A 140,068-nucleotide genomic window follows, 5' to 3' on the forward strand; every position below is an offset into this window, starting at 1 on the left:
GTTATACTTCATATGTTTTCTGTACTGGTTTGGTTCTATGTACCCTACCCCCCCTAATTAATATTCCTTTGTCTCCCTCACATGAGTTATTTTAGCCTGCACCTGCACCTGTTATGTGACTTTCAGTTAAGTGTCTGTCACCCTTCCCGCCTTTGTAAATCCCCTCCTACCCTCTCCGGATTAGTCCACGTTGTGTTTCCCTACCCCTGGGTCCCTCAGCAACTGGCCCTGGTTGGCTAGTGGTAGCCAACCACTCCCTTTGCTCCCCCCAGCTAGCCCCTGACAAAACCCCACTGTACCCTCCTCTCCTCGGACACTTCTGGTCTAAAGAGGTGTTTCCAATAAACCCTCTGTTCACTCAGAACTGTCTCCTCCTTTTATTCCACTGCCTGTCGCTTCTCCATCACTCACAGGAGTCCCACAGGATATGAACCCACAGGAGTCAGCCCTGCTTGCGTCGCTCGCAGGCTGACCCTCAACGACGCTTGTCCCAGTGTCTGGGCTCGCCGGGGACAGGGTCCACTGACCCTTGTAGGCACCACGACAATAATGGAGAAACACGGCCTAGATTCGGGAGTGTGGACTGAAAATTGATATCAAATTTGATGTGCTGCCTACGCTGGGACAGGGCTTTTGAGGAGTTGAAGTATGCTCGGCTCTTTATGGTATTGGCCTGTGAATGGAACTTGGGTAATTAGAAAGAAAATATATTGGTCTTGGAAGGTGAAAAGAAAAAGCTGACCATTAGCAATATGTATAAGAACTCACAAGAGGCAGAGACATCTAATTGCACCCGCCATGAGGGCAGGGCCGGTCCACCCGCACTTGCAGCAGGCGCGGGCTCGGGCGGGGGGGTGGCCCCTTCCCCTCCGTCCCCTCAGTCACTGTCGTGAAGGGGGGCGGAGGGGGGAGCGCGGCTCGGGCCAGGCCCCGGTCAGTGAAGAAGGAGGAAAGCGCGGACCGACAGCGACAGGCACCGTCCCTGTCACCACCTCCTTCGCCGCCCCAAGGGGCGGGAAAGGGGGGAAGAGACAGTAGGGCTGTGCAGCCGCCCTGGGAAGGGGGGTGGAGGGATAGAGCCTTTCACCGAGAGGGCGGGGAGGGAACTTCCCAAAGGGAGAGGGGTGCCTCCCCCGTCTTCAGGCCTGTGAGTTACCATAGCAACCCCAAAGGCCAGGGAGCTGCCACCGGGGAAGGTATTTTCAAGGACAGCAGACACGCAGCACAGAAGGTTTGCCGCAGCAAGTCGTGTGTGATGCTTTCTAGAGTTGGGACTAGCCGAGCTAGACAACGGGCTACAACAGAGTCTGACAGCTCTGAGGGGGAAGAAACTGAGGACGAAAGTGATGAGATCAGTGCTGCCCCAAATAGGTGAAGGAGGGGAAAGATAGCAAGAAGAGCGATTAGAGAGCATAGCCCAATTGCCCGACGTACTAGGAAAAAAGAAAGTGAGCCAGTTCTGCAAGCTCCGCTGAGACAAGCTGTCGGCAATCAAGGGCCAGGATATGTGAAGGTCCCATACTCCCTCATAGAGTTAGAACAGTGGAAAACCACTGTGGGGAAGTATAAGGAAAACCCAGATAAAGTAGCACAACCAGTAGAGTGAGCTGTCAATTCCCAAAATCCTGACTGGGTTGATTTGAATTCTATGCTAGACACATTACTTGATCCTATTGAGAAACAAATGGTCAATAAGGCCATTACCACTTTCGTGGAAGGCGCATAGCTAGTGGACTGCTTCAAGGCACTGGCACTCAGATATTTCCGCTTGAAAACCCAGAGTAGGATCCAAATGTACCAGAACAAATGGCAAGGTTAAAATGATACCAAAACCTTGTGGTATATGGGTCGAAACATGGTGTCCCTAAAGCTATAAATTGGTCAAAACTTTATGAAGTGAGGCAAAATTATGATGAATCACCTACTGATTTTTTAAACAGGTGAAGAGAAACTGCCATCAAATATACTGATCTAGACCCTGAATCAGGTGATGGGAAAGCACATCTGGTTTTGCTGTTTATGGGTCAAGCTTCAAATGATATAAGAAGAAAACTGCAAAAGATAGAGGGAGTTTGAGATCTAGATAAACTTCTAGAAGTGCCCTGGAAGGTGTTTCAAGATAGAGTTCCAAATGAAAGAGGCAAATTCCAACCTGGTAAGAAGGCAACTCAGGAAAAGCCATCCAAGAAAGCTTCCCCTACAGAGAAAGACCGGTGTGCATTTAGGAATTTGGGGCATTGGAAAAAGGACTGCCCAGTGTTGAAAGGAAAATCCTCAGTCCCCCAACTCCCAGTAGTACAAACCTCAAGCGGCTACGGATCTGAGTGTTGGGGACCGAGGGTTAACCCCCAGCAGAGCCCTCGGTTATAGCTAAGCTGGCGAATGAAGATCTTGAGTTTCTGGTAGATACTGGAGCCGCCTACTCTGCGTTAAATACTTTAAAAGGGAAACCGAGTCACGATACTGCACATGTTATCGGAGCAACTGGGGTAAGCGAAACACGGCCTTTCTTCCAACCTTTAGACTTTAAATTGGGAAAGCATTGGGTAAACCACCAATTCCTCTATATGCCTACCTCCCCTAGACCACTGACGGAGAGGGACTTACTAGAAAGATTGGAAGTAGAAATTAAATTTAAAAAGGGAAAGGGTGTTGTGAGAGTCGGGGCCCGAGGGTCCCTGGTTTTGCCTCACGACCTTCGTCAAGGCCCCCCGTCAAGGAAGGGACTGTGTGCAAGGGGCTCAGGCCTAACCCACGCTGTGTGTGTGTGTACCAAGCACTGAACTGCAGGTGTGTCCACCGGACCGGAGCTGGCTCCCATGGGAACTTGTACAAAGACAATGGACGGCTGGACAGCCTGTGCTTACCAGCGGCCAGGCCCAGACCTGCTTGGCCCAGACCTGCTTGGCCCAGACCTGCCTGATCTGAATGGCTGCACCTGATTCCCAGAGCAACGGGGCTCCTCACAATGACTCTTGGGTGCTCCCCCTGTGTTGGCCAGGAGTCCCCTGCTTTTGCCTGTGTTGGCCAGGTGCTGCCCGCTTCTGAAATGACAATAAAAGCTTCCCCCCGTGACTCACACTTGGAGATCTCCCCATGGACAGAAGACGGATCCATTGGCCGGACGCCACGCCACAAGGACGCCTCTGGTGTTGGTAGCTATATCCCCCTGCCCCCCTTTCCTCGCTCTGTATCCTACTTTTCCTTTCTCATTCCCTCTATCACAAGTGTTGTTGGCACTCAATAAAGGTGCATTTGTTGTATGATTAAATTGTTGTCCCCTCGAGTACTTTTTGCACTCTGAGATCACACGAACCTATCACGATTCCTGCTTGGATCGTGACAGGTGTACAAGTTATAATCCCTGAATCTAAACTTGTTGAAGTTGCTGCACTTTTTGTACAGGAAAAACATAATGAAATCCCTGCTGAAGTTGAGAAGGAGGTAAATACAATAGTGTGGGACGGTGATATCCCAGGAAGATCCAAAGAACCAGTAGAACCAGTGAGCGTTACACTCAAACCGGGAGCTACACCAGTAAGGCAAAAACAATACCCTTTGAAATTAGAGAGCCATAAAGGACTAATGCCTATAATTGAAAAATTCTTAGAACATGCGTTATTAGTGCAATGTGAGTCTAAATTTAACACTCCCATTTTAGCTATTAGGAAAGCAGATGGTAAGAGCTACCGATTAGTACAAGATCTAAGAGCAATTAATAAAATTACAGAGGACATACACATGGTAGTACCCAATCCTTATACCCTTTTGACTACGCTGACAGACGAGTTTGGATGATTTACTGTGGTGGACCTGAAGGATGCCGTTTTTTGCATTCCTGTGCACAAAAACAGCCAAGAGCTTTTTGCTTTTGAGTGGGAAAACCCTCAGATAGGAAGAAAAAGTCAACTTACCTGGTCAGTTTTACTGCAGGGATTTAAGTGCTCACCGACTATATTTGGAAACCAGCTAGCCCTAGCGGACGGTACGCTGTCGGACCAGCCAAAGGAAGCCATGGCGAAGGTCGTGAGTATGATTTATAAACAGTGGGGAATTAAGTGCAAGCTCAGGGATTTTCAACTTGCTGTTGCAAGATTATTAGAGATTGGGGTGATTGAGCACCGAGTTGAAATCCTCCATTCGGAAGTGTGGGGGAGATGCACGGCCGCACTAGCCAAAGATACAAAATCTTCGGGCAGCGGCAAAAGCCTCAAAGCGTGGGGAAAGGTCGAGCAAACCCTATGCAAGGCACTTGAGGAACAGGAGTTCTGGAGCGCCGCACGCGTGTGTCTGCTAGCTACCCCCAAGCTGGGGATAGGAGCCACAATGCAAACAGCGTCTGAGCGCAAGTTGTCCGAGGGTGGGGATCCACAGGAGCCAGACGCGTTTCCCCGCTCCCTGATCCCGAGCCCAACCCCCCCGGTGCTGTCAAAAAACCCCCGGACCCCTCCGCCAAACTCGTCGGGTCCCCCCTCGCCCGCGGAACCTTCCCGAAAATCCGCAGGTTCCCCATCCGTCTCTTCGCCGCCAGCCAGCGTTTCGGTGCCCGAGGCGCGGCAGCGTGCGCGGGTTTTTTGGGAGGAACTGAGGGGTGAAGCCAGAGACGCCAAAACGTGGTGCAGGAGGAGACGCGGGTAGCACCCCCGCCATACGCGTTTGAAAATGGCGCTGGCCGAAGGGAAGGGCAGGGCCTGGATACCCTTGGCGGGGAGAGCCCGGAGGGGCGGGTGTTTGCTGATGCGCATGTGCGGGAAAAAGACGGGGAAGAGGGAGAAGAGCGCACGCTCGGACAGGAGCCGCGGACTCCTGCTGACGCGTACGCGCGGCTGGAAGGGAGAGAGTGCATGCTCAAAGCGGCGCCGCGGCTCTCCACGGGCGCGTATGCACGGGAGAGCGGCAGACAGCGCGCGCCCAGCCCGGAGCGGCGGGCTTTCGCTAACGCGTATGCACAGGAGAGCGGCAGAGAACGCATGCCCAATCGGGAGCCGCGCTCAGTGCTGCTTCCATTTAAGGGAGAGACCTCCCCCCACGGGAGGCAGGGCAAGCCCAGGGGGCGGGAGCGGCACCACCCCCGAAGGGAGGGGCGGGGCCGGAGCCGCACAAAACGGCACGGGAGCCCGGAATTGCACTGGCATTCAGTTTCTGACTCTCAGTCGGACACCACCAGCGGCAGCAGTTCGGGAGAGCTGTCGGACACTGATTGGGACTCAGAAACAGAAAGAGCGGAGCTAACACGGTTTAGAGAGAAACCTAATGAAACCCTAAGCCACTCCGAAAGGGGTTTACAATGCGAGCCGGCCCAGTTCACTGACTGGGGAAAGATAAAAATAGCTTGCGCCAAATGGGCACCGGCGGCTGCAGTGAAAGCCTTCCCGGTAAGGGTTACCGGACTGGAGGGTAACCAGCAAAGAACATATACGCCGGTAAACCCCAAAGATGTACAGACAATTGTAAAAGCGATCTCAGAGAAAGGCATGAATTCAGCCATGGTTTCCACTCTCATGGATGGCCTTTTTGGCAACTATGATCTACTCCCTTTTGATATTAAACAAATAGGTCGCATGATATTTGATGGAGCGGGAATGATTGTTTTCAAAAAAGAATGGAAGGATAATTGCACAAACTTACTAGCCCAGGCTTCTGGAGCAGGGCAGCCCCTGCACGGCTCCAGCTTATCCAGGTTGATGGGAAAACATGATGACATGATTACCCCTCAGCAACAAGCTGCGAACATGCGAGCTGAGGAAGTTAGGGCCACCACCCAGGCTGCCCGGGAGGCCATTCGAGCTGCGTCTCGCGTGGTGGCCAGGCCCTCTCCATGGTCCACCATAAAGCAGGCAGAGAGTGAAAGCTTCACACAGTTTGTGGATCACCTGCAAGCAGCAGTGGATTTGTCTACCCTGCCTGCAGAGGCAAGGGGCCCTGTAGTAGCTGATTGCCTGCAGCAGCAGTGCAATTCTGTTACCAAGGACATTTTGCGTTCCTTGCCGGCCGGAGCCAGCCTGGCTGACATGATCAAACATGTAGTAAAAGAGGAGCACCTGACACCCATCCAAGCAGCTGTTCCCACCCTAACCAGTGCAATGGCATGTTTCAAATGTGGCTAGGCAGGCCACATCGCAGTGAGCTGTCCCCAGCCAGCACAGCCATCCCCCGCGGTGCCTCCGCTCCAAGCGCGTGCGAGAGGGCCCTGCTGGGACTGTGGGAAGAAGGGGCACCTCGTCAAAGACTGCAGGTCCCAGCCTCAGGGAAACGGGAAAGGGAGGGGGCGTGCAGGCCGCACCCAGCCTCCTCCAACTGCGAATGCAAGGCGGCCCATCTATGCCAACCCCCAGTGGGGTGGGGAACCTTCATACCCCCTGCCCCCACAGGGGACAGCCGGTTTTGCACCCCCCACAGCGACACAATGGCAAAGTTTCACAACATTGCCAGCGGTGCCCTCGTGTCCACCACCGCCGCAAGCCGCGCCTATGGAAACAGAAGGAGGAGCTAGGAGCTTCGGATCTATGGAACACAATGTTTTCCTTACAGTGAGTTTAGACGAGCGGCCACGTATTGCGGTGAAACTGCAACGAGGCGAGGAAATTATTGACATGGCAGCACTTCCAGACACCGGCGCAGACATATCTTTAATTAATAAACTACATTGGCCTTCTCATTGGCCTCTGAAATCCCCCTATACCCGCGTTGTGGGCATAGGAGGCCTGACTGTTCCCTCAATAAGTGCAGATCCTATTCGGATCATCTTTGAAGATGGACAGGTGGTTGTGGCTCATCTATATGTTGTGCCAATGCATGAAGAGATTCTGGGACTACTAGGAAGAGATGTGCTTTCCCAAATAGGGATGGTTTTAACTACTGACCGGCATTTTCCTTAGTGGCCACTGCAGAGCAGCCACCCATTTTAAAAATCACCTGGTTAACTGATACCCCTGTGTGGGTTGAGCAGTGGCCAATGACAGAGAAGAGGCTGCGAATTACCAAGAAATTGGTGCAGGAACAACTAAAAGCAGGTCACATTCAACCCTCAGTGAGTCCATGGAATACACCGATTTTTGTCATCCCTAAAAAATCAGGGAAATGGAGACTATTACATGACCTTCACAAGGTCAATGAGCAGATGCAAGCGATGGGTGCCCTGCAACCAGGCTTGCCAGCACCGACTATGATTCCTCAAGGGTGGGACATTGTGATCATCGATTTGAAAGACTGTTTTTTCACTATCCCACTCCATCCTCAAGATACTCAGTGCTTTGCCTTCACTGTGCCATCTATTAACAGAGCACCTCCAGCACAATGGTATGAATGGGTAACTCTTCCTCAAGGAAGTCGTACCTCACCTGCCATGTGCCAGATTTTCTTCAATTGGGCTTTGCAGCCAATTTGTCAGCATTTTTCCAATGCAATAATTTATCATTATGTTGATGATATCCTTGTTGCTACTAAAGAGCCTCTGCTCGCAGAGGAATTAACCTGGCTAGTCACACAATTAAAACACCGCGGTCTGACTGTGGCCCCGGAAAAAATACAACGATCAGCTCCATGGAAATACTTAGGATGGTTGATCATGAGTGCACATATCCGGCCGCAGAAAATTACTTTACATACCAACATTTCTACATTATATGATGCTCAGAGACTTTTTGGAGACCTGCAATGGGTTCGCACCATTGTAGGAATTACCAATGATGACTTGCAACCGTTTCTGCCGTGGCTACATGGTAATGATGCCAGTAGCCCTCGACAATGCACCCCTGAACAGCAACGAGCCTTAATCAAGGTGTCAGAAAAGCTACAACGTGGTTGGAGTATTCGCCGTATGGAACACCTCCCACTGTCACTCTTCCTCTCCAACGCAGATGCCTGCCTGTTTGCCATCATTTTTCAATGGCAAAAGAAAAAGGGGGAACACCAGTCTAGGTTAAAGTCGACAGCTGGGGTGATTGAATGGGTGTTCTTACCGGTGCAGCCGAAGAGTCGTGTTATGACAAGAACAGAAGCCCTTGCCGTGCTCATCAGGAAGGGGAGAGATAGGATTTTGGAGATAGATGGGGAAGAACCGGCAGATATCAGTGTTCCTATTAGGAATGAAGATCTGGACTGGAAGCTGAGACATTCTGTGGAACTGCAAGAAGCATTGTTAGGTTTTACAGGTGTGGTTCATAGTCAACAGCCAAAAGGTCCAATGTGGACTCTGATTGTACGCCATCAGTGGCTGGAGAAGCCTCTGTGTTCCATGACACCTGTGGAAGGCAGAACAGTTTATACAGATACTGGTCGAAAGACACAAAGAGCTGTGTGTGTGTGGAAACGGCGAGGAGAATGGAAGCAGCATTTAATCCACAGTGAAGCCAGAGACAGCTTGCAGACCCTGGAACTGGGAGCAGTGTGTTGGGCTTTGCAAACCTGGAATAAGGAACCTCTTAATGTGGTGTCAGACTCTCTATATGTGGTTGGAGTGGTACAGAGAATCGAAGATGCACTCATTAAGACCACTCAGAATCAACGCCTTGGACAACTATTTCTACGACTGAGGAGTATACTCAGACAGCGTCAGCATGCCTTTTGTGTGATGCACATTCGTAGTCATCAGTGCAGCAATGGTTTAGGAGAAGGCAATGCACGGGCAGATGCTGCAGTCAGTTGTGTTGCTCATGTCCCTCCTGAAAGCAAATTTGTAAGAGCTCGCAACAGCCACGAGAATTTCCATCAGAATGCTAGAGCTTTGCGTCGTCAATTTCAAATATCTATGAACAATGCACAGGGGATCATGCGTGCCTGCCCTCAATGTAGTCATCATGGGCCAGGTCTTGGCCTAGGCATGAACCCTCGAGGCATGAAAGCCCTAGAACTATGGCAGATGGATGTAACACACATCCCAGAGTTTGGAAGGTTGAAATATGTTCATGTCACTATTGACACCTACTCCAAATTCATTTGGGCCACGGCACAAACTGGGGAAAGAGCTCTGCATGTTGAGAGACATTTAACTGTTTGCTTTTCAGTGATGGGAGTACCTGCAGAAATCAAGACTGACAATGGTCCAGCTTATGCGGAACAACGAGTTGCTAGGTTTCTGCAGAAGTGGGGAGTCAAACATACTACCGGGATTCCTCACTCTCCTACTGGCCAAGCCATTGTGGAACGGGCTCATTGGACGCTGAAAGAGTATCTCGCAAAGCAGAAGCAAAACAATGACCTAGATGTGACCAATCACTTGTCTAAAGTACTGTTCACTTTAAATTACTTATGCCTAGCAGAAGGACGAGAAGAGCCTGCAGTTGTCATCCACCACCAGGCTGTAAAAGAAGGAAAACCTCAAGCAATCCCAGGACTTTACTTATATCATAAGGACATGCGAACGGGTGAATGGCAGGGACCCAGTCCAGTCTTGTTTAATGGTCGCGGTTATATGTGTGTTTCCGCAGGAGAAGCAGGACCTGTCTGGGTGCCGAGTCGCTTTACTCGTGCGTGTCCACAAGAAAAGATACCAACCGGTGGTGACACTCACAGTGACACTCACAGAGACAGCAGTGACTTACCTGAAGCACCTCAAGAAGACACGGAGAGTGCTGAAAATTGACTGTTTTAATAATACTATATCATTGCACTGCTATAGCTTCATACTTAGAGACACGATAAGTTATTGGTTAAGGTTTTAAGTTAATAGCCTGTTTGCTACACTGTTTGCTTTTCACAATGGGTGAAATGTTAAGCATGAGGGTGTTTGTTTTAATCAGCGTGGTAGTAGAAACAAGACCAGGGATGTTTAACATTGACACAAGGGAGAACATGTAGGTTACTTGGGCCAAGCAAACTAAACAGGATTCCTTCTGTTTATCTCTATCTTCGCCATCCAATCCTTTTAGAACTTGCTTGATTGGAGTTCCACTGACCTCCATGGTAGAGTTCAAGTTTTTGACCCCTGTCAGCATTGACCCAAAAGGTGCTTTAGGGCCACAAGCTGCTGCCATAGCGCGAAACCTTAGAACTGCTGGTCCAGAGCCTCAGGAGTTTGATCTTTTAGGTTCTGTGCCAGGAAACTATTGTCTTGTCTTTGGGCGTTTTACAGTAAACTCAAGTCTATTAATCATAGACGAGCAGCAATTGAAAGGCCACACTACGTGGCTGTCCCCTCATTCACCACTGTATTACAATTACACTGAGTATTGTAATAATTGGGTCAGATCTGTCACACAATTGACAACAGCTGCTAAGAGATTGCCACCAGGAATCTTTCTAGTTTGTGGAGACAGAGCATGGTCCACAGTACCTCCAAACAGTGTAGGAGGACCGTGTTATTTTGGTAAACTAACCCTGTTCGCACCTAGTATTCATCAGGTTCTAGGCTTGCCGCAAAAGGCTCGATGAGTCAAGCGCAGTATGTCTCAACTAGGTCCCAACTGCAGAGATCAAGCTAAGTTATGGCAGCCTGCAGCCGTGATCTCAGCATCCGTTTTTGCCCCAGGAGTTGCTTCAGCACAAGCCCTCACAGAATTGAAACATTTAGCCTGCTGGACAGGAAAACAGATTAATATAACGACGAAGTTGTTGAGCGAGCTTGCTGAAGATGTTAGTGGCATTCGCCATTCAGTGCTCCAAAACCGAGCTGCGATTGACTTCCTTCTTTTGGCTCAGGGGCATGGATGCGAAGAGTTTGAAGGCATGTGCTGCATGAATTTATCAGACCACTCATGGTCGATACATCAGCAGTTAGTGCAGTTGAGGGACAACATGAAACACCTTGTAGTTGAAAACACTCCGTTTGACAATTGGCTGAAATCTTGGAATCTCACCGGGTGGATTGTGGACTTGATTCGTTTTGGTATAATGATTTTTATTGCTGTCATAGTGGTTTTAATAATAGTGCCTTGCTTAATACAATGTATGCGCAAATTAGCCGACCGTGCCTTAACATCGGTTTGGATAGCCCAAAAAGAAAAAGGGGGAACTGTGGCCGAGTTTCTCAGGTATCGTGGGCATGATATGCTCACGGATACCATTTGAGCTATTCCAAACTAGGCCAAACTAGGCCTCAGGCCTGGGTCTAGTAGGCCGCAGAACGTTCAGCATACGTAGTAGCAGATAAACTTATCTGCTACTAGGAATGTGTTAAGGTATGGACACTCGCAGCATAGAGGTAATGGCACTAAGTCTCCGTAGCTACCTTAACCCTGGATTGTTTACATACTTCTGTATGTCCACTGCCTATCAGTGCACCTGCTAAATGTAAACGACTCGCTCTGTATTTAACCCGCCGTCTCGCAGAATAAACCAGAGTACGTGCTGGAAACCATACTGGTTGGTCTCACGTCGCTCTAGTCCCCGGTCTTACCAGAGCTCAGCTTCACTTGTCCACCCTATTTGACCCCGTTTACTAGGATGCTGCAGTTGACTGATCATCTAAAGAGAGCCCATGGGCAAAGAAAGATCTTTTTTAGATGCTCTAAGTGTGGTAAGCAAAATCTTAAATACCACACTATTGCCTGTCATGTCCCTCGGTGCAAAGGTCAGGTGTGTGTGGTTCCACAGGCGAGTGGGTCTGTGAGGTATGCTCTCGTGGTTTTACATCCAAGGTGGGCCTGGGCCAGCACAAGAAACTGAAACATCCTCTTGTGCGCAATGAGGAATGGATTTAGGACTCCTGCCCTACAGGGTCATCTTTGAGAGGGGCCCACAAAAAAGTGTGAACTGAAGAGGAAGAGGCTCTCCTGAGTCAACTGGTGGTGAGGTTTGCTAGCAGCAGGAACATCAACCAGTTAATTATGGAGCATATACCATCAAAAATGCCAAGCAGATTAGTGATACAACAGATGCCTTCTGGGAAAAGGCCCCTCCAAGAAAGTCCAGCTAGTAGAAGGCGAAGAAACAGGGAGAAAAGACCCTCCCCAGTCTGCTGAAGGGCCAAGGGAGGGACGCTTACAGCTCCAGTATTTTGATGCCATCAGACAGAGGCTATCAGCTGGCAGATTCACCAGTTGCCAGGAGGCCTTCATGAGAATATGAGATGGGCAAGATCCACAGGTGGTGGTGAACGAGGTATATGAGAAGTTTTGAGAGAGCCTGAATAGGCTTGGCCTTAAAATTCCCAGTGGCTGAGACGCATCCAGAGCAATAACTAACTGGATGCAAAAACGGGCTAGAAAACGTGGGATATATCATCATTATCAGAGTCTTTTTCAATTACAGAGAGGACGGTTGGCACATGTCATCTTGGATAACACGGAAGCCCTGCAATGCCAAATACCATCTGGCATTGTCCACAGTGCATTTAAAGTGAGATGGGAAACATCGTTTAAGGGTCTTGAAACCTTCCCTGTGTATAGGGATGCGAATAACACCAGGTTTCAAGACCTGATTACGGATAAATAGAGTGGTAAGAACATGAGTGAGAGATGTAAAACCTCCGCTCCGGGGCCAGATGGGATTAGTTTGGGTTATCTTACTAAAATAGACCCTAAGTTTTCCCAGTTGACTGAGATCTGCTCCTGAACCCTGACACAGCAGTGGATGAACAGGGCTATGCCCTGACCCTAGAACATCTCTGTGGTGAGGGACAATGGGTACGAGTGCAGGCTTCTGCCATTCCTGTCCCAGCCCTAGGAATCCTTAAAGAATTAGCAGGGAAGGCTTTTTTCAGTCTGCAGCCACATGGCCCCCTTACACCTTACACACAAATTTGACAAGGGCCATTGGAATCCTTCGTAGACTTTGTAGAGAGGCTCACACAAGCCTCATTGAAACTCAAGTTAGAACAGAACATGCCAGGGAGGGAATACTAGAGGAGATTGCCTTTATTAATGCAAATGATTCCTGCCGTGCTGCAATCCTCAGTCTCCCTCTAGACCCCCCTCGGGTGTGCTCCTCCTTGCGCGATGTAGTGAATACAGTCATAAGCCATGCGAGCAGAGTGCCGGATGTGCTCCTGTCAGCACTCGGAGAGACTGAAAACAAACAGGAAGTGCCCCAGTCGCCATGCTCAGGGGCCTTGGTGAAAGATGAGGAGGCAGGCGGGGACGAAGGCGGAATGGGGCCAGCACAAGTGATGCAGCAGAGAGGCGGAGTTTGGGGCAGTGACGAGAGCGGGGCGGTGCTGGCTCTCCTTTCACCAGAAGGCAAGCCGATGACGCAGGCATATGTGACCAAAACAAACATGGCAACTTCCACTGCCACTTCTGGAAACTTGGACCCGGTCCAGTCCGACATTCCCACACCGTCACAGACGGCTACGGTGCAGCCCACCACCCATACACAGGCAGCCCATTGCCCCCTGCCAGAATCTGACTCAGACGGAGAGAGTTCTGAGCCCGATGTTCGTCGTGCACCACAGCTGCAAGAAAAAGTACGGCAATTCAGAAGAATTACAAAAAATAATAACTAAACTCGCCGAGCTTTCTAATCACCAGAGCCAGCTTGAGCAGCAAGCAGCTGTGGCATCCAGAATTTCTCCGCAAAAAATGCAAAATCTATCAGCTTTGTCTTCCTGACAACCTGACCAGGCATTGCCACCAGCTGCACAGCAGATGGCGCTGCCTGCCACCCAACAAGATCCGATTCAAAAGTGCTGGCCTGGTGTTCTACAAGAAGCTGTTTTAGATGGTGATTTTAAAGCTGACAATTCCATTGTTTGCCCAGTCACCATCAAACAAAACCAGGCTAGGTGGGAACCCCACGAGTGGAAAGTGTTAAATTCAGCCAAGCAAACAGTCTCGACGCATGGTATTAGGTCCGAAGCAGCCAAGAATATAATACAATACATTTTTACTGCCGATCTCCTTTGGCCAGCAGACTGTTCCAGCATTGCATCTTTACTATTGACACACTCACAGTTTCTTATTTTTGAGAGGGAATGGAGATATTTAGCCACCGAAGAAGCCAAAAGACATCAAATACTGGGAGATCCATTTTATGGAATCCAACCAGCTATGTTAACAGGGCAAGGACCATACGCTACAACTAATGTACAACTGACATTTCCAATTGAAATCCACCAGCTGTCTCAGGCATTGGCCCACAAGGCTTTACTACTGGTTCCAGACAAGAAAAAACCTGCATCATATGCAAATGTTAAGCAAGGAGCCACCGAGGCATACGGTCAGTTCATCGATCGCTTGTCTGCAGCTTTAAAAGATGCCCAAGATTTACCCGCAGAAGTGCAGGAACATTTATTTCGTTCCCTTGCTTTTGAAAATGCCAACGCGCACACCAGGACTGTGTTAGCTTCCCTTCCTCAAGGCTGTGCAGTTGATGAGATGTTAGTAAGAGCAACCAGAGCGGAACAGAACAACCAAACAGCAGCATTCACAGCAGCTGTGCAGAATGCAATGCAGCAACAGGGACATATCATTGCAGCTGCATTGACCGGAAGAAATATCAGCCATTCCAGCAACAACAGAAGACCAGCATCTGGCGTTGTTTGCTTCCGCTGTGGTGATACAGGCCATTTCAAACGAGCCTGTCAAAAGACTGTGTGGTGTCACAAATGTAATGCAGACACTCATGCCACTGAAGCTTGTAGGAAGCAGGGAAACTTCAAAACCAGCGCGCTAAGGCAGCGCACCAAGACACAAATCAACGCCTTGACTCACAAGACCCTGAAAGTGGTTTCCTAGTTAAGAACAGGCCTGCCACATAGGAAGTCTTGGTGTGCATGTAACAACAGCAGGAAAAGTTACCTTACAAGACAAAGAAGTAACCCTGATTCCCACCAATGTATATGGACCAACGTACAGCACAATCTCTTTAGCTGGAGGTTTGTTGCTGGGAAGATCCTCCACAGGCAAACAGAGTGTGATTGTGATTCCAGGAGACATCGATGCAGATTACAACAGAGAAGTGAAAATAATGGCTTATGCCTTGCAGCCACCTGTGACCATTCCAAAAGGGAGCAGAATTGCTCAAATTATCCCATCTGAAAACATTTTGCCACATTGTCAACGGCCAAGAGAACCAGCTGAAAAAGAGAGAGGAGATGGAAGCTTTGAATCAACTGGCCACGATGTCCTTCTTACAATAAGCCTGAAAGATCACCCGCGCATCACAGTGAAGTTACATCATGGTAACCAGATCATCACTCTATCACCAATTCTCGACACTGGCGCACACATTTCCATCATCAATCAAATGTACTGGCCATCGAATTTGCCTTTGCAATCTCTCTACATCCATGTTGTAGGAGTGGGTGGAATGAGTGTTCCCTCAATGAGCGCAGACCCTATCAGCATTATCTTTAAAGACAATCAAGTCATCGTAACTCAACTCCACGTTATGCTTTTGCCCGAAAAACATCGAGGATTGCTAGGCAGAGACGTGCTTTCTCAAGTCATCGTAACTCAACTCTACGTTATGCTTTTGCCCGAAAAACATCGAGGATTGCTAGGCAGAGACGTGCTTTCTCAACTGGACATGGTTCTAACCACTGACCAGCATTTTCTTTGATGGCCACTGCAGAGCAGCCACTCATTCTGAAAATCACCTGGTTGACTGAAACTTCTGTATGGGTCGAGCAGTGGCCAATGACAGAAGAAAGGCTGCAAATTACTAAACAATTGGTACAAGACCAACTTGAAGCTGGTCACATTCGGCCCTCAGTGAGTCCGTGGAACACACCAATTTTTGTTATCCCTAAAAAATCAGGAAAACAGAGATTGTTACATGATCTCCGCAAAGTCAATGAACAAAGTCAGGCAATGGGCGCTTTGCAGCCTGGCCTGCTAGCACCAACTATGATACCTCAAGGGTGGAACATCTTATCATCAATTTAAATGACTGCTTCTTCACCATCCCGCTTCATCCTCAAGACACTCAACGTTTTGCCTTCACCGTGCCATCTGTCAACAGAGCAGCCCCAGCACAACGATATGAATGGACCGTATTGCCCCAGGCGGGGAGAAACTCACCGACCGTGTGTCAGTTGTTTGTTGATTTGGCCTTGCAACCAATTCGCCAGCATTTTTCCAGTGAATGATTTATCATTATGTCGATGACATTCTTATTGCCACCAAAGAACCATTGGCAGAAACAGATTTAAACTGGTTGATTGCACAATTGAAACATCGTAGACTGACTGTAGCCCCAGAAAAAATACATCGGTCAGATCCTTGGAAATATTTAGGCTGGCTGATCACAAATGCACAAATTCACCCACAGAAGATCACTTTACACACCACCATTTCCACCCTGCATGACGCCCAGAGACTTTTTGGAGACTTGCAGTGGGTTCATACCATTGTAGGAATCACCAATGATGATTTACAACCATTTTTACTGTGGCTTCATGGTGGTGATGCCAGCAGCCCCCGAAAGTGCACCCCCGAACAGCAAAGAGCTTTGGTTCAGGTATCAGAAAAGTTACAACGTGGTTGGAGTTGTCACCATATAGAGCATCTTCCACTATCACTTTCACTTTCCAACGCTGATGCCTGTCCATTTGCCATTGTCTTTCAATGGCCAAAGAAAAAGGGGCAACACCAATCTAGGTTTGGTTCAACAGCAAGCCTGTTGGAATGGGTGTTTTTACCTGTGCAACCAAAGAGCCGTGTCATGACCAGAACAGATGCTCTTGCTGCATTGATAAAAAAGGGCAGAGGTGGAATTGTAGAGATAGATGGAAAGGAACCAGCAGATACCAGCGTTCCTGTGAGAAGTGAAGATTTAGAGTGGAAGCTGAGACATTCTGTCGCAATGCAAAAAGCATTGTTGGGTTTTACAGGTGTGGTTCACAATCAGCAGCCAAAAGGCCCAATGTGGACTCTAGTCACACGCTACCAGTGGCTAGAGAGACCTTTGTGTTCCTTGACACCAGTTAAAGGAAGAACAGTTGTTACTGATGCCAGCTGAAAAACAAGAAGGGCTGTGTGTGTGTGCCAACAGCAAGGAGAAGGGATGCAACATTTACTTAAGAGTGAAGCAGGAGACAGTCTGCAAACCCTTCAACTGAGGCCAGTGTGTTGAGCTTTGCAAACCTGGAACAACGAACCACTCAATGTTGTTTCGGACTCTTTATATGTGGTTGGAGTCGTGCAAAGAATTGAGGATGCGCTCATCAGGACCACCCAGAATCAGCGCCTTGGAGAACTGCTTTTGCAATTAAGAAGTGTACTGAAACAGCATCAGCATGCCTTTTGTGTCATGCACATTCGCAGCCATCAGTGCGACAGCAGTTTAGGAGAAGGCAACGCACGAGCAGATGCTGCAGTCAGTTGCATTGCCCATATCCCTCCAGAAAACAAATTTGTGAGGGCTCGTGACAACCATGAGAATTTTCATCAAAATTCTAGGGCCCTGCGCTGACAATTCCAGATTTCCCTGAATGATGCACAAGGGATTGTGCATACCTGCCCTCAATGTAGTCATCATGGGCCTGGCCTTGGCCTGGGCCCGAACCCAAGGGGAATGAAAGCTTTAGAATTGTGGCAGATGGATGTAACTCGTGTTCCAGAATTTGGAAGACTGAAATATGTCCATGTCACTGCTGATACCTATTCTAAATTTATCTGGGCCACAGCGCAGTCAGGCAAGAGAGCTTTGAGTGTCTTTGCTGAAAGACACCTGACTGATTGCTTTGCAGTGATGGGAGTGCCTGTAGAAATTAAGACCGACAATGGGCCAGCCTATGTTGGTCAGCAAGTTGCTAGATTTATGCAAAAGTGGGGAGTCAAGCGTACCACCAGAATCCCTCACTCTCCCACTGGTCAAGCCATCGTAGAAAGAGCTAATCGGACACTGAAAGAATATCTAGCAAAGAAAAAACAGAATGATGAGTCTGACGTAACTAGTTGATTATCCAAGCTACTGTTCACTTTAAACTATTTGTGCCTAGCAGAAGAGAAGAGCCTGCAGTTGTCACACATGACCATGCAGTGAAAGAAGGAAGACCACAAGCGATTCCAGGGCTTTATGTATATCACAAAAATATGTGAACGGGCGAATGGCAGGGACGGAGTCCTGTGTTGTTTAATGGTCGTGGTTATCTGTGTGTTTCCACAGGAGAAGCAGGACCTGTTTGGGTGCCGAGCCGATTTACCCATGCATGTCCACAGTCAGAGATATCAGCTAACAGTGATAACGACAGTGACAGCAGTGACTTACCTGGAGAACCTTGTGAAGACCCTGAGACTGCTGAAAATTGACTTTTGAATTAGAAAAAATAGTTATACAGTTACAGTTATAAGATTAAGTTTAGCGATAAGTCATTTTTAGTATTTAAGATGAAGTAATAAGCAGGTGCTGTTTGTTTTGCTTTTCTATGAGAGACAATCAAAACAATGAATAGAATGCTAAGTACAGAAATGTTTATTTAGTTAATGCCTTAATAGAAAGAGGATCAGGAATGCTTGAGATTGACCCAAGACAAAATATGTGGGTCACTTGGGCCAATCGGAGTAAACAAGATTCATTTTGCTTGTCTTTAGCTACACCATCAAATCCTTTTCAGACTTGCTTGATTGGAGTCCCAGTAGACTCCATGACAGAGTTCAGAATCTGGTCTCAAATCAAAATTAATCCAAAGAGTGTTTTGGGAACGCAAGCTGTTGCCATTGCACAGAATCTTAAAGTTGCTAGTACTGAGCCCCAAGAACTCAATCTATTGGGTTCTGTGCCAGGGAATTACTGTTTGATCTTTGCACATCTTATCATGAATTCAAGTTTGTTAATTGTAGAAAAATGGCAACTGAAAAATGGCAACACTTGGTTGTCTCCCCAGTCCCCATTGTACTATAATTATACCGAGTACTGCAATAATTGGACTGAGTCTGTGATGCCACTGAAAGGTGTTGCAAGAAAATGACCGCCAGGGATTTTTCTCATTTGTGGAGATAGAGCCTGGTCTGCAGTACCTCAAGAAGCTATAGGAGGTCCATGTTATTTTGGTAAATTACCATTGTTTGCTCCTAGCATTCATCAAGTTTGAGGGTTGTCTAGAAAGACCCGACGAGTCAAACGCAGTATGTCTCAACTAAGCTCCAACTGTAAAGATCGAGTTGACTTATGGCAACCTGCAGCTGTAATATCGGCATCATTCTTTGCCCCAGGAGTTGCTTCAGCGCAAGCTCTCACGCAATTGAAAAACTTAGCCTGCTGGACAGGAAAACAAATTAATATAACATCTAATCTACTAAGTGAGCTTGCCAAAGATGTTCATGACATTTGTCATGCAGTCCTCCAAAACAGAGCAGGAATCGACTTCCTCCTTGTAGCACAAGGGCATGGAAGTGAAGAATTTGAGGGCATGTGCTGCATGAATTTATCAGACCATTCTCAATCGATTTACAAGCAGCTGTCACAGCTGAAAGATAATATGAGAAAACTTGTAGTTGTAGACACTCCGTTTGACAAATGGCTCGCATCATGGGGTTTTACCAGGTGGATCAAGGATTTGATCTGTTTTGCTATAGTGATTCTCATTGCTATTATAATCATCTTAATTATCGTGCCTTGCTTGTTACGATGTATGCAAAATTTAGTCAGCCGTGCCTTAGAGTCAGTTTGGATAGCTCAAAAAGAAAAAGAGGGAAATGTAATTGGATTTCTTCGAGATCACGGGCATGATGTGCTGTGGGAAGAGATTTGAGCTATCCCAAACTGGGCCTCAGATTTGGGCCTGTGTAGAAGTAGATAAGCTTGTGGCACAGTTAGAAATTAGGTTAAGGTGTGTGTATGGACTAGATGGGACACTTAAGAGTAGAATCACAGTAGCTGCTTTAAACTAAGATTGTTTCCATTTTTGTTCACGCTGAATGCCAAGTAGACTGCACCTGCAAATGTAAATTATTTCACACTGTATAAAACCAGCCATTTTCGAGAATAAAGAGGAGAATGTATGATCTGGCCATATTGGTTGTACTGTGCGTTGCTCTGTCCAGCCCCCATTAATAGCACCCTGGCTATAGATATATCCCATTCCCTACCATCCACAAGCCCCTGGGAAGATTAAAAGATATAATGGGCTGCTAAAAACTATGTTCAGGGCATTAGGTAATGGGACATGGAAGCACTGGGATGCAAACTTGGCAGAAGCCGCTTGGCTAGTCAATACTAGGGGATCTGCTAACTGCCCTGGTCCCACCCAAACTAAGCCCTTAGACACCATGGAAGGAAACAGGGTTTCTGCATTGCACATAGGGAAGTGGGTGAGGAAGTCAGTGTGGATTTCTTCCCCCATGGGAAAAGGCAAACCCATTCATGGGATTGTCTTTGCTCAAGGACTTGAGTGTACTTGGTGTGTGATTCGGGAGGATGGGGAGACCCAGTGTGTACCTCAAGGAGATTTAACCTTGAGGTAAGAATAACTTATAGTGTAAGTTGTATGTTACAGGAGGTAAAGTAGCAGGAGGGACATGAACTGACAAAGAATGAATTCTGGCAAGGAGCAAGAAAAAGGCAATGATGAACAGGGATGACGCCACTGCCCAACCAAGTGTACTATTTCTCCTGTCCTGACCCCACCTCCTGCTGGAATGGAGACCACCCAGAGGGACGTGAAAGGACAGGCGATAGTAGTTAATAAAAAGTATGATTGGTCTAGAGAAGGCTTAAGGATTCTAGTAATGAGAGTATATAGACTATATGGGATCCCAGCATGACACAAATGGTATGGAATAAGGGGTGGAGATTGTACTGGGTCTGACCAAGGTAAAGTTCATACTCTTTACAGTGCTGTGCTTTGCATTGGTAGCTGGACGGGTGTTGATAACAGACCAGTGGCTTGGTTACTGCCAAGCAGCACTGCTCCTCTGACATTCCTTTCCACATCAAAGGCCATGGGAGTGGGCAAGATCCTGGCAGGGGACACAACCAGGCCAGCTGACCCAAAATAGCCGAAAAGAATATTCCATACCACATGACATCAACTCAGATATATAAGCTAAGGGACAGAGGAGGAAAGCAGATACTTATGAGTTTTCAGTGTTTGCCATCTGGAGGAACTCTTACAAGGTGCTGAAGGCCTGCTTCCCAGGAAGTGTCTGAACATCACTGCTGATGGGAAGTAGAGACTGACTTTTTTTTTTTCTCTTTAGCTGTTGTGCACACAAATCTTCACTTCTTTCTTTCTTCTTCTGCAATAAAACTGCCTTATCTCGTCCTGCTGGTTGTGCTCCATCTTATTCTCTGCCCTGTCCCATTGGGAAAGGGAGTGACGGAGTGACTGAGTGAGCACTGGGCACCCAGACAAGGTCAACCCACTACAGCAAGGATAATATCAACATTTTCACAAACAAATTCAGGACCTCACCAATGTAGGAGGTATCAAGTTTGTGGGCTTTCCCATTGGAGTGCTGGCAAAGTAGTTCTACAGAAACAATGAGCTCATAGGTCTCTCCAAAACAAGGAAGGGGAAAACTGTCCCAGCCCTGGCTTCCAGAGCGCTCTTTACCTCGGTTGATACTGTTCATATCAAGCAAGGCTGGCTCAGATGCGTAGAGTCATTATTGTTTATGCAAATTATAAACAAAGAAGGAAAGTTAAAAGCTGGATGGTACATAAGGACAGTGGAAACTACAGATTTCTTCCAAGCATGTAGTGTTGCATTTCACCCACATTTGAGACTAAATTCTACTGATTTGGACCAAGGTGGATGGGCCACCTATACTTAGCCCAGAAAAGGAACATAGATGAAAATATATGTTCAATAAATTGCCAAATGCCTCATCATCTAATTAGTGGCGTGAATGAATGAATCAATGACTGAATGAGATTCCCACAGTCCCTACCCACTATCCAGTGAAACCATAGCCAAGGGCAGGGCCTTGGCAGAATCAGCAGGGAAAGCAGACCCTGTCAAGCCTGGTGCACTCGCAACAGTGTGGGATGACCCCCTGCTGGTGTCCCAGCTGTTGGTAAAATACCAATACTCTGATCATTTTGGTGAGCAGACCCGGCCTCCAGGGTAGAGGAGAGAAGGCCTCCCATGCCAGCAGCAGGCAGACCACGTCTGAGACCCCAGTGCATAGACCTGGCCTTCTGTGACCAGGCTTGGCATGCTGGGGACACGGGGTACAGCTGGTCCCCTGCTCCAGTGGGGTGAGGTGGCCTCCCATCCCAGCAGAGAGAGAGCAGACCTGCTTCCTGTGACCAGACTTGTCCAGTGTGGGATGTAGAAAACGAGTTCCAAGTATAAGTTCCTACATTTCCAGGGTGATTGGGTTGGTGACCAGTTAATTGCTGGTCATCTTGTTCTCGTGTTCCCTCCTGTTTGTTCAACTCCTTGTATTGCCTCTGCTGTTCCCAAAGATGGCACCTGTGACCATGAAGAGGGAAGTGACATCCAAGCCTTCATGCAAATTAAGAGACATTTAGCACCATTAAAAGGAAGAAAGCCCTAGGAAAATGAGCCAACATGTATTTAGAGAAATTAGATCACAGTTTTTGCTGAGGAAGGAATAGGACTATCCCTCAGTTCCAGTTTGTAATCTTTATAGCCCCACCTTGTGTTCAAAAGAGCAACACTAGAGGAAAGACCCTGGACCTGGAGCAGGCAAAGTGCCTTCCTGTGCACTCCCGTGAGGACAGAAGTCCCAGCTCTGCCGGCAGACAAAGCTGAACCCCTCCTCCTCCTCCGTGTCACCACCGGGAGGGCGGCAGTGCACGCGACCCCTCGGGCCCCCGCTCAAGCTGACCCTTAATGAAGGGGTTCAGAGGAGCTGCTCTCCTGCCCTCGTTCATTTCAGCTGGGGCCTCATCCGGGATCAGCCACACCCAAAGAGGACTGAGGATGGGACAGGCACCCACCCTACCGGGCCTTCAGGCACAGCTGGATACACCTGGACCAAGGGACGGCTGGAGAACGGCGACACGCAGGAGCACCGGACTGTTGGGAGCCCAGGGCATCCCTCTGGTCGCACTGGAGGGTCAGGGACCCTGTCAAAGGGGTCTGCGACCCAGGCAGGGGGGGTTGGAACTTGTACAGGGGTTCTGGGATCTGTACAGGGGGGGTTGTAGACCTTGGCACAGAGCCCAGAGAGACATGACCTTTGACTTCAGTCCATGGGAGAGACTACCTACATTGCAGGAGGAATTAAAAGTCACCAGGGTGTGAAGTAGATAGCAGTTAGTTTATCCCTGGGGGTGAATGTATTTTGGATGTGTGGGCTTGAGAAGAAAAAATGGAGGATTTGGGATGTGGTCCTGTCCTCCTGCTTCTTCTTCTTGTCCGACATTTCTGCTGTGAAGGTGGCACGTTTGGATAGGGTCAAAGCAGATATGACCTGTCTAAGCATAGGTGTTGGGTATTGGTGATTGACTGTAAATAATGGAAACGCAATATGTAGTATAAGAGGTCAAGACCCTCCCAGGCAGGAGGAGTCCATGTGTGATCCTGCTGCTGCACGGAGCTCCTCAGGGCACGAGAAGAGCTTGAGAGATAAGACCTAATAAACAAAGAGCAAGACCTTGAAAAACTAAAAACCTGAAGACTCCGTGTTTTTCTTTGCATCCTGCTGGTGACTCCTGAAAGGGCAGAGACATTTTACCACCCTGACCTCAGGGGGTTAAACCTGAGACCGGACTGGTGAGTGAGACCGGTGGTGGGAGTAGGAGGCGAGTGAGGTGTGAGTGAGACGGGGGCCGGCAGCTCAGACCCCAAAGCGACTGTGAACCCCTTACTACCGCGGTTCTGGGCTCCTGAGGGGGCTGGCTGGGAATGGGGGCAAGTGAGAGGAAATAAGGAGTACTTGAGGTGCCTCCAAGGGGGATAAAGAGGGGCGCCCGCCGGGTGTGTGGAGGTAACTAGAGAGTGAGTGACACACAGAAAAAGGGGGAGGCCCCTCTCTCAGGGCTTAGCGGCCCAGGCCCTTGCAGAGTGCAAAGAGCCTAGGTGTAGAGGGGGTGGTGTAAGCTTACAGGGTGTCCCCAGGCGCTGTTGGCACCAGGGTCCACGAGGAGCCCGGTCCCCTGGGTCACACCAGATGTGCCGTAAGTGTTGTGTTGGTGCAGTCCTGGGAGGGGGCCGTAAACCTGCCCAGAGCACAGGGGTGGGGGGCCAGGGATCGGACAAGAAGGAAAGAACAGTGGGACCTGAAGTCAAAAATAATTGGAGAAGAATGCATCATGAGGGTAGAGGAAGAGTGTAAGACCTCAGTAGGAAAAACAGCTTGTAAAAGATATTTAATAACAAAAACTTTAGGCCCTAAGTACATTTCCCAAGAACCCAGTCATTACTGGTCCTTTGAGAAGAAAGAGAAAGGGTGCATCTGTCATGAGGGGTATGGGCTGCATGAACGTGCTGATAAAGAGATAAATCCCTTTTGGGGAGTAAAGAGAAGTGTCCAAATATTGGGAATGTCCACCAGAAACAAGCGGTACCTTTGGGGAGACTCCTGAACAATTCTTTTGGATCTGCAGAAATACAGCTTACACCAAACTGCCAGGGGACTGGGCTGGGAGTTGCACCATAGGAATTATTAAACCTGCCTTCTTCTTACTCATAAAGAAATCAGGATCAAATTGGGGCGTTCCAGTATATGACGACCTGAGAAAGACTAACCAGAAAAAGAGAAGCATAGTTGAGATAGGGGGGGACCCAAAAGTGGAAAAGTAAAGTATGGACCCCAGAAGAAAAAATTGAAACTTATGGGCCAGTCACCTGGGCTCAAGATGGGTCCTGGGGACACCATACCCCGATTTATTTGTTGAATCAGATCATCAGACTCCAAGCAGTACTTGAAAAAGTTTCCAACAGAACAGCCCTCGCCCTTGATCATATATCTATATGGCACCAGCAAAGGGACAGCAGGGACAGGGTGGTGGCACCTGCGAGGGGACAGAAGGAATGGGATGGTGGCACTTGGGAGGACAGCGAGGACAAGGTGGAGGTGCCAGCAGAGGGATGGGGGGACAGGGTGGTGGCACCTGTCAAGGGACAGAGGGGATGGCCCCTGCGGGGGGGACAGTGAGGACGGGGTGGCAGCACCTGCAAGGGGACCGCAGGAACAGGGTAGTGGCACCTACAAGGGGACAGAAGGAATGGGGTGGTGGCAATTGGGGGGGACAGCAAGGAGAAGGTGGTGGCACCTGCCAGGGGACAGTGGGGACAAACACACATGTCCACAAGGCTGGCAGTGTTCTGAGGACACACACATCTCCCAAGCCTACCTGTGCCCCCAGTGACACAGCTGTCCCCTGTTGTCCCCAGGGCCAGAGCACGGAGCAAGGCCTCCAGCAGGTGGACGCCTTGGTGGCCCGGTACCGTCATGGCTGCCTCTGGTGGGGGCTTCCCTGGCTGCCTGTCCTGCGCCTCTTCCACCCCAGCACCCTCCGGCCACTCCTCAGAGCCTCAGGTAGGACATGGGACACCAGATGGGTCCCCAGGGCCACCCATGAGTGTCACCACACCTGGCACAGAGACCTGGCAGGGCCCAGGCAGTGGCCACCAACCCAATCCCAGCGGTGTCACCACAGCAAGGCCAAATGCCACCCTATAGTGGCCACCAACCTGTCCATGGGGTTCCCCAAGGCCACCCAAAGGTGTCACCATGTCCAGCTCTGGTTTTCCCCCAACCCCCATCCTTAGTGGCCATGGGTGCTGGGAGAGGGTCCCCACCCCAGGGTCCCCACCTGAGGGTTAATGGGTGCAAACAGGGTGGCCTCATCCCCAGTGTCCCCACCCAGGGGACCCGATGCCACCCCAGTGAATCCCTGCCCACCCCGTCCTTGTACCCTGCAGCTTTTGTGGTCCCCAAGGACAAAATTTTCTACGGCTTCCTGAAGGCCTGGCTGGGTGAGTGCGGGGGGCTAGGGTGGGGACAGCACCCCTGGGTGCCCTGCAAATGGAGCTGGGTGTCACAGCACCCCTGGGTGGCCCCACAGATGGATCTGGCTGTGTCACAGGGGCAGTGGAGGATGGGGACATCACCCCTGGGTGCCCCTAGGATGGATTTGGGTGTGTCACATGGGACAGGGGCAGGGAGGACAGGGTCAGCCCCCCTGGGTGCCCCCAGGATGGATTCGGGTGTGTCACAGGGGACAGGGGAGGTGGGGGACAGGGTCAGCCCCCCTGGGTGCCCCCAGGATGGATTCGGGTGTGTCACAGAGGACAGGAGAGGTGGGGGACAGGGTCAGCTCCCCTGGGTGCCCCCAGGATGGATTCGGGTGTGTCACAGAGGACAAGACAGGTGGGGGACAGGGTCAGCTCCCCTGGGTGCCCTCAGTGGATCCAGGTGTCACAGGGGAGGAGACAGCAGGTTTTGGGAACAGGACCCTCGGGCACCCCCGGTGGATCTGGATGTGTCACAGGGACAGGGTCAGCCCCCCTGGGTGCCCTCGGCAGACCCCGGTGTCCCCTTGCCAGAGGAGGGGCTGCTGCTGAGCGGCAGGCAGCGCTGGGCGCGGCACCGGCGGCTCCTGACGCCCGCCTTCCACCGGGACGTGCTCCGGAATTACCTGGGAATCTTCAACCAGAGCACCCGCGTGCTGCTCGTGAGAGATCCGAGATGGGCACGAGTCCCCCACCTCAACCCCAAATCCTGACCTGCACCCCAAATCATGACCTGCACCCCAAATCCTGAGTCCCGCACCCACAATTCTGGACTGCACCCACTGCTGCACCCCAAGTCCTGTCCTGTATCCCAAATCCTGTACTGTCCCACACCCCAAACCCAACTCTGCCCCCTCTCCCACCCCTGTCCCACCCCCAAATTCACCCCCTGCCCCCATCCTTTGTCCCTGACCCCCTCCCTGTTCCCTCCCTGACCCAGTCCGTCCCCACAGGCCAAGTGCGAGGCAGCAGCAGCAGCAGCTGGCGGGGGGCCGGTGGAGTTGGAGGTGCTGCAGCCCCTGAGCCTCCTCACCCTGGACACGCTCCAGAAGTGCATCTTCAGCCACAAGAGCCACTGCCAGGAGCGAGTGTCACCTGTCCCCACTGACCATCCTGGTGGCTGTGGTGGACTCACCATGGTCCCTGCTGACCATCACGGTGACCGTATAGGCCCCACCATGGCCCCCACTGGCCATCCTGTGGGCCATGGTGGCCCCGCCGTCATCCCTGTTGGCCATCCTGGTCCTACCATTGCCCCCTGGCCACCCTGCAAGTGTCCCCATTGGTCATTCTGCTGGCCCTAATGGCCCTGCCATCGTCCCTGTTGGCCTTCCTGGTCTCAGCATTGCCCCCATTGGGACATCTTGGCCCTGCTATTGTCCCCATTGGTCATTCTAGTGGCCCAAATGGCCCCAATGTTGGCCATGCTGGTGGCCACGGTGTCCCCCGCTGTCCCCATTTCCTGCAGGCAGCCCAGCGAGTACCTCCAGGCCATCCTGGAGCTGAGCTCGTTGGTGGTCCGGCACCAGCTCCGGCCACTCCTCCACCCGTGGTGGCTCTACAGCCTCTCCTCTGACAGCCGGCGCTTCGCCCGCGCCTGCGCCATCGTCCACGCCTTCACCGCCGACGTGGTGCAGCGCCAGTGCCACGCACTCGCCTCCCTGGGCCACCAGGCCTGGCTGGATGGCCACCTGGGACACAGCATGGACTTCATCGACCTCCTGCTGCTCACCAAGGTGGGGCTGGGATGGTGGCCATGGAGGCCTGAGGGAGGTCCAAGAGGGTGGTGGTGGCCATGGGGGGATGGTGGTCAAGAGGGTGGTGGTGGCCATGGAAGGGTTGGTCATAGACCAGTGGCCAGTGGGGTGCTGGTAGCCACAGGGAGGTTGGGCATAGACTGGTGGCCACAGGAGAACAGTGGTGGCCATGGGCAGCATTGACCATAGAGCTGGTGGCTAGTAGGATGGTGGTGCCTGTAGGGTGGTGGCCATGGGGGTAGAGTGGTGGCCATGAGTGGGATTTGGCCATAGACTGGTGGCCCCAGGTGGCCCGGGGCTCATCTCATCCCCACAGGACGAGAACGGCCACACCCTGTCAGATGAGGACATAGCAGCTGAGGCTGACACCTTCATGTTTGAGGGTGAGCACGAGCTCCCAGGTGCCACTGCAGGGGAGCCACTCCAGTGTCCCCTCACTCTCCCAATGTCCCCACAGGCCACGACACCACGGCCAGTGGCCTGGCATGGCTCTTCTACAACCTGGCCAGCCACCCTGAGCACCAGGAGAGGTGCTGCCAGGAGGTCCAGCAGCTCCTGGCTGGCAAGGACACTGCAGACATTGAATGGTGAGATGTCCCCAGGGCCACCCCTGGCCATGTGGCTCTGGGACATGGTGCCACCCCTGCTTGTCCCCAGGGAGGACTGTCCCAGCTGCCCTTCACCACCATGTGCATCAAGGAGAGCCTTCGGCTGCACCCTCCTGTCACTGCTGTGTCCCGGCACTGCACCGAGGACATCCCCCTGTGTGATGGCCGTGTCATCCCCAAGGGTATGGCATGGCCAGGGTGTCCCCTGTGTCACCACCCACCCTCATCTGCTGTCCCTAAAGTGGCCATTCCCATCCCACCAGGGGTCATCTGCCTGATGAGCATCTACGGGACCCACCACAACCCAGACCTCTGGCCCAAGCCCAAGGTAGGGCCAGGCTACGAGGTGTCCCTGTCACCATGGTGGTGACAGCTGTGTCCCCTCAGCATGACGGTGTCGGTGTCCCCCCAGGTGTTCAACCCCCTGAGGTTCAGCCCAGAGAACAGCAAGGGACAGTCCCCATCATCCTTCATCCCCTTCTCTGCTGAGCCCAGGTATGCGCTGCAGAGGGGACAGGAGTGTCCCCAAGTGCCACCCCTGTCCCTGGCTGGGTTCACAGTGGGGTGACAGTGACAGTGGGGCCGTGGTGGCAGGAACTGCATCGGGCAGAGCTTTGCCATGGCTGAGATGAAGGTGGTAGTGGCACTGACCCTGGCCCGGTTTGTGCTGCCGAGGGACGCAGCGAGGCCACCCCCGCGCCGCAAGCCCGAGCTGATCCTGCGTGCCGAGGACGGGATCTGGCTGCTGCTGGAGCCACTGGTGGGACTGGCCTGAGGGACACGGGCCACCAGGACATGGGGACACTCTGCAAGGTGTCTGGAGGAAGAGCAGGGAATTAACGGTAGCATGAAGGGGACAGTATCGTGGTGGTGGTGGGGATGTGTTGTCCTTGGTCATGGCAAACCTCATGGCATGGACATGGACACCCACGGACTTGTCCCCTAGGCCACTTGACACCATCCATGGCCACGTCCCTCATGTCCTCATGCATGGCCATACATGCCCATGTCACCATCTGTGTCTGTGACACCCCCATGCCCAATATCCCCATCCACAGCCCTTTCCCCACCCATGTCCATGTCCCAGGCCCCCTGCCCACCATGTCCCCATCCATGTCCTACAATGTCCCCAGCAATGACCCACAATATCTCCAACTGTGTCTTAGATCAAGGTTTTTATTTTTACCCCAGTGTTGGGTGAAAGGATGAAGAACAATGAACAACGAACAATGAACAATGAACAATGAACAACGAAAGAAAATCAAGGCCACAATAAAAGGATTTATGTGTCCATGCTGGCTGAGTATCCATGTGCTTGGGTGGCTGGAAAGAACCCTTCTTAGAGGAGTTTCCACTCCATTGTCTCCAAAATCTTCATTTTTTGTCCCACTCAGTCACCATTTGGCTCTGGAAGACGCCTGTGGAAGGGTCAGAAAGAATTAGAATCATGGAATGATTTAGGTTGGAAAAGACTCTTAAGACATCCCAGTATTCCTTGATGCTTAGAGAAGAAACAATAGGATGCAAAAGGTGGGATTTCTTGAGGTCAAAAGTAAAAAAATTCACTGTCGCTAATGAATTCCTGACGCTGGTCTGCATCCCAATAGATTTTTGTCCTGCTGTGCCCAGGTGCCCCCAGGGGCCCAGGAAGATGTGGAGACCACCAGCCAGCTGTCTTCCCACCATGGATCACCAGGACCATGGATCTCCAAGGCTCTGCCCAATGGGGCTCACTGTGGATCATCCAATGGGCTCCTCCAACGGGGGATGGAGTTGGAGCAGCGCACAAAGCTCTTCCCGCACGCGGGGCACTTGTAGGGCTTCTCTTCCTGGTGCCTCCATTGCTCTTGGGTCATGGCACAGCTCTGGGACAAGCTCTTCCCACACTCAGGACACTGTTAGGGCCTCTCTCCGCTGTGCATCTGCCGGTGGACAAGCAGCTTGGAGTGCTGGATGAAGCTCTTCCCACATTCTGAGCGCATGTAGGGGCATTCCCCAGTGTGCACTGTCTGCTGCATGATCAGGCCAGAGCTGTCATGGAAGCTCTTCCTGCACTGCCCACACACACAGGGTCAGATTCCAGTGTGGATCATCTGGTGGTGTTTGAGGTGGAAGCTCTTTCTGAAGCCTTTCCCACATTCTCCATATTTCTAGGGCCGTTCTCCAGTGTGGATCCTCTGGTGGACAATCAGTCTAGACCTGGTAGCGAAGCTCTTCCCACATTCCCCACACTCATAGGGCCGTTCCCCAGTGTGGATCCTCTTGTGGGAGATCAGGCTGGAGCTGTCAGCAAAGCTCTTCCCACACTGCCCACACTCATAGGGCCGTTCCCCAGTGTGGACTCTCTGGTGGATCATCAGGCCAGAGGTGTCTCTGAAGCGCTTCCCACATTTCCCACACTCACAGCGCCGTTCCACACTGTGGATCTTCTGGTGCTGGAGCAGGCTGGACTTTGCACAGAAACTCTTCCCACATTCTGAGCACTGGTGCCGCTTCTTGCCGTTGTGAAGCTGTTCACGCACCACCAGCTCAGAGCTCTGGCCACATCTCTGGCTGCCTTCCTGGCACAGGGTGGGTCCTTCCTCCTCGGAGCACCCTGGCATGGGTTTGGAGCCCCTCCTCGGGCGGGATCTCTGCGCCTTTTCCTCCCCGTTGCATTCCTGTGCCATGGAGCCACTCAAAACAGCCTCTTCCACGAGGTTCTGCTGAGGGGATTTGTCCTCCCTGGCCTCCTTGTCTGGGGGAGGAAGGACAAGGACAGGATGGGATTTGCCTCCATGCCAGAGGGAAGGCCAAGGAGATCCCCCCAGTGCATCCCCGGCAGGACGGCGTCGGCAGCGGGGTTGTCCTGCAGCCGGGGCCAGGCTGGGCTGGGAGATGGAGCAGGAGAGAGGGGCAAAGGGGCACTGACTTCCTCCTCACCTGCCTGGGGGTCCTGGGGCATCCTCCTCTTCCTCACAGCCTTCTCTTCCTCCATCCAGCCAAGGTTTGGCAATGGGAATTCCTGGTTTGTGGGAAAGACATTCTGTGAGTGCATTGGCTTTGAAGGTCCTGCTGTCCAAGTCCATCTCCAGAAGTCACCGCATGTCTGGTGTCCATAAAATCCTCCAAAAATCGAGAAGAAGTCCAAAAACACTCTTGCAGGGCTTCCCTGTTTCCAGTGTCCTTCCTTTGGGGTTATGGGGGTCCCTCTTCTCAGAGCTGCTGGGGGCCCGTGGGTCCTGGGGATCCCCCCTCTCCCGCCTCCTGCTTCGGCTCGCTCAGGGGGTTTTGGGGCTGCCAGGGCTCATCCTGTCCTGATTCTGACTCGGCTCCCAGCTGTCCCAGGGTCCCCTTCCTCAGCATTCCCCCACTCCAGCCACTCAGCGCTTCTTCCCCCACTCCCCGACAACACTTGCAGGCTCGGGGGGCCCGGACCCCCCTCATCTCCAGCCTCCACCACCCCTCCACAAACACTCCACTCTGCAATCTGCGAGTTCCAAACCCCACATTCCTTCCCCTCCCACACCCCACACCCCCCCAAAAATAAAAAGCCAAAACCCCCCAACCGTACCGGGGATCCCGGGATAGATTTGGGGCGAGCTTCCCCTCCCCGTCACCTGCGGGCTGCCGGGCTGTTGTTGTTTAAATTTATGGGGGGTCCCCGGGGAGTGCCCCCCGGAGACCCCCGGGGTCTTTTGGGGTCGTGGTGTTCCCGCGCTGGCAGGCAAAGAGACTCAGATGCTGGTGGGATGCTGATGAGGTGAGGGTTTACTCACTGAGGGAGAGGGGAAGGGGAGGGGGGAGGGGGAAGGGGGGGAGAGGAGAGAGGAGCGTCCGGACGCCTCCAGGGGTGGAGGGGCAAGAGGGCAGAGCCTTCTGCCTTGGCATTCTTATCACAGAGGTTCAAAGGGGCGCGGTAACATTCTCCAGCCAATGAGGTTACAGATACAGGATACTGCAGGGAGGGTACAGCCTTGGGATAAACCATACATTTTCCGAGGGTGAGCCAGAGCAAACCATTTCCATAAAATGCAATCCCACAAGTCACCCTTTTTTTCTTTAAAATGTGAAAAGAGAAATATGACATATGACAATTAACAATTTAAAAAATGAAACAGTAATTACACAGTTTTGCAGCATGAAACTAAATACAATTGCAGTAAGGATTATGTTATACTGTGAACAGTTGATCTGACCTTGTAATTGCAGTAGACGGGTTATGTGAGTTTATATTGCAAGATTTGAAACAAGTTAACAAATTTGTTTGAGCCTTTCCAGCGTGACTGGCCTAATAGTGTCTAGTCTTTTCCAACTGGCTTTTCAGACCACCACAGCCCCCAGCTTAGGCTGTGGCGCTGACTATGCTCCCACTCTAGGGACAGGAAAACACGTGGAGTTCCCCGGGCTCCACACACGGCTTCAGATTCTCCAGGTGGCCTGCTGCAGTTCCCCCATTGGGGCCGGGCAGGGGCAGTGAGGAATTTAAATCAACTCAAGCTGCCATTGATCTGTCACGGAATTCCCTTAAGGCCTGAACAGCAAGTCACCGACACTCACGGATCTGAGCTAAACCACTCCTTTCACTTTCCAACTGGTTCAACCAAAACAAAAGACCCCCAGTTTTAGGTCATCAAAAGAAAAACAAAAGAAAAAAACTACAAAAACCGTCAAATACTTTCTCAGACACCAATTTAGGTTATCAATCACCCTCAGAACTAACTGAGGACAGCATAAACCCAAAAGCGTTACAGATTTAATAGTCTACCCTACTGAATCGCGCCTTACAAGAAGACAATTCAAAAACTGCTTCCCTTGGATCTACACTTGTGACCTGAAAAGGCCTCTGCTTTCTAAAACAGAAAACAGGGGAATCTGCAATATTTACACACACAAAACTAGAAAGGCATAATTGTAAAACTACTTCATGGGGATGGGAAGGAAATGGAGGGATTTGGGACACCCTGCTGTTTGGCCAGAACAGCAAGGCACAGGGGCAGAAAAACAGGGAAAGGGAATCGCAGTAGCATTAACAATTATACAAGGCTGTAAAACTGGTATTACAAATTCACTTTAGCTTTGGGGTTTGGTTTCTTAGCGTTTACCTTGTGGGACTTGGAAAGCGGAAGATGGGACTGAGAGCACGTGGCCATGGTGGCCATGCGGTCACAGCGCAGCACGTGGTGTTAGCTGTGCCGTGCCGGGTTTAGCAGGAAAGGGTTAACTCTCGGGGGTTTGTTAAGGGAAAGGGGGTTAGGGAGAAGGAGCAGCGAGGGGAGGAGGGGGTAAGGAAGGAGGTTACACAATTTTCAACACCGAGTTTTGGAAGGTGCGGGGCTTGGGCACAACTGAAGACTGCTTTTTCCTTCTCTGATGGCCGTCTGGCTGAGTTCCTTTCGCTGCTGTCCAGGGCTGCTTGTCCGCGCGGCATCTCCCGGTGCTGGGGCCCGCGCGCGCTGCGGCGGGGCCGGGACCACGTGTTGGCTCCGCCGGGACTGCCCCGCGCCGCGGCCGCTGGGCTGGGGCCGCTCCTCCGCCGGGGCCGCGCCGGTGCCGCGCAGCCCGCGCCGCCGAGCCGAGGCGGGCCGGGGCCGCGCCGCAGCCACGCGCCGCTGCAGCGGTCTCGCCGCGCCGGGGCTCACGCCGGAGCCTCGCCGTGGCGGGGCCGCGCCGCCCGGGCCGCGCCGCCCGGCGGGGCTGCGCAGCCCGCGCAGCGCCGGGGCGGGCCGGGACCCGGGCCCGCGCCGGGCTGGTTGGCGGTGGTGGGACGGCCGCGTGGTGGCTCACGAGGTCTCTGCGCGGTGGGGGAGGGGCCGCCCCGGGCCGCGATGGCCCAGAACGGCCGCTCCACCGGAGACGGCACCGAGACGGAGTTACCATGGTCCATCTTTTCTCAGGGTCGCTGATGCTGTTGCCCCACGTTGGGCGCCATCTGTTGTTGTTTAAATTTATGGGGGGTCCCCGGGGAGTGCCCCCCGGAGACCCCCGGGGTCTTTTGGGGTCGTGGTGTTCCCGCGCTGGCAGGCAAAGAGACTCAGATGCTGGTGGGATGCTGATGAGGTGAGGGTTTACTCACTGAGGGAGAGGGGAAGGGGAGGGGGGAGGGGGAAGGGGGGGAGAGGAGAGAGGAGCGTCCGGACGCCTCCAGGGGTGGAGGGGCAAGAGGGCAGAGCCTTCTGCCTTGGCATTCTTATCACAGAGGTTCAAAGGGGCGCGGTAACATTCTCCAGCCAATGAGGTTACAGATACAGGATACTGCAGGGAGGGTACAGCCTTGGGATAAACCATACATTTTCCGAGGGTGAGCCAGAGCAAACCATTTCCATAAAATGCAATCCCACACCGGGCAATGCGATGCGGTCGCGCCCAGCGGAGCTGCGGCCTCAGCGGGCTCGCCGTGGAACACCGACCCTCTCCCGCTGCCCCTCCTCTCGGTGCTCCTCGTGTTGCTGCTCCTCCCCTTCGTCTCTCCCTCCTCTTCCTCCCGCCCCTCCTCCGCCCCCAGCCCGGGCCCCCCTTTCCCGCCCGCTCTGCCCCGCGGCCGCCGCAGCGCCGCTGTTGGGTAGGGGGGAGCCAAGATTGGGGGCATGGTGGGGATACGGGCATGGGTGGGGACATCAGGGCACACGGACATGGGTGGGGATATGGGGTGAACTTCCAGGGAATGTGGGGGATGATGGGTTTGAGTGAACTCAGGGCTCTTGGGAGGGACGTGGGGTGCTGTGTCATGAAACTGAAATTCCAGATCATCCCAGCGTGTGCCGTGGATCCCAGAGGGGAATTCCCAAGGCTCCCAGGGTGCCGGTTCTGCCCTGCTGCCCAGGGGAGCTGTGCCCAAGGGGCAGGTGACAAGGTCCTGAAGCTGTGTAGGCTGACAAAGCAGACAGCAAAGGTTGGTTTGCTGCACATTTTCCAGCCCATTGCCAGCTCCAAGCAGAGGGAAGAAGAAAAGGAAAGTGAGTCCCTGACAGAATCCCAGAACCATTGCAGTGGGAAGGGCCCCTGGCCGTGGGCTGCAGTGCCAGGAGGGAGAGACGCCTCTACCCCAGTGAGGTGCACATGAGACCACAGCAGCACAACCTATGGATTTTATTGAAGATGTGTTTAATTGAATGTTATAAACAGTCATGTAGTAGCTGGATTTCACTGTAATTTATTTTCTTTAATTATAAAATTGTAATTGCTTGTAAATAAATATGATGCCTTCTAAACTGCTTTGAAGTAGGAAAAATTTGTAAATGCTTGTGAGCAATATAAAAGGGGAAGCAAGGCTTTCACAAGAGTAAGTGCGCTTGCAAAGGATTTATTTTAGGATATAATTATTATTGCAATATATATTTCCAAGATAGCATAAACAGAGAGCAGTAGAGCATCAAAGAAGTAACAGCAAAACCCCTTAAAGTGGCATCAGAGGACCTCTGATGTGTTCAACTCCGATGTGTTCAACTATTGAAGTGTGTAAGGTTGCAGAAATCTGAATTAAGATTGTTGTCTACATGCTCAAACTAAATCTGCTCAATCACTTGAGGAAATAATACATCTGCAATGGTATAAAAGACTGCAGACTGCAGAGGTGGGTGTGTACTGGCTATGCCAGGCACCTGTGTCTTTTGGTTTCTGTTTTATCCCTTATTATGCTTTATTAAAACGCTTTACAATTTTAAGCGGAGTGTGCTTCATTTTTAACCCTGAACAAGTAATGTGAGGTAGAGAAATAGGAAAGAGGTGTCAGAGAGAAAAAAAAATAGGAATTCCTTTGGCTCGGGCTCTGCAGCTGCTGGGCAGACCCACAGAGTCCAGTGCTCCCCACTTCCACCTATTAAAAATGACATTATTTTATAAAAATAACATTGGGTTCTGCATTTATGTATTAGCTTTTGCATGTTGTTATTTATCGTAAGTATTTAAATATAGTACAAATTGTAACTCTTTTGAACTGCTTGTTAATATAATATAATCTATCAGTTTTAGTAGGAACTGTATTGCTCATAGAAATAGTAGTGTAGAAAATATAATGTCTGTGTATTGCTTATAGAAATAACGGTGTGATGAGCAGATTGTACTCTAGACCTTAGCAAAACAGAAGCTGTGCAAAGGCTTTTGTGTGAGTAGGAAGAAGAGTGTGAGGCCATGCACTGCCTGCCCTGCCCAAGGGATAACAGTGACACAAGACAGAGCACCGGAGGAGACTGGGGGAGAGCTCGTTAACTCCTGTGATCAGAAAAGTGTGAAACACCAAGGATGAAATCACGGGAAGGAATCAAATTGATTCACTTGATCTCAGGATGTCACACAGGTGAGTCAGGATGGGAAACCTGAACACGAAGAGCCCCTGCAACATCCAAGGTTCTGGGGACTGTTTAAATGATGTATAAGCTAACAAATATGCATGTAAGCCCAGGTATAGAACTGTATATATAGAACATGATTTTAAGGTTTTTTAGTGCTCTTTGGCCATGCGTCAAAAGCCCCCCAGAGCTGGAAATACTGCCCTTCTTTTACCCTATTTTTAAACTAAAAAATTCTAAAGAGTGAGCTTTGTTTTTCACAAGGAGCAGTGAAGCCCCTTTGGAACCAGCTTTTTTTGTCTCTGCTGCCCCTCCAGCACCAGGAACCCACCCGGGAGCAGCCTGGGACCCATCTTGGAGCAGTGGTCACTGGGCCCTGTTGCTGGGGGCAGGTTCCCTGTAAACAATTGCTGGGAGCTGTTGCTGGGGACAGGGGCTGTGTCACAGTGGGGACAGGGGCTGTGTCACACTGGGGACAGGGGCTGTGTCACAGTGGGGACAAGGGCTGTGTCGCAGTGGAGCCCTTTGTGACACCCCGCTGCAGCCCCTGTGCTCAGTGTCCAGCAGGACAGGACAGGAACACAGAGCTGGTGAGGAGTCTCTGCTCAAAAGCTTGAGACTTTCCCTGCTTCCTCAGCTGCCTGTGGTGCTGAGGTTTTTTCCCAAAGATTCCCATTTCCCCCTTCTCCACTTCCAGCCTTTTCCTTTCTACTGAAGGATGGAGAAGAAACCCCCGAGGCAGCCCAGGGTGGCCTAGCAGGAGGAGGGGGATCCCCAGGACAGCAGCTCCCCAGTGCAGCCCTACAAGGTGACAATGGTGCAGCCCCTGCAGGCCCGTGAGTGAGGGGCCCTGCTGGGTTGGGTGAAATTTTCCCCTGCAGCCCCCCAGAGTTCCTAGGCTGGCTCAGATCCTAGAGGGCTTTGGAGGAACATCTCAGGGACAAGGCAAAAGATTCCAAAAGAGGCTCTAACCCCCAGATGTAGTCCAAGACATTTATTCTCAATGGTTTCTGAAATGAATACCCTCCCCCCCAGATGAAGAGTAGTAATAGTTAAAAAGAGTTAAAAATACTGGAACTATGACTTACCTGTTTGTAACCAGTTTGTTCTAAGTTGTTTTACAGTAGGAGTTCTGTGACCCCAGTTCCTGTTTCCCTGCTGTTTCTCGCCTGTCCCTGTTGTGTGCCACCTCCGCTGCTCCCCACCTGCCCATCGAACCAGAGACACCACCTTCGCTGCTGCTGCTCCGCCTCTTCAGCCTGTGGAGCAGTTGCTGGCTCCGCCCAGGAACGTGGCTACTGTTGCCTTGGTCCTGCTGCTCCTGGGCTGCCCATCAAACTATTGCCGACCCAGCCCACAATGCAAAGACACAGAGGCTCCCGAGGTGCACTGCTCCACCAGGAAGTCCAGCTGGGGAGGAGAACTCCCCAGAACGACTGACCAGCACCGGACTGGAGCCCACAAGTGACACCATTGGGTCGGCCAACCCCTCAGCCACCAGCCAGAGTCACCAGGTGGAGTTGCCTGCTTCCTCGCCCTCAATACAGAATGCTCCAAGACCGAGACACCCCTAGACCAAATGAGCCAAAGGGAGGCTTTTTGCGCACTCTCGCGAGGATGGAAGCCCCGGCTCTGCAGCACCAGCAGCAGGACCGAAGACTCCTCCTCTGGAGCGGCGTCTCTGTGGGAGCGGCGGTGGCGTGCGCAGCCCTCGTGTGCGCAGCCCTCGTGTGCGCAGCCCTCGTGTGCGCAGCCCTCGTGTGCGCAGCCCTCGTGTGCGCAGCCCTCGTGTGCGCAGCCCTCGTGTGCGCAGCCCTCGTGTGCGCAGCCCTCGTGTGCGCAGCCCTCGTGTGCGCAGCCCTCGAGCGCCCCTTTAAAAGAGCTGATTAATAAAGGCGTTGTGTTGGAGCAGAAGGTCTCCTGGCCCTATTTATAACAGTTTCCAGGGGCGAAAGAGAACGAATGAGGAAGAGCAGGGCCTTATCTAGACTCCTGCCAAGGAAGAGATAGTTGGAACTCAGCCAGTAGGGTCAGAAAGGGGAGGAAGGGTTAAACTACATGCTTACAGACTCCAGGGGTCTTTCGAGGGCAAAAACCGTTCCCCAGAGAAATACAACAGCTGGGATCGTACCCTGCACAATGCTGGGATCTCTTTTCCCTGGCACACAGCAGCTGGGAGCCCGGGGGTGGCTGTGATGCCTCAGTGCCGAGGCTGCTCAGGGCTGAATGCCTCTGCCAAGGAGGGGCTGAGCAGAGGGGCCCCAGCTCCCGCTCCAGGGCCAGGGCAGTGAGCAGCAGCTGGGCTGGCAGGAGGCAGGGATGCCACGGGGCGCTGCACCTTTCCTGTCCCCCTGCCAGCGCATTCCTCAGCCCAGGGCACGGGGGCTTTGCCCTCCACACTGTTCTCCAGCACGGCAGCTCCTCTGCTGGGCACCCTCCAGCCAGGATCCGCATGGGAAGGCTGTGCCAGCAGAACAGGCACAGGCCTAGGAGGAGGGCAGATCTTCCCCTGCTCTCGGCTGTTGCCAGATCCTCTGTAGCCCTCCCTCCTCTCTGTTAGATGCCAGTGGGTTGCCTGTGTATGAAGAGAAACAGGAGGCCATGGCATTCATCCAGACCTTTGTCAGCCTCTCTTGCCCGGTAACCGCAGCCCGTTGGATGGTGGCTGTGCCCTGCTGCTCCCGCAGGGCTCTGGTCCTGCTGGCCATGTGTCCCCCCCTCAGACACCCCATTGTCTCTCTGTCCCCTGGCTGCCAGATGAAGGACACCAAGCTGAAGTTCCTCGAGAGCGTCTGCACCCCGTGCAGAAGTGCCACAGAACGCGGCTCATTGCTAGGCCTGGAGCTCTTCTGCTGCAGACACAAACTGGCAGAGAAGATCGAGGTGAGGGGCACCTGGTGCTCTGGGGAAGGGGGCAGAGAACCCCCGGGGAAGAGGGCAGTGCTTGCAGGGTGAGGAGCTGCCAGGTCCCAGCCCAGCTGTGCTTGACAGGAGCTGCTGAACGAGGAGCCCCAGAACCAGATGCGCACGGAGGTGCGGCTGCTCGCCTTCTCGGCCATCACTGCTCTCAGGTACCTGCTTATCCCTCTCAGGGACTCCAGCCCAGCACCCCGTGGCCCTGAGACGCCGCTCCCATCACCAGTGTGCAGCTGGGCCCTCTCTCTTTGCAGCTCTGTGGTGTCGGTGCTGCAGGACAGCACACAGCTGATGAGCTCCTGCTTTCGGAGTGTCCTCTGTCTTCCTCCAGAGGAGGACGTTATGACCCTGGAGGCTTCCCTCTATACTCAGGTAAGTGCTGGGTGAGCTGCAGGAACCCCAGGCCCTCTGGGCTGCTCTTGACCACCCTGTGCTGCTTCACCATCAGAGATCCAAGGCATGGCAGGGTCTTGCTTTGCTTTCCCACCCTCCTCCCTCCATCCCCTTCCCAGGGCTGCCATGCCTGCAGGACACTGCCTGTCCCTGGGTGTCCCAGACAGTGCGGACATCCTGCCCTATTAGTGATTGATGAGAGACAGGGAGACTGATTCGATGATCGGAATTCCATTTTACTCAGGTTTCCCAAAAACTTACATACTATTTCAAACAGGTTAATAATTTCTACTACAATAATCAGGTTAAAAACCACACAGAAAGCTCATGCATTTTACAACAATTCTTTGCTTGCAGAAGTTGATTGAATCTTCTCTCTTCCCTTAAGCAGGTGTAATCCCATGTTCTGTAATTTTCCCAGTTCTGTTTGTTCCTGCCATGGCATTTTGGTTATCAAACTAGCTATGCTAATCAAGTCTGTTTGACTCTGTCTTGTGTATTCCCAGATCTCCCCCTTCTGTATTAACCAAGAACACCCCCTTGATGGCTTTATCAATTAATCTCTGCACACACTGAAGCAAGCAAGTATGATAACTAATACAATTATTATTAAAATCATTACATGCATTCCTATCCTAAGAAAATCTTGTAGCCAAGGGGTCAAACCCCAGCCACTAAACAGGTTATCTAGCCAAGATCCAGATTCTACTTTTAGTTTAAATACATTGTAAAATATAAGGAATGATTATAACAATACATAATATAATGCTTAATACATATAAGCTTGTTTTAACTAAATTTCTAATCTATTTATGGAGTCTTTAGCTTATAGGAGTTTATTCAACTATTCAAATCTATCCTCTGTTTGCAGGTTTTACACTTTCTTTCAGGGCTTAGGCTTCACGATTCTTGGAACATAAACTGAATCTGTTACTAGATTAAAAGGAACAGAAAAATTTTGAAAAGCTCCGACAACAGCAGCAAGTTCAATAATTTGAGGGGATTTAAGTCTGTCGTTGAACAATTCAAGAAATTAAAAACATACAGGGCTTTGCATAATCTTTCAGCAGGAGTGTCCCTGGCTCCCCCCTTTTGTTGTAACAGAAGACGTTTCAGAGAGCCATGGGCGTGTTCTATAACTGACTGTCCTGTAGGTTAGTGAGGTATCCCTCTTTTGTGGGTGATACCCCATAAGGAGAAGAAGTTTGCAACTCTACAGGAAATGTATGCGGGTCCATTATCTGCCTTAATCTGTTGCGGAATTCCTAAGGTGGCAAAGGCAGCAGCGAAATGACGGCAGGTGTCTTTCCCTGTCTCTCCCGTGTGAGCTGAGGCAAACAGAGCACCTGAAAAGGTATCGACAGAAGCATGCACAAATTTCAAGCGGCTGAATTCAGGAATGTGTGTCACATCTGTCTGCCAAATTTGTAGGCTCTGTAGACCTCTTGGGTTGACTCCTGTGTTCACATTAGGAAGGGAGCAACGCTGACAGTCAGGGCATATAGAAATTATATTAGAGGCTTGTGCTGGAGTTAATTCGAAAAGTCTTACCAAAGCTCCAGCATTTCGGTGAAAAAAGGAGTGACTCAGTTCAGCTTGCTCTATTTTGTTAGGCAAAACATGCTGCACTGATAAGGTTAACAAGTCTGCCTGGGTGTTACCTTCAGTGAGAAAGCTGGGTAGACTGGAATGTGACCTGATATGCATCACAAAGTAAGGAGCTGTAATTTTGTCTAACAGGGAGACCAGCAGTTTTAACCAGGAAAAAAGAATATAATTTTTAACATTTTTCACAACAGAATTCTCTGCTCTCTGTACAATCCCTGAAACATATGCGGAGTCAGTAATCAGATTAAAAGGTGTGCTGAATTTCTGAAACACTCTGACCACGGCAGCTAACTCCACTATTTGTGGAGACCCTTCAACAACAGCAATATCAGATTGCCAAGTTCCAGTTTCAGGGTCCCTCCATACAATCACTGATTTATGGGTTTTCCCAGACCCATCTGTGAATATTGTCATAGCTTGCAAAGGACTCTTCTCACTTCTCTTTGGCTTGGGGATTAAATTAAAACACAGTAATTTGTGTTTAGGCGGATGGATAGATATCTGCCCTGGGTAATTTGTTAAAGCAATTTGCAATTTTTCAGACATCTGTAGCAACCAGTTCAAATAAAACATTGTGAGAGGTAGATAGATACGATCAAAATCTTTCCCAGCCAAAGAGGTCAGTCTTTGACGAGCCTTGACAATCAGCATGGCCATAAGTTCATCTTGCATGGGAATAATCTTGGGCATATTGTTAGGCAAAAAGACCCATTTGATAATTAGCAGAGGGTCTGGTTTTTCTGAGTCCCACTGAAATATTAAGGCATAAGGCTGTTTGTTGGGATTTAGAATGATTAGCCACAAGGGCAGTTCAGGAGCCCACCTGGCTAATTGCCTCTGAGAGATAGCATCAGCTGCCTTTTGAAGCGCAATTTGTGCTTCTCTGTTTAAGCTGTCTGGGTGATAAGAGGTTGGGCTCTCTTCCCAGGAGGGCAAACAATGACTCTAAATCTGCATTTGAAATCCCAAGCATGGGACGGACCCAATTTATTGTTCCCAGCAATTTTTGTGCATCATGTAAAGTTTTGATTTCCACTGAAATTTGCAAGGGTTGTGTAGAAATAGGATGCATGCCTATTCACCAGCCCAAATATTTCCAGGGAAATGTCTTTTGAACTAAAAATCAAACTGGTGATCACAATCTTTGTCAAAAGCATGTAAGTTTAACAGGCTATATCTGAGCACTAGAAACAATTCTCAGTAAATATCATGATAGTCAGGAAATCATCATATATCCTTATTCTCAGTGGCAGTAAGCTACTGTGCTCTAATTGTTCAGGTGGATTAAACTTATATACACACATTAATAGTTGAATTTGTGCATTATTTCTGATGCATCTTGATGGATCACATTGATAGCAAATACCTCATCTTTTATGAGATGCACAGTACTACAGTATCTCACATTCAACACATTTGCATTCAACCTAGGTTTGATGACAAACTAAACAAGAGAAGGAGAGAAGCAGTTCTGCGTTAAGTTCTCACTCAAAGGCTGTAACTATTTGTTTAGAGTTCATCAAGAACAGTTTAAAAGACTGAAAACATAAAAGAAGAGCTTTCTGCAGTCTTCTCAGCAGGGGTGCCATCCTCTGCTTCCCCTTTCCTGTTAAGAACTTAAGAGACATTAATTTACCAAACTTGGTTTTTTACTTTTTTTTTCTTTTTTTTTCTTTTTTTTTTTTCAGGTTAGTTTTAAAGTCGCACAAGTTAATGATGAAAAGAACAGGGCATATGCCTTTATTAATATTCAGCTCTTTATTAAAGTGATCAGCTCTTTATTAAAGTCATCAGCAGGATTGCAGAGTCCAAAGGAGCAGGTGTTGTTGCAGTTCTTCGCTCAGCTGCCCGCAGTAGGTGCCAAGTCCTTGTCTCCACAGGAACAGCTAGAAGCTCTCTCTGGTCAACCATTAGAGGGTAGAGTGGTGAGGGATCTGTCACTGGAGTCCAGCATAGCAGATGTCCACTCTTTTCCCTCAGGGAAAAACAAGACTTTCCCATTCTCTGTCTCAGTCACTTGAGTTCCCCGGTGTCGGAGTCTAGAACATCCCTCTGGCCACCCTGGAGGGTTTGGAGACCGGACAGGGGGGTCTGGGATCTGTACAGGGGGGTCAGTTAGACCCACACAGGTCCCAGGAGGACACTGACTCTGATTCCTGGCCATGGGAGTGAACACTCACATGCAGGAAGAATCACAAATCCTAAGAATTTGAAATAAGTAGTGGATGGTTTGTTGTAGAATATAAATATAGAAATTAGGATTCTTAGCATATGGGGCTGAAGAGACAAGATGGAGGAATTGGGGAGTGGCCCCTGTCTTCCTTGTTCTTGTTCTCGTCCCCCATCTTGTGCTGAGTTGGGTTTTAGAGATTGGTTTAGAGTAGAACTGACATGTTAGTATAGGTAATAGGTATTGGTAAAATTTTGTAAATAAAAAATACGTCTCGGACAGTGGTTGGGTCAAGGGGACTGTACATAAGGTACGGGGCTCTCTGATCCGCCCAGTCTGCCGCGTGTCCTGCTCTGCTGGGGACACCTTGCAGAGCTGAGAAAGAACTAAGATAAGGTACCCTGCCAGGGAAGTGCCTGGCAGAGTTGAAAAAGGACTGAGATAATGTAGAATAAATAACCTTGGAAATGTGCACCGGCGGACTCAGCTTGTCGTCTCTACCTCTGGTGTGTAACACTTAGGGCAAAGAGAAGACTGAAAACCTTATTACCTCTGGGAACAGCAACCCAGGGGAAACTCCCAGGGAACAGCAACCTTGGGAGACCCTTATTACCTTGGGGAACACCAACCCCAAGGAGAATCTCAGGAAAACTACAACCCCGAGACCCCGGTTCCCATTTTATTCAGACTCCTCATAGGTCATGGTGAGTCTTCAAACCAGGCCGGGGGTGCGTCCACTTCTTGCTCGGCCAGGACACCCTCTAATTCTCCTCTGATGCATCTAGCTTCCCATCTTGGGGTGCAGTTCCTCTCAAAAAAGCCCTCCCAGGATTCACAGGGTTGGTTTTATTTGCATATACAAATGCATATGCATTTGTCCTGGTCGAAGCAGAGGTATTCCTGCTGAAGGAGGTAGTTACAGAGAACAATGACAGGGCTATCTAGGCATGGGCTGCTTCTTTTCACATTTTAATGAGGTAGGAAAATGCTGTCCGGCAACTTTCCTTCGGGGCAGCTTCCCTCCGTCCTCAAACTTGCTGGGGTGTGGGGATAACCTCTAGCTGGGAGGGGGTCAGCCGCTTTCCAGGGACAGCAGCCTCACCCCAGCTATGGGGTTCTCTGCAAAAAGGAAAAACCCCACTTTTCTAAAAGGCTGGGTGACGGCACAAATTGGGAGGAGTGGGAGGTTGCATTCTGAGAGCTCAGAGCTCTTTTAATATGCTAATGGGTGCTCTGTGTTTTCCTCTGGGGGGATGGTGCAGGTGTCTCGCTATGGGGGGCAAGGACAGGGACAGCCCAGGCCCCTCCAGGACCGGGAAACTTGTTCATAACAAATCCCTCCTCTATTTCTCTGATTGGGCTGAAGACCTCATCAATTTACAGTCTCCTACTGGGCGTTCTCTTAGTAGATACTGCTTTGGCCTTTTCTTGACAGTTAATTTTAGGTCTCCTGGTCTCTCGATTGCTGTCTGCGTAGAAGAGGTGGCAGGTGGTCCTGTTGGGCCTAGTCCGGCATCAGCGGGCCGTACTGGTCCTGTAATTCCAGTAACGTGGGTCTGACTTCTTTCTGGAGTTCGCACTGCGGTATGTGTGGTGAGCGACACCTGGAAGGGACTTCCATATTTTTTTCTTGAAAGTTTCAGAATTACAGAATTACAGAATCACTAGGCTGGAAGAGACCTCTAGGATCAAGTCTAACTCTAACTAAACGATGTCACTAAGTGCTACATCCAGTCCCTTCTTACACACATCTAGGCATGGTGACTTTACTACTTCTCTAGGCAGAAATTTTTTTTGGCACCACTTAAGACTGTCTTCTCGTTCTATCAGTTGCTGCTTGAAGAACGAGACTAACTCTCACCTTACTATAACTACCTTTCAGGGAGTTGTAGAGTGATAAGGTTATTTCTGAATCTCTTTTTCTCTAGGCCAAACAACTTCAGCTCTTCCAGCTAGTATTTATAGGGCTGGTGTTCTAAGCTTCTCACTAGCTTTGTTGCTTTCTTTTGACACGCTCAAGCATCTTAATGTCTTTTTTAAACTGAGTGGCTCAGAATTGGACACAATACTCAAGGCGTGGCCTCACCAATGCTATGTGCAAGGAAAGGATGACCTTTCTGCTCCTGCTGGCCACACTATTCTCAATACAGCCCACGATACTGTTGGCTTTGGCCATCCGGGCATACTGCTGGCTCATATTTAGTTGGTTGTCAACTAGCACTTTCAGGTCTCTTTCTCCTTGGGTACTGTCCAGCCACACTACCTTCAGCTTGTAAGGTTGCAGGGGGTTATTGTGGCAAAAATGCAACACCTGGGATTTGGACTTATTAAGCATTATCTTACTGGATTTTGCTTATCTGTCTAATCATTTTAGGTTTCTCTGCAGAGTCCTCTTACTCTCTAAACAGATGGACAGATGCTCTCAGCTTAGCGTCGTCTGTAAATTTACTAATGAAGGACTCAATACTTACATCTACGTTATTAATAAATGTATTAAATAGAACTGGCTTCAGCACAGACTTTTGAGGGACACCACTGGTGGCTGGTTGCCTGCTGGATGCAGCACCATTCATTAGTACTCTCTGGGCTCGGGTATCTAGCCAGTTCTTAACTTAGCAAAGAGTGTTCTTGTATAAGCTGTGGGAAACAGTGTCAAAGACTTTGCTGAAGTCTAAATAGACAACATATACAACTTTTCTTGTATCTACCAGGCGGGTCACCTGGTCATAAAAGGAGGCTAGTGGGGTCAAACACAACTTACTTCTCTTAAACTCATGCTGGCTGGGTCTGATACTCTTCTGTCTATCTCGTCAGTGCTGCACAATAGCTCTCAGTATAAACTGCTTTATTATCTTATTCGGTACTTTGGTCAGGCTAACTGGCATATAATTACTAGGCTCTTCTCTACTCTTTATGAATGGGAATTACATCGGCCAGCTTTCAGTCATTTAGAACTTCACTAGTGAGTTGGGACTACTGGTAGATGATGGAGAGTGGCTTTGCAAACTCATCTGTCAGCTCTCTTATCTCTTTGGGATGGATTTAATGTGGGTAGACATTCAAGAAAATTACTACTTCTCTGACTACTTTTTTGAATAACAGGAGGACTATTCTGTTCCTTAACACTATCTACTGACTCAGTATGAAAACAGCTTGAAGACAACCTGTTTTCTCACTAAAGACAACAGCAAAACAAAGCAAACAAAGCTTTCTCTTCTTCTGCAGTTACTAAATTTCTTCTTACTTTGAATCGTGTTCTAGATTGGCATGGGGTTCTCTAGTGAGAAACTGCATGGGGTGATTAGTTCTAAGTCACTTGTGTTCATTATTCTAGAGTCAGTCAACTACTGTTAAGCCTTCTGGCTTAGCAATTTTTCTTTTGCAGGATCAACCTTTGGACTTCTTTTATTAGGATAGCTGCCACTGCAACTGTTTGCAGGCAAGTTGGCCATCTCTTAGCTACTGGTTCTAGGAGTTTTGAGAGGTAGACTATAGACTTTGATTTTCTCACTATCAGGGATCTATAGTCTGTCATGTTTTGCTTTCTTTCTTCTTGGTTTGGATTTTAGCTGGTGTCTACTAAGGGCATCTTATGGTCTTTTGGGGGCCACGGTCTTTATTTATTTATTTATTTATTTATTTATTTATTTATTTATTTATTATTTATATCTTTATCTTTGCCATCTGGACTTCTTCTGGAGTGAACAGAATTATTAGAATAGAGTTCAACTCTCTCTAGGAATAACTATTTGGCCTCAGAAGCTGGTCTAGCTGGTTAGATGTTCCAGCAGGGTCTTCTACTAATTCCTCTATTTCTTTCTTAGAGTCCTGGACTTCAGAGGCTGTCAAAGGTGCATTTACAAACTTAATCTTTTTAGTTACTTTCTAGGAACTTTTCTAAGGGGAAAGACCTTCTCTGTTCTTGGTGCTTTGGATCGGGTGTTGTAATCTGGCTCTTCTTCTAAAAAACCAGGTATGGGGAGTAGTAGTGGAGACAGAGGCTAAGAGAAACACTGGGCAGGGGTGGTTTCCACTCCCAGGTGGGGGAAGTGAGGGTATCACAATTGGTGAAGGGGAACTCTTGGAGAAGTTAAGGAAGAGACTGGAAGTACAGCTGGGGTAGGAGGGAGAGTTTGCATATTTTCACATTTTCATGACTTATAGTTTTTTAGCCAGCAGGCTGCATAAGATAGTTGTTTTACATCAGGGTCTTCTTGGGCTTAGAGATGTTGGTTTAACTGGTTACACATTTACTGAATTCGGGTCTTACACTATGGCTACTCTCTTTGTAATTTTAATCTCAGCTATATTCTTTTACTATAATGTATCATCTTAACTTTATCTGGACTCTTTGTGGTCTTTTAAGGATCATATTAGTCTGACAATTGCTCCAGGGAGATGGTAGGGAGAATCTTCTTTACTGTCTTTTTGGAAGGGTCTGCTTGTTTTCTATAACATCATCTCAGTTTTTAGGCCTTAAAATAAATGGAAAAACGAAGTACCCTAACAGTGCTTCAATCTGAACTGGAATATTCTGATGGGCAATCTAAACTTTAAGATAACTAAAGCTTGTCTGATCTCTTACAACTAAACATTCTGAATCTCTTCACTGAACTTTAAATGGTCAGAATCTAATTTCTTGGCACCCCACTCTTGACACTTTTTCTTCTATCTCTTTTAAAACTCTCTTTCAGTTATTACACTTACTACTATGACTCACACCAGTTGTTTTCTGCTGAGGGTATCTCTCTCTTACTTTTCGACTTAAGTCTGAACTTCTTGCTAGGCTTTCTAGGCTTGGACCCCTGCTGAGTCTTGTTTGAACTCTTTAACTTCACAAGGCTTAGGAGACTCGAACTCCCTGCCAGGCTGAGGTCGAACGTCCTGCTGAGCCTTACACCTGAACTCCGGCGAAGCCCCCTTTGCCTCCCTTTTTGTTCATCTGCCTGCTCTTTTTGCCTGCCTTTTTTGCTCATCTTCTTGCTTGCCTTCTTGCTTGCCTCTCTGCTTTCTTGTCTGTTTGCTCACCTTCATGCCTGCTTTCCTGCTTGCTAATGGTATCTTACTTGCCTGCTGGGATATGTTTAAACTCTCTCAGGGACATCCCCCACCTGCCTGCTGGGACATTGTGCCCTATCCTGACAGGGACTTCCCACTTGCCCTGTCAGGGATCTTCCTTGCCTGCCTATAAGGGCATCCTGCCCTGCTAGGGACCTCTCACCTGCCCTGCTGGGGATCTTTTCTCATCTGCCTTCTGGGGCATGCTGCCCTGCCCAGGACTTTCTACCTGCCCTGCCGGGGACTTTCTCTCACCTGCCTACTGGGGCATCTTGCCCTGCCATGCTGGGGACATTACCTTGCACCTGCTCTGCTTTGGATCTTCCCTCACCTGCCTGATGGGGCATCCTGCCGTGCCAGGGATCCTCTTTCAATTGCCTTCTGAGGCAGCCCTGCCAGGGACCTCTCACCTGCCCTGCCAAGGATCTTACCTCACACCTCAAGAACCTTTGCATGCTCGGAGGGGCCCTCCCCCAAGGAGGCGCCTCAGTCACTCTTCTATGCCATTTGCTTTCCCCCGTACTCGGCCGGCCCCCTCTCGGGTGTCTGGAAACGCGATACTAGGGGGTCCACTTTTGCTCTGGGGTCCGAGCTGCCGGCCCCCATCTCACTCAAGCACTCATTCACTCGCCTCCCATTTCCGCCACGGATTTATCTCACCAATCCGGCGTTCTTCTACGTTGCTTGGTCCCAAGCTGATCCCAGGGTCAATCCGGCGTTCTTCTGCTTTGCTTGGTCCCACGCTGATCCCAGGGTCCAGGAGTAGCCAGCGATTCCCAAGGATCCCTCGAAGCAGAGGGTCGTCTTCTTTGAGGGTGGTCCTTTGTGAGTGTGGATCTCCCAAAGGAGCTCCTAATTGAAAAGAACAGGGCATATGCCTTTATTAATATTCAGCTCTTTATTAAAGTGATCAGCTCTTTATTAAAGTCATCAGCTGGATAGTAGGGTCCAGCAGGAGTTTTCCTCGCTGCTGCAGCAATCCAAAGGAGCAGGTGCTGTTGCAATTCTTCGCTCAGCTGCCCACAGAAAGTGCCGACTTGTTGTCTTCACATGAACAGCTAGAAGCTCTCTCTGGTCAACCATCAGAAGGCAGAACGGTGAGGGGTCTGTCACTGGAGTCCAGGATAGCAGGTGTCAGCTCTTTACCCTCAGGGAAAAACCTCAAGAGTTTCCCATTCTTTGTCTCAGTCACTTGAGTTGGCTGGCTCCCATTCCGTTCAGATTCCTCAGAGGTCATGGTGAGTCTTCAAACCAGGCCCGGGGTTGCGTCCACTCCTTCCTCGGCCAGGGCACCATCTAATTCTCCTCTGATGCATCTAGCTTCCCATCTTGGGGTGCAGTTCCTCTCAAAATAGCCCTCCCAGGATTCACAGGGTTGGTTTTATTTGCATATACAAATGCATATGCATTTGTCCTGGTCCCAGCAGAGGTATCCCTGCTGAAAAAAGGTAGTTACAGCTAACAATGACAGGGCTATCTAGACAGCAGCCGCTCCTTTTCACATTTTAATGAGGTAGGAGAATGCCACAGGGCAGCTTCCCCCCAGTCCTCAAACTTGCTGGGTGTGGGGCTACATCTCGCCTAGCTGGGAGGGGGTCAGCGGCTCCTTAGGAAGAGCAGCATCACCCCAGCTATGGGGGGCAGGACAGGGATGGCACAACCCCTCTCGACCGGGGTTTTCCCTTCCCTGAGAAACTCTGGGGGTTCCAGTGCTCCCCCCTCCATTTACTCTGTTCAGAGCCTTGCTGTGGTTCTCGTCAGCAGCGGCTGCTGTGCCTGTCAGGGCCGCACGGCGTGGCTGTGGCTGCCCGGCGGCTGATGTTCTAGAGACACAGCCCTGCCCCCTCCCAGGGCCACAGCAGCGAACACGGGCAGCTTTTTGAGCCCTCATACCCACTGGGAATTCGTTCCTAACACCAGTGAGGGCAGGGAGTGCCCAAGGCTCCGCAGGCACTGCTGAGAGCAGATCCTTGAGGGCAGGATTGCAGGGAGCCCAAGGCTGTGAGCAGGGAACTGCAATGCTGAGCAAGGCCTGGGCTGGCTGGAGGAAGCAGAAAGGCCAAGCCCTGAGCCCAGGCTGGGACAGCAGGGCCTGTCCCTCACGGGTGCCTCAGGGCTCTTTGTGGGGCAGGGGGATGGGAGGGGCAGCAAGGACAAATGGCATCATCCTGCAAGCCCTGCCAGCTTCCTCAGGGAGGGCTGAGGCAGAGCCAGAGTGCAGGCCCTGAAAGGAAAGTTCCTTCTGTGGGGCTGCAGAGGCGCTGCCAGAGCCCAGGGGACAAAGGCCTGGGTGCCTGTGGCCCTGCCAGCCCTGCCCAGCCCGGGGCCATCTCTCCTGCAGGCTGTGCCCCCTGTGCGTGCTGCTCCTGTGCCCTGGCCGGCTGCACTCGCCCATCTCGCTGTGCCCCCAGCATTTCTCAGCCCAGCATTTCTGGGCCCTCCCTGGGCTCCCTGCACCCAGCGCTGCCGGCTCCTGGCACACAGAGCCAGGCCATGGCCCAGGCTCACGCTGGGACACCTCCTGCACCAACATTCTACCCTGGCGGGGACTTTACTTTTTCCTCGTGTTTTATATGGATTATATAATGGATCCATGCTAATGAAAATTATAACAATATCAATATTTTAGGAAATAACTATTATAAAGCAATAAAATAAATTATTTTACAAGTCAGAAAGACCCCTTTGCAGATGTTATATCTAAAAATAGGTTGCAAGATGTAGTTTGAAAAAAATAATGTCCCAAAACAGGCATGGGAAGAAACAAAGTTGTCTTGAGAATTGTCCTTGGGATGGGTAGCGTTGGAAAGACTTCTAAAGTTGTAGCTGTATTTCTAGATTGCCAAATTAGGTTTTGGAACATAATGCCTTCTTACATGACACAACACTAACTACACAGGTGCAACCTGTGAGGTCGTTCGCAGGACAAGAGAGGAAGAGGAGATATCTGCATCCCAGAAGACCACCAAAAGGAAACGAGAACCCCTACCAACAAGGGGAGCACGCACTGTAAAATATAGTGACCAAGATTTTAAGAAATAGAAAAGGGAGGAGGTTTATGGGAAATCCTAATCCATATGCATTAGCCTGTAGTATATAAACTCAAGATTGGATCGTTTTGCCTTGTATGTGAGGAGGGAAATGGTCCCACTCCATACCCCGATCGCTTTTGGTTATGCCTTATCAGAACCTTAATCAGACTTAATTAACCACTGCCAAATTTTACCTTATATGTATTTACCTCAATCTGCTTCTATTCATTTCAATATGATTATATTCATCTCAATTAAAAACTGTTGCTAAAATTTATTTTGGATGTTTCTGGGACCTTCATTCATAACAGTTGCTAATGCTTTTAAGCCAATCATCTAAAAATACCTCACATGCATTGTACTACAATATATCTTTCTCAGTTCTATTTCTCAAAAATACCTAATCTATTTGCAAGGTCATCCTTTGAAACGTGTTTCTAGTTCAATTTCTCTCTCAACAATGTCTGTCCTACAGCCTTTCAAAGTCAGCATATTTTATCCCAGAGTTTTTATACATATGCATACTATGTGAGCCTTCTGTCAGGCTTTGAGAATTCTCTACAAATCCATTTCCCACACAGTATCCACCATGCTTGTGTTAAGCAGAGACAGTCAAAAGCCATTATCATTGTGCACTGAGGTAAAATAAAGTGTCCTGTTGTGCCCTGTGTGTCCAAGATGCTTCCTCAGCCCTTCTCTGTCTCTGCAGGGGCAGTGCCTGTGAGCAGAGGTGCAGGGAAGAGACCCCCAGCACAGCAGCACAGCCAGGGACAGTGGCCCTGGCTCTTCCCAAGTGCAGCCTCTCCTTGCCAGCCCTTCTGTGGCTGTAAGGCCCCAGTGCTCTGGAGGCTTGATCACTGTCCTGCTGCGTGTCCCTGCTGTGCCACAGGCAGGGATAGGCCATGGGCACCGCTGGGACACAGCTGGGCTCCAGCACAGCAGCTCCAGCAGCAAAGGGCATCTCCTGAGGGCAGGGCAGGAGGGCTTTGCTCTCCCCCAGAGCTGCTGTCAGGAATGTGCTCCAGGAATGCCCTGGCAAAGCAAAGCCCAGTGCCTGGGGCAGAGGGGGAGTGTGCAGGGGGCACACAGCAGTGTCCTGGCACAGCCAGAGCTGCTGGGATGGAGCTGAGGGAGCAGCAGAGCAGGGTCTGGGCTGTGTCTTTGTTCTGGGGACAGCCTGGGAAGCTGCCGCAGGGCAATTGTCCCACACCAGCCCCTGCAACCACCACTGCCAGCACAGGCATCTCACCTTTACATGCAGGAGGTTGTCCCTGCATGGAGGGACACCAAGGGACCAGGCCAGCAGTCCATGTTTCTGTGTGCTGAGGAGATTTCAGCAGTGCATCGTGTGTGTGTGGGGAGATGAACCCCAGGGAGCACAAACATCATCATCATCACTCAGCGGGGCACAATCCCAGTGGTACAAACAGTGCCTTGAGGCCACTTCACTCTGAGAGTAACGTCCTCTGGGAAACCACTTGAATTCTTCACTGGGCCGTGCTTAGGACTGCACAGAGAAAAATATCCAGGGCAGGGAGGCTCCAGAGGAAAATGCTCAGGGCAGCCAAGGGCTGAACAGAGTGACCATTGGGGTGGGGCTCTGTGTGGAGAAATCACAGCTGCCTCCCTTCTGAACACTCCAAGGACGTGGACAGGGCTGTGCTGTGTTCTGGGTACTGACCTGGAACTGTGGGATATGGAAAAGGCTTCTGGTGTCAGGGATGTTGAGAAGGCTGGGCAGTGTCACTGTGGGACCTCTCTCAAATCCATTTGGAAAGGGCAGAGCCATCCCAGAGGGTCTTGGGCACTTGGGAAGGGCAGAGCTGGAACCAGTCTGCAAAGAGAGCAGGGAGGGGGACTGGAAGGGGGATGTTGTGTGCCCATCAATGTCACTGATGGACTGCAGATGTTCTGGAGCCTCATCCTTTTCCAGTGCAGCCTGGATCGGTCCATGGCAGGTGGTGGGACTGTGCTTCCACCCCTGGGGCAGTCAGTTCCAGGTGTACTGCAGTCCCCTCCAGGTGAAGGCAAACTGAGGCCTGCATTCTGCTGCCAGAGGAATGGAAAAAATGCTTTGGCAATGTCAGTAGTACCACTTGGCTGCCTTGGACTCCAGCTCCTACTGGAGCTCCAACATGTCTGGCACAGCAGTGCTCAATGCTGGAGTCACTTCATTCAAGGCACGACAGTCCACAGTCAGTTTCCATTCTCTGTCAGATTTGCACCCAGGCCAGATGGGGCTGTTGAAGGGTGCGTGTGTTTTGCTGACCACCCCTTGGCTCTCCAGCTCACGGATCATCTTGTGCATGGGGATCACAGCATCTCGGGTTGTTCTGTACTGTCGATGATGAACTGTTGAAGTGGCAATTGGCACTCATTGCTCTTCCCCCTTCAGGAGTCCTGCTGCACATGGGTTCTCTGATATTCCAGGCAAGGTGTTCAATTGCTTAACACCCTCGGTCTCTACAGCTGCTATCCCAAACATCCACTTGAGTCCCTTTGTGTCTTTGAAATACCCATTTTGGAGGAAGTCTATGCCCAAAATGCATGGGGCCTCTGGGCCAGTCACAATAGGGTGTTTCTTCCACTCATTTCCACTCAGGCTCACATCAGCTTCCGCCAAAGTAAAATCCTGTGATCCTCCTGTCACACCAGCAATAGAAACAGATTCTGTCCCTACATGTCTGGATGGGATTCATGTGCCCTGAGCACCAGTGTCAACCAAGGCCTCATATTTTTGTGGTTCTGATGTGCCAGGGCAATGAATCCACACAGTCCAAAAAACAAGTTTTTCCCAAGCCTTTACCTGGCTAAAGGCAGGGCCTCTCTAAGCCTGGTTATCGTTTTTTCCTTGGTTCAGCTTCTCCTTTTGTGTCAGTTGGATTGGCCTCTGACTGGATGTTGGGAAGCACTGAGAGTCCTTCACCTGAATCACTGTCCACTGGTTGATAGGTTTTGCATGTGTGTTTCTTTTCTGCAGCGACTGCCAGTGTCTTGGGCTCACTGTCTGGTTTAGCCGCTGGCTTAGGGTTATTGTTTAGCTGCTGGCTTAGGCTCACTGTCTGGTTTAGCTACAGCCTGAGTAGCTGGGGTGTTGGCTGCAGCCTGAGGGACTGGGGTAGCTGCTGATTTATCTCCCTGCCCTCTGGCTCCATCTGCTGCCCTACAGTATCTAGCAGTGTGCCATAAGCATATGCCAGGGCCCAGCTTATTGCAATGAGCTTTTCCTCCTTACAGTCATCATGGCACTTCTCCTCCAGATATTTCCCCACCTCATCTGGGTTCTGAATTTGTTCATGTAGAAAGTCCGAAGCTAGGGGAGCAGAAAATTCCTTCAAGGTTCGGCCCATTCTGTCCCTTTCTCCACACCACTCAGGATTTTCCACACCTGGGTCTATTTCTGGGTCAGGGTCACCAAGCTCTTGTGGACATCTCAGCCCTCACCCTAGAGAAGCTGCAAACCATATAGAGGAAGCTCACCAGATGAAATACCAGGAAGGTGGTCACTTTAACATTCAGGAGAAACTGAACATTCTCAAAAAATGATGTAACAGATTCAAAAGAGGGAAAGGAAAGGTTGAAAAGTTTCATCCCCTACTCCTCCTCTAACAAACTGCGTGCAATTACTAATAAATCCCCAAAACATGGTGCTGGAACTAGGACGCAGGGTAGGATGAAGAAACCACAAACCAAACATAGCTGGCACAAACTCCAGTACCTTTATAAACTTTCTATGAATCATGATCACTAAGCCCAGGAGGACAGCTATCCTAATCTGTTCTCTCCTACTGTAAAAGCTCCGTGTTAGAGACAACACTGGAGCTAGTTCTGGATAAGAAAAAAATCCTAGGGACCAGAAAGGTATTAAAACCACAAAAAAGCCTAGGGAACAAAACACAGGAAGGACTCCACCCCAAGGGACATTATAAATTCAAGCAGCAATGTGGCTACTGCCTGCTTTATCCCCACACAAAGGACAAACAAAATGCAATCAGTACAAGTTTCTTCCACTTTCTCAAGCCACTTGCGGGGCACCAGAAAGAAATTATTTTTCCTGGTTTAGGGCAAATTTGGGACCTCTGAATGGGGTTCCTCTGGAGAAGGAAACCAAAATGGCCCCTCCTCTGATTGGTCCACGACAGAGAAGTCTTCTTAGAGAAAAATGGAAAAAACTATTTCTTTAAAAAACAAAGTGGCTACAAGCATAAAGAATGAATAATATGAAACAATAAAACCTCTGGCTGCTCTGAAGAGAGATGGTAACACTGAGAGAGTCCTTGATGTGGGTGTATCTCATCTCACTCAGTCCCTTATCAGTTCCACCAGCGCTGGAAAATGCCCAGGTCCAGGCCCTGGTGGAACACAGGTGTGAGATCCCAGAGTCTCTCGGGGGTTTTCAGGCCAGGACAGTTTAAACAGTCCCAAGAAAAAAAGGAAAAAACAGTCCAGGGACCTTCTCTCCCTCAGCTAGCTCAAACTAACTGAAAGCAAAGGCAATCTCTGTCCCACAGTCTGTCCGTGCTTCAGACAAACACCGTCCAGGAGCTGGAATGTGCAGAAGGGAGTGCTGTTTCTCCAAACAAACTCAGCACTGCTTCTTTCTCCCCCTTGGCTCTCAGAACCAGTCTGAAAGGTACAGAACTCAATACACAGCACCAACAGAACAGACAATTGGGGATACAAGCACCATCAAGTCACCCCAGCACAGGGAGGGTGCTGAGCTGGTTCTCCACGGGGCCGCCCCCGGCTCACCGCCTGCTCCGTGCTGATGTCGGCGATGTCGGGGATGTCCCACAAGTGCTGCAGCTTCTGAGGGGACACTGCCAGGGTGACATCACTGCCACCCACGTCCCCACAAGGTGAGACCTGTGCCACAGCCACCAGCAGCACCTTGGAGCTGCCTGGGACAGGAGGCAGAGGTGTGTGGCGAGGTGTCCCCAAGGATGTCAGGCTGTGCAGTGGCTGCCAGGCCATCTCAGCAATGCAGAGCTGTCCCTGTGGGTATCACAGTGTCCCCTTGGGTGCCAGGCTGTCCAGTGGCTGCCAGGCTGTCCCCAGTTATCCTGTGCTGTCCCTAGGGGTAGCAGGCTGCCCTGACAGGTTCCAAGCTGTCCTGAGGGCTGTCAGGCTGTTCCAGGGGTGGCACACAGTGCCCATCTCGGCAATCTGGGGTACCCCGTGCCCACTGTGGGATGGCCATGATCAGCTGCAGGTGAGTCAGGTAAGAGGATCCACGTCCCACAGGCAATGGTGGGCTCTGGATGAGGAGGAGCAGGTGGAGAAGGAGGAGGAAGAGGTGGAAGGGGAGAAGGAGGAGGCAGCCTGGCAGGGTTCACCTGGGAAAAAGGGTAATCAATGACAGGGTAGTCCAGGATATGTCTGGCCCAGTCGTTCAGCAGCTGGAAATGGTGGGACTGTCCCAGTCTGCACCCGCTGGGGAAGAAGAACCTGATGGGGACAGCAGAGGGGTCTCAGTGCTGCATCTCCAAGAGAGCACAACCCCAACCAGCCATCAGAGCCAGGCTGGGGCTGTACCTGATCCTGGACATCACCAGGTGGCTGCAGGACTTGTCGAGTGTGCAGAGGTGGTTGGGCTGAAAGAAGCAGCTCAGATCCTCATGGCCAGGATGAAGAGCAGGTGGCACACAGAGAGAATGCCTGGGGACTGAGAGCAGGGTTGGGACGCTCAGTGAGGATGGCCAAGGAACACTGAGCCCACAGCCAGGATCTCAAGTCCACGGCTGATACCTCAAATCCACAGCCAGGACCACAAACCCAGAGCTGGAATCCAGAGCCCATGGCCAATCAGAGGATCCCCTCCTCACTGGCACCATCACTGCTCCCAACCAGGTACCAGCCCCTGGCAGTCAGGTGGGAGGCTGTTGGGGTTTCTCTGGGTCCTGCTCCGCTCAGCACCCCCAAGGTAGTGGGATTGAAGTTGAGAGGGCTCAAGGGGGTTTTGGAGACCCTAAGGGCCCTGCCCCCCTCTGCAGCCCCCTCCCTCCACAGCCCATGCTCTGCCTGGCCCTTGACATCTCAGAGATGACCACAGGAGTGCCAGGGCTGTTTCCAGCCTGTGCCTCCAGCAGGGCCCTCCGGTGAGGACAGGGGTCACCCCATGCCAGGGGACCCTGGGGTTGGGGTGCAGCCCCTGCCCCACAGATCTGGGGCTGACGGGGCCCCGTGCCCAGCACGGCCTCCACCTCCATCAGCACCGTGGCCACTGGCACCACTCAGGATTTGGTGAAGCCACGGCTGCCAGTGCTGTCCCCGTGGGAGCTGACACTCATCTCCAAGGGGCTCTGGGAGTGCCACTGAGCCAGGACGTGCCAGGCCGTGCCATCCAACCAATGACACGCCATTCCACCCCACTCTCTGATTCAAGAATTGCTGCTCCTCCCTGTTGTGGGGCAAAGTTGGAAGTAGATTTTCTCTCAGTGGCACTGGCCAAGCCCTGAGCCAGGGGCAGGACCTTTCCCTGGAGCTCTGAGGGTGTTGGGTTTGTTCAGCTGCAGCAGAGCAGACAGAGCTCAGAGCTCCCCGGAGGCTGCGGCTCCTCCCGAGGGGCAGCGCGGGGGAAGCTCCGACCTCTGCCCCGGGGGAGCAGGGACAGCTCCCAAGGGAATGGCTGGGGCTGGGCCAGGGCAGGGCTGGGCTGGAGAGCAGCAAAAGCTTCTTCCCCCAGAGGGGCTCAGGCACTGACCAGGCTCCCCAGGGAATGGTCACAGCCCCAAAGCTGCCAGAGCTCCAGGAGCCTTTGGACACGGCTCCCAGGGATGCACAGGCTGGGATTGTTGGGGTGTCCTGGACAGAGCCAGGGCTTGGACTCCATGATCCCCGTGGCTCCCTCCCAGCTCAGCCCACTCTGCAATTCTCACCCTTTGGCTCAGCCTTTGTGTCCCCTCCAGGCGCTGGCAGAGCTGTTGGGTGGGGCAGGAGCAGGGCAGCCCCAGCGTTCCCGTCTGTGTGACACAACAGTGACAGCCCCAACATTCCATCCCTAGAGATGCTCCAAGGGAAGTGTCCACACCCGTGTCCAGTCAACAGAACTGACTGGCCACTGACCCTGAGTGACCACAGCCCTGCCAGCCCGGAGGCACCACTGGGGCAGCTGCATCTCAGCCGTGTCCCAGCTCCTGCAGCCCCTCCTCTGCCCTGAACCCTCCTGCACCACAGGGAGGGGCTCGTTTCAGTGCCCCTCAGGGGTCTCCTCTTGGGGTTATAGAACACCTGGCAATGGAACCTTGGGGTGAAAAGTAGAGCTTTTGGTCCTCACTAGCAAGGCCAGAACTGAAACTGAGGGCCTGGAGATGCTTGAATTCAAACATTGGAATGGCAGCATCTGTCGAGGGGGAGATCTTTTCCTCCTATGCCTGCTCATGTGAACTGTGCAATTCTCTTGTGCTGAGGAACTTGAGGTGTCTGCCTGAGCAGGAAAGGTGAAGAAAGGAAAGGTGAGCCTGAGACAGGAGTTTTCCTTTGCTAAAGCAAAGCCTCAGCACAGAAAGAACATTGTGCCCTTGGCAAGGAGGGATTGTGTTAAAAGAGCTGTCACATCCCTGCTGGGTTGGACATGGAAAGTTGTGGTGCCATCCTTTCCTTCCCTCCGGCCCTCAGCCAGAACTTGGATTGAACAGGGACATGAGGAGAGAGGAATTTCCCTGCCAGGGCAGGGCTGTGGTGCAACACATCCCCCAGAAGGAGTCTGGAGCAGCCCAAGGCTCTGTGTGCCCAGGCAGAGGCAGGCAGGACGCAGAGCTGTCAGCAAAGGAAGGGGCCAGCCAGGTGGGGCAGCCGGGGGATGAGGACAGCCTGCAGGGACAGAGGCGCAGGGCACGGACACCGTAGGACAGCCTGGGCTGCACAGGGCACAGGCATGGGCAGCAGCTGAAAGGCCCTGACACAGCCAACTCCTGCAGCACTTGGGCCATGGCTGCTGGCCCTGGGCCTGAGGCATCAGAGGAGACAAGTGACCCTTGCAGGCCTGGGGCCTCATTGCCTCCTTGTCCCTGCTCAGCAGCCTGGCAGGGGCCGCCCCACGGTGCTGCCCTTGGCATTGCACATCCCCACATCCCAGTGGCCCGGGAAGAGCCCTGAGAAAGGAGGGAGGGACAGGATCTGCCTTGGCAGGGGCTGGGGCTCAGACCTTGGCCCTTTGCATTCCTGAAACACATCCAGGTTTGCTCAGCATCAGAGACACCTTTGCCTTGTTTGTCCCCACCTGTCATCACTGCCTGCAGTGTTCTGCTCTGACTGGAACCTGGGGACACTTCCTCAATCGTGTCCCTCGATGAGACCTATTTAAACCAGAGGAAACCTGAGTATTTCTGCTTAATTCTTGAGAACTCTGAATTTTGCAGAGCAGCAGCTCCAGCTCGGGGCTGTGGGCAGCAGGGCAGGGGCTGCAGCAATGGCTGCTCAGGCCAGCACAGACCTGTTCCCCTGGGAAAGGCTCTGGGGGCAGCTGGCATGTGCCAGGAGCAGAGCAGGAGCCCGTGGGTGTGCAGACGAACCCTGGCAAGAGGCTGCCCTGTCCCTGGGGCAGCAGGAGCTGCCTGAGGAGCCCCAGGGTGAACTCTCTGCTGCTGTGCTGGGCAGCGGGGCTGGCCCTGGGGCTGCAGGAGCTGCCTGAGCTGAACATCTCCTGAGCACTGCAGACACAGAGTGGCTGTCCCTGAGCTCCAGTGCCAGCAGTTCCTGCTGCAGGGCCAGACAGGGCTGGGCTGCTCTGTGGGGCTGAGCAGGGAGAGGAAAACAATGGAAGCTTGGTTACATTAGTCCCCAAAGTGTCAGGACTATCTCAATTGTTCCATGTGGCCCCACAGTGTCACTCTGGTCCCCTTGGTCACACAGGCCCCGCAGTGTCACAGGGCACCTTTGGTTCTCTGGGGCTGCAGTGTCTGTTCTGCCCCTGAGCAGGAGCAGCACCAAAAACTGACACCAACCTAAGGAATAATGGAATTTATTATAATGCAAATCAGCAAAATCACAAATAGAGAAGCTCAGTATTGCACCCAGTCATCACTATCAAAGATTGACCATGATGATTAAGAAAGAGACAGTACCAGTTACCCCCAGACTTTGCCATCATCCACATCCACACATCAGATGGGGGAAGCTTTCATAGCCAGGGACTGGAGAACCACTACTAGCAACTGGGAATTCCTGCAGGTGCATCCAGCTTTGGAGGCAATAAAGTGGCCAAAAACCTGGAACACTAGGCAAGGAAACAGTACTCCATATATATAGTATAAGGCCTTTAGAGCAGGTATTTTTTCATTCAACACCCGGAGTGAGGGGGATAGCTCCACCACAAGCTCACTCATCCGTTCTTCACACATTACTAGCTTTTATACATGTTTTTTATGTTCACATTATACTTTGCTAACCTTCATACTGTAGCATATTTTCTAATCACATGAATATGTAAGCTCCTGTAGCACATGCAGGGTCTCTCCACGAGGTGGTCATCAGCCTCTTGGTGGTTGTTTTGATGAAGGCTCAGAAAACTTCCTTGGGCTTGAACTTACTACTCCTGTTTCCTGCACATGCTCTAGAAGGTTGCCTGCTCAAATAGCCAGGAGTTAGCTTTTTGCAGATAGCTTGTGTTGTGGTTTGACACTGGCGCAATTGAAGGCACCCACGAGGGTTGTTCGCTCGCCCTCTGCTGCCACCGCTGGGCAGAGAAGGGAAAAAAATATTAACAAACACTTCATGAGGGAGATAAAGACCAGGAGAAATATTTCAAAAACAAGGAAGGCTCAACTTAAGTTGCAAAGTGAATTTTATTAGTAACAGAATCAGAGGAGGATAATGAGAAATAAAATAAGCCCCTAAAACACCTTTCCTCCACAGCCTCTCTCTCCTTCCCACCAACAGCACAGGGAGACATGGCACGGGAGTTTTCTCATTTCATCAAGAGATTTTCTGCTGCTCTGGGAGATGAGTCCTTCCCCTGTGAGGCCGTGGGGCCCCTCCCAGGGGAGACAGTTCTCTGTGAACTGCCCCAGCGTGGGTCCACTCTCACCAGCAGCAGCCCTTCTGCCCCTGCTGCAACGTGAGCCCCTCCCACGGGCACAGTGTCCTCCCAAACTGCTGTGGGGTGGGTCTCTCTGCCCACGGGGTGCAGCCCTCCAAGAACAGGCTGCTCCAGCATGGAAGCAGGGCCCTCTCTCTCCACTGGGTCTCCCACTGGATCACAGCTTCCTCCAGGCATCCACCTGCAGGGCCAGACCTGACTCTGCTGCTCCGTGGGGCTGGGGCAGGGGCAAGGAGAGTCTGGACTCTGCAGTGCCAGGGAGAGGAAAACAATGGACCTTTGGTTATACGAGTCCCTGCAGTGTCAGAATGGCCTCCATGGTTCCATGAGGCCATGAAGAGTCACAATGGCTGCTTGGTTCGTTGGGACCCCACAATGTCACAATTTCACCCTGGTTCCATGAGACCCCAAAGCGTCACTATGGTCCAGTTGGTTCCATGAGACCCTCACTGAGCACCTCAATGGCCCCTTGGTTCCATGTGGCCCAACAGTGTCACTCTGGTCCCCTTGGTTCCATGTGGCCCAACAGTGTCACTCTGGTCCCCTTGGTCACACCAGGCCCCCGCAGTGTCACAGGGCACCTTTGGTTCTCTGGGGCTGCAGTGTCTGTTCTGCCCATGAGCAGGGTCAGCACCAAAGACACAGACACAAAGTTCAGCAATGGTGTGATTTATTCTAATGCAAAACTGCAAAGAATCACAAAAGGAGAAGCTCAGCAATGCACCCAATCATCACTACCAAGGATTGCCTGCAGTGATTAAGAAAGAGACAGCAGCAGTCACCCTCAGACTTTGCCATCACCCAGACCCACACATCAGCTGTGGGAGCTGTCACAGCCAAGGACTGCAGAGCCACTCCCGCACACTGGGAATTCCTGCAGGGGCCTCCAGCCACAGGTGAGGCTCCAACCTGGCTGGGAGAGGGCCCAGCTCTGACAGTGCTGAATAAACAAACTGACAGCACTTCTAGTGCAGGAACATCTGGTTTCATTCTCCCCTTGGGTTCCTCCCAAAGCCTGGCCAGGGCTCAAGGAGGAACCAAGGGAGCTGACTCTGACCATACAGCCCCAAACAAGGCCAGATGTCAGATTTCATGGCCTTGTCTGGTTTCTAACTACAGAAAGGTCAATCCATGTTTAAGTGATGAGTGATCAATTTATCATAGCACTAATGACCATGCATATTTCATTATGGAGCAGATACAAAGATAACCTTTGGTTGGAAGGTTCATCCAGAGGTCACCTTTGGCTCAGGGCCTGTTGTTCAGGCCTCACTCAGGGCCTGTTGTCCAGGCCTTGGCACTTTCAGGGACATGGTTTAGTGCTGGGCTTGATACTGCTGGTGAATGCCGGGACTGGATGTGCTCAGAGGTCTTTCCCAACATGAAGGATTCCATAATACCAGGATTCCATCTGCTGGATTCATCCAAGACCATGTTAGCAGCATTACTTTGGTCAAAAAGTTTCCTCTTGCTCAGCTCTTGTGGCCTAAGGCTTCAGCTCCTTCAGCTCCTGGTGCTAAGCTGCTCATGCTGAACGAGATGACTCGGAGAGAAGAATAGAGTTCATGCAATTCCTTCTGGGACACTGAGAGGGGAGGGTGTGGAAACAGGAGCATTGTTTGGTGTGGCCTCCCCTCTGCCCTTCACACCTTTCAGGGCTTTGAACCAGCCCAGAGCTTTCTCCAAGAGTGCAATGGAGCAGCTGTTCCTGCTCCCAGCTCTGGCTCTTCCCAGGCTCTGACCTTGCCTGCTTTTGTCCCTCTTGCTGTGCCCTCTGTTCCCCTGTGCTCGGTGGCTGCTGCCCAGGACTGTGGGACTGGCACAGATCCAGTGGTCAAGCTCCTCCTTTCTCTGCCCTTGGAGCTGCCTGGGCACAGCAGCTTTTTCCATCTGGAAGCTGCACATGGAGAGGGAGTCCCCACCTCTGTTCCTTGCACAGCCCCCAGGAGCCCAGGGCTGCCATCTCAAGGCCCTGCTGGCCCTGAGGGCTCCAAGGTGCCTCAAGCTGCTGTGACACCCCTGCACACAGAGGGAAGAGTGGCAGGGCTGTGCTCAAAGTCAGCTCCATGTGCTGCTGCTGCTGCTGTGGGGGTCATTTGTGCAGCCCTGCCCAGAGGGAGGGATCAGCTCCAGGCCCTGCTGCTGCTCCCAGGGCTCAGCCCCAGGTTGGTTGTTGCTGGCAGTGCCAGCAGAGGCGGTGGCTGCAGCAGCGGGTGCTGACAGTGCCCCAAGCCCTGGGGCCGCAGGGGTCCCTGGGCTGGAGCTGGCAGGGAGCTGCCCCTTGTTCTCCCTCTGCCCTGCAGAGCTGGGCTGGCCACAAGTGGGGCAGCACAGCAAACAGGGAGCCTGCCAGACTCCTGCAGCTCTGTCTGCTCAGAGTTTGGGCCTTGGAGCTGCAAGTGCACAAAGGCAGCTGCTTCTGCTCCCTCTGTGTGTGCCCGTGTCCAGCAGTGCTGCTCCATCAGTCTGTGCCCAGCAATGGGGAAAAGCCTCAGCCCTGCAGGGCCAGGAGCTGCCGGGCTGTGCCGGAGCAGCTCAGCCAGTGGGAAGGGAGCTGCTCCACACGGGAACCAGCAGCAAAGCACTGGAGCACCTCGTTCTTGGCCAAAGCCCAAATTCTGTGAGGAAATAACAGAGTTATTCACGTGCATTGGTGCATCAGCACTGCAGGTGCTGTGCCTGCAAACACATGGCTCGAGATGTGCAAAGGAATTCTGCAACTCTTGACTGGATCAGGATGTCACCAGTGCTGAACTCCAGTTTAGCCCAAAGCAACCACTTTAGACCTCTGCTGGTCCCTGCTAGATCTTTTTCTTCAGGGTTTCCAGACAGAAGCAAACAGAGGAGGAGCCTACATTTTCATTGTTTATCCAAAATGTATCTCATTTTGCTGTACATTCCTCTTTTAGGATGTGTTATCTGCTTAACAAGGAAAAGAAAAAAGGAAAAAACAGGGAAAAAAGAAAGGGAGAACAAAAAACAAACATGCAGTGAAAAATCTTCTGTAACTTTAGATTAAGAGGTAGCTGATCTTCTTAAAAAGACAACTAAATTACTTAATTTGTGAATGTTTTGATGGCATGGATCCATCTCACTGACCTCAGTATCCTTTTTTAAAAGTATATGGGTTTTCTTTCCAATATTAAGTTATTTGAAATTGTTGTTGAAGCATTAAGAAACTGACAGATGGATTGTGCATGACTGTATCTTGAGGGTAAAAAATATTACAGTTTGACACTTCGACCTAGAGTTGCAACTGAAAGTTGTAAATCCCAGTGGATTGTGTGGCAGCAGCCTTTCCTTGAGAATTTGCAGCATCACAAAGACTTCATCAGTGGGCTTGGGGGTGCTTGGAGCTTTGTCCTGTTCCACTCTGGGATTTCATGAAACAGGACTTCACCTGCCAACATGCCAGGTCACGTTCTGCCACCCCAGCTCCTTGGACCCTGTATCCCCCAAAGCAGACACAAAGTGTTTCTGCTGCTCCCCCCTTGACACAAATCCACAGAGCTGGGAGTTTCCCAAGTCTTGTGTCTCAATTGCTCCATATTCCTAAAGAACCAGCAGAGTCCATCCCGATAAATACAGTGAGTTACACGGATGGTGTAACTTCCTGCCTAGAAATCCTGAAACTGCTTCTGAATGATGCACCCTTCAGCTCTTGGACACCTACTCACAATGAGCTGGGACAAAAATGCCCTGGTCACTGGCTTAAAAGTGAGTTATTCTAAACTTAGAACTCTGTGGGAAATCTCTATCTATCCCTGTCCTTTTAGTATATCCATACATGGGGGTGTGCATGGATGTGTCTTGTGCAAAGAGGAAGGAGTGTGCAAGCAACGTGACTGACACTTTCACTCTGTGTTCATTCCATACCCATGGGTACAAAGACATTATGGAAACCCTGGCACACACACACCCTTCTGTCCCTGCACACAGAGACATCCCAGAGCCCCTGGCACACACAGACCCTTCTGTCCATGCACACAGAGACATCCCAGAGCCCCTGGCACACACAGACCCTTCTGTCCATGCACACAGAGACACCCCAGAGCCCCTGGCACACACAGACCCTTCTGTCCATGCAGACAGAGACATCCCAGAGCCCCTGGCACACACAGACCCTTCTGTCCATGGGTACAGAGACATCCCAGAGCCCCTGGCACACACAGACCCTTCTGTCCATGCACACAGAGACACCCCAGAGCCCCTGGCACACACAGACCCTTCTGTCCATGCACACAGAGACACCCCAGAGCCCCTGGCACACACAGACCCTTCTGTCCATGCAGACAGAGACATCCCAGAGCCCCTGGCACACACACACCCTTCTGTCCATGCAGACAGAGACATCCCAGAGCCCCTGGCACACACAGACCCCTCTGTCCCTGGAGGACACAGCACAGCGGGTGGAGCCGGTTGGTGGCAGCGAGTCCCGCACAGCAGGCCAGACCCGGCTCCAGCCCTGCCAGGCCCTGACAAGGCTCAGTGCCAGCTCCTCTGCAATGGGAAAGCCCTTCAGCCTTGTCCCTGCCCACAGGGGCACTGCTGGCCTGGCAGCACAGCTTGTTTCCCCCACAGGCTGCAGGAGATGAGAACACAACGCTTGCAAACACTGACTGGAAGCCACAGCTCTGGGTGCTCCCCATTGTCACCATGAGATTCTCCCAGTATTCTGAGCGTTCATACTAAAGTAGAAGTGTGCACCTTCTCACGCTCATTCATGTAAACAAGGAGATTGTGTTTTGTAAATATTGCTATTGTTTTGAATTCCTTCTCCAAGAGAAGGGGAGGTTGAATGACAGTCCCTCTGACCAATGTGGTTGAGCAGGGGGAATGCCACTCTCCAATCCATGGGCACCTTGCTAAAGTATATAATAGGAAGTAATAAACAAAGCAGGAGATTCTCCCTGCTGCTCTGATCTCCCCAGATTCGTGGCTCTGTGTGTCTTTTCAGGCAAGGCTCCCAGAGACAGCCCATGAACCTCAGCCCTGGTACCACTGTCTGCCCCAGGCTTCAGGGGATGCAGTGGGAACCCGGCTGGGCTCTGCCCTGGGGCCATCCTGCAGGGACAGCTGCAAACAGGGAGCATTTCCTTGCCACAAACAGCCAAGCCAGGGGTGCAGGGCAGCTGCTCCAGCCCACACTGCACTGCTGTGTGCTGTGCCCTGGGGCTGGGGCTCCCCGCAGAGGGGACTGCACTGGTGTGCCAGAGGAGACAAAGAAGCTTCAGCTTAACCTTAGTGAGGTGGGTGGGTGGGCTGGGAGAGTGAGGAGGCTCAAGGGGATTCACAGAGCTCATCCTGCTGGAAGGACAAGGAAAAGGGAGTGGGAACTCAGCACTGAGGAGAGATGAGGGCTGGACAGCAGCTCTCACTGACACTAAAATGCCACGGGACCTCGGAGATATTGCTGCTCTTCAGCCAGTGACAGGATGAGGCCCTAAACCTGGGGCTTGGTCTTCCTTGTGGTGAAGGCCATCAAGGAAGGCAACAGTGTGATGGAGACTGTGATGGGCTGGGAACTCACTGGGGGAAAGGAGGGAGCAGTTGTGAAATTTAAAAGTAGGTGGGGGAGAGAAATCTTCAGGGAAGGGCTGAGCTACACCTTGGGCAAGTTGATAAATGTCATTTGGGGTCATCCCAGATTGATTGCATTTCAGAAGTTCTTGATCAAGTTTAATTTTGGAGGGTGTGATGTTTTCCCTCGGAGATGTACACTCTGCAAGCTGCATTGCCCAAGTGCTCAAGCAAGTCTCTGCTGCAGGTCACACCATTTCTTCTTTGGCTGATTCTGGCCTGGGGCTGAGCTCCAGCAGAGCCCTGGCAGAGCCCAGAGCAGCCTCAGCATCCGCATAGCCCAGCTGCAAGGAGAGAAACCAGAACCCGCCCGTCACCTGAAGGCTCCTGTCCCCCTTGTCCCAGTGCCCGCCGTGCCCTGGCCATGCTGGCCATGCCCAGAGCGGTGCCCAGAGCTGCCCATCATTGCTGCCCTTGGCAGCAGAGCAGGAGGGCAGGACATGTGCCCAGCCTGCAGCCAGCCGTGGCACATCCACCTCCTCAGCAGCTGCCCACAGCAGGATGCTCCTGTGCTGGCTGCCATCTCCCAAAAGCTCTGATCCCACCCAGGCCAAGAAGACGGGACCCACCTGACGCCATCCGCCGCTGGAAGAAAAGCTGCTCCCAAACGATGTCCTCAGACTTCTCCAAGGGCACGGCCCATCCACGGCACGGCTGGTCCCAAGCACTTCCCCATCCAGACTGGACACCACCTAGAACGCTTCCTTTAGAGAAACAAACAGGAAATTAACGAAAATAGACTACAGACAAAAAAGGGAAAATGAGGGAAATGGCACAGTGGATACTGGGGGCTGTTGGCAGGGCCAGGACCCCACACCCATTTCACACCCACCCCAGCTCATGCCCCCCAGCCCTGCCAAAATGCAGCTTGGCGCCCACTGAAAAATCAGGTGCTTCCACCCCAGCAAAAGGGGGAACCTTTGTTTCCCGGCCAGCCTGTGCAATGCCCAAATCTGGGAGCATCCCCCTGTGTGTGCACTCATCTGCAAATTCACTGTGGAGCCTGGCTTTGAAGAAGGTGCCAGAATCAAAGTCCATCATCTTCAGCTTTGTGGTGGCCTGGTCGAGGAAGAGGTTTTCATCCTTGATGTTGTCCTGGCTGTCTCCAGCAGCAGCAGCCCCACCTGGCACAGCTTCTCCAGGGGCTGCTTCTCTTTCCCTGGGGGTGAGACCAGGCTGTCAGTGTTCTGCCCAGGGCCCCAGCTGGCAGTGACCCAGGACAAGCCAAAGCAGCTGGGATGGCAGCCAGCAGTGCTGGGCAGAGCAGCTCAGCTCCAGCACAGGGGCTGTGTGTTCCCATCTGATGACCCCTGTGCAGTGACACAGGCAGGACAAAAAAGTCTGGGTTCTTTGCTTCGGATTGCCAAGGCATGTGTGGAGCTGGAACTTACCAGGGCCCTGCATCGCTGTTTCTGTGGCTCTCCCTTCTTCTATGGCAGATGACTATCCTGCATCCAGGGATGACACAACAGGTCTTCTACTGAAGGCCGGTCCACATGCAGCATGGATAAACACCGCCGGATGACATCTTGGCACTCTGGCGAGAGAAACCAGAAACCGCTGGTCAGTTGGAGAAGGCTCCTGTCTGCCCCACGGTTCCCATTCTCAGGCCATGCTGCATTTGCTCAGAGCTGGGCCTAAACTTTCCCAGGAATTCCCTGTTTTGGAGGAAAGCAGGACAGCAGGACACGTGCCACCTCCTCAGCAGCTGCCACAGCCCACTGCTGTCTCCCAGCACTGGCATTTCCCCCGTGCCCAGAGATGAGGATTCACCTTGAGAGAGCCGTGGTGGCAGCAAGAGCTGATGGTCCCAGCTGATCTTGTGGCCCCTCCTGAAAGGGTGCTCCCCACACACCATCTGGTGCAGCAGGATGCCCAGGGACCAGACGGTAGCTGGCTGTCCATAGTACCAGCCAAACTGGTTCCATTCCGGGGGACTGTATGACGGTGTTCCTATGGAATACAGATGGAGTTCATCAGGGGGATGCTGCTGCTCCCAGAGCCTGGCCCCAGCATCCCTGGGCGTGCAGGGGCTGCCCCAGTGGCACGTGGTGTGACCTGCTGCCCTCTGGCCAGCACCTGGGACTTGTGCACAAACTTAGGGTTGGAAAAGAAGCCACTGGTGTTGGAAGGTGGCAGTGGAAGCCCTGGCAAGGCCCAACCATGACAAGCAAAACCCACTCAGTGCTGGGGAAAAACCATGCCTTACTCGTCCCTGCCTGCATTGCCCCAAAAACCATTATGAACCCAAAGCAAACCAGGCAATCACAGCAGTCCAAGCCCTTTCTCACCTGCTCCCCAGACTGGCTGGTGCATATGTTCTGGCTCCCCTCTCAGACACCCCCACCCACGGGTGCTTCTGTTGGGCTGGCTGCCCCAGCCCCAGCCCCAGTCCCAGGCAGAGTGGCTGGCAAAGGCTGCCAGCAGGGCTGGAAGCTGGTCCCCCCACCCACTTGTGTTCAAAAGCAGCTGGGCTGAAGACTCAGTGCCATGAGTGGCGGGGAACCCCAGTGCCACACCCAGGCTGGGCTGTGAGATGTTGGGCCAGGAGATGTCTGCAATGGGGAGCACACCCCTGCGAGGGCTCACCTGCAAAGTGAGTATAGGCTGTGTCTTGTAGGTAGGTGCCACAGCCAAAATCGATCAATTTGGCCTGCCCGGTGGCCAGGTCAAGCAGGATGTTCCCTGGCTTGAGGTCGCGGTGCAGGACCCCGCAGCTGGTGCAGTGCCGCACGGCCTCCAGCACCTGGCGGAACAGCTCCCGCGCCACCTCCTCGCACAGGAACCGCCGTGCCCGAATGAAATGCTGGAGGTCCTGAGATCGCTCCGGGCGCTCCATGATGATAATGATGTCTTTGGGGAGCTCCAGCCACTCCAGCAGCTGGACGACACCAGGGAAGCCAGTGGAGACCTTGTGCAGCAGCACGATCTCCAGTGGTGCGCTGGTGCCGTTGGGCTGTGGGAGGAGCACAGTGTTGTCAGTGAGGCTGAGGCCGTGCCAGGGGTCAGGGACCCCTCAGCCAGCCCGGGATGCTCTGCGCGCTTTGCTGGCCCCACGCCCGCTCTCCCTCCAGGCGTCCTGGCGGCTTCCACCCTGCCAGGCCTCAGCTCATCCCCGCCCGGCATGGCCCAGCTTCTCCTGCTGGCCCCGCTCACTCACCAGCTCACCCCAATGCCGGACACGGTTCCGTGGCACCCTTTTGATGGCCACCTGCAAGCCAAGGGGAGCAGCAGGCTGAGCTCACTGCCTGCCCTGCCCAGCCCCAGCCTCCTTCTCCTTCGCCCTCCTCCTCCTCCTGCGCCCCTTCCTTGTGCACCCACCACCGGCCCCGCCACTCACCGGGGCACGGTCTGAGAGCCGTGTGGCCGCCCAGACGCTGCCGAAGCCGCCGTGGCCCAGCAGCGAACCCAGGCGGTACTGCTCCTGGAGGGCCTGCTGCGCCTTCCCTGCCGGCGAGACGCGGCTGTCAGCGCTCGGCCCGGGGCCAGGAACGGCCCCCGAGCGCCCCTCGAGCGGCCCGGGCTGGGCATCCCCAGGCATTTGCTCCTGGCAACGGGACAGCAGCGGCTCAGGGCCAGCGGCCGCGCTGCCAAGCGGAGGAGCTTGGGCTGGGGAAGCCGCAGTGGAGGCGGCGGGAGCAGCCGCGCCGCCTGTGTCCTCTGCGGGCCCAGGGACGAGCTGGGGCCGGGGCCGGGGCCGGGGCCGGGGCCGGGGCCGGGGCCGGGGCCGGGGCCGGGGCCGGGGCCGGGGCCGGGGCCGGGGCTGGGCTCGGTAAAGGCGCAGCCAAAGGCCAGCAATGCTGCCCCAGCCCCAGGCACTGATGCCCGCCCAGCAGCGCCATCGCCAGCACTGCCAGAGCCGGGCGAAGGCGAGACCGCGGCGGGACGCCCGGGGGCAGGGACGGGGCAGCCCCGCCCGGGGCCGGGGGTGGGCCCGAGGCATGGCCCGGCCCAGCAGGGGAAAGGGAGACTGGGTTGGGAGGGGGACACTGGGAAAGGGAGAGGCTGCGGGACTGTGGGAGAGGGAGAGGGGAAGCACGGGTTGGTCAACAAAACCGCTTTTCTCTTCTCTGCTGCTGCCGCTGCTGCCGCTGCTGCCGCTGCTGCCGCTGCTGCTGCTGCAACTGAAGCTCCAGGGCCGTTTGTCCCCTTGTCAGTTTTTTCCGTTGCCCCCTCTGCCTCGCACCGAGCCCTGCACTCCCCGGGGCAGTCCCTGAGCCTGTCCAAACACGGGAACTTCGCCGTTTTCAGTCAGGGCCCAGTCTTGACTCCTGCACAGTGACAGAGGAATCCCCTTGGCTGTTGCTGTGCATTGTCCCTGCTGAGGGTCAGACACTGTCACAGCACATTCCCTGAATGCAGAATTTGTACCTGACCCAAGCACTGCACTTGTGTCTCCGGCATTGCTTTCCAAGAAAAACGGGAAGGCAAACTGGATGTAGCTCATGGTATTTTACAGTGTCTAAATCTTGCCAAGTCTTGGATGTCAGAGGTGAGACCCATTTAGAATTAATGAGATGAAGAAGCAGTTTAAGATGGAAAGTGGGACAGAGAAATAAACAGAGGAAAATATCTTGGGTTGTTTCTTTCCACTTTCATTTCATTTCCGAAATGCTGTTTCAGCTTTCCCAGAATCTTCTCCACAGTCCTGTCTGCTCTTTCCAAGAACCTTTCCTGGAGAACGAGTTGCACCATCTGTCACAAGATAGCCCACCCATGCAGCTTCTCTTGACTTTCCACAACATGCGTGAAGCAGGAGTCTTGCAGCAAAGCAGGAGAAAGGTTTTGAGAACTTGACAACTTTTTCTTTCCTTTCCCCATGTGGGCTGGGGAGTTGTGCCATTGGGAAGGTTTTCATTGTTCCTGTTCTACCCGAAGCAAACAGGACAGGCTCCCAGGGGTACCTACTGGGAGTCTGTTATTGTCCACCCAAGCAGGAAGAAGAGGTGGACAACTTCTTCTCTAAGAAGCTGGAGAATGTTTCAGGATCACCAGCCCTTGTTCTCGTAGGTGACTTTAACCTACCAGACATCTGCTGGGAACTCAGTACAGCGGCAAAGAGGCAGTGCAGGAAGGTTTTGGAGTGGATGGAGGACAACTTTTTGTGACAGCGGGTGAGTGAGGCCAGCAGGGGAGGGACTATGTTCGACCTGTTGTTTGCAAATGGAGAAGGGCTGGTGGGGGATGTGGTGCTTGGAGGCTGCTTGGGGCACAGGGATCATGAAATTACAGAGTTCTCAATATGTGGTGAATTCAGGAGGGACATCAAAAAGATTTTTACATTGGACTTCTGGAGGGCAGACTTTGGCCGTTTTAGGAGACTTATTCAGAGAGTTCCTTGGGAAGGAACCCTTAAAAACAGAGGAGTCCAGGAAAGGTGGGTGTGCTTCAATGCAGAGATCTTGAGGGCACAGGAACAGACTGTCCCTGTGTGCTGAAAGATGAGCTGACAAGGCAAACGTCCAGCCTGGATGGGCAAGGAGATTTCAAAGGAACTTAGGAATAAAAAGAGGATGTATCATTTTTGGAAGGAGGGTCAGGTCTCTCAGGAAGTATTTAAGGGAACATGTAGGAAAAAAAATATTAGGGAGGCCAAAGCTCAGTTTGAAGTCGTTTTGACAACTTTTGTAAAGGATAATAAAACATGTTTTTACAAATAAATTAATGGCAAAAGGAAGGGTAGGACCAACCTTTGTTCTCTACTGGATGTGGGAGGGAACTTAGGAACTGCAGATGAGGCGAAGACGGCTTGTCCTCAGGACAGCTGCCCTCCTGGGCTGGTAGATGGTGTCAGGGAGCAGAATGGTCCCCCTGTTATCCAGGAGGAGGCAGTCAGAGAACTGCTGAGCCACTTGGATGTTCAAAATCCATGGGCCCAGATGGGATCCAGCCCAGGGTGTGGAGGGAGCTGGCAGATGAGCTTGTGAAGCCACTCTCCATCATTTCCCAACAGTCCTGGCTCACTGGTGAGGTTCCAGAGGACTGCAGGTTGGCCAATGTGTTGTGTGACCCCTACACCAGAAGGGTAGAAAGGAGAATCCTGGTAATTATAGGCCAGTTTGATATGGGAAACATATCTAAAATTCAGAATTTTAGAAGCATTTAATGTGCTTAAGCAGATGGAGGGGAAGCAGAAATATACAGCTTATTTAGCAATCCTGTAAAAGCAGAAAAACAACTTGTAGCAGAACACATGAGGATTTAGTTGCTAGGTAAAGGCCATAGAGATAAGATGTATATTGTGTATATTGTGAAAACTCAGTAAAGCAAGACTTAGGTATAGTGAAAACCCCATAAAGCAGAACCTGTGGCTTAAGAAATCAGAAAGAACCAGGCTCGTGGTTTTGGCCAGGACAAAGTGACCTGGGAGTTAGCCAAACCTTCACTGCACCTGCCCAGAGGCAGAGGTCAAACAGTGAACAACTGAGGAAGACCTCTTACTTCATCAGAAGACCCCAGCCTGCAACCATCAGGAGATGTAGCACCAGAGAAGGCTAATTATAATAGGAAGTGCAAGGAGGCGGAGAGTGGGCAGAGAATGGGCGGGGAGGGAGGGGTTGTTTTGTGGGATCTGAGTGTATTTAAACCTTAAACCTGTCTCAACCAGGTACGCAGGTATGGTGGAAAATCCCCCTTGTGTCCCAGATGGAAATAAAACTGCTTTACAGTTTTAATTGTTAAATCCTTATCCCACAGCTCAAGTCAGCCTGACCACAGTACCCAGTAGGGTACTGCAGCAGCTTATACTGAGTGTCATCACACAGCACCTACAGGATGGCCAGGCTATCAGACCCGGCCAGCACGGGTTTAAGAACAGAAGGTCGTGTTTGACCAACCTGGTCTCCGTTTATGACCAGGTGACCCGCCAGGTGGGTGCGGGAAAGGCAGTGGATGTTGTGTACCTGGATTTCAGCAAGGCCTTGGACACTGTCTCCCACAGCACACTCCTGGAAAAGCTGGCAGCCCACAGCTTGGACAGGAGCACTCTGTGCTGGGTTAAGAACTGCCTGCATGGCTGGGCCCAGAGAGTGGTGGTGAAGGTTCTGCATCCAGCTGCTGGCACCAGTGGTGTTCCCCTGGGGTCTGTGCTGGGGCCAGTTCTGTTCAATATTTTTATTGACGACATGGATGAGGGGATTGAGTCTTTCATTAGTAAATTTGCAGCTGACACTAAGCTTGGACCGTGTGTCCATCTGTTGGAGGGTAGGAGGGCTCTGCAGAGACCTGGAATGACTGGATGGATGGGCAGAGTCCAATAGGATGAAGTTTAATAAGTGCAAGTGCTGAGTCCTGCATTTTGGCCACAAAAACTTCCTGCAGCACTCTAGGCTGGCAAGAGAGTGGCTGGACAGCAGCCAGGGAAGGGGACCTGGGGCACTGCTGGACAGCAGGCTGGACATGAGGCAGCAGTGTGGGCAGGTGGGCAAGAAGGCCAATGGCTCCTGGCCTGGATCAGGAATGGTGTGGCCAGCAGGAGCAGGGCAGTGTTTCTTCTCCTGTACTCGGCACTGGTGAGGCTGCACCTCGAGTGCCGTGTCCAGTTCTGGGCCCCCAATTTAGGAAGGACATTGACACGCTTGAGCACATCCAGGAGAGGGCAACAAGGCTGGTGAGGGGCTTGGAACAAAAACCCTGTTAAGAACGGCTGAGGGAGCTGTGGTTGTTTCGCCTGGAGAAAAGGAGACTCAGAGGTGACCTAATCGCTCTCTACAATTCCCTGAAGGGTAGCTGTAGTCAGGTGGGGTTTGGTCTCTTTCTCCAGACAGCAGCTGACACAACAAAAGGACACAGTCTTCAGCTGCCCCAAGGGAAATACAGGATGGATATTAGGAAGACGTTTTTCACAGAGAGAGTGATAAAGTACTGGAATGGTCTGCCTGGAGAGGTGGTGAAGTCACCTTCCTTGGATGTGTTTAAAAAAAGATTGGATGAGGCACTCAGAGCCATGGTTTAGTTGAGGTGTTGGAGCATGGGTTGGATTTGATGATCTTGAAGGTCTCTTCCTACCCAGTCATTCTGTGAATTCGGTAAGAAATTTAGGCTCAGTTCTGGTGGCTCATTCCATCCTGGCCCAGGGCACAGCATCAGGAAGGTCTTTGCATTCCAAGGCTTTGCTGCAGCCAAAGAAATCTCCTGGCTCAGGGTCACCTTTCCTGCTCAGCCAGACCCAAGAGTGCCCCAGCAACAGCAGAGAATGGCAACATTGCCATGGGCTGGCACAGCAGGGGGAGATTTCCCCCTTGAGAGTGGCTCATCTTGCAGTTTTTGCATTCAGGCAGCTGCAGATCCCTCAGCTTTGGTTGCACAGCAGCTGGAAATGCAAGTGCAGGAGCTCTGTTCATGCCCAGCCACAGCAGGTGACAGCAAGGACAGGCTCCTGGCAGCGTCACATTGGTAGGCAGCTCCTTCAACTAATGCTGGGGGCTGGAACTCTGTGCAGAAAATGCCCTGATGGTCTCTGCACCCAGGCAAAAGGAACAAAGTTTCAGTTCTGGCCTCTCTAGGGAGCACCAAAATGATTCCTTTTCAGGGCAAGGGTCCATTGCCGGCTGTTCCCCAACCCCCAGAGGAGAGCCCAGGGGCCCAAGGAGCTGCGAGCGGGGACTCTGCAGGAGCCGGGACAGCGAGAGAGCCCGGGCTGAAGGTCAGCCCCGGGGCAGGCAGGGCCTGGGAGGGGGCACAGCCCGGGGGTCCCGCAGAGCCTCCCTGCTGCAAAGGCCCGGCTGGGACAGCGGGGCAGCTGCCGGGAGCCGTGTGCCAGGGCCGGGCCGCGGGCGGGTGTTCAAAGCGCCTCCAGGGGAGCAGCTTTTTGTCCCGGCCCAGGGGCATTCCCGCGGGGTCGGGGTCCCTGCGAAGGCGCCGGAGGGCAGGGTGGAAGGGGTTAGTTTGTGGGTTTGTTTGTGGATTATTTTTTGTGGGGGTTGATGGTTGGTTGGGATTTTATTGTTTTGGGAGGGGATACGGGCAATGTTTTTTGTGAGATGCCCCCGGCAGTTTGAACCCCCTTGGGTGCGGGGAGCGCTGGCGCAGCCCCGGCACGGGCGGGGCGGCCCCGGGCGGGCTGTGGGAGCCGGGAGCGGCCGCCCGGGCCCGGAGCCGCCGCCTTGGGCCGGGAGCCCCCCGGGCAGAGCTCTGTGCTCGGGGCCCAGGCCCGGGCGGCCCGGGGAGCTCTCGGTGGCCCGTGGGCCCCGGCGCAGGTGGGTCCGTGTGGCCGGGCTCGCAGGGGAGCGGAGCGGCCCGGCCGTGGCCGTGCGGGGCCAGTTGGGGCTCGGGGGGCCGGGCTGGGCCGGGCAAAGGCTGAGGGAGAGCGGGGGAAGCGTTGGCACAGAGGCTCCGGGCTCCCCGTGCCCCCCTGGCCACGCAGCCGGGCTCGGGGGCCGCCTCGCTCAGACCCGGCCCCGGCTGCGGGGGTCCCCGGGGGCCCTGGGGAGGGGGCGGCGGGGGCTGGCGGAGCTCTGTGCCCGGGGCTGGGCGCGGCTGCCCAGGGAGCGGGGGATGCAGGGTCCCCCCGTGGTGGGGCTTGCTCTGCCCGGCTCAGGGGCTGCATTGTCAGCCCAGAGACACGTGGGGATCGCCCGGTACCAGCAGCGCTGGGAGGCAAACCCGGGAATGGGGGGAGCAGAAACGGGCAGTGTGAGAGCTGGGGCTGTTCCAGAAGCCTGGACAGGTTGGGAGGAAGGACAAGGGGGCCCATGGATACCCCAGGACTCTGAAAGAGGGACCCTGGATAGTGCTGAGCCCAGAGAAGGGGAACCTCCTGGATTCTCAGGAGCCACAGCAGCCCAGAGAGGGCCAACACCAATACAAACTTGACCTGGGGCAACACTGACAGGGGGATCTCCAGGACCCCAAAGTGGAGAGATGAGAGAGAAGAAACTCATGGTTGGGTGTTTTTGCTGAACCTTGGTCACTTGGTTATTTTGGAGAAATGAATCTTTGTGTTTTGGAGGTTTATATGGGCACCAGATGGCCGGTGACTTCTAGAGATGGACTTGGGCAGGAGGAACCCCCCAACCCAATGTGCTCATATACTGTATTTTTCCCCAAAGCAGAATTTCCCACTCCCAGACCTTGACCAGATGGAGAAGGCAGCTGCAAGGAAGAGGAAGATGGCCAGGGACAGCCAGGCAGGTGAGGAGGAAGTCAGTGCCCCTTTGCCCCTCTCTCCTGCTCCATCTCCCAGCCCAGCCTGGCCCCGGCTGCAGGACAACCCCGCTGCCGACGCCGTCCTGCTGGGGATGCACTGGGGGGATCTCCTTGCCCTTCCCTCTGGCACGGAGGCAAATCCCATCCACTCCTTGTGCTTCCTCCCCTGGACAAAGAGCTGAGGACAGAGACAAGGGAGGACAAATCCCCACGGCAGAACCTCATGGAAGAGGCTGTTTTGAGCGGCTCCATGGTGCAGGAATGCAACGGGGAAGAAAAGTCACAGAGATCCCGCAGGAGGAGGGGCTCCAAACCTATCTCAGGGTGCTCAGAGGAGGAAAGACCCACCCAGTGCCAGGAAGGTGGACAGAGCTTCAGCCAGGGCTCTGAGCTGGTGGTCCATGAGCACCTTCATGATGGGGAGAAGCCCCACAAGTGCTTGGAGTGTGGGAAGAGCTTCAGCTGGAGCAACACCCTGATCCAGCACCAGATGATCCACACCAGGGAGGGGCCCTATGAGTGTTCTGAATGTGGGAAGAGGTTTCAGACCAGCTCACATCTCCTCAAGAACCAGTGGATTCACACAGAGGAGAAGCACTTCTGCTGTCCTGTCTGCAGGAAGGGCTTCAAGAACAACTCCCACCTCGTCACCCACCAGCGCATCCACACCGGAGAGAGGCCCTGTGAGTGTCCCCAGTGCAGGAAGAGCTTCACCCACAGCTCTCCCTTGACCAGGCACCGACAGAGGCACTGGTAAGGGAAGCCCTGTGAGTGACTCGACTGTGGGGAGAGCTTTGTGTGCTGCTCCAACTCTATCCTGCATCAGGGGACCCACGCTGGGCAGAGCCCTGATGACCCACATTCCCTGTGATCTGCACTGGGGAGACACTGGGCTGGTGGTCCTTTTGTTTGGTGGTCCCTAATATTCTTTTGATTCCTCTTCATCCCTTTAAAACAGACAAAATTGGGATAAAAATGAACAAATTCATCAAAGGCATCTAAAGCCTCACTTTTTGCTAGTTTTTCGAGGGGATCTGGGATTCAGGGGGATACTTGGTAGGATTTAAGGGTTTGGGGGTATTTGGTGTCATTTTCTCCATTTCTTGGCACTCAAAGAGATGAGAAGGTTTGATCTGTTACCTCAAAACCACTCAATGCCACTGAAAACTATTCAATCCCTCCCCAAAATTTCTTGATTTCAACAGCCCCTCAGGGTGGAACGGGGTTGGAAGGACTTTGGTGAAGTGTGCTGCAAATCAGGAGGGGTGAGATGGGCATTGGGTGAGGGGGGTGGGTGGGATGGGGTTTGGGAGGGGTGGGATGGGGGAAATATGTCTTGGGAAGGGGGTCCTGATGTCCAGGAGAGGTGGGATGGCTTTGGGTGGGGATTGGGAGGGTGTGGTGAAATCTGGAATGAGAAAGCCAAAGGCTGGGAATAGTGAAGGGAGAGGGAACCCATTCCTCAGGGAGTTTTTGGGTATTCCACATTCCTAAAGGCATTTTGGTGCATCCCAGGTTTCTGAGGCGGTTTGGGGGCACTCCCCAATTCTTGGCAGGGGGTTCCTGAGAGCAGCTCCATGGAGCCCCATTGCCAGGGGTGGTTGCTTTGGGCACGAGCTCAGAGCTGCAGCCAGAGTCCATTGCCTCGGTGCTGGAGAGCAGAGAAATGATGAAAGGCTCCAGATATCTCCAGAGTGTGTTTGGGGGCCCAGGACAAGTTCTGCATAGGTGGGACAGTCACTGCCCCAGCCACTGCAGCCTCTGGGCCAGCCCCAAAGTGGCTGCCAAGCCCCTGGCACCCCCAAAACCCCACCTGTGAGAGGGACCAGAGCAGGTGAGGCTGTGACACGGCTGTGACACTGACACGTCCCACGGCCCCGGAGCTCACAGCAGCTGAGATGGGCTGGATCCAAGGTCTTGGCTGTGGATGTCTCTCTCTCTCTTCTCCTGACTTCCTCTTCTCAAAATATGGATAACTTGAAGTTGTAGGGTTTAGCGTTTTCTGAGTCAGTGCTTTGTAAAGTGCCTTACCATATTCCAGGTTTAATATAATTTATAAGCTGGGTACTATTTCTGTGTAAATGTTTACATCATAGGTTATAGCTTAGGAAAAATACTGTTCAGTGCTGTTCTTTTGTTAAATTGTGTAAGGTGTAAGTTAAGGTTAAGGTAGAAGCTAAGTCCTGTTAGTTTGAGCTCTGTTCAGCTTTTAGGCCATGTTCCTTTTATCCTTGCCCTCACTGTCCTCTTGTCACACACACACAGAGGGACAGTTCTCGGTTTGTTTGTGGTTTGATTGCTGGATTTGGTTTGGTTGTGTTGATGCTTTCCTTCCTTGCTGTGCCTAAAGTGTCCAGTCAGGGGTAGAGTGACTCTTGCCAAGGAACTTGGTCATGCCTCACCACCTGTGCTCCTAATTGGTGACTTTTGTCAAATATGCTAATCTGCTAAACTTATAAAACTGTATTGACTTCATGGGGGGGTTGGGCGTTTTGTGGACATTTTCTGTATCTCCCCTTGGAGGCCTCCAATAAAGATCAGCCTTTCTGTTACCTCCTCTATAATATTATCTCCAAAGGGTGTTACTTTATTTCTAGGTTCTGTAAAGCATCAACACAGCGGGGTCTCAGGGCACCCAGGAGACCACAGTGACACAATGACATCTTGGGGAGCCAAGTGCCAGCTGCAAACACAGCGGGGCCTGATGGAAGCCAGGAGCCACTTGGAGAGTGCCAGGGCACGTGGGACTCAGTGCCCGCTGTGACACAGCACAGCCCCATGAGCTCAGCAGACCACTGTGACAACGTGGAATCTCAGGGATGCAAGGCTCTACTTGGGCAGAGTGGGGTCTCCTGGGACACAGGTGCCACTGGGGCATTGCCAGCTCTTGTATAACCCAGTGCCCCTTGTGACACAGGGCAGCCTCATGGAAGTGTCCTGGGGATGGTTCATAACCCATCACCATTTTGGGTTGTTTTTTGTTTTGTACCAGGAATGGTCACTGCCTCCCCTCCCTGCCTCTGGGAGTGCTGCAATGGGTGGAGGGGCAGCCCGGGGTCCTGCAGGGGTTGGGGGACAGGGGCTGCTCTTCCTTCTGGTTGCGGTGCTTGACTCAGTGGCCACGTGGCACAGCGCATCTGATTTGAGGTCTTGTTGCCCTGTGGTTTTGGTCTTTTGCTTTTTTCCTCTTGTTTTTTTTCTCCTCTTCCTGCTTGGGTGGACGATAACAGACTCCCAGTAGGTACCCCTGGGAGCCCGTCCTGTTTGCTTTGGGTAGGACAGGAACAATGAAAACCTTCCCAATGGCACAACTCCCCAGCCCACATGGGGAAAGGAAAGAAAAAGTTGTCAAGTTCTCAAAACCTTTCTCCTGCTTTGCTGCAAGACTCCTGCTTCACACATGTTGTGGAAAGTCAAGAGAAGCTGCATGGGTGGGATATCTTGTGACAGATGGTGCAACTCATTCTCCAGGAAAGGTTCTTGGAAAGAGCAGACAGGACTGTGGAGAAGATTCTGGGAAAGCTGAAACAGCATTTCGGAAATGAAATGAAAGTGGAAAGAAACAACCCAAGATATTTTCCTCTGTTTATTTCTCTGTCCCACTTTCCATCTTAAACTACTTCTTCATCTCATTAATTCTAAGTGGGTCTCACCTCTGACATCCAAGACTTGGCAAGATTTAGACACTGTAAAATACCATGAGCTACATCCAGTTTGCCTTCCCGTTTTTCTTGGAAAGCAATGCCGGAGACACAAGTGCAGTGCTTGGGTCAGGTACAAATTCTGCATTCAGGGAATGTGCTGTGACAGTGTCTGACCCTCAGCAGGGACAATGCACAGCAACAGCCAAGGGGATTCCTCTGTCACTGTGCAGGAGTCAAGACTGGGCCCTGACTGAAAACGGCGAAGTTCCCGTGTTTGGACAGGCTCAGGGGCTGCCCCGGGGAGTGCAGGGCTCGGTGCGAGGCAGAGGGGGCAACGGAAAAAACTGACAAGGGGACAAACGGCCCTGGAGCTTCAGTTGCAGCAGCAGCAGCGGCAGCAGCGGCAGCAGCGGCAGCAGCAGAGAAGAAAAAAGCGGCTTTGTTGACCAAGCCGTGCTTCCCCTCTCCCTCTCCCACAGTCCCGCAGCCTCTCCCTTTCCCAGTGTCCCCCTCCCAACCCAGTCTCCCTCTCCCCTGCTGGGCCGGGCCATGCCTCGGGCCCACCCCCGGCCCCGGGCGGGGCTGCCCCGTCCCTACCCCCGGGCATCCCGCCGCGGTCTCGCCTTCGCCCGGCTCTGGCAGTGCTGGCGATGGCGCTGCTGGGCGGGCATCAGTGCCTGGGGCTGGGGTAGCATTGCTGGCCTTTGGCTGCGCCTTTACCGAGCCCAGCCCAGGTCCCGGCCCCAGCCCCGGCCCCGGCCCCGAACCCGGCCCCGGCCCCAGCCCCGGCCCCGGCCCCGGCCCCGGCCCCGGCCCCAGCCCCGGCCCCGGCCCCGGCCCCGGCCCCGGCCCCGGCCCCGACCCCGGCCCCGGCCCCGGCCCCGACCCCGGCCTCGGCCCCGGCCCCGGCCCCGGCCCCGGCCCCGGCCCCGGCCCCGGCCCCAGCTCGTCCCTGGGCCCGCAGAGGACACAGGCGGCGCGGCTGCTCCCGCCGCCTCCACTGCGGCTTCCCCAGCCCAAGCTCCTCCGCTTGGCAGCGCGGCCGCTGGCCCTGAGCCGCTGCTGTCCCGTTGCCAGGAGCAAATGCCTGGGGATGCCCAGCCCGGGCCGCTCGAGGGGCGCTCGGGGGCCGTTCCTGGCCCCGGGCCGAGCGCTGACAGCCGCGTCTCGCCGGCAGGGAAGGCGCAGCAGGCCCTCCAGGAGCAGTACCGCCTGGGTTCGCTGCTGGGCCACGGCGGCTTCGGCAGCGTCTGGGCGGCCACACGGCTCTCAGACCGTGCCCCGGTGAGCGGCAGGGCCGGTGGTGGGTGCACGAGGAAGGGGCGCAGGAGGAGGAGGAGGGTGAAGGAGAAGGAGGCTGGGGCTGGGCAGGGCAGGCAGTGAGCTCAGCCTGCTGCTCCCCTTGGCTTGCAGGTGGCCATCAAAAGGGTGCCACGGAACCGTGTCCGGCATTGGGGTGAGCTGGTGAGTGAGCGGGGCCAGCAGGAGAAGCTGGGCCGTGCCGGGCGGGGATGAGCTGAGGCCTGGCAGGGTGGAAGCCGCCAGGACGCCTGGAGGGAGAGCGGGCGTGGGGCCAGCAAAGGGTGCAGAGCATCCCGGGCTGGCTGAGGGGTCCCTGACCCCTGGCACGGCCTCAGCCTCACTGACAACATTGTGCTCCTCCCACAGCCCAACGGCACCAGCGCACCACTGGAGATCGTGCTGCTGCACAAGGTCTCCACTGGCTTCCCTGGTGTCGTCCAGCTGCTGGAGTGGCTGGAGCTCCCCAAAGACATCATTATCATCATGGAGCGCCCGGAGCGTTCTCAGGACCTCCAGCATTTCATTCGGGCACGGCGGTTCCTGTGCGAGGAGGTGGCGCGGGAGCTGTTCCGCCAGGTGCTGGAGGCCGTGCGGCACTGCACCAGCTGCGGGGTCCTGCACCGCGACCTCAAGCCAGAGAACATCCTACTTGACCTGGCCACCGGGCAGGCCAAATTGATCGATTTTGGCTGTGGCACCTACCTACAAGACACAGCCTATACTCACTTCGCAGGTGAGCCCTCGCAGGGGTGTGCTCCCCATTCCAGACATCTCCTGGCCCAACATCTCACAGCCCAGCCTGGGTGTGGCTCTGGGGATTCTCCCTTTCCCTGCCACTCATGGCACTGAGTCTTCAGCCCAGTTGCTTTTGAACACAAGTGGGTGGGGGGACCAGCTTCCAGCCCTGCTGGCAGCCTTTGCCAGCCACTCTGCCTGGGACTGGGGCTGCGGCTGGGGCAGCCAGCCCAACAGAAGCACCTGTGGGTGGGGGTGGCTGAGAGGGGAGCCAGAACATGTGCACCAGCCAGTTTGGTGTGCAGGTGAGAAAGGGCTTGGACTGCTGTGATTGCCTGGTTTGCTTTGGGTTCATAATGGTTTTTGGGGCAATGCAGGCAGGGACGAGTAAGGCATGGTTTTTCCCCAGCACTGAGTGGGTTTTGCTTGTCATGGTTGGGCCTTGCCAGGGCTTCCACTGCCACCTTCCGACACCAGTGGCTTCTTTTCCAACCCTAAGTTTGTACACAAGTCCCAGGTGCTGGCCAGAGGGCAGCAGGTCACACCACGTGCCACTGGGGCAGCCCCTGCACGCCCAGGGATGCTGGGGCCAGGCTCTGGGAGCAGCAGCATCCCCCTGATGAACTCCATCTGTATTCCATAGGAACACCGTCATACAGTCCCCCGGAATGGAACCAGTTTGGCTGGTACTATGGACAGCCAGCTACCGTCTGGTCCCTGGGCATCCTGCTGCACCAGATGGTGTGTGGGGAGCACCCTTTCAGGAGGGGCCACAAGATCAGCTGGGACCATCAGCTCTCGCTGCCACCACGGCTCTCTCAAGGTGAATCCTCATGTCTGGGCACGGGGGAAATGCCAGTGCTGGGAGACAGCAGTGGGCTGTGGCAGCTGCTGAGGAGGTGGCACGTGTCCTGCTGTCCTGCTTTCCTCCAAAACAGGGAATTCCTGGGAAAGTTTAGGCCCAGCTCTGAGCAAATGCAGCATGGCCTGAGAATGGGAACAGTGGGACAGACAGGAGCCTTCTCCAACTGACTGGCGGTTTCTGGTTTCTCTCGCCAGAGTGCCAAGATGTCATCCGGCGGTGTTTATCCATGCTGGATGTGGACCGGCCTTCAGTAGAAGACCTGTTCAGTCATCCCTGGATGCAGGATAGTCATCTGCCATAGAAGAAGGGAGAGAGCCACAGAAACAGCGATGCAGGGCCCTGGTAAGTTCCAGCTCCACACATGCCTTGGCAATCAGAAGCAAAGGACCCAGACTTTTTTGTCCTGCCAGTGTCACTGCACAGGGGTCATCAGATGGGAACACACAGCCCCTGTGCTGGAGCTGAGCTGCTCTGCCCAGCACTGCTGGCTGCCATCCCAGCTGCTTTGGCTTGTCCTGGGTCACTGCCAGCTGGGGCCCTGGGCAGAACACTGACAGCCTGGTCTCACTCCCAGGGAAAGAGAAGCAGCCCCTGGAGAAGCCGTGCCAGGTGGGGCTGCTGCTGCTGGAGACAGCCAGGACAACATCAAGGATGAAAACCTCTTCCTCGACCAGGCCACCACAAAGCTGAAGATGATGGACTTTGATTCTGGCACCTTCTTCAAAGCCAGGCTCCACAGCGAATTTGCAGATGAGTGCACACACAGGGGGATGCTCCCAGATTTGGGCATTGCACAGGCTGGCCGGGAAACAAAGGTTCCCCCTTTTGCTGGAATGGAAGCAACTGATTTTTCAGTGGGCTGCCACGCTGCATTTTGGCAGGGCTGGGGGGCATGAGCGGGGGTGGGTGTGAAATGGGTGTGGGCTCCTGGCCCTGCCAACAGCCCCCAGTATCCACTGTGCCATTTTCCCTTTTTGTCTGTAGTCTATTTTCGTTAATTTGCTGTTTGTTTCTCTAAAGGAAGCATTCTAGGTGGTGTCCAGTCTGGATGGGGAAGTGCTTGGGACCAGCTGTGCCGTGGATGGGCCGTGCCCTTGGAGAAGGCTGAGGACATCGTTTGGGAGCAGCTTTTCTTCCAGCAGCGGATGGCGTCAGGTGGGTCCCGTCTTCTTGTCCTGGGTGGGATCAGAGCTTTTGGGAGATGGCAGCCAGCACAGGAGCATCCTGCTGTGGGCAGCTGCTGAGGAGGTGGGTGTGCCACGGCTGGCTGCAGGCTGGGCACATGTCCTGCCCTCCTGCTCTGCTGCCAAGGTCAGCAATGATGGGCAGCTCTGGGCACCGCTCTGGGCATGGCCAGCATGGCCTGGGCACGGTGGGCACTGGGACAAGGGGGACAGGAGCCTTCAGGTGATGGGCGGGTTCTGGTTTCTCTCCTTGCAGCCGGGCTCTGCGGATGCTAAGGCTGCTCTGGGCTCTGCCAGGGCTCTGCTGGAGCTCAGCCCCAGGCCAGAATCAGCCAAAGAAGAAATGGTGTGACCTGCAGCAGAGACTTGCTTGAGCACTTGGGCAATGCAGCTCAAGTTTGCAGAGTGTACATCTCCGAGGGAAAACATCACACCCTCCAAAATTAAACTTGATCAAGAACTTCTGAAATGCAATCAATCTGGGATGACCCCAAATGACATTTATCAACTTGCCCAAGGTGTAGCTCAGCCCTTCCCTGAAGATTTCTCTCCTCCACCTACTTTTAAATTTCACAACTGCTCCCTCCTTTCCCCCAGTGAGTTCCCAGCCCATCACAGTCTCCGTCACAATGTTGCCTTCCTTGATGGCCTTCACCACAAGGAAGACCAAACCCCAGGTTTAGGGCCTCATCCTGTCACTGGCTGAAGAGCAGCAATATCTCCGAGGTCCTGTGGCATTTTAGTGTCAGTGAGAGCTGCTGTCCAGCCCTCATCTCTCCTCAGTGCTGAGTTCCCACTCCCTTTTCCTTGTCCTTCCAGCAGGATGAGCTCTGTGAATCCCCTTGAGCCTCCCCACTCTCCCAGCCCACCCACCCACCTCACTAAGGTTAAGCTGAAGCTTCTTTGTCTCCTCTGGCACACCAGTGCAGTCCCCTCTGCAGGGAGCCCCAGCCCCAGGGCACAGCACACAGCAGTGCAGTGCGGGCTGGAGCAGCTGCCCAGCACCCCTGGCTTGGCTGTTTGTGGCAAGGAAATGCTCCCTGTTTGCAGCTGTCCCTGCAGGATGGCCCCAGGGCAGAGCCCAGCCGGGCTCCCACTGCATCCCCTGAAGCTTGGGGCAGGCAGTGGTACCAGGGCTGAGGGTCACGGGCTGTCACTGGGAGCCTCGCCCTAAAAGACACACAGAGCCACGAATCTGGGGAGATCAGAGCAGCAGGGAGAATCTCCTGCTTTGTTTATTACTTCCTATTATATACTTTTAGCAAGGTGCCCATGGATTGGAGAGTGGCATTCCCACTGCTCAACCACATTGGTCAGAGGGACTGTCATTCAACCTCCCCTTCTCTTGGAGAAGGAATTCAAAACAATAGCAATATTTACAAAACACAATCTCCTTGTTTACATGAATGAGCGTGAGAAGGTGCACACTTCTACTTTAGTATGAACGCTCAGAATAATGGGAGAATCTCATGGTGACAATGGGGAGCACCCAGAGCTGTGGCTTGCAGTCAGTGTTTGCAAGGGTTGTGTTCTCATCTCCTGCAGCCTGTGGGGGAAACAAGCTGTGCTGCCAGGCCAGCAGTGCCCCTGTGGGCAGGGACAAGGCTGAAGGGCTTTCCCATTGCAGAGGAGCCGGCACTGAGCCTTGTCAGGGCCTGGCAGGGCTGGAGCTGGGTCTGGCCTGCTGTGAGGGACTCGCTGCCACCAACCGGCTCCACCCGCTGCACTGCGTCCTCCAGGGACAGAGGGGTCTGTGTGTGCCAGGGGCTCTGGGATGTCTCTGTGTGCATGGACAGAAGGGTCTGTGTGTGCCAGGGGCTCTGGGATGTGTCTGTACCCATGGACAGAAGGGTCTGTGTGTGCCAGGGGCTCTGGGGTGTCTCTGTCTGCAGGGACAGAAGGGTCTGTGTGTGCCAGGGGCTCTGGGATGTCTCTGTGTGCATGGACAGAAGGGTCTGTGTGTGCCAGGGGCTCTGGGATGTGTCTGTCTGCATGGACAGAAGGGTCTGTGTGTGCCAGGGGCTCTGGGATGTCTCTGTACCCATGGACAGAAGGGTCTGTGTGTGCCAGGGGCTCTGGGATGTCTCTGTGTGCAGGGACAGAAGGGTGTGTATGTGCCAGGGTTTCCATAATGTCTTTGTACCCATGGGTATGGAATGAACACAGAGTGAAAGTGTCAGTCACGTTGCTTGCACACTCCTTCCTCTTTGCACAAGACACATCCATGCACACCCCCATGTATGGATATACTAAAAGGATAGGGATGAATAGAGATTTCCCACAGAGTTCTGAGTTTGGAATAACTCACTTGTAAGCCAGTGGCCAGGATAATTTTTCCCAGCTCAGTGTGAGTAGGTGTCCAAGAGCTGAAGGGAGCATCATTCAGAAGCAGTTTCAGGATTTCTAGGCAGGAAGTTACACCATCCGTGTAACTCACTGTATTTATCGGGATGGACTCTGCTGGTTCTTTAGGAATATGGAGCAATGGAGACACGAGACTTGGGAAAATCCCAGCTCTGTGGATTTGTGTCAAGGGGGTAGCAGCAGAAACACTTTGTGTCTGCTTTGGGGGATACAGGGTCCAAGGAGCTGGGGTGGCAGAACGTGACCTGGCATGTTGGCAGGTGAAGTCCTGTTTCATGACATCCCAGAGTGGAACAGGACAAAGCTCCAAGCACCCCCAAGCCCACTGATGAAGTCTTTGTGATGCTGCAAATTCTCAAGGAAAGGCTGCTGTCACACAATCCACTGGGATTTACAACTTTCAGTTGCAACTCTAGGTCGAAGTGTCAAACTGTAGTATTTTTTACCCTCAAGATACAGTCATGCACAATCCATAGGTCAGTTTCTTAATGCTTCAACAACAATTTCAAATAACTTAATATTGGAAAGAAAACCCATAACCTTTTAAAAAAGGATACTGAGGTCAGTGAGATGGATCCATGCCATCAAAACATTCACAAATTAAGTAATTTAGTTGTCTTTTTAAGAAGATCAGCTACCTCTTAATCTAAAGTTACAGAAGATTTTTCACTCCATGTTTGTTTTTTGTTCTCCCTTTCTTTTTTCCCTGTTTTTTCCTTTTTTCTTTTCCTTGTTAAGCAGATAACACATCCTAAAAGAGGAATGTACAGCAAAATGAGATACATTTTGGATAAACAATGAAAATGTAGGCTCCTCCTCTGTTTGCTTTTGTCTGGAAACCCTGAAGAAAAAGATCTAGCAGAGACCAGCAGAGGTGTCAAGTGGTTGCTTTGGGCTAAACTGGAGTTCAGCACTGGTGACATCCTGATCCAGTCAAGAGTTGCAGAATTCCTTTGCACATCTCGAACCATGTGTTTGCAGGCACAGCACCTGCAGTGCTGACGCACCAATGCACGTGAATAACTCTGTTATTTCCTCACAGAATTTGGGCTGTGGCCAAGAACGAGGTGCTCCAGTGCTTTGCTGCTGGTTCCCGTGTGGAGCAGCTCCCTTCCCGCTGGCTGAGCTGCTCAGGCACAGCCCGGCAGCTCCTGGCCCTGCAGGGCTGAGGCTTTTCCCCATTGCTGGGCACAGACTGATGCAGCAGCACTGCTGGACACGGGCACACACAGAGGGAGCAGAAGCAGCTGCCTTTGTGCACTTGCAGCTCCAAGGCCCAAACTCTGAGCAGACAGGGCTGCAGGAGTCTGGCAGGCTCCCTGTTTGCTGTGCTGCCCCACTTGTGCCCAGCCCAGCTCTGCAGGGCAGAGGGAGAACAAGGGGCAGCTCCCTGCCAGCCCCAGCACAGGGACCCCTGCGGCCCCGGGGCTTGGGGCACTGTCAGCACCCGCTGCTGCAGCCACCGCCTCTGCTGGCACTGCCAGCAACAACCAACCTGGGGCTGAGCCCAGGGAGCAGCAGCAGGGCCTGGAGCTGATCCCTCCCTCTGGGCAGGGCTGCACAAATGACCCCCACAGCAGCAGCAGCAGCACATGGAGCTGACTTTGAGCACAGCCCTGCCACTCTTCCCTCCCGTGTGCGGGGGTGTCACAGCAGCCTGAGGCACCTGGGAGCCCTCAGGGCCAGCAGGGCCTTGAGATGGCAGCCCTGGGCTCCTGGGGGCTGTGCAAGGAACAGAGGTGGGGACTCCCTCTCCATGTGCAGCTTCCAGATGGAAAAGGCTGCTGTGCCCAGGCAGCTCCAAGGGCAGAGAAAGGAGGAGCTTGACCACTGGATCTGTGCCAGTCCCACAGCCCTGGGCAGCAGCCACCGAGCACAGGGGAACAGAGGGCACAGCAAGAGGGACAAAAGCAGGCAAGGTCAGAGCCTGGGAAGAGCCAGAGCTGGGAGCAGGAACAGCTGCTCCATTGCACTCTTGGAGAAAGCTCTGGGCTGGTTCAAAGCCCTGAAAGGTGTGAAGGGCAGAGGGGAGGCCACACCAAACAATGCTCCTGTTTCCACACCCTCCCCTCTCAGTGTCCATGAAGGAATTGCATGAACTCTGTTCTTCTCTCCGAGTCATCTCGTTCAGCATGAGCAGCTTAGCACCAGGAGCTGAAGGAGCTGAAGCCTTAGGCCACAAGAGCTGAGCAAGAGGAAACTTTTTGACCAAAGTAATGCTGCTAACATGGTCTTGGATGAATCCAGCAGATGGAATCCTGGAATTATGGAATCCTTCCTGTTGGGAAAGACCTCTGAGCGCACCCAGTTCCGCCGTTCACCAGCAGTATCAAGCCCAGCACTAAACCATGTCCCTGAAAGTGCCAAGGCCTGGACAACAGGCCCGAGTGAGGCCTGAACAACAGGCCCTGAGCCAAAGGTGACCTCTGGATGAACCTTCCAACCAAAGGTTATCTTTGTATCTGCTCCATAATGAAATATGCATGGTCATTAGTGCTGTGATAAATTGATCACTCATCACTTAAACATGGATTGACCTTTCTGTAGTTAGAAACCAGACAAGGCCATGAAATCTGACATCTGGCCTTGTTTGGGGCTGTATGGTCAGAGTCAGCTCCCTTGGTTCCTCCTTGAGCCCCGGCCAGGCTTTGGGAGGAACCCAAGAGGAGAATGAAACCAGATGTTCCTGCACTAGAAGTGCTGTCAGTTTGTTTATTCAGCACTGTCAGAGCTGGGCCCTCTCCCAGCCAGGTTGGAGCCTCACCTGTGGCTGGAGGCCCCTGCAGGAATTCCCAGTGTCCGGGAGTGGCTCTGCAGTCCTTGGCTGTGACAGCTCCCACAGCTGATGTGTGGGTCTGGGTGATGGCAAAGTCTGAGGGTGACTGCTGCTGTCTCTTTCTTAATCACTGCAGGCAATCCTTGGTAGTGATGATTGGGTGCATTGCTGAGCTTCTCCTTTTGTGATTCTTTGCAGTTTTGCATTAGAATAAATCACACCATTGCTGAACTTTGTGTCTGTGTCTTTGGTACTGACCCTGCTCATGGGCAGAACAGACACTGCAGCCCCAGAGAACCAAAGGTGCCCTGTGACACTGCGGGGCCTGGTGTGAGCAAGGGGACCAGAGTGACACTGTGAGGCCACATGGAACCAAGGGGACCAGAGTGACACTGTGGGGCCACATGGAACCAAGGGGAACAGAGTGACACTGTGAGGCCACATGGAACCAAGGGGATCAGAGTGACACTGTGGGGACACATGGAACCAAGGGGACCAGAGTGACACTGTGAGGCCACATGGAACCAAGGGGACCAGAGTGACACTGTGGGGCCACATGGAACCAAGGGGACCAGAGTGACACTGTGGGGACACATGGAACCAAGGGGACCAGAGTGACACTATGGGGCCACATGGAACCAAGGGGACCAGAGTGATACTGTTGGGCCACATGGAACCAAGGGGACCAGAGTGACACTGTGGGGCCACATGGAACCAAGGGGACCAGAGTGATACTGTTACAAACGAGGCCAGGACTCGGATGGAAAAATAAAAAAAATATTCCTCGTTTCTTCTATTAACTACCAAAGACCGGAGCCCAGGATAAGCCCAGGCTCCTCACCACAAGCCAGAGAACACATCCAAAACAACAGTGTAACAATTCGGTACACTGGATGCTCCTTGGCATACGTTGTGTCCGCCAGAGAACGCTGGCAGAGCTCCAACACTCCCTTTTATCCGCTCCTGTCCTCCTCTGATTGGGGCGCTCAGGATCCTCTCTCTGACTGGCCAGTTGTCTAGGGTTTGATTGGTTTATAATGAGAGTCATCCTGGACCAATCATTCTGCCAGGGCGTCGAGTGATTGGTCCGTTGCCCTTACCAATCCAGGCTCGTGGTTTTGATGCTGCCTGCATGATGGCATCTGTGGAGCTGTTCTTGTTGTCACAGTTCCAGCGTTTGCAGAGACATTACTAACTTGTACCCCAAACATGCAAACCTAAGAACTGTTACTTATAACACCCCAGAAACATCTTTCTACTTACAACAATTTCCCCAAACATACAAACTTAAGAGCTGTTATAACACCCCAGAAGCATTTATCTGCTTTTAACAATTTCCCCCCTCTAAGAATTTGATCGGGCCTTTTGCCCACATCAACTACTTAATATCGAACTTTTATATTAAACCGTTTCTTCATAAACTTGATTTATTTCTCGCATCTTCTGGTAATTTTCATATATTTCTTTCGCTGTTTCTGGGCTTTCTTGGTTGGTTCTCATGTTTCATTCATGGGAGATACCCATTCTGGTATCTCCACAAATCCAACAGTTAGTGACATTGAACTCATGACTTATTTTCTCTGCCAGATCTAAATACAAATTTTTCCCTCCATACACTTGAATTTCAGGTCCCATTTTAATTATCCCATTTGCCTCTCTTTCTTTAATTAAATCTGGTTCATAGTATTTTTTTTTTTTTTCCCCTGTTTCTTCGAGCTTAGGATCTTTCAGTGCAGATCCATTTTTTCCTCATAGGGCATTCTCCTAGCAATTTTTGTTTAAAATTCCCTACATTTTCGAAAAGCCAATAGATTTCGCCATCTTCTTTACAGGTTATTAATCGTGAAAAGTCAATACAAGCAGGGCTTGGATTGGAATGTATTCTAAGGACGGCTGTCCGAGAGTCTCCTGCATATAAGGGGTAGCAGCACTTGTCGCAGGACCCATCTCCTTTTGTAATAGTTATCACTAGGAGGGCCCAGATCAACGGGGGTCCGGCACAGAACACTCTCCCACTCATCTCTCTCCTCTGCTCTCTTCCTAGAGGATCTACCACTCCGTGTGGCAAGAGTGTGTTCTGACCCGGCCTTGCCCCCCGTGGCGGTCTTACTGGCTACTATTCTCCTCCTGGTTCCAGGAACTCACATTCCCTTTTTGTATCGATTTGTTTCTTTTTCTTCTTTTGGGGTCAGATTACTAGGTGCATGGGAGGATGCTCTATTTTTTTAGGCTCTAGGGTCTGCAATGAAAAATACCAGAAGTTAGATCAAATTTCTAACATTTTGATACCATAGATTGTTAACAAACAACTTTTTAGAACTCTTAGATTTAAGTCATACAGATAAACTTCAGATTTTAGCTTTTTAAAAGAAGACTTTTAACTGTTGTAAAGAAACTTTTTACTCTTCTGGTCTCTCTTGTGGCTTCTTCTTCAGAATCAGTTTAGTATCTGCTGCTTTTACTATTGTCTATTCAGTTGGGGCGGAAACTGGTCCTTTTACTCTGGAAGCATGTGTCCATCCTTTTTCTTGGGTACGTACTGCAGTCTCTGTGACCAGGAGGACCTGAAAAGGACCTTCCCATTTCGGGATTAACGGTTGTTCCTTCCAAGTTTTTATCAAAACCCAGTCCCCAGGTTGGAATCTGTGAATTTTAAAATCAATGGGGGTGGTCTGAGGGAGATAACCTTTTTCTCTTAATTCCTTCAGGGTCTTACTAATAGTCTGTACATACTTTCGAACACTCTGCTCCCCTCCTTCATAGGTTCCAAAATTGTTTCTGGCAGTCAAAAAGGGCAAACCGAACATCATTTCATATGGAGAGATCCCTAAATCTGCTCTGGGCTGTGTTCTAATTCTCATCAGAGCCAAAGGTAGACATTTCAACCAGCTCATTTTTGTCTCTTCTGTTAATTTTGTAAGTGTTAGTTTCAATGTCTGGTTCATTCTTTCGACTCATCCTGAGCTCTGTGGTCCCCAGGGGGTATAGAACTTCCAGGTAATATTTAAAGCCTCAGTTACTTGTTGTAAAATGTTCGCTGTAAAGTGAGGGCCTCTATCTGAATCTATGATGTTTATAATTCCGTACCTCGGGATTACTTGTTCCAAAAAACTTTACTAACTGCTTCAGCTGTTGCCTTTATTGTTGGAAACGCCTCCACCCAATGTGTTAAGTGGTCTATGATAACTAATAGATATTTATATCTCTGCACTTGAGGCATCTCAGTAAAATCTACTTGGATACTTTGAAACAGTCTCGTTGCTAGCTCTCTTCCTCCTGGTGGCATTTTCTTCATTACTTTCCTATTTACTTGCTGACAAAGCATACAATCCCGAGTTACAGATTTTGCTACCTCAAAGGCTCCAATGCACACATAAGTTCTCATAAAATGGTCATAGAGTGCTTGAGTTCCCCAGTGAGTTGAGGCATGGAGGCTTTCTAACACTTTCCTAGTTAGTGCCTTATTCAACACTTGCCTCCCATCGGGCATGTTCCATTCCCGTTTTTCATTCTGAACAGCTCCATGCTTCTGTAACTCTTCTAATTCTTTTTCACTAAATGTTGGTACTTCTTTGTCATCTTTGTCTCCCAGATTGGTTAAATAGAAAACTTTACTTTGATCTTCTAAAGCAGCTTCCTTGGCTATCTGGTCTGCTAAGTTATTGCCTTGGACCTCTTTTGAATTTCCCTTTTGATGGCCTCTAACATGGACTACTGCAATTTCTGAGGGGCTCCTTAGGGCTTCTAACACTTCCCTGATTAGATTTTCGTGAACTAGTGTTTTCCCCTTTGAGTTCACAAAGCCCCCCTCTACCCATATTTTCCCAAAGGTATGCTCCACTCCATAGGCATATTTGGAATCTGTGTATATAGTGCCTTTTTTGTACTCAAGCCATTTAAGTCCTCTTAACAATGCATAAATTTCACAACATTGAGCTGACCACTTTGCAGATAATTTCCCTTTTTCTACTACTGTCATATCTTTCCCATTTATAACTGCATACCCTGACACTCATTTCCCTTCTACTATTCTCGAGGAGCCATCTACAAAGAGGACTTCTCCTTCAGGCAGTGGATACTCCGATAAATCTTCTCTGTTTTTTGTTTGTAAATCAATGATCTCAAGGCACCAATGTTCTAATGTACTTTCAGATGTTCCATACAAAAATTGCGCTGGGTTCTGCACTCTTGTAGAGGCCAATTCTAAATTCTCAATATTATTTAATATTAATTCATATTTTAACAATCGGCTATCTGAGCTCCATTGACTGGCTTTTTCGTTCAATATTACCTTGAGGTCATGTGGGGTGTATACTTTAATTTTATTTCCAAATGTTAACTTGTAGCTTTCTTTTGCCAGAACTACAGTAGCTGCTACCGCTTGGAGGCAAGTAGGCCACCCTCTCACAACTGGGTCTAGTAACTTGGATATGTAAGCAATCGGTTTCCTAACTCCACACTAGTCCTGAGTTAAAACTCCATAAGCTACTCCTTCTTCTACATTTACATATAACTCAAACAACTTATTTAAATCTGGCAAACTTAACACTGGAGCTGTAACTAACTTCTCTTTCAGTTCCTTCAGTTTCTCTTCATCTTCTTCACTCCATGTCACAGGTTCATTCCCTACTAGCTTTTCATATAAAAATTTTACTAATTGGGTGTGCCTATTGATCCACATTTTACAGTACCAAATTAGACCTAATAATTTTCTTATATCTGTTTTGGTTTTTGGTGTTGGTAATGATAGAATGCCCTGTACTCAGTTTACATCTAACTTTTTATAACCTCTCCCAATTAAGTGTCCTAAATACCGAACCTCGGGCTCTACAAATTGCAACTTCTTTTTAGAGACTTTCAACCCTTTTTCGCCTAGGAAATCTAGCAGTTTAACGGTTGTCTGTTTAACTTCTTCTTCTAATTTTCCTGAGACTAAAAGATCATCTGCATACTGTAGAATTTGGACTTCCCCAATTGGAACGAATGGTTGCAGTATCTCTTCTAATGCCTGACGGAATAAATTAGGGGATTCAGTAAACCCCTGAGGGAGTCGGGTCCACTGTAGTTGTTGTTTTCTTCCCGTGCTCTCGTCATGCCATTCAAAGGCAAACCAACTTCGGCTTTGTTTTTCGAGGGGGCAGGCCCAAAAGGCATCTTTTAAATCTATAACACTGAACCATGCATGATCTGATGGGTCTCTGGTCAATAACGTATAGGGATTGGTTACTACTGGATAACGAGCAATGGTTTGCTTGTTTACTTCCCTCGGATCTTGCACTAAGCGATAGGTACCATCTGGTTTCTTAACTGGTAAAATTGGTGTCTTATGAGGGGACATGCATGGTTCTAAGATTTCATCTTTTATTAATTCTTTTATTACTGGGTTCAACCCTTGTTTTCCTTCTGCTGAGATGGGATATTGCTTCTTCCTAATTGGGGGTATATTAGGTTTCATCTTGACCTCTATTGGGGGAATTTCCAGTAATCCTCGACCCCCTTCTTCTGCCCATACCCTTGGATCTATTTCTCCCTCATCTTCTTGTTTTAAAACCATCATTTTTGCCACCATCTGACCTTCTTCTGGCACTACACCAGTATTTAGTTGTATTTGCAAATCTTGCCCTAGAAGACCGACCCTCTCCCTCTCCCTCCTCTCGGTGCTCCTCGTGTTGCTGCTCCTCCCCTTCGTCTCTCCCTCCTCTTCCACCCGCCCCTCCTCCGCCCCCAGCCCGTGCCCCCCTTTCCCGCCCGCTCTGCCCCGCGGCCGCCGCAGCGCCGCTGTTGGGTAGGGGGGAGCCAAGACTGGGGGCATGGTGGGTATACGGGCATGGGTGGGGACATCAGGGCACACGGACATGGGTGGGGACATGGGCTGAACTTCCAGGGAATGTGGGGGATGATGGGTTTGAGTGAACTGAGGGCTCTTGGGAGGGTCGTGGCGTGTTGTGTCATGAAACTGAAATTCCAGATCATCCCAGCGTGGTCCATGGATCCCAGAGGGGAATTCCCAAGGCTCCCAGGGTGGTCCCCAAAAAGAGAATGAGCCTGTTTATTTCTTTCATTTTTATGCATTTGTGGGTCTGGTTGTGGATTGGCTTCTGGGGTTACTACCCCTTCACCCCACCACCCAGACCAGCTGTCAACCAACATTATTTTCAGGCTAGAAAGATGGAAACAAAGGACAGTGAACAAAAACAAGAAAGGTTATCTATGGTCTAAAGTGTGAGAAAGTGAAAAGCTGACCCTTAATATTGTACACAAACTAAAGAACTGACTCCATCTTATGAACACCAAGAAGACTTTAAAAAACCTCCGAAAAACCAGGGCAACACTGCACAGGTCGCTTTTCTGTCTTTTTTCCTTGGGACAGGTCATTGCCTCCTGCCCATCGTGTGCTGTGGCAGCTCCGTGTCCATCTGCAAACCCCTGTGGTCACTCCGGGACCCTGCTGGGCAGCAGAGCCGGTGCCTGCAGGACAGCAGCTGCCCGGGCCAGCGCCTTTCCCTCTGCTCTGCTGCTCACAGCCAGGTGTCTTGGGTTGAAAAATGGAACCAAAAATGTGTATTCTATTTTCATCTGTTGAAGTCAGTTGGGAGATATTGTTCTTTATCTCTTGTAACTCTAGGGGGGGAAGATGGCGGGTGCCTTCTGTTAATGGGACACCTGATAACACCAGATAAGGCAGGGCCTTCTTATCTCTTCCTCCACCCATCCTCTTCTGAGGGACATCACCCGTGAATGGGCCATTTAAGGCCTCTCACATGACTGATAACATCACCTCATTCCACTGTGAGATGCTCCACCCAGTGGGAGGAGCCAAAGCCTTTCCACCAGCATAAAACCTGCAGTCTAATCATTTATCTAAACTCTAATTTAGCCGGTTTTCTCCTGTATCCTCGGAGGAAGATGGGACCCATCTCACCAGCACTGGACCCATTTTCCTACAGGATCATCTCTACTCCACAGAACAACATCTCTTACTCCAGGAGGATTTATTTGGTCTGCCTCCAACAGCCTGACAACAGGGTGTCAGGTTGTGTCTCTGACTCTGTCAGAGTTTTCTGGGACTTTTGTTTGTTTGATTGGTTTCTTTGTATTACTGCATTTGTATTTTTTAATGTTCCTAGTAAACAACTGTTATCCCTATTCCCATCTTTTTGCCAGAAAGCTCCAAATGGCAAAATTGTATTAATTTGGTGGGAAGGGGTTTTTACGTTCTGCATTCCAAGGGAAACTCCAGTTTTCCCTGGCAGATCCCTGTCTCTCCAAACCAAGACACCAGGACATTTCCTGGGGCCCTCTGCTGGGGCAGAGCCCTGGGACAGTTCTGCTCTGAGGCATCCCCGGGGCATTGCCATGGTTGGCGACTCCCTCGATGCAGAAACTGGAGGCAGAGTGTTAGAAGAGCACATCACCTTATTGGCTTTTTGCAAATATTAAAATGAAAGCTGTATGTACAATGTTGAAAAATTCTGCTGCATTAATATAGTTTCTCTTATTTCTGCTATTAATGAAACTTAGAAATAAAGTAGTGTTATAAGTTTGTGATAAATGTTTCTGGGGTGTTATAAGTAACAGCTCTTAAGTTTGTATGTTTGGGGAAATTGTTATAAGTTTGTGATAAATGTTTCTGGGGTGTTATAACTAACAGTTCTTAGGTTTGCATGTTTGGGGTACATGTTAGTAGTGTCTCTGCAAACGCTGGAACTGTGACAACAAGAACAGCTCCACAGATGCCATCATGCAGGCAGCATCAAAACCACGAGCCTGGATTGGTAGGGGCAACGGACCAATCACTCGACGCCCTGGCAGAATGATTGGTCCCGGATGACTCTCATTATAAACCAATCAAACCCTAGACAACTGGCCAGTCAGAGAGAGGATCCTGAGCGCCCCAATCAGAGGAGGACAGGAGCGGATAAAAGGGAGTGTTGGAGCTCTGCCAGCGTTCTCTGGCGGACACAACGTATGCCAAGGAGAATCCGGTGTACTGAATTGTTACACTGTTGTTTTGGATGTGTTCTCTGGCTTGTGGTGAGGAGCGTGGGCTTATCCTGGGCTCCCGTCTTTGGTAGTTAATAGAATAAACGAGGAATATTTTTTTTATTTTTCCATCTGAGTCCTGGCCTCGTTTGTAACAATTTTGGGGACTCGTCCATGATAAGCCACACCCAGAGGCGGTCCCAAGGAAGGACGGATTCAAGGAAGACGCGTCTGAGAAGAATCTTTTTTTCTTCCACCTTGGATTACGGATTTTCTCGGGACCGTGAGAAGGGGCGCTGGTTTTCCCGAAGAACTACCAAGGACACAGCAACTCAGACTGAGAGGACCCTCCGAGAGGGAGCGGGGCTCGTGGTGCACAGGTCGGTACCGTGAGTGGGGACTGGCATAAGGGGGTGCGAGACTGTATGAGTGAGTGAGTGAGGCAGGGGCTGGTAATCCAGACCCCCGAAGTGGGTGCAGACCTCCAACAGAGGGGAGTGAGTGAGGAAGGAGTGTGTGCGGTACCTCTGGGGACCCTTAAAGGCGGGAGACGAGGGAGTACTCTCCTTTTCGCCGCCCTTACCCGTGCAGGCTCCCGTTTCCCTTGTGGTTCCAAAGGGAGGGACGCAGCGTGTGAGGTTGCTGGACTGACCCCTGGGTGGGACAGGAGAACTCTGAGGGGTGGACTTTGGAATTAGGGTGCCTTTGGGCTCCTACCTAATAGGAATCCAAGGGAGATTCATAGGTAGGGGAGTGGCAGAGGTAGAGTTCCAGAAGTCCACCTGGAGGGTTATTCCTCAAAGCAGATCTACTACCGGTGAGGGTCTGTCTGTGGGGAGTTAGGACCCTTAAGACTGGGAAAATGCTCCTACCCGGTGACCAACAGGTTGGGGTGGCCGCCGGATAGGGGATTGCCCCCTTTTTGGCAGGGGAGGGGGAGAGGGCCCAGTTTAAGGGGAATTAGGACCCTGATTATTAGAGATCCAAGGGGGATTTATAGTCGGGGAGAGAAGACTCGCCTCACAAAGGGAGGGTGAGAGCGGGTTCCTCACGGTGTAGGGACCACGTGACGGGGCCGCCGGCTGTGGGAGGACCTTCGCACTCACTAGGAGTGTGAGGGACGGTAGAACCTGTCAGAATAGGGAAATTAACCTTTTCTTTCCTCCAAGAGTCTGAGTTAATTGAGTTTTAATTTTGAGTCTAAGACTACTTAGGCATATTTTGTTGGCAATAGCTGCTTTAAGTAAGAAGTTTTTATGTGGATAGTATATTGTGTGTTGACTTTGTAAGATTTTATTTGAATTGCAATTGCGGGAAATCTAGTGAACGAGGTTCTGAAGTAAGGGGAGACCAAGAGTCCTCAGACTGCTCATTAGAAAAAGGAGAACTAGTTCAGTGATTGTGAAGAGTCCAGTGAAGTGAATTTCTGAGTGTGTCAGGGCAGTGTCGCCATTTTGTGAATCCTGGCTGTGAGGCAAAGTCGCCATTTTGAGTTTCTGAAGTGCGGCAAGGTGACGTCACCATCTTGTGACTCTTGTGATTCTTGGTTGCCAGGGCAACGCCACCATTTTGTGGTTGCTCCAGTCAGTGTTAAGGCCCCCCTCCTCCTTTTAGTAAGCAGCCATCTTTGAAAAGTTCTGTAATAATTTCATTTATTTTATACCTTTTAAAATTAATTACTATTATTTTTATTAGCTACTATCTTTATTAGTACATTAATTGGCCACCTCTATTGACATTTTTAAAGAATAATTTTTAAAGTCAAATAATTTGAAAATTATATTATTATATCATTTATTTTAAACTAGTAATTATTATTTTTCCCACAAGCCTCCATATTTAGTTTTCCCACGAGTAGCCATATTTAGTTTTCCCATGGGTAGCCATATTTTTTTTTTCCCCCACGAAAAACCATATTTGTTTTTCTCACAGTATATTTGCTTAAGCAAAGATTGCAATTAACATTATCACATTTGTACAGTAACTCTAACAGTATTTAAAGGTTTAGTTGAGATTACCACTTGAGTATTTAAGATGGGGAAATGTGTAAGTAAGAATTCAAAAAGAACAAAGGAAGGAAGAGAAGTAAGAGGTATTCCTCCAAATAGTCCTCTAGGAGAAATGCTAGAAAATTGGGAGGAAGATAGTAATCTAAAGGATTTGAACAAAATAACAATGATAAAATACAGCATGGAAATTTGGCCAAAAGAAAGTATCCATGAAGGACCTGTTTATTGGCCCTGGGATGAATCTAAAGAAAAGTGGCTATGTGCTGCTCTAAATAAACATGTAAGATTAAAGAAGTCTCAAAATGAAGAGGAAATACAATATGCAGCATGTTGGTTAGAGAATGAAATTTGGGACAAGAAGGTAAGAGTATATAAAGTCTCAAAGGAACCAGAAAATGACAAAGATAAGAGAACAGAAAAGAAATGGGATCCCTTAGATTGTCTTCCCCCACCTCCACCATTAACTCCACCTGTAGCTCCTTCCCCTAGCCCTTATACATCCTCTCAGATTCAATCTCCACCTCCCTTAGCCCAACCTCTACAACCCTCATTATCCCTAGCCCCTCCTCCAATCTATCCCACAACACCCCCAGCTGTGCCTCCAGTCCTTTCCCCAGCATCTCCAGCCCCACCTTCAGCTCTTCTCCCAACTCCTTCTGTGGCATCCCCAGCTCTTGCCTCAGTTCCCCCAGTCACACCTTCAGCTATTTCCCCTGTATCCTCAGTAGCACCCCAAGTTCCTTCCTCAGCCTCACAGGTAGGGACCCTGGTCCCTCCCACAGTTCCACCCGTTGAGTGCCCAGTTCCTCACCCTTCAAACTCTAACCCAAGTCCCCTGTTCGCCTCAACAGTTACTCCATCACCATCCTTAAACCCCACTATGTCCACAACCTTTTCTTCAGCCCCTCCAGCCACTCTTCCAAATTCCTCCCTGATACACCCTACCAATTCAGTTCCTTCCCCTACACCCACTGCAATTCCCTTACCTCCTCCCAACTGGGAATCGAGCCAACCGAATACTGTATCCCCTAGTACACTCCGAGGAAATAGTCAAGCAGAAGGGCCTTATTGTAACACAAGGTCAAAAGTAACAAAAGTAGAGAGGCTCTTCCCTCTTAGGGAAGTCCCAATGGGTGGAGTAGTAGGAGGCATTGGATTCGTGAATGCACCCTTGACAGCCTCAGAAGTGAGAAACTTTAGAAAGGAAATAAAGACTTTGTTAGAAGATCCTATTGGGATTTCAAATCAGTTAGATCAGTTCTTGGGTCCCAGTGTTTATACCTGGGAAGAGTTGAATTCAATATTAAATATCCTCTTTTCCCTAGAAGAAATTCAATTAATTCGAGCAGCAGGGATGAGGATATGGGAGAGAGAAAACCCAGTTGGTCCACGAGGAGAAACTAAGCTGCTGCATAATCCACCAGACTGGGACCCCAATGATGAACTTGGAAGAAGGAACATGAGGGATTACAGGTCTTTGATAATAAGAGGGATAAGGGAGGCTGTCCCGAGAACAAATAATGCCAAACTGGCATTTGACAGCCAGCAAGAAAAAGATGAGTCACCTAGTGTGTGGCTCGAGAGACTGAAGAGAAACTTCCAATTGTATTCCAGTGTTGACCCAGAAAGCTCGGAGGGGCAAGTGTTAGTAAAAGTGCGATTTGTAACTCGAGCATGGGCAGATATCAGAAGGAAATTAGAGAAATTAGATGATTGGCATGAGAAAGGACTGAATGAGTTGTTAAGAGAAGCACAGAAAGTCTATCTAAGGAGAGAAGAGGAAAAAGCAAGGACAAAAGCAAAGGTGATGATAGCGGTAGCTAGGGAAAGTGTAAGAGACAAGAGAGATGAGCCAAAAAGAGATGAACCAAGGAACAATAAGCCAAGAGGACATGGACCGAGAGGAGAAGTAGAGAAGAGAAGGGAGTCAGACAGAGAGAAGAAGTTACCCTGGGCAGACAGTGACTCTGGTATCACCTGTTATTATTGCCAAGAGAAAGGGCACATACAGAGATTTTGTAGGAAGAAAAAGATGGATGAAGCCATTGCAAGGGAACAAGACACCTTAGAATGGATCCTCAGAGGAGATGGAGGAGATGACGACTAGGGGTGTCAGGGGCTCTATGCTCTGGGGGAAGAGAAAGAAGATCGAGATGAGCCCTGGGTAAAATTAGAAATTGGCCCCCAGAGCGAAGAATATGAATTTTTAGTTGATACTGGAGCTGACAGATTGAGTGTTTGCATGATTCCAAAAGGATGTGTAGTGAGTGACAGGAAGTGTAAAGTTAAAGGTGCAGAGAGCAAACCATTTGAAGTATTGATTATAGAACAGGTTCCTGTGAAAGGGAGCTTTAGAGAAAGGTGTGTAGATATGTTGTACATGCCAAAAATAGGCGGTAATCTTCAGGGCAAGATTTGCAAATACAACTAAATATTGGTGTAGTGCCAGAAGAAGGTCGGATGGTGGCAAAAATGATAGTTTTAAAACAAGAAGATGAGGGAGAAATAGATCCAAGGGTATGGGCAGAAGAAGGGGGTCGAGGATTACTGGAAATTCCCCCAATAGAGGTCAAGATGAAACCTAATATACCCCCAATTAGGAAGAAGCAATATCCCATCTCAGCAGAAGGAAAACAAGGGTTGAACCCAGTAATACAAGAATTAATAAAAGATGGAATCTTAGAACCATGCATGTCCCCTCATAAGACACCAATTTTACCAGTTAAGAAACCAGATGGTACCTATCGCTTAGTGCAAGATCCGAGGGAAGTAAACAAGCAAACCATTGCTCGTTATCCAGTAGTAACCAATCCCTATACGTTATTGACCAGAGACCCATCAGATCATGCATGGTTCAGTGTTATAGATTTAAAAGATGCCTTTTGGGCCTGCCCCCTCGAAAAGCAAAGCCGAAATTTGCTTGCCTTTGAATGGCATGACGAGAGCACGGGAAGAAAACAACAACTACAGTGGACCCGACTCCCTCAGGGGTTTACTGAATCCCCTAATTTATTTGGTCAGGCATTAGAAGAGATACTGCAACCATTCGTTCCAATTGGGGAAGTCCAAATTCTACAGTATGTAGATAATCTTTTAGTCTCAGGAAAATTAGAAGAAGAAGTTAAACAGACAACCGTTAAACTGCTAAATTTCCTAGGTGAAAAAGGGTTGAAAGTCTCTAAAAAGAAGTTGCAATTTGTAGAGCCCGAGGTTTGGTATTTAGGACACTTAATTGGGAGAGGTTATAAAAAGTTAGGTTTAAACTGAGTACAGGGCATTCTATCATTACCAACACCAAAACCCAAAACAGATATAAGAACATTATTAGGTCTAATTTGGTACTGTAAAATGTGGATCGATAGGCACACCCAATTAGTAAAATTTTTATATGAAAAGCTAGTAGGGAGTGAACCTGTGACATGGAGTGAAGAAGATTAAGAGAAACTGAAGGAACTGAAAGAGAAGTTAGTTACAGCTCCAGTGTTAAGTTTGCCAGATTTAAATAAGTTGTTTGAGTTATATGTAAATGTAGAAGAATGATGCAGGCAGCATCAAAACCACGAGCCTGGATTGGTAATGGCAACGGACCAATCACTCAACGCCCTGGCAGAATGATTGGTCCAGGATGACTCTCATTATAAACCAATCAAACCCTAGACAACTGGCCAGTCAGAGAGAGGATCCTGAGCGCCCCAATCAGAGGAGGACAGGAGCGGATAAAAGGGAGTGTTGGAGCTCTGCCAGCGTTCTCTGGCGGACACAACCTATGCCAAGGAGCATCCAGTGTACTGAATTGTTACACTGTTGTTTTGGATGTGTTCTCTGGCTTGTGGTGAGGAGCGTGGGCTTATCCTGGGCTCCCATCTTTGGTAGTTAATAGAAGAGACGAGGAATCTTTTTATTTTTTTCCATCTGAGTCCTGGCCTCGTTTGTAACAGTATCACTCTGGTCCCCTTGGTTCCATGTGTCCCCACAGTGTCACTCTGGTCCCCTTGGTTCCATGTGTCCCCACAGTGTCACTCTGGTCCCCTTGGTTCCATGTGGCCCCACAGTGTCACTCTGGTCCCCTTGGTTCCATGTGGCCCAACAGTGTCACTCTGGTCCCCTTGGTTCCATGTGTCCCCACAGTGTCACTCTGGTCCCCTTGGTTCCATGTGTCCCCACAGTGTCACTCTGGTCCCCTTGGTTCCATGTGTCCCCACAGTGTCACTCTGATCCCCTTGGTTCCATGTGTCCCCACAGTGTCACTCTGGTCCCCTTGGTTCCATGTGGCCCCACAGTGTCACTCTGGTCCCCTTGGTTCCATGTGTCCCCACAGTGTCACTCTGGTCCCCTTGGTTCCATGTGGCCTCACAGTGTCACTCTGGTCCCCTTGCTCACACCAGGCCCCGCAGTGTCACAAGGCACCTTTGGTTCTCTGGGGCTGCAGTGTCTGTTCTGCCCATGAGCAGGGTCAGCACCAAAGACACAGACACAAAGTTCAGCAATGGTGTGATTTATTCTAATGCAAAACTGCAAAGAATCACAAAAGGAGAAGCTCAGCAATGCACCCAATCATCACTACCAAGGATTGCCTGCAGTGATTAAGAAAGAGACAGCAGCAGTCACCCTCAGACTTTGCCATCACCCAGACCCACACATCAGCTGTGGGAGCTGTCACAGCCAAGGACTGCAGAGCCACTCCCGGACACTGGGAATTCCTGCAGGGGCCTCCAGACACAGGTGAGGCTCCAACCTGGCTGGGAGAGGGCCCAGCTCTGACAGTGCTGAATAAACAAACTGACAGCACTTCTAGTGCAGGAACATCTGGTTTCATTCTCCCCTTGGGTTCCTCCCAAAGCCTGGCCAGGGCTCAAGGAGGAACCAAGGGAGCTGACTCTGACCATACAGCCCCAAACAAGGCCAGATGTCAGATTCCATGGCCTTGTCCGGTTTCTAACTACAGAAAGGTCAATCCATGTTTAAGTGATGAGTGGATCAATTTATCATAGCACTAATGACCATGCATATTTCATTATGGAGCAGATACAAAGATAACCTTTGGTTGGAAGGTTCATCCAGAGGTCACCTTTGGCTCAGGGCCTGTTGTTCAGGCCTCACTCGGGCCTGTTGTCCAGGCCTTGGCACTTTCAGGGACATGGTTTAGTGCTGGGCTTGATACTGCTGGTGAACGCCGGGACTGGATGTGCTCAGAGGTCTTTCCCAACATGAAGGATTCCATAATACCAGGATTCCATCTGCTGGATTCATCCAAGACCATGTTAGCAGCATTACTTTGGTCAAAAAGTTTCCTCTTGCTCAGCTCTTGTGGCCTAAGGCTTCAGCTCCTTCAGCTCCTGGTGCTAAGCTGCTCATGCTGAACGAGATGACTCGGAGAGAAGAATAGAGTTCATGCAATTCCTTCTGGGACACTGAGAGGGGAGGGTGTGGAAACAGGAGCATTGTTTGGTGTGGCCTCCCCCCTGCCCTTCACACCTTTCAGCGCTTTGAACCAGCCCAGAGCTTTCTCCAAGAGTGCAATGGAGCAGCTGTTCCTGCTCCCAGCTCTGGCTCTTCCCAGGCTCTGACCTTGCCTGCTTTTGTCCCTCTTGCTGTGCCCTCTGTTCCCCTGTGCTCGGTGGCTGCTGCCCAGGACTGTGGGACTGGCACAGATCCAGTGGTCGAGCTCCTCCTTTCTCTGCCCTTGGAGCTGCCTGGGCACAGCAGCCTTTTCCATCTGGAAGCTGCACATGGAGAGGGAGTCCCCACCTCTGTTCCTTGCACAGCCCCCAGGAGCCCAGGGCTGCCATCTCAAGGCCCTGCTGGCCCTGAGGGCTCCCAGGTGCCTCAAGCTGCTGTGACACCCCTGCACACAGAGGGAAGAGTGGCAGGGCTGTGCTCAAAGTCAGCTCCATGTGCTGCTGCTGCTGCTGTGGGGGTCATTTGTGCAGCCCTGCCCAGAGGGAGGGATCAGCTCCAGGCCCTGCTGCTGCTCCCTGGGCTCAGCCCCAGGTTGGTTGTTGCTGGCAGTGCCAGCAGAGGCGGTGGCTGCAGCAGCGGGTGCTGACAGTGCCCCAAGCCCTGGGGCCGCAGGGGTCCCTGGGCTGGAGCTGGCAGGGAGCTGCCCCTTGTTCTCCCTCTGCCCTGCAGAGCTGGGCTGGCCACAAGTGGGGCAGCACAGCAAACAGGGAGCCTGCCAGACTCCTGCAGCTCTGTCTGCTCAGAGTTTGGGCCTTGGAGCTGCAAGTGCACAAAGGCAGCTGCTTCTGCTCCCTCTGTGTGTGCCCGTGTCCAGCAGTGCTGCTCTGTTGCCATGAATTTTCCTGGTTTGCTAAGCGTTCATATTAAAGGAGAAACGTGCAGTTTCTCACGCTGGTGAATTGTAAACACAGGACCATGTTTTGTAAATATTGGCAATGTTATGAATACTTTCTCCAAGACAAGGGGAGGTTGAATGACAGCCTCCTGGACCAATGTGACAGGAGAGGTGGCGATACCCTTCTCCAATCCATGGTCACCTTGCCACAGGTATATAATGGAAAAATAAACTAAGGGCAGGTCTTCTGCCCTGCTGCTCTGTTGCACCCAGATCTGTGTCCCCAGTCTGTGTTCCTGGTTGGGCCTCCACGGTGATACTGCTCCATCAGTCTGTGCCCAGCAATGGGGAAAAGCCTCAGCCCTGCAGGGCCAGGAGCTGCCGGGCTGTGCCTGAGCAGCTCAGCCAGCGGGAAGGGAGCTCCTCCACACGGGAACCAGCAGCAAAGCACTGGAGCAACTCGTTCTTGGGCACAGCCCAAATTCTGGGAGGGAATAACAGAGTTATTCACGTGCATTGGTGCATCGGCACTGCAGGTGCTGTGCCTGCAAACACATGGTTCGATATGTGCAAAGGAATTCTGCAACTCTTGACTGGATCAGGATGTCACCAGTGCTGAACTCCAGTTTAGTCCAAAGCAACCACTTTACACCTCTGCTGGTCTCTGCTAGATCTTTTTCTTCAGGGTTTCCAGACAAAAGCAAACAGAGGAGGAGCCTACATTTTCATTGTTTATCCAAAATGTATCTCATTTTGCTGTACATTCCTCTTTTAGGATGTGTTATCTGCTTAACAAGGAAAAGAAAAAAGGAAAAAACAGGGAAAAAAGAAAGGGAGAACAAAAAACAAACATGCAGTGAAAAATCTTCTGTAACTTTAGATTAAGAGGTAGCTGATCTTCTTAAAAAGACAACTAAATTACTTAATTTGTGAATGTTTTGATGGCATGGATCCATCTCACTGACCTCAGTATCCTTTTTTAAAAGATTATGGGTTTTCTTTCCAATATTAAGTTATTTGAAATTGTTGTTGAAGCATTAAGAAACTGACAGATGGATTGTGCATGACTGTATCTTGAGGGTAAAAAATATTACAGTTTGACACTTCGACCTAGAGTTGCAACTGAAAGTTGTAAATCCCAGTGGATTGTGTGGCAGCAGCCTTTCCTTGAGAATTTGCAGCATCACAAAGACTTCATCAGTGGGCTTGGGGGTGCTTGGAGCTTTGTCCTGTTCCACTCTGGGATGTCATGAAACAGGACTTCACCTGCCAACATGCCAGGTCACGTTCTGCCACCCCAGCTCCTTGGACCCTGTATCCCCCAAAGCAGACACAAAGTGTTTCTGCTGCTCCCCCCTTGACACAAATCCACAGAGCTGGGAGTTTCCCAAGTCTTGTGTCTCAATTGCTCCATATTCCTAAAGAACCAGCAGAGTCCATCCCGATAAATACAGTGAGTTACACGGATGGTGTAACTTCCTGCCTAGAAATCCTGAAACTGCTTCTGAATGATGCACCCTTCAGCTCTTGGACACCTACTCACAATGAGCTGGGACAAAATGCCCTGGTCACTGGCTTAAAAGTGAGTTATTCCAAACTTAGAACTCTGTGGGAAATCTCTATCTATCCCTGTCCTTTTAGTATATCCATACATGGGGGTGTGCATGGATGTGTCTTGTGCAAAGAGGAAGGAGTGTGCAAGCAACGTGACTGACACTTTCACTCTGTGTTCATTCCATACCCATGGGTACAAAGACATTATGGAAACCCTGGCACACACAGACCCTTCTGTCCCTGCAGACAGAGACACCCCAGAGCCCCTGGCACACACAGACCCTTCTGTCCATGCACACAGAGACATCCCAGAGCCCCTGGCACACACAGACCCTTCTGTCCATGGGTACAGAGACACCCCAGAGCCCCTGGCACACACAGACCCTTCTGTCCATGCAGACAGAGACATCCCAGAGCCCCTGGCACACACAGACCCTTCTGTCCATGGGTACAGAGACATCCCAGAGCCCCTGGCACACACAGACCCTTCTGTCCATGCACACAGAGACACCCCAGAGCCCCTGGCACACACAGACCCTTCTGTCCATGGGTACAGAGACATCCCAGAGCCCCTGGCACACACAGACCCTTCTGTCCATGCACACAGAGACACCCCAGAGCCCCTGGCACACACAGACCCTTCTGTCCATGCACACAGAGACACCCCAGAGCCCCTGGCACACACAGACCCTTCTGTCCATGGGTACAGACACATCCCAGAGCCCCTGGCACACACAGACCCTTCTGTCCATGCACACAGAGACACCCCAGAGCCCCTGGCACACACACACCCTTCTGTCCATGCAGACAGAGACATCCCAGAGCCCCTGGCACACACAGACCCCTCTGTCCCTGGAGGACACAGCACAGCGGGTGGGGCCAGTTGGTGGCAGCGATTCCCTCACAGCAGGCCAGACCCGGCTCCAGCCCTGCCAGGCCCTGACAAGGCTCAGTGCCGGCTCCTCTGCAATGGGAAAGCCCTTCAGCCTTGTCCCTGCCCACAGGAGCACTGCTGGCCTGGCAGCACAGTTTGTTTCCCCCACAGGCTGCAGGAGATGAGAACACAACCCTTGCAAACACTGACTGGAAGCCACAGCTCTGGGGGCGCCCCATTGTCACCATGAGATTCTCCCAGTATTCTGAGTGTTCATACTAAAGTAGAAGTGTGCACCTTCTCATGCTCGTTCATGTAAACAAGGAGATTGTGTTTTGTAAATATTGCTATTGTTTTGAATTCCTTCTCCAAGAGAAGGGGAGGTTGAATGACAGTCCTTCTGACCAATGCCGTTGAGAGGTGGGAATGCCACTCTCCAATCCATGGGCACCTTGCTAAAAGTATATAATAGGAAGTAATAAACAAAGCAGGAGATTCTCCCTGCTGCTCTGATCTCCCCAGATTCGTGGCTCCGTGTGTCTTTTCAGGCGAGGCTCCCAGAGACAGCCCATGAACCTCAGCCCTGGCACCACTGCCTGCCCCAGGCTTCAGGGGATGCAGTGGGAGCCCGGCTGGGCTCTGCCCTGGGGCCATCCTGCAGGGAGAGCTGCAAACAGGGAGCATTTCCTTGCCACAAACAGCCAAGCCAGGGGTGCAGGGCAGCTGCTCCAGCCCTCACTGCACTGCTGTGTGCTGTGCCCTGGGGCTGGGGCTCCCCGCAGAGGGGACTGCACTGGTGTGCCAGAGGAGACAAAGAAGCTTCAGCTTAACCTTAGTGAGGTGGGTGGGTGGGCGGGAAGAGTGGGGAGGCTCAAGGGGATTCACAGAGCTCATCCTGCTGGAAGGACAAGGAAAAGGGAGTGGGAACTGAGCACTGAGGAGAGCTGAGGGCTGAACAGCAGCTCTCACTGACACTAAAATGCCACGGGACCTCGGAGATATTGCTGCTCTTCAGCCAGTGACAGGATGAGGCCCTAAACCTGGGGCTTGGTCTTCCTTGTGGTGAAGGCCATCAAGGAAGGCAACAGTGTGACGGAGACTGTGATGGGCTGGGAACTCACTGGGGGAAAGGAGGGAGCAGTTGTGAAATTTAAAAGTAGGTGGGGGAGAGAAATCTTCAGGGAAGGGCTGAGCTACACCTTGGGCAAGTTGATAAATGTCATTTGGGGTCATCCCAGATTGATTGCATTTCAGAAGTTCTTGATCAAGTTTAATTTTGGAGGGTGTGATGTTTTCCCTCGGAGATGTACACTCTACAAGCTGCATTGCCCAAGTGCTCAAGCAAGTCTCTGCTGCAGGTCACACCATTTCTTCTTTGGCTGATTCTGGCCTGGGGCTGAGCTCCAGCAGAGCCCTGGCAGAGCCCAGAGCAGCTTCAGCATCCGCAGAGCCCGGCTGCAAGGAGAGAAACCAGAACCCGCCCGTCAGCTGAAGGCTCCTGTCCCCCTTGTCCCAGTGCCCGCCGTGCCCAGGCCATGCTGGCTGTGCCCAGAGCGGTGCCCAGAGCTGCCCATCATTGCTGCCCTTGGCAGCAGAGCAGGAGGGCAGGACATGTGCCCAGCCTGCAGCCAGCCGTGGCACATCCACCTCCTCAGCAGCTGCCCACAGCAGGATGCTCCTGTGCTGGCTGCCATCTCCCAAAAGCTCTGATCCCACCCAGGCCAAGAAGACGGGACCCACCTGACGCCATCCGCCGCTGGAAGAAAAGCTGCTCCCAAACGATGTCCTCAGCCTTCTCCAAGGGCACGGCCCATCCACGGCACGGCTGGTCCCAAGCACTTCCCCATCCAGACTGGACAACACCTAGAACGCTTCCTTTAGAGAAACAAACAGCAAATTAATGAAAATAGACCACAGACAAAAAGGGAAAATGAGGGAAATGGCACAGTGGATACTGGGGGCTGTTGGCAGGGCCAGGACCCCACACCCATTTCACATCCACCCCACCCCATGCCCCCCAGCCCTGCCAAAATACAGCTTGGCAGCCCACTGAAAAATCAGTTGCTTCCACCCCAGCAAAAGGGGGAACCTTTTTTTTCCCGGCCAGCCTGTGCAATGCCCAAATCTGGGAGCATCCCCCTGTGTGTGCACTCATCTGCAAATTCACTGTGGAGCCTGGCTTTGAAGAAGGTGCCAGAATCAAAGTCCATCATCTTCAGCTTTGTGGTGGCCTGGTCGAGGAAGAGGTTTTCATCCTTGATGTTGTCCTGGCTGTCTCCAGCAGCAGCAGCCCCACCTGGCACGGCTTCTCCAGGGGCTGCTTCTCTTTCCCTGGGAGTGAGACCAGGCTGTCAGTGTTCTGCCCAGGGCCCCAGCTGGCAGTGACCCAGGACAAGCCAAAGCAGCTGGGATGGCAGCCAGCAGTGCTGGGCAGAGCAGCTCAGCTCCAGCACAGGGGCTGTGTCTTCCCATCTGATGACCGCTGTGCAGTGACACAGGCAGGACAAAAAAGTCTGGGTTCTTTGCTTCTGATTGCCAAGGCATGTGTGGAGCTGGAACTTACCAGGGCCCTGCATCGCTGTTTCTGTGGCTCTCTCCCTTCTTCTATGGCAGATGACTATCCTGCATCCAGGGATGACTGAACAGGTCTTCTACTGAAGGCCGGTCCACATGCAGCATGGATAAACACCGCCGGATGACATCTTGGCACTCTGGCGAGAGAAACCAGAAACCGCCGGTCAGTTGGAGAAGGCTCCTGTCTGCCCCACGGTTCCCATTCTCAGGCCATGCTGCATTTGCTCAGAGCTGGGCCTAAACTTTCCCAGGAATTCCCTGTTTTGGAGGAAAGCAGGACAGCAGGACACGTGCCACCTCCTCAGCAGCTGCCACAGCCCACTGCTGTCTCCCAGCACTGGCATTTCCCCCGTGCCCAGAGATGAGGATTCACCTTGAGAGAGCCGTGGTGGCAGCGAGAGCTGATGGTCCCAGCTGATCTTGTGGCCCCTCCTGAAAGGGTGCTCCCCACACACCATCTGGTGCAGCAGGATGCCCAGGGACCAGACGGTAGCTGGCTGTCCATAGTACCAGCCAAACTGGTTCCATTCCGGGGGACTGTATGACGGTGTTCCTATGGAATACAGATGGAGTTCATCAGGGGGATGCTGCTGCTCCCAGAGCCTGGCCCCAGCATCCCTGGGCGTGCAGGGGCTGCCCCAGTGGCACGTGGTGTGACCTGCTGCCCTCTGGCCAGCACCTGGGACTTGTGTACAAACTTAGGGTTGGAAAAGAAGCCACTGGTGTCGGAAGGTGGCAGTGGAAGCCCTGGCAAGGCCCAACCATGACAAGCAAAACCCACTCAGTGCTGGGGAAAAACCATGCCTTACTCGTCCCTACCTGCATTGCCCCAAAAACCATTATGAACCCAAAGCAAACCAGGCAATCACAGCAGTCCAAGCCCTTTCTCACCTGCACACCAAACTGGCTGGTGCACATGTTCTGGCTCCCCTCTCAGCCACCCCCACCCACGGGTGCTTCTGTTGGGCTGGCTGCCCCAGCCGCAGCCCCAGTCCCAGGCAGAGTGGCTGGCAAAGGCTGCCAGCAGGGCTGGAAGCTGGTCCCCCCACCCACTTGTGTTCAAAAGCAACTGGGCTGAAGACTCAGTGCCATGAGTGGCAGGGAAAGGGAGAATCCCCAGAGCCACACCCAGGCTGGGCTGTGAGATGTTGGGCCAGGAGATGTCTGGAATGGGGAGCACACCCCTGCGAGGGCTCACCTGCAAAGTGAGTATAGGCTGTGTCTTGTAGGTAGGTGCCACAGCCAAAATCGATCAATTTGGCCTGCCCGGTGGCCAGGTCAAGCAGGATGTTCTCTGGCTTGAGGTCGCGGTGCAGGACCCCGCAGCTGGTGCAGTGCCGCACGGCCTCCAGCACCTGGCGGAACAGCTCCCGCGCCACCTCCTCGCACAGGAACCGCCGTGCCCGAATGAAGTGCTGGAGGTCCTGAGAACGCTCCGGGCGCTCCATGATGATAATGATGTCTTTGGGGAGCTCCAGCCACTCCAGCAGCTGGACGACACCAGGGAAGCCAGTGGAGACCTTGTGCAGCAGCACGATCTCCAGTGGTGCGCTGGTGCCGTTGGGCTGTGGGAGGAGCACAATGTTGTCAGTGGGGCTGAGGCCGTGCCAGGGGCCAGGGACCCCTCAGCCAGCCCGGGATGCTCTGCACCCTTTGCTGGCCCCACGCCCGCTCTCCCTCCAGGCGTCCTGGCGGCTTCCACCCTGCCAGGCCTCAGCTCATCCCTGCCCGGCATGGCCCAGCTTCTCCTGCTGGCCCCGCTCACTCACCAGCTCACCCCAATGCCGGACACGGTTCCGTGGCACCCTTTTGATGGCCACCTGCAAGCCAAGGGGAGCAGCAGGCTGAGCTCACTGCCTGCCCTGCCCAGCCCCAGCCTCCTTCTCCTTCGCCCTCCTCCTCCTCCTGCGCCCCTTCCTTGTGCACCCATCACCGGCCGCGCCACTCACCGCGGCACGGTCTGAGAGCCGTGTGGCCGCCCAGACGCTGCCGAAGCCGCCGTGGCCCAGCAGCGAACCCAGGCGGTACTGCTCCTGGAGGGCCTGCTGCGCCTTCCCTGCCGGCGAGACGCGGCTGTCAGCGCTCGGCCCGGGGCCAGGAACGGCCCCCGAGCGCCCCTCGAGCGGCCCGGGCTGGGCATCCCCAGGCATTTGCTCCTGGCAACGGGACAGCAGCGGCTCAGGGCCAGCGGCCGCGCTGCCAAGCGGAGGAGCTTGGGCCGGGGAAGCCGCAGTGGAGGCGGCGGGAGCAGCCGCGCCGCCTGTGTCCTCTGCGGGCCCAGGGACGAGCTGGGGCCGGGGCCGGGGCCGGGGCCGGGGCCGGGGCCGGGGTCGGGGCCGGGGCCGGGGCCGGGGCCGGGGCCGGGGCCGGGGCCGGGGCTGGGGCCGGGGCCGGGGCCGGGGCTGGGGCCGGGGCCGGGTTCGGGGCCGGGGCCGGGGCTGGGGCCGGGACCTGGGCTGGGCTCGGTAAAGGCGCAGCCAAAGGCCAGCAATGCTACCCCAGCCCCAGGCACTGATGCCCGCCCAGCAGCGCCATCGCCAGCACTGCCAGAGCCGGGCGAAGGCGAGACCGCGGCGGGACGCCCGGGGGCAGGGACGGGGCAGCCCCGCCCGGGGCCGGGGGTGGGCCCGAGGCATGGCCCGGCCCAGCAGGGGAAAGGGAGACTGGGTTGGGAGGGGGACACTGGGAAAGGGAGAGGCTGCGGGACTGTGGGAGAGGGAGCGGGGAAGCACGGCTTGGTCAACAAAACCGCTTTTTTCTTCTCTGCTGCTGCCACTGCTGCCGCTGCTGCCGCTGCTGCTGCTGCAACTGAAGCTCCAGGGCCGTTTGTCCCCTTGTCAGTTTTTTCCGTTGCCCCCTCTGCCTCGCACCGAGCCCTGCACTCCCCGGGGCAGCCCCTGAGCCTGTCCAAACACGGGAACTTCGCCGTTTTCAGTCAGGGCCCAGTCTTGACTCCTGCACAGTGACAGAGGAATCCCCTTGGCTGTTGCTGTGCATTGTCCCTGCTGAGGGTCAGACACTGTCACAGCACATTCCCTGAATGCAGAATTTGTACCTGACCCAAGCACTGCACTTGTGTCTCCGGCATTGCTTTCCAAGAAAAACGGGAAGGCAAACTGGATGTAGCTCATGGTATTTTACAGTGTCTAAATCTTGCCAAGTCTTGGATGTCAGAGGTGAGACCCACTTAGAATTAATGAGATGAAGAAGTAGTTTAAGATGGAAAGTGGGACAGAGAAATAAACAGAGGAAAATATCTTGGGTTGTTTCTTTCCACTTTCATTTCATTTCCGAAATGCTGTTTCAGCTTTCCCAGAATCTTCTCCACAGTCCTGTCTGCTCTTTCCAAGAACCTTTCCTGGAGAATGAGTTGCACCATCTGTCACAAGATATCCCACCCATGCAGCTTCTCTTGACTTTCCACAACATGTGTGAAGCAGGAGTCTTGCAGCAAAGCAGGAGAAAGGTTTTGAGAACTTGACAACTTTTTCTTTCCTTTCCCCATGTGGGCTGGGGAGTTGTGCCATTGGGAAGGTTTTCATTGTTCCTGTCCTACCCAAAGCAAACAGGACGGGCTCCCAGGGGTACCTACTGGGAGTCTGTTATCGTCCACCCAAGCAGGAAGAGGAGAAAAAAAACAAGAGGAAAAAAGCAAAAGACCAAAACCACAGGGCAACAAGACCTCAAATCAGATGCGCTGTGCCACGTGGCCACTGAGTCAAGCACCGCAACCAGAAGGAAGAGCAGCCCCTGTCCCCCAACCCCTGCAGGACCCCGGGCTGCCCCTCCACCCATTGCAGCACTCCCAGAGGCTGGGAGGGGAGGCAGTGACCATTCCTGGTACAAAACAAAAAACAACCCAAAATGGTGATGGGTTATGAACCATCCCCAGGACAGTTCCATGAGGCTGCCCTGTGTCACAAGGGGCACTGGGTTATACAAGAGCTGGCAATGCCCCAGTGGCACCTGTGTCCCAGGAGACCCCACTCTGCCCAAGTAGAGCCTTGCATCCATGGGATTCCACGTTGTCACAATGGTCTGCTGAGCTCCATGGGGCTGTGCTGTGTCACAGCGGGCACTGAGTCCCACGTGCCCTGGCACTCTCCAAGTGGCTCCTGGCTTCCATCAGGCCCCGCTGTGTTTGCAGCTGGCACTTGGCTCCCCAAGATGTCATTGTGTCACTGTGGTCTCCTGGGTGCCCTGAGACCCCGCTGTGTTGATGCTTTACAGAACCTAGAAATAAAGTAACACCCTTTGGAGATAATATTATAGAGGAGGTAACAGAAAGGCTGATCTTTATTGGAGGCCTCCAAGGGGAGATACAGAAAATGTCCACAAAACGCCCAACCCCCCCATGAAGTCAATACAGTTTTATAAGTTTAGCAGATTAGCATATTTGACAAAAGTCACCAATTAGGAGCACAGGTGGTGAGGCATGACCAAGTTCCTTGGCAAGAGTCACTCTACCCCTGACTGGACACTTTAGGCACAGCAAGGAAGGAAAGCATCAACACAACCAAACCAAATCCAGCAATCAAACCACAAACAAACCGAGAACTGTCCCTCTGTGTGTGTGTGACAAGAGGACAGTGAGGGCAAGGATAAAAGGAACATGGCCTAAAAGCTGAACAGAGCTCAAACTAACAGGACTTAGCTTCTACCTTAACCTTAACTTACACCTTACACAATTTAACAAAAGAACAGCACTGAACAGTATTTTTCCTAAGCTATAACCTATGATGTAAACATTTACACAGAAATAGTACCCAGCTTATAAATTATATTAAACCTGGAATATGGTAAGGCACTTTACAAAGCACTGACTCAGAAAACGCTAAACCCTACAACTTCAAGTTATCCATATTTTGAGAAGAGGAAGTCAGGAGAAGAGAGAGAGAGACATCCACAGCCAAGACCTTGGATCCAGCCCATCTCAGCTGCTGTGAGCTCCGGGGCCGTGGGACGTGTCAGTGTCACAGCCGTGTCACAGCCTCACCTGCTCTGGTCCCTCACAGGTGGGGTTTTGGGGGTGCCAGGGGCTTGGCAGCCACTTTGGGGCTGGCCCAGAGGCTGCAGTGGCTGGGGCTGGGGCAGTGACTGTCCCACCTATGCAGAACTTGTCCTGGGCCCCCAAACACACTCTGGAGATATCTGGAGCCTTTCATCATTTCTCTGCTCTCCAGCACTGAGGCAATGGACTCTGGCTGCAGCTCTGAGCTCGTGCCCAAAGCAACCACCCCTGGCAATGGGGCTCCATGGAGCTGCTCTCAGGAACCCCCTGCCAAGAATTGGGGAGTGCCCCCAAACCGCCTCAGAAACCTGGGATGCACCAAAATGCCTTTAGGAATGTGGAATACCCAAAAACTCCCTGAGGAATGGGTTCCCTCTCCCTTCACTATTCCCAGCCTTTGGCTTTCTCATTCCAGATTTCACCACACCCTCCCAATCCCCACCCAAAGCCATCCCACCTCTCCTGGACATCAGGACCCCCTTCCCAAGACATATTTCCCCCATCCCACCCCTCCCAAACCCCATCCCACCCATCCCGTTCCACCCAATGCCCATCTCACCCCTCCTGATTTGCAGCACACTTCACCAAAGTCCTTCCAACCCCGTTCCACCCTGAGGGGCTGTTGAAATCAAGAAATTTTGGGGAGGGATTGAATAGTTTTCAGTGGCATTGAGTGGTTTTGAGGTAACAGATCAAACCTTCTCATCTCTTTGAGTGCCAAGAAATGGAGAAAATGACACCAAATACCCCCAAACCCTTAAATCCTACCAAGTATCCCCCTGAATCCCAGATCCCCTCGAAAAACTAGCAAAAAGTGAGGCTTTAGATGCCTTTGATGAATTTGTTCATTTTTATCCCAATTTTGTCTGTTTTAAAGGGATGAAGAGGAATCAAAAGAATATTAGGGACCACCAAACAAAAGGACCACCAGCCCAGTGTCTCCCCAGTGCAGATCACAGGGAATGTGGGTCATCAGGGCTCTGCCCAGCGTGGGTCCCCTGATGCAGGATAGAGTTGGAGCAGCACACAAAGCTCTCCCCACAGTCGAGTCACTCACAGGGCTTCCCTTACCAGTGCCTCTGTCGGTGCCTGGTCAAGGGAGAGCTGTGGGTGAAGCTCTTCCTGCACTGGGGACACTCACAGGGCCTCTCTCCGGTGTGGATGCGCTGGTGGGTGACGAGGTGGGAGTTGTTCTTGAAGCCCTTCCTGCAGACAGGACAGCAGAAGTGCTTCTCCTCTGTGTGAATCCACTGGTTCTTGAGGAGATGTGAGCTGGTCTGAAACCTCTTCCCACATTCAGAACACTCATAGGGCCCCTCCCTGGTGTGGATCATCTGGTGCTGGATCAGGGTGTTGCTCCAGCTGAAGCTCTTCCCACACTCCAAGCACTTGTGGGGCTTCTCCCCATCATGAAGGTGCTCATGGACCACCAGCTCAGAGCCCTGGCTAAAGCTCTGTTCACCTTCCTGGCACTGGGTGGGTCTTTCCTCCTCTGAGCACCCTGAGATAGGTTTGGAGCCCCTCCTCCTGCGGGATCTCTGTGACTTTTCTTCCCCGTTGCATTCCTGCACCATGGAGCCGCTCAAAACAGCCTCTTCCATGAGGTTCTGCCGTGGGGATTTGTCCTCCCTTGTCTCTGTCCTCAGCTCTTTGTCCAGGGGAGGAAGCACAAGGACAGGATGGGATTTGCCTCCATGCCAGAGGGAAGGGCAAGGAGATCCCCCCAGTGCATCCCCAGCAGGACGGCGTCGGCAGCGGGGTTGTCCTGCAGCCGGGGCCAGGCTGGGCTGGGAGATGGAGCAGGAGAGAGGGGCAAAGGGGCACTGACTTCCTCCTCACCTGCCTGGCTGTCCCTGGCCATCTTCCTCTTCCTTGCAGCTGCCTTCTCCATCTGGTCAAGGTCTGGGAGTGGGAAATTCTGCTTTGGGGAAAAATACAGTATATGAGCACATTGGGTTGGGGGGTTCCTCCTGCCCAAGTCCATCTCTAGAAGTCACCGGCCATCTGGTGCCCATATAAACCTCCAAAACACAAAGATTCATTTCTCCAAAATAACCAAGTGACCAAGGTTCAGCAAAAACACCCAACCATGAGTTTCTTCTCTCTCATCTCTCCACTTTGGGGTCCTGGAGATCCCCCTGTCAGTGTTGCCCCGGGTCAAGTTTGTATTGGTGTTGGCCCTCTCTGGGCTGCTGTGGCTCCTGAGAATCCAGGAGGTTCCCCTTCTCTGGGCTCAGCACTATCCAGGGTCCCTCTTTCAGAGTCCTGGGGTATCCATGGGCCCCCTTGTCCTTCCTCCCAAACTGTCCAGGCTTCTGGAACACCCCCAGCTCTCACACTGTCCGTTTCTGCTTCCCCCATTCCCGGGTTTGCCTCCCAGCGCTGCTGGTACCGGGCGATCCCCACGTGTCTCTGGGCTGACAATGCAGCCCCTGAGCCGGGCAGAGCAAGCCCCACCACGGGGGGACCCTGCATCCCCCGCTCCCTGGGCAGCCGCGCCCAGCCCCGGGCACAGAGCTCCGCCAGCCCCCGCCGCCCCCTCCCCAGGGCCCCCGGGGACCCCCGCAGCCGGGGCCGGGTCTGAGCGAGGCGGCCCCCGAGCCCGGCTGCGTGGCCAGGGGGGCACGGGGAGCCCGGAGCCTCTGTGCCATCGCTTCCCCCGCTCTCCCTCAGCCTTTGCCCGGCCCAGCCCGGCCCCCCGAGCCCCAACAGGCCCCGCACGGCCACGGCCGGGCCGCTCCGCTCCCCTGCGAGCCCGGCCACACGGACCCACCTGCGCCGGGGCCCACGGGCCACCGAGAGCTCCCCGGGCCGCCCGGGCCTGGGCCCCGAGCACAGAGCTCTGCCCGGGGGGCTCCCGGCCCAAGGCGGCGGCTCCGGGCCCGGGCGGCCGCTCCCGGCTCCCACAGCCCGCCCGGGGCCGCCCCGCCCGTGCCGGGGCTGCGCCAGCGCTCCCCGCACCCAAGGGGGTTTGTGAAAAAGGCATATTGTATATGTGGCTCTACGCAGATATTTACTATATGTAATCTGATAGATAGAAAAGTTATACTATATTAACATTAGAATAATGTAGTGAATGTAGTTTTGTAATTAACAATAAGTTATAGTACAATAGAAGCTGTGTATGTGTGTTATATTTTTGCTCAAGAAGAAAAAATTCCTCAGCACAGAGATAACATTCACAGAGGCCCCTAAACCTTACAGAGGCCTCTAAACCTTCTAGTGAAGAAGAATTTATGGCCTCTTATCCACAGAACCTAACTTTCTCAAGGACGTATGCTCTCATGTGTTCTTTTAATTAACAGAAAGCTTTTGTGACAAGAAACAGCTGAAAATTACTTGTTTTACGTAAGATATGAATAGTCATAAACTGAAGGCTTAAAAAAGAAGACTTCTCTTTGTTCTGGGCCCTTCTCCTTCCTAGCCTTTGTCTGGGAGGGAGGGGGGACAAAAGCCCGGGCTACCTTCTTTGCTCTTGTTGTCTCATTATTTGTCCTGTCTCTGAAAACTTTTTTTTAAACTTTTATTATTGTATTAATATTTTTGTAACCAATTTTTATTCTTTATTAAATATTCATAAATTTAAAAAAACGAGTGATTTGCGTTTATCACAATTTGGTAGCAGAGGATGGTTTAAAATACCCCACTGCGGGTGCTGTGGGAGGATTAGAGACCAGGGAGACGCGTCCCGCCTGCATTAGGCGGCCCCGGCTCTGGTCCTCGCAGAGTACCCCAGAAAGGGGTAAGATCCAAGGACAAAGGGAGACAATAAGGCAAAGAGAAGGGAAAGAATTCCCTAAAAACCGCGGTAACCAGCTCCTAACATCAAAGTGTGCACGAAGAATAAAGACCCAAGAACAACGGAGTGGTAAGAATTGCTGGGACTGGGGGTGGCAGCGTTTGGCGCGGAACGGGGGCTGAAAGTGTGTGTGCCTGAGAGGCGGGCTGGGGTAACACCCAGACCTTCCAAGCGAGTGCGGAGTCCCCTACGCTGCGGTTCCGTTGTCCCGCGAGGGAGGCGGCCAGCACCGGGACGAAAGTGAATGGTAAAAAGGAGTGAGAGAAACCCCCCAGGAAAAAGGTAAAGTGTGTGAAAAAGGGGACCCTAAAAAAAAAAATAATAAAAAAAAATAAACCCAAGAGCACCTGAGGTTGGGAAGGGAGAACCCCCCAACACTGTCAGATTGAGGGTTTTGATAACCAGCTGGATTGGAGGAAGCAATTCCGAGACATCCAGGGTTATATTAAATTCTGCAGAATATATGAAATAAACCCAAGAGCACCTGGGGTTGGGAAGGGAGAACCCCCAACACTGCCAGATTGAGGGTTTTGATAACCAGCTGGATTGGAGGAAGTAATTCCGAGACATCCAGGGTTATGTTAAATTCTGCAGAATCTATGAAATAAACCCAAGAGCACCTGGGGTTGGGAAGGGAGAACCCCCCAACACTGCCAGATTGAGGGTTTGTGAAGGGCATTGTCTGCCCAGGAAAAACTTTTGCTGGGATTGAGGAAATTATTCCAAGAACACCCAGGTTTGTTGTTTATTATTATAATTATAATAATAATAATAATCAGCTGGATTGAGGAAATTATTCCAAGAACACCCAGGTTTGTTGTTTATTATTGTGATAATAATAATAATAATAATCAGCTGGATTGAGGAATTATTCCAAGAGCACCCAGGGTTGATAACCAGCTGGATTGGAGGAAGCAATTCCGAGACATCCAGGGTTATGTTAAATTCTGCAGAATCTAGGAAATAAACCCAAGAGCACCTGGGGTTGGGAAGGGAGAACCCCCCCAACACTGTCAGATTGAGGGTTTGTGAAGTGCATTGTCTGGCCAGGTTAAAGAGTGTAAAAGTGTGTGGAAAGTAAAAGGTACCTTGTAGTTGTGATTGTTTTGTTGTGTGTGAGATTAAGTGAAAAATAGAGTAGAGTGAATGTGGACGAATGAAAGTATAGAAAGTGTAGATTTTTTATTTTAAGCTTTATTATAGTTCCTCAGAGAAGGTAAATTGTATTAAGAAATAATGTGGGAGAAAGGAGAAAAGTAGGTTTTTTTTGTGGGGGTAAAAGGGAAGGTGAACAGAGACAGGGATGGGTAGAATAGGGAAAATTTTGAAAGAAAAGGGATAGAAGTCCAGTGGAGAGAAATCATCAACAGAGATACCACCCTAAGATCGTCCCCTGGGAGCTGCATTGCCGGCTCCGGTGTTGGTGCCTGTCTCAGTCCCTGTGCTTGCCACAGGTTCTGGCTTGTCGCTTGTTTCTGCCCCAGTTTCCGTCCCAGGCACGAGTCCGCTGTTCGCAGCGGCAGCCCAGCCGGTTTCTCCCCTCCCCCCCTCGCTGTTCGCAGCGGCGGCTCAGTCGGTACCCGGCCCCCCACCCCGGTCCCGCCGCTTCGGGACCGGCTGCAGCTTCTCTGCAGCGACGGTACTCGGCCCCCACCCCGGTCCCTCTCGCTATTTTCCCGCAAAGGCTTTTTCAGCCTCATTCCCAGTATTTTGTTTGTTTGCTAGTTCGTTTTGGCAGCGCTGAGCGTTGCCGCTACTGCCTTGCTTTTGTTAGAAGCGGCGAGTACGGTCGCCATGAGCCACGTGGGGGGTGGCCGCGTGGTGGCTTAGCCGACCCTGGACGGTCCCCCCCCCCCACGGCGGCGGTGGCGGCAGGGCGGCTGGTTCCTTCTCCTCCCCCCAGCAGCGGCAGCGAGCCCCCCTCCGCTTGCGGCACGGCGGCGGCAGGGCGGCTGGTTCCTTCTCCTCCCCCCCCCACGGCGGCGGTGGCGGCAGAGCGGCCGGTTCCCCTCCCTCCTCCCCCCAGCAGCGGCGGTGAGTCCCCCTCCGCTTGCGGCGCGGGGGGGGGGGGGGGCTTTTCCCTCTCCCCTCCCCCCTCAGCGGCGGCGAGCCCCCCTCCGCTTGCGGCACGGCAGCGGCAGGGCGGCTGGTTCCTTCTCCTCCCCTCCCCAGCGGCGGCGGGTTCCCCGCCACCCCGTTCGCGGCAGCAGCGGAGCGGCTGGCTCCCTCTCCTCCCCTCCTCCCCTTAGCGGCGGCGGGGTTCTCCCCGCGTTCGCGGTGGCGGCGGGGCGGCTGGCTCCCCCTCCCCCCTTCCCCTTCCCGGCGGCGGTTCCTCCGCTGTCGGCGTGTGGCGGGTTGGTCCGGTCCCTAGCTGCCTCAGTAGCGATTCCAGCTCCGGTGGTGCTGGGCGTTGACTGCCGGAGGCGGCTGGACCCGCCAGCGTGGGCCATGCGGAAAGCGCGGCCGCATGGAGCAGACTGGAAATTGCTTCCCCTTCGGGAATTCCGGTGGCAGACCCCGCCCATGCCCCGTCCTTGGAGGACCAAAAACTCAGTGATCAGTCCTCCAGAGCTTCCCACTTCCTGTTAGGGAAGCCGTTCCCTTGGAAACCGCAGTCAATGCAGATCTTCTCAGGAAGAAAGAGAGGGGCGGCCGCACAGCCGTGCCATGGCAGAGGGGCTGCCCGGTGGAGGCGGCGGCGCCGAGCCGCGCGTGGGACGCGCAGCTCCCTGCCTGCCCCTCCTCCAGCTCGCTTATCAGCCCACCGCAGCTGCCCTTTTCCTTATGACCGTGTGACTCGGGTCATAGAAGTTTTAAAGATTTTTTCAGTGTTTCTCATGCGCTGGCCTTCAGTTTCTTTTAAATCGGTAGCCTGTAAAATTCAGACAGCGTGCACGTGTTCTGGGATGTTTTAGGAAGGACTTTTGTTGAGAGGAAAGGAGACAGTGTCTGAAGCTGTGCTTTTTGAATGACTGCTGCTTGATGTGCTAACATTTTTTTCAAGCGTTTTTCACTTGGTGAGAGAGAGCTTGGCCATGTGAAGTCAGTGTTTAGTGCTTTTTAAGTGTCTCTTCTACAGTTGATGAATGAATGTGTGTGAAAGTTGAAGGAGGAGGAGTGAAGAAAGAGAAGTATTAGTGTTCACTGGATTATTTGCTTAGTCTATGTTATATTTTAGAAGATGCAGACAGGAGGAAGAGTTGGAATTTGTGGAAGGTGCAATAGCAAGAAGAATTTGTTTGGTAGATATTTCAGGAAGGCATGGTGTAAGTAAAGATGTAGTGGAGTAGTGGGAGCAAGAAAAGAGTTTTGCCTGTCATCAGGGATGCGGTGATATAGAGAGATACCAGAATTTAGATAAGAGATGTTTTGTTAGTCCCAGGAACAAGGAGTAATTTGTTAAGACGAGAATTTCAAGTGAAATTAGGAATAGGAGTGTCTCCAAAAGATGAAATAATTTGGCAGACCAGAAAGCTAAGGTGCAGCAGAGAATGAAGCTAAAAGGGTCATGTTAATATTAACTCCAAATAAGGAAAATAGAAAATTCCAGAATTTAGTGAAATAGAGGAAAAAGAATTGAAAGAGATAGGGGGTGAACCAGATGAATCAAAGAAATGGAAACTTCTTGATAGAAGGCAATTACTTAATAAAGTACTTACTAGAAAAATATTAGAAGACATACATCAGAAAACTCACTGAGGTACCCAAGCTTTGTGTGATTATTTCTTAAGAAACTATGGGTGCATTGGGATTTATGGGGTAGCAAAAAGGGTAACTGAAAGATGTATAACTTGTCAAAAGATAAAATAAAAAGATAATAAAGAGAACTACACTGGAAGGTAAGGAATTAGCCCTTAGACCATTTCAAAGTATCCAAGTAGATTTTACAGAACTTCCTCAAGTTCAACGATGGAAATATATATTAGTAATAACAGACCATTTAACTCATTGGGTGGAGGCAGTTCCCACTGCCAAGGCTACTGCTAATGTGGTAAGTAAAACCCTTTTGGAAAAAGAATTAGTCCAAGATATAGAATGGTTAAGAAGAAAGACTTGGGCAGAGGAACACATTTTATGCCAAGAGTGTTACAACAATTAATTCAAAGCTTTGGGGACCCCAGGCCCAGCAGCTCTGGCTCTGTAAGAAAACCCTAGCAGAAGCGAATGAATGTCTTTGTCCCCAAGAGGGAAATCCCAGAAGCCCCAGGGTGTCCTTGGAGAAGTGTTTCTGAGTTCTGCTTCTGTTTGTTATTAATGCTGATGTTGGTGTTGTTTGTTAACCTGTGTATATACACCAAAAAGGAACTGTTATTACTGTCCCCAGATCTTCGCCTGAGAGGCCCCTAATTTTCAAAATTACAATAATTCAGAGGGAGAGAATTTGAATTCTTCATTACAAGGGTGGCTCCAGCTTTTCTGTGGCAGATACCTGTCTTTCAGACTAAGACAGGACCATTTTTTTAGTTATCCTATAAAACTTAGGTGTGATATTTATAACAGTATTTTAGCATTGTACAGCTTATATTCCAAGATTTTGTTAAAACCTATGATCAATTTAATATGCTGCCATTTCTGTCAGCTATATAGTGCACACAGATAGATTATGTGTGCCAAAATGCAATTCAAAGGAATTATAAATTGCACCATATCAAAATTGTTGTGATTAATATCTCTAACTCCAAAATGAGAAGGTCCTTTTCAGGTATTGCTGGCACTGAGGCTGCGATCCGGACCAGGGAACGAGGGTGGATCCACGCCAGCAGAATCAAAGGACCTGTGGAAAAGCCTAAGGAGTGGACAATATCATCGGAACCGGGTGATACGAAATTAACCCTAAAACGGGAATGAGAGGTGATGAACTGGGGAGATCCACATGATCCAGGAAACATACGCAGGATCACACCTGACTGAAAACTTAGACTGAGTTTTGCATCAGTGGTTTCAAATACCACCTGAGAAAACTTTAAGACACCTCCAGTACCCTCCATGGGGAGGAATACTTCCACCACAGACAGGAGGATCGAGATTGTTTCGGACAGAAAACCCCTGTGTTTTTGCCTTAGCCTGTGATTTATATAAAGAGGAGGGGGAATTACAACCTCATATATTGCCAAGCCAAATACCCTGTTTGATTCACCCAAATACTGGACATGCTGGTTGGTTTAAATGTGTTTGAGCTGTGGGAAAAATTGGTACTGTAGTTCACCCAAACGACACTCTCGTTGCATGAAGTGTAGGGTGTCACCTGAGCCCCCTATCCAAGCAGAATTTGAAACAACTAAAATAATAACTTGGTTGTGTGGTTGGGAGTTATTAGTGCCTGTTGAATGGGAGATAGCTGAGGAAAAGTGGGAGACCACCATTAAGGAGTGTCAGAAACGATTTGCCTGGAAATTAGCCAAGAGAAAGTGACAATAGACGAGAGGGCAAGACCAGATTGGCCTCTATAATCGCCACCGAGAAGATCACATACACCTGCTGTGGGCTGCAACCCCATAGGCATGGGAGGTGGGACTATAAGCCATACTGGACCTCTCCTGGTTCTGTCACTCATTTTCTGTCTCCTCCCTTTTGGGATATCGACCAGGCCATGCTACAGGTGTTACCAAAAATTGTATATGGAACGACACCGAGGCTCCTTCTTTATTTCTCACACTCATATCAACAGTCACTGTTATAACCCCTCCAAACTGGGAAACTGCATACACAATAGGAAAAAGTATTGGATTGCGGAAAATTTAAGGGGAAGTGAATGTGCAAAAGGGGACAAATAGATGTGTTTCACCCACATTACTGAGAGTAAAGCAAAGGATTTGGCCCAAAACTCCCCCCACAAGTGGAAAGGGAGCTGTACTCTGGGTGTCATACAACCAGGATTTTTTTCTTTTGCCTGGACCTGAAGGGGATCACTTAGGGATACTAGTTTATGAAGATCTAAAAAGAAGCAAGAGAGATGTAATTGGAAGATTCCAAAAATGGGGAGATGATGAGTGGCCCCCTGCACGCATACTAGAAACGTACAGACCAGCCACCTGGGCACAGGACGGGAGTTGGGGATATCGAACTCCCATTTATATGTTAAATTGTATCATAAGGCTTCAGGCAGTCGTAGAAATAATAACAAACAAAACTGGTCTGGCAATGGAATTAATATCCAGGCAACAAACTCAAATCAGAGCCGCTGTGTACCAAAACAGATTAGCACTAGATAACCTATTAGCTGAAGAAGGGGGCGTTTGTGAAAAATTCAATACATCAGATTGTTGTTTATAATGGAGATGCTATCCTAGATATAGTCAATGATATCAGAAAAATCGCCCATGTACCAGTTCAGAAGTGGGAATCCGTGCTAAGTACCAGCTGCTGAGATAATGTGCTAGGAGTAGAATGGTGAAAGAAACTAGGTTTTTTCCTCTTATGTGCTACAGCTAGTTTAATATTCTTTCCTTGCTTGATCCCTTGTTTTATTAGATTAATCACTAGTGTAGTTCAAGGTATGCAATTTGTAACCTTAGATCAAAAGATGGATACAACAAAAACAGTGCAAAAGATTATGGTATTAAGGAAACAAAATAGAGTAGAAGACCCCCCTCCAAAAAGCTAGACTGATTTATGAAGAAAATGAACATAGAAGGGATGCAAGAGAGCAGTAAATATCCGCTCGAGCCAATTTATTATAATAAGAAAGAGGAGGGATTGTGAAAAAGGCATATTGTATATGTGGCTCTACGCAGATATTTACTATATGTAATCTGATAGATAGAAAAGTTATACTATATTAACATTAGAATAATGTAGTGAATGTAGTTTTGTAATTAACAATAAGTTATAGTACAATAGAAGCTGTGTATGTGTGTTATATTTTTGCTCAAGAAGAAAAAATTCCTCAGCACAGAGATAACATTCACAGAGGCCCCTAAACCTTACAGAGGCCTCTAAACCTTCTAGTGAAGAAGAATTTATGGCCTCTTATCCACAGAACCTAACTTTCTCAAGGACGTATGCTCTCATGTGTTCTTTTAATTAACAGAAAGCTTTTGTGACAAGAAACAGCTGAAAATTACTTGTTTTACGTAAGATATGAATAGTCATAAACTGAAGGCTTAAAAAAGAAGACTTCTCTTTGTTCTGGGCCCTTCTCCTTCCTAGCCTTTGTCTGGGAGGGAGGGGGGACAAAAGCCCGGGCTACCTTCTTTGCTCTTGTTGTCTCATTATTTGTCCTGTCTCTGAAAACTTTTTTTTAAACTTTTATTATTGTATTAATATTTTTGTAACCAATTTTTATTCTTTATTAAATATTCATAAATTTAAAAAAACGAGTGATTTGCGTTTATCACAGGGTTCAAACTGCCGGGGGCATCTCACAAAAAAACATTGCCCGTATCCCCTCCCAAAACAATAAAATCCCAACCAACCATCAACCCCCACAAAAAATAATCCAAAAACAAACCCATAAACTAACCCCTTCCACCCTGCCCTCCGGCGCCTTCGCAGGGACCCCGACCCCGCGGGAATGCCCCCGGGCCGGGACAAAAAGCTGCTCCCCTGGAGGCGCTTTGAACACCCACCCGCGGCCCGGCCCTGGCACACGGCTCCCGGCAGCTGCCCCGCTGTCCCAGCCGGGCCTTTGCAGCAGGGAGGCTCTGCGGGACCCCCGGGCTGTGCCCCCTCCCAGGCCCTGCCCGCCCCGGGGCTGACCTTCAGCCCGGGCTCTCTCGCTGTCCCGGCTCCTGCAGAGTCCCCGCTCGCAGTTCCTTGGGCCCCTGGGCTCTCCTCTGGGGGTTGGGGAACAGCCGGCAATGTACCCTTGCCCTGAAAAGGAATCATTTTGGTGCTCCCTAGAGAGGCCAGAACTGAAACTTTGTTCCTTTTGCCTGGGTGCAGAGACCATCAGGGCATTTTCTGCACAGAGTTCCAGCCCCCAGCATTAGTTGAAGGAGCTGCCTACCAATGTGACGCTGCCAGGAGCCTGTCCTTGCTGTCACCTGCTGTGGCTGGGCATGAACAGAGCTCCTGCACTTGCATTTCCAGCTGCTGTGCAACCAAAGCTGAGGGATCTGCAGCTGCCTGAATGCAAAAACTGCAAGATGAGCCACTCTCAAGGGGGAAATCTCCCCCTGCTGTGCCAGCCCATGGCAATGTTGCCATTCTCTGCTGTTGCTGGGGCACTCTTGGGTCTGGCTGAGCAGGAAAGGTGACCCTGAGCCAGGAGATTTCTTTGGCTGCAGCAAAGCCTTGGAATGCAAAGACCTTCCTGATGCTGTGCCCTGGGCCAGGATGGAATGAGCCACCAGAACTGAGCCTAAATTTCTTACCGAATTCACAGAGTGACTGGGTAGGATGAGACCTTCAAGATCATCAAATCCAACCCATGCTCCAACACCTCAACTAAACCATGGCTCTGAGTGCCTCATCCAATCTTTTTTTAAACACATCCAAGGAAGGTGACTTCACCACCTCTCCAGGCAGACCATTCCAGTACTTTATCACTCTCTCTGTGAAAAACGTCTTCCTAATATCCATCCTGTATTTCCCTTGGGGCAGCTGAAGACTGTGTCCTTTTGTTGTGTCAGCTGCTGTCTGGAGAAAGAGACCAAACCCCACCTGACTACAGCTACCCTTCAGGGAATTGTAGAGAGTGATTAGGTCACCTCTGAGTCTCCTTTTCTCCAGGCGAAACAACCACAGCTCCCTCAGCCGTTCTTAACAGGGTTTTTGTTCCAAGCCCCTCACCAGCCTTGTTGCCCTCTCCTGGATGTGCTCAAGCGTCTCAATGTCCTTCCTAAATTGGGGGCCCAGAACTGGACACGGCACTCGAGGTGCAGCCTCACCAGTGCCGAGTACAGGAGAAGAAACACTGCCCTGCTCCTGCTGGCCACGCCATTCCTGATCCAGGCCAGGAGCCATTGGCCTTCTTGCCCACCTGCCCACACTGCTGCCTCATGTCCAGCCTGCTGTCCAGCAGTGCCCCAGGTCCCCTTCCCTGGCTGCTGTCCAGCCACTCTCTTGCCAGCCTAGAGTGCTGCAGGAAGTTTTTGTGGCCAAAATGCAGGACTCAGCACTTGCACTTATTAAACTTCATCCTATTGGACTCTGCCCATCCATCCAGTCATTCCAGGTCTCTGCAGAGCCCTCCTACCCTCCAACAGATGGACACACGGTCCAAGCTTAGTGTCAGCTGCAAATTTACTAATGAAAGACTCAATCCCCTCATCCATGTCGTCAATAAAAATATTGAACAGAACTGGCCCCAGCACAGACCCCAGGGGAACACCACTGGTGCCAGCAGCTGGATGCAGAACCTTCACCACCACTCTCTGGGCCCAGCCATGCAGGCAGTTCTTAACCCAGCACAGAGTGCTCCTGTCCAAGCTGTGGGCTGCCAGCTTTTCCAGGAGGATGCTGTGGGAGACAGTGTCCAAGGCCTTGCTGAAATCCAGGTACACAACATCCACTGCCTTTCCTGCACCCACCTGGCGGGTCACCTGGTCATAAACGGAGACCAGGTTGGTCAAACACGACCTTCTGTTCTTAAACCCGTGCTGGCCGGGTCTGATAGCCTGGCCATCCTGTAGGTGCTGTGTGATGACACTCAGTATAAACTGCTGCAGTACCCTACTGGGTACTGTGGTCAGGCTGACTTGAGTTGTTGGATAAGGATTTAACAATTCAAACTGTAAAGCAGGTATGTTTTATTTCCATCTGGGACACAAGGGGGATTTTCCACCATACCTGCGTACCTGGTTGAGACAGGTTTAAGGTTTAAATACACTCAGATCCCACAAAACAACCCCTCCCTCCCCGCCCATTCTCTGCCCACTCTCCGCCTCCTTGCACTTCCTATTATAATTAGCCTTCTCTGGTGCTACATCTCCTGATGGTTGCAGGCTGGGGTCTTCTGATGAAGTAAGAGGTCTTCCTCAGTTGTTCACTGTTTGACCTCTTCCTCTGGGCAGATGCAGTGAAGGTTTGGCTAACTCCCAGGTCACTTTGTCCTGGCCAAAACCACGAGCCTGGTTCTTTCTGATTTCTTAAGCCACAGGTTCTGCTTTATGGGGTTTTCACTATACCTAAGTCTTGCTTTACTGAGTTTTCACAATATACACAATATACATCTTATCTCTATGGCCTTCAGCTAGCAACTAAATCCTCATGTGTTCTGCTACAAGTTGTTTTTCTGCTTTTACAGGATTGCTAAATAAGCTGTATATTTCTGCTTCCCCTCCATCTGCTTAAGCACATTAAATGCTTCTAAAATTCTGAATTTTAGATATGTTTCCCATATCAAACTGGCCTATAATTACCAGGATCCTCCTTTCTACCCTTCTGGTGTAGGGGTCACACAACACATTGGCCAACCTGCAGTCCTCTGGAACCTCACCAGTGAGCCAGGACTGTTGGGAAATGATGGAGAGTGGCTTCACAAGCTCATCTGCCAGCTCCCTCCACACCCTGGGCTGGATCCCATCTGGGCCCATGGATTTTGAACATCCAAGTGGCTCAGCAGTTCTCTGACTGCCTCCTCCTGGATAACAGGGGCACCATTCTGCTCCCTGACACCATCTACCAGCCCAGGAGGGCAGCTGTCCTGAGGACAAGCCGTCTTCGCCTCATCTGCAGTTCCTAAGTTCCCTCCCACATCCAGTAGAGAACAAAGGTTGGTCCTACCCTTCCTTTTGCCATTAATTTATTTGTAAAAACATGTTTTATTATCCTTTACAAAAGTTGTCAAAACGACTTCAAACTGAGCTTTGGCCTCCCTAATATTTTTTTTCCTACATGTTCCCTTAAATACTTCCTGAGAGACCTGACCCTCCTTCCAAAAATGATACATCCTCTTTTTATTCCTAAGTTCCTTTGAAATCTCCTTGCCCATCCAGGCTGGACGTTTGCCTTGTCAGCTCATCTTTCAGCACACAGGGACAGTCTGTTCCTGTGCCCTCAAGATCTCTGCATTGAAGCACACCCACCTTTCCTGGACTCCTCTGTTTTTAAGGGTTCCTTCCCAAGGAACTCTCTGAATAAGTCTCCTAAAACGGCCAAAGTCTGCCCTCCAGAAGTCCAATGTAAAAATCTTTTTGATGTCCCTCCTGAATTCACCACATATTGAGAACTCTGTAATTTCATGATCCCTGTGCCCCAAGCAGCCTCCAAGCACCACATCCCCCACCAGCCTTTCTCTATTTGCAAACAACAGGTCGAACATAGTCCCTCCCCTGCTGGCCTCACTCACCCGCTGTCACAAAAAGTTGTCCTCCATCCACTCCAAAACCTTCCTGCACTGCCTCTTTGCCGCTGTACTGAGTTCCCAGCAGATGTCTGGTAGGTTAAAGTCACCTACGAGAACAAGGGCTGGTGATCCTGAAACATTCTCCAGCTTCTTAGAGAAGAAGTTGTCCACCTCTTCTTCCTGCTTGGGTGGACAATAACAGACTCCCAGTAGGTACCCCTGGGAGCCTGTCCTGTTTGCTTCGGGTAGAACAGGAACAATGAAAACCTTCCCAATGGCACAACTCCCCAGCCCACATGGGGAAAGGAAAGAAAAAGTTGTCAAGTTCTCAAAACCTTTCTCCTGCTTTGCTGCAAGACTCCTGCTTCACGCATGTTGTGGAAAGTCAAGAGAAGCTGCATGGGTGGGCTATCTTGTGACAGATGGTGCAACTCGTTCTCCAGGAAAGGTTCTTGGAAAGAGCAGACAGGACTGTGGAGAAGATTCTGGGAAAGCTGAAACAGCATTTCGGAAATGAAATGAAAGTGGAAAGAAACAACCCAAGATATTTTCCTCTGTTTATTTCTCTGTCCCACTTTCCATCTTAAACTGCTTCTTCATCTCATTAATTCTAAATGGGTCTCACCTCTGACATCCAAGACTTGGCAAGATTTAGACACTGTAAAATACCATGAGCTACATCCAGTTTGCCTTCCCGTTTTTCTTGGAAAGCAATGCCGGAGACACAAGTGCAGTGCTTGGGTCAGGTTCAAATTCTGCATTCAGGGAATGTGCTGTGACAGTGTCTGACCCTCAGCAGGGACAATGCACAGCAACAGCCAAGGGGATTCCTCTGTCACTGTGCAGGAGTCAAGACTGGGCCCTGACTGAAAACGGCGAAGTTCCCGTGTTTGGACAGGCTCAGGGGCTGCCCCGGGGAGTGCAGGGCTCGGTGCGAGGCAGAGGGGGCAACGGAAAAAACTGACAAGGGGACAAACGGCCCTGGAGCTTCAGTTGCAGCAGCAGCAGCGGCAGCAGCGGCAGCAGCGGCAGCAGCAGAGAAGAAAAAAGCGGCTTTGTTGACCAACCCGTGCTTCCCCTCTCCCTCTCCCACAGTCCCGCAGCCTCTCCCTTTCCCAGTGTCCCCGTCCCAACCCAGTCTCCCTTTCCCCTGCTGGGCCGGGCCATGCCTCGGGCCCACCCCCGGCCCCGGGCGGGGCTGCCCCGTCCCTGCCCCCGGGCGTCCCGCCGCGGTCTCGCCTTCGCCCGGCTCTGGCAGTGCTGGCGATGGCGCTGCTGGGCGGGCATCAGTGCCTGGGGCTGGGGTAGCATTGCTGGCCTTTGGCTGCGCCTTTACCGAGCCCAGCCCAGGTCCCGGCCCCAGCCCCGGCCCCGGCCCCGAACCCGGCCCCGGCCCCAGCCCCGGCCCCGGCCCCGGCCCCAGCCCCGGCCCCGGCCCCGGCCCCGGCCCCGGCCCCGACCCCGGCCCCGGCCCCGGCCCCGGCCCCGGCCCCGGCCCCGGCCCCGGCCCCGGCCCCGGCCCCGACCCCGGCCTCGGCCCCGGCCCCGGCCCCGGCCCCGGCCCCGGCCCCGGCCCCGGCCCCGGCCCCGGCCCCGGCCCCGGCCCCAGCTCGTCCCTGGGCCCGCAGAGGACACAGGCGGCGCGGCTGCTCCCGCCGCCTCCACTGCGGCTTCCCCGGCCCAAGCTCCTCCGCTTGGCAGCGCGGCCGCTGGCCCTGAGCCGCTGCTGTCCCGTTGCCAGGAGCAAATGCCTGGGGATGCCCAGCCCGGGCCGCTCGAGGGGCGCTCGGGGGCCATTCCTGGCCCCGGGCCGAGCGCTGACAGCCGCGTCTCGCCGGCAGGGAAGGCGCAGCAGGCCCTCCAGGAGCAGTACCGCCTGGGTTCGCTGCTGGGCCACGGCGGCTTCGGCAGCGTCTGGGCGGCCACACGGCTCTCAGACCGTGCCGCGGTGAGTGGCGCGGCCGGTGATGGGTGCACAAGGAAGGGGCGCAGGAGGAGGAGGAGGGCAAAGGAGAAGGAGGCTGGGGCTGGGCAGGGCAGGCAGTGAGCTCAGCCTGCTGCTCCCCTTGGCTTGCAGGTGGCCATCAAAAGGGTGCCACGGAACCGTGTCCGGCATTGGGGTGAGCTGGTGAGTGAGTGGGGCCAGCAGGAGAAGCTGGGCCATGCCGGGCAGGGATGAGCTGAGGCCTGGCAGGGTGGAAGCCGCCAGGACGCCTGGAGGGAGAGCGGGCGTGGGGCCAGCAAAGGGTGCAGAGCATCCCGGGCTGGCTGAGGGGTCCCTGGCCCCTGGCACGGCCTCAGCCCCACTGACAACATTGTGCTCCTCCCACAGCCCAACGGCACCAGCGCACCACTGGAGATCGTGCTGCTGCACAAGGTCTCCACTGGCTTCCCTGGTGTCGTCCAGCTGCTGGAGTGGCTGGAGCTCCCCAAAGACATCATTATCATCATGGAGCGCCCGGAGCGTTCTCAGGACCTCCAGCACTTCATTCGGGCACGGCGGTTCCTGTGCGAGGAGGTGGCGCGGGAGCTGTTCCGCCAGGTGCTGGAGGCCGTGCGGCACTGCACCAGCTGCGGGGTCCTGCACCGCGACCTCAAGCCAGAGAACATCCTGCTTGACCTGGCCACCGGGCAGGCCAAATTGATCGATTTTGGCTGTGGCACCTACCTACAAGACACAGCCTATACTCACTTTGCAGGTGAGCCCTCGCAGGGGTGTGCTCCCCATTCCAGACATCTCCTGGCCCAACATCTCACAGCCCAGCCTGGGTGTGGCTCTGGGGATTCTCCCTTTCCCTGCCACTCATGGCACTGAGTCTTCAGCCCAGTTGCTTTTGAACACAAGTGGGTGGGGGGACCAGCTTCCAGCCCTGCTGGCAGCCTTTGCCAGCCACTCTGCCTGGGACTGGGGCTGCGGCTGGGGCAGCCAGCCCAACAGAAGCACCCGTGGGTGGGGGTGTCTGAGAGGGGAGCCAGAACATGTGCACCAGCCAGTTTGGTGTGCAGGTGAGAAAGGGCTTGGACTGCTGTGATTGCCTGGTTTGCTTTGGGTTCATAATGGTTTTTGGGGCAATGCAGGTAGGGACGAGTAAGGCATGGTTTTTCCCCAGCACTGAGTGGGTTTTGCTTGTCATGGTTGGGCCTTGCCAGGGCTTCCACTGCCACCTTCCGACACCAGTGGCTTCTTTTCCAACCCTAAGTTTGTACACAAGTCCCAGGTGCTGGCCAGAGGGCAGCAGGTCACACCACGTGCCACTGGGGCAGCCCCTGCACGCCCAGGGATGCTGGGGCCAGGCTCTGGGAGCAGCAGCATCCCCCTGATGAACTCCATCTGTATTCCATAGGAACACCGTCATACAGTCCCCCGGAATGGAACCAGTTTGGCTGGTACTATGGACAGCCAGCTACCGTCTGGTCCCTGGGCATCCTGCTGCACCAGATGGTGTGTGGGGAGCACCCTTTCAGGAGGGGCCACAAGATCAGCTGGGACCATCAGCTCTTGCTGCCACCACGGCTCTCTCAAGGTGAATCCTCATCTCTGGGCACGGGGGAAATGCCAGTGCTGGGAGACAGCAGTGGGCTGTGGCAGCTGCTGAGGAGGTGGCACGTGTCCTGCTGTCCTGCTTTCCTCCAAAACAGGGAATTCCTGGGAAAGTTTAGGCCCAGCTCTGAGCAAATGCAGCATGGCCTGAGAATGGGAACAGTGGGGCAGACAGGAGCCTTCTCCAACTGACCAGCGGTTTCTGGTTTCTCTCGCCAGAGTGCCAAGATGTCATCCGGCGGTGTTTATCCATGCTGCATGTGGACCGGCCTTCAGTAGAAGACCTGTTGTGTCATCCCTGGATGCAGGATAGTCATCTGCCATAGAAGAAGGGAGAGAGCCACAGAAACAGCGATGCAGGGCCCTGGTAAGTTCCAGCTCCACACATGCCTTGGCAATCAGAAGCAAAGAACCCAGACTTTTTTGTCCTGCCTGTGTCACTGCACAGCGGTCATCAGATGGGAAGACACAGCCCCTGTGCTGGAGCTGAGCTGCTCTGCCCAGCACTGCTGGCTGCCATCCCAGCTGCTTTGGCTTGTCCTGGGTCACTGCCAGCTGGGGCCCTGGGCAGAACACTGACAGCCTGGTCTCACTCCCAGGGAAAGAGAAGCAGCCCCTGGAGAAGCCGTGCCAGGTGGGGCTGCTGCTGCTGGAGACAGCCAGGACAACATCAAGGATGAAAACCTCTTCCTCGACCAGGCCACCACAAAGCTGAAGATGATGGACTTTGATTCTGGCACCTTCTTCAAAGCCAGGCTCCACAGTGAATTTGCAGATGAGTGCACACACAGGGGGATGCTCCCAGATTTGGGCATTGCACAGGCTGGCCGGGAAAAAAAAGGTTCCCCCTTTTGCTGGGGTGGAAGCAACTGATTTTTCAGTGGGCTGCCAAGCTGTATTTTGGCAGGGCTGGGGGGCATGGGGTGGGGTGGATGTGAAATGGGTGTGGGGTCCTGGCCCTGCCAACAGCCCCCAGTATCCACTGTGCCATTTCCCTCATTTTCCCTTTTTGTCTGTGGTCTATTTTCATTAATTTGCTGTTTGTTTCTCTAAAGGAAGCGTTCTAGGTGGTGTCCAGTCTGGATGGGGAAGTGCTTGGGACCAGCCGTGCCGTGGATGGGCCGTGCCCTTGGAGAAGTCTGAGGACATCGTTTGGGAGCAGCTTTTCTTCCAGCGGCGGATGGCGTCAGGTGGGTCCCGTCTTCTTGGCCTGGGTGGGATCAGAGCTTTTGGGAGATGGCAGCCAGCACAGGAGCATCCTGCTGTGGGCAGCTGCTGAGGAGGTGGATGTGCCACGGCTGGCTGCAGGCTGGGCACATGTCCTGCCCTCCTGCTCTGCTGCCAAGGGCAGCAATGATGGGCAGCTCTGGGCACCGCTCTGGGCACGGCCAGCATGGCCTGGGCATGGCGGGCACTGGGACAAGGGGGACAGGAGCCTTCAGCTGACGGGCGGGTTCTGGTTTCTCTCCTTGCAGCTGGGCTCTGCGGATGCTGAGGCTGCTCTGGGCTCTGCCAGGGCTCTGCTGGAGCTCAGCCCCAGGCCAGAATCAGCCAAAGAAGAAATGGTGTGACCTGCAGCAGAGACTTGCTTGAGCACTTGGGCAATGCAGCTTGTAGAGTGTACATCTCCGAGGGAAAACATCACACCCTCCAAAATTAAACTTGATCAAGAACTTCTGAAATGCAATCAATCTGGGATGACCCCAAATGACATTTATCAACTTGCCCAAGGTGTAGCTCAGCCCTTCCCTGAAGATTTCTCTCCCCCACCTACTTTTAAATTTCACAACTACTCCCTCCTTTCCCCCAGTGAGTTCCCAGCCCATCACAGTCTCCGTCACACTGTTGCCTTCCTTGATGGCCTTCACCACAAGGAAGACCAAGCCCCAGGTTTAGGGCCTCATCCTGTCACTGGCTGAAGAGCAGCAATATCTCCGAGGTCCCGTGGCATTTTAGTGTCAGTGAGAGCTGCTGTCCAGCCCTCAGCTCTCCTCAGTGCTGAGTTCCCACTCCCTTTTCCTTGTCCTTCCAGCAGGATGAGCTCTGTGAATCCCCTTGAGCCTCCCCACTCTCCCAGCCCACCCACCCACCTCACTAAGGTTAAGCTGAAGCTTCTTTGTCTCCTCTGGCACACCAGTGCAGTCCCCTCTGCGGGGAGCCCCAGCCCCAGGGCACAGCACACAGCAGTGCAGTGTGGGCTGGAGCAGCTGCCCTGCACCCCTGGCTTGGCTGTTTGTGGCAAGGAAATGCTCCCTGTTTGCAGCTGTCCCTGCAGGATGGCCCCAGGGCAGAGCCCAGCCGGGCTCCCACTGCATCCCCTGAAGCCTGGGGCAGACAGTGGTGCCAGGGCTGAGGTTCATGGGCTGTCTCTGGGAGCCTCGCCTGAAAAGACACACGGAGCCACGAATCTGGGGAGATCAGAGCAGCAGGGAGAATCTCCTGCTTTGTTTATTACTTCCTATTGTATACTTTTAGCAAGGTGCCCATGGATTGGAGAGTGGCATTCCCACCTCTCAACGGCATTGGTCAGAGGGACTGTCATTCAACCTCCCCTTCTCTTGGAGAAGGAATTCAAAACAATAGCAATATTTACAAAACACAATCTCCTTGTTTACATGAATGAGCGTGAGAAGGTGCACACTTCTACTTTAGTATGAACGCTCAGAATACTGGGAGAATCTCATGGTGACAATGGGGAGCACCCAGAGCTGTGGCTTCCAGTCAGTGTTTGCAAGCGTTGTGTTCTCATCTCCTGCAGCCTGTGGGGGAAACAAGCTGTGCTGCCAGGCCAGCAGTGCTCCTGTGGGCAGGGACAAGGCTGAAGGGCTTTCCCATTGCAGAGGAGGCGGCACTGATCCTTGTCAGGGCCTGGCAGGGCTGGAGCCGGGTCTGGCCTGCTGTGAGGGACTCGCTGCCACCAACCGGCCCCACCCGCTGTGCTGCGTCCTCCAGGGACAGAGGGGTCTGTGTGTGCCAGGGGCTCTGGGATGTCTCTGTCTGCATGGACAGAAGGGTCTGTGTGTGCCAGGGGCTCTGGGATGTCTCTGTCTGCAGGGACAGAAGGGTCTGTGTGTGCCCGGGGCTCTGGGGTGTCTCTGTACCCATGGACAGAAGGGTCTGTGTGTGCCAGGGGCTCTGGGATGTCTCTGTCTGCAGGGACAGAAGGGTCTGTGTGTGCCAGGGGCTCTGAGGTGTCTCTGTACCCATGGACAGAAGGGTCTGTGTGTGCCAGGGGCTCTGGGATGACTCTGTGTGCATGGACAGAAGGGTCTGTGTGTGCCAGGGGCTCTGGGATGTCTCTGTCTGCAGGGAGAGAAGGGTCTGTGTGTGCCAGGGGCTCTGGGATGTCTCTGCCTGCATGGACAGAAGGGTCTGTGTGTGCCAGGGGCTCTGAGGTGTCTCTGTACCCATGGACAGAAGGGTCTGTGTGTGCCAGGGGCTCTGGGATGTCTCTGCCTGCAGGGACAGAAGGGTCTGTGTGTGCCAGGGGCTCTGGGATGTCTCTGTGTGCAGGGACAGAAGGGTCTGTGTGTGCCAGGGTTTCCATAATGTCTTTGTACCCATGGGTATGGAATGAACACAGAGTGAAAGTGTCAGTCACGTTGCTTGCACACTCCTTCCTCTTTGCACAAGACACATCCATATATCCATGTATGGATATACTAAAAGGACAGGGATAGATAGAGATTTCCCACAGAGTTCTAAGTTTGGAATAACTCACTTTTAAGCCAGTGACCAGGGCATTTTTGTCCCAGCTCATTGTGAGTAGGTGTCCAAGAGCTGAAGGGAGCATCATTCAGAAGCAGTTTCAGGATTTCTAGGCAGGAAGTTACACCATCCGTGTAACTCACTGTATTTATCGGGATGGACTCTGCTGGTTCTTTAGGAATATGGAGCAATTGAGACACAAGACTTGGGAAACTCCCAGCTCTGTGGATTTGTGTCAAGGGGGGAGCAGCAGAAACACTTTGTGTCTGCTTTGGGGGATACAGGGTCCAAGGAGCTGGGGTGGCAGAACGTGACCTGGCATGTTGGCAGGTGAAGTCCTGTTTCATGACATCCCAGAGTGGAACAGGACAAAGCTCCAAGCACCCCCAAGCCCACTGATGAAGTCTTTGTGATGCTGCAAATTCTCAAGGAAAGGCTGCTGTCACACAATCCACTGGGATTTACAACTTTCAGTTGCAACTCTAGGTCGAAGTGTCAAACTGTAATATTTTTTACCCTCAAGACACAGTCATGCACAATCCATCTGTCAGTTTCTTAATGCTTCAACAACAATTTCAAATAACTTAATATTGGAAAGAAAACCCATAATCTTTTAAAAAAGGATACTGAGGTCAGTGAGATGGATCCATGCCATCAAAACATTCACAAATTAAGTAATTTAGTTGTCTTTTTAAGAAGATCAGCTACCTCTTAATCTAAAGTTACAGAAGATTTTTCACTCCATGTTTGTTTTTTGTTCTCCCTTTCTTTTTTCCCTGTTTTTTCCTTTTTTCTTTTCCTTGTTAAGCAGATAACACATCCTAAAAGAGGAATGTACAGCAAAATGAGATACATTTTGGATAAACAATGAAAATGTAGGCTCCTCCTCTGTTTGCTTTTGTCTGGAAACCCTGAAGAAAAAGATCTAGCAGAGACCAGCACAGGTGTAAAGTGGTTGCTTTGGACTAAACTGGAGTTCAGCACTGGTGACATCCTGATCCAGTCAAGAGTTGCAGAATTCCTTTGCACATCTCGAGCCATGTGTTTGCAGGCACAGCACCTGCAGTGCTGATGCACCAATGCACATGAATAACTCTGTTATTCCCTCCCAGAATTTGGGCTGTGCCCAAGAACGAGGTGCTCCAGTGCTTTGCTGCTGGTTCCCGTGTGGAGGAGCTCCCTTCCCGCTGGCTGAGCTGCTCAGGCACAGCCCGGCAGCTCCTGGCCCAGCAGGGCTGAGGCTTTTCCCCATTGCTGGGCACAGACTGATGGAGCAGCACTGCTGGACACGGG

General features: G+C 52.2%; 6 protein-coding genes across 6 annotated transcripts; 4 read left to right on the top strand and 2 right to left on the bottom strand.

The window, feature by feature from the left end:
* The first annotated feature begins 13,027 nt into the window (after nucleotides 1-13,027).
* LOC134562195 (cytochrome P450 4F3-like) lies at nucleotides 13,028-38,262 on the top strand. The gene is given in 14 exon segments (XM_063419618.1): nucleotides 13,028-13,342; nucleotides 25,133-25,277; nucleotides 25,664-25,717; nucleotides 26,288-26,415; nucleotides 26,707-26,841; nucleotides 27,226-27,489; nucleotides 27,827-27,893; nucleotides 27,968-28,104; nucleotides 28,168-28,300; nucleotides 28,382-28,446; nucleotides 28,531-28,613; nucleotides 28,713-28,878; nucleotides 31,519-31,589; nucleotides 38,124-38,262. Coding segments are annotated over 14 exon segments (1,902 nt in total).
* Nucleotides 38,263-38,847: 585 nt separating this feature from the next.
* Nucleotides 38,848-57,880, top strand: LOC134562196 (uncharacterized). The gene is made up of 5 exons (XM_063419619.1): nucleotides 38,848-39,268; nucleotides 39,377-39,456; nucleotides 39,556-39,673; nucleotides 57,572-57,660; nucleotides 57,754-57,880. Exons 1-5 carry the CDS (start codon nucleotides 38,987-38,989, stop codon nucleotides 57,878-57,880), a joined length of 696 nt encoding a protein of 231 aa, XP_063275689.1. The 5' UTR covers nucleotides 38,848-38,986.
* Nucleotides 57,881-68,611: 10,731 nt separating this feature from the next.
* LOC134562197 (serine/threonine-protein kinase pim-1-like) lies at nucleotides 68,612-81,522 on the bottom strand. Its single transcript, XM_063419621.1, has 6 exons — nucleotides 81,490-81,522; nucleotides 70,522-71,151; nucleotides 70,342-70,392; nucleotides 69,771-70,137; nucleotides 68,955-69,134; nucleotides 68,612-68,718 (listed from the first exon to the last, which is right to left on the bottom strand). The coding sequence occupies exons 1-6, from the start codon at nucleotides 81,520-81,522 to the stop codon at nucleotides 68,612-68,614; spliced, it is 1,368 nt and encodes a 455-aa protein (XP_063275691.1).
* On the top strand, nucleotides 81,521-84,174 carry LOC134562198 (serine/threonine-protein kinase pim-1-like). Its single transcript, XM_063419622.1, has 6 exons — nucleotides 81,521-81,659; nucleotides 82,149-82,255; nucleotides 82,385-82,435; nucleotides 82,640-83,006; nucleotides 83,652-83,831; nucleotides 84,068-84,174. The coding sequence occupies exons 1-6, from the start codon at nucleotides 81,521-81,523 to the stop codon at nucleotides 84,172-84,174; spliced, it is 951 nt and encodes a 316-aa protein (XP_063275692.1).
* A 27,342-nt stretch (nucleotides 84,175-111,516) lies between these two features.
* Nucleotides 111,517-118,071, bottom strand: LOC134562199 (serine/threonine-protein kinase pim-1-like). The gene is made up of 7 exons (XM_063419623.1): nucleotides 117,887-118,071; nucleotides 117,639-117,703; nucleotides 113,436-113,542; nucleotides 113,256-113,306; nucleotides 112,685-113,051; nucleotides 111,860-112,039; nucleotides 111,517-111,623 (listed from the first exon to the last, which is right to left on the bottom strand). Exons 1-7 carry the CDS (start codon nucleotides 118,069-118,071, stop codon nucleotides 111,517-111,519), a joined length of 1,062 nt encoding a protein of 353 aa, XP_063275693.1.
* A 14,721-nt stretch (nucleotides 118,072-132,792) lies between these two features.
* Nucleotides 132,793-135,346, top strand: LOC134562200 (serine/threonine-protein kinase pim-1-like). Its single transcript, XM_063419624.1, has 6 exons — nucleotides 132,793-132,830; nucleotides 133,228-133,474; nucleotides 133,604-133,654; nucleotides 133,859-134,225; nucleotides 134,871-134,968; nucleotides 135,287-135,346. The coding sequence occupies exons 1-6, from the start codon at nucleotides 132,793-132,795 to the stop codon at nucleotides 135,344-135,346; spliced, it is 861 nt and encodes a 286-aa protein (XP_063275694.1).
* Nucleotides 135,347-140,068: the final 4,722 nt, after the last annotated feature.

This window comes from Prinia subflava, chromosome 26 (assembly GCF_021018805.1).
Source record: "Prinia subflava isolate CZ2003 ecotype Zambia chromosome 26, Cam_Psub_1.2, whole genome shotgun sequence".
Classification (NCBI taxonomy): Eukaryota; Metazoa; Chordata; class Aves; order Passeriformes; family Cisticolidae; genus Prinia; species Prinia subflava.

Coding starts and splice junctions, on each gene's coding strand:
- LOC134562196 (XM_063419619.1), top strand. CDS start 38,987: ATGGCATTCATCCAGACCTTTGTCAGCCTCTCTTGCCCGGTAACCGCA. Junction 39,457..39,555: donor TCGGCCATCACTGCTCTCAG/GTACCTGCTTAT, acceptor CTCTCTTTGCAG/CTCTGTGGTGTCGGTGCTGC. Junction 39,674..57,571: donor AGGCTTCCCTCTATACTCAG/GTAAGTGCTGGG, acceptor CTCCCTCCACAG/CCCATGCTCTGCCTGGCCCT.
- LOC134562198 (XM_063419622.1), top strand. CDS start 81,521: ATGCCTCGGGCCCACCCCCGGCCCCGGGCGGGGCTGCCCCGTCCCTAC. Junction 83,007..83,651: donor AGCCTATACTCACTTCGCAG/GTGAGCCCTCGC, acceptor TGTATTCCATAG/GAACACCGTCATACAGTCCC. Junction 83,832..84,067: donor GCCACCACGGCTCTCTCAAG/GTGAATCCTCAT, acceptor TTCTCTCGCCAG/AGTGCCAAGATGTCATCCGG.
- LOC134562197 (XM_063419621.1), bottom strand. CDS start 81,522: ATGGCCCGGCCCAGCAGGGGAGAGGGAGACTGG. Junction 70,138..70,341: donor TCCGGCATTGGGGTGAGCTG/GTGAGTGAGCGG, acceptor CTCCTCCCACAG/CCCAACGGCACCAGCGCACC. Junction 69,135..69,770: donor AGCCTATACTCACTTTGCAG/GTGAGCCCTCGC, acceptor TGTATTCCATAG/GAACACCGTCATACAGTCCC.
- LOC134562199 (XM_063419623.1), bottom strand. CDS start 118,071: ATGGTGCAGGAATGCAACGGGGAAGAAAAGTCACAGAGATCCCGCAGG. Junction 113,543..117,638: donor CCACACCGGAGAGAGGCCCT/GTGAGTGTCCCC, acceptor TCTCGCCGGCAG/GGAAGGCGCAGCAGGCCCTC. Junction 112,040..112,684: donor AGCCTATACTCACTTTGCAG/GTGAGCCCTCGC, acceptor TGTATTCCATAG/GAACACCGTCATACAGTCCC.
- LOC134562200 (XM_063419624.1), top strand. CDS start 132,793: ATGGCGCTGCTGGGCGGGCATCAGTGCCTGGGGCTGGG. Junction 133,475..133,603: donor GGCTCTCAGACCGTGCCGCG/GTGAGTGGCGCG, acceptor CTTGGCTTGCAG/GTGGCCATCAAAAGGGTGCC. Junction 134,226..134,870: donor AGCCTATACTCACTTTGCAG/GTGAGCCCTCGC, acceptor TGTATTCCATAG/GAACACCGTCATACAGTCCC.